This window comes from Neofelis nebulosa, chromosome 16 (genome assembly GCF_028018385.1).
Source record: "Neofelis nebulosa isolate mNeoNeb1 chromosome 16, mNeoNeb1.pri, whole genome shotgun sequence".
Lineage (NCBI taxonomy): Eukaryota > Metazoa > Chordata > Mammalia > Carnivora > Felidae > Neofelis > Neofelis nebulosa.
Genome location: NC_080797.1, coordinates 65,408,352 through 65,552,530, shown reverse-complemented (window position 1 = coordinate 65,552,530; position 144,179 = coordinate 65,408,352). Strand labels below are relative to the sequence as shown.

Sequence of the window (144,179 nt, the reverse complement as noted above, 5' to 3'; positions counted from 1 at the left end):
AAGGGAGAAGTTTCTGGTACAAGGCTGTGTCTACATTCCTGGCAGTGTCAACACAGAGCATTGCAGAGAGATGATGCTCAGTAAATAAACTCATTTGTTGACCTTATCAGAGGAGGCATAACCGGTAAGAAGTTGCTATGGTTGAGGTCAAAGACGTTACCGCCTGTGTTCTCTTCGAGGATTTTAATTGTTTCATGCCTCACATTTAGGTCTTTAATCCATTTTGAATTTATTTTTGTGTATGGTGTAAGAAAGGGGTCCAGTTTCGTTCTTCTGCATGTGGCTGTCAAGTTTTCCTGACACCATTTGTTGAGGAGACTGCTTTTTTCCCATTGGATATTCTTTCCTGCGTTTTTGAAGTATAGTCGAAATGGGTTCATTTCTTGGTTTTCTGTCCTTCTCCCTTTGAAATGTGTGTCTATTCTTGTTCCCGTACCATACTGTTTTGATTACTACAGCTTTGTAATATGACTTGAAGTCAGGAATTGAGATGCCTCCAGCTTTGCTTTCCTTTTTCAAGGTCGCTTTGGCTATTCGAGGTCTTTTGTGGTTCCATACGAAGTTTGGGATTGTTCTAGCTCTGTGAAAAATGCTGTTGGTATATTGTTAGGGATTGCATTAAATGTGTAGATTTCTTTTGGTAGTATGTGCGTTTTAACAATATTTGTTCTTCTACTCCGTGAGCATGGAATGTCTTTCTATTTCTTTGTGTCTTCTTCAGCTTCTTGCATCAGTGTTTCATAGTTTTCAGAGTACAGGTCTTTCACCTCTTTGGTTAGGTTTATTCCTAGGGATCTTATGGTATTTGGTGCAATTGTAAATGGGATTGACTTCTTAATTTCTTTTTCTGCTGCTTCATTATTTGTGTATAGAAATGCAACAGATTTCTGTACATTGATTTTGTATCCTGTGACTTTACTGAATTTTTGTATCAGTTCTAGCAATTTTTTGGGAAAATCTTTTGGGTTTTCTATATGGAGTATCAAGTTATCTGGAAATAGTGAAAGTTTGACTTCTTCCTTGCCAATTGGGTGCCTTTTATTTCTTTTTGTTGTCTGGTTGCTGTGGCTAGGACTTCAGTACTATGTTAACTTTTTTATGTTTATTTTTGAGAGAGAGAGAGAGAGAGGGGGGGGGGGAGACAGAGGCAGAGGCAGAGGCAGAGCATGAGCAGGGAAGGGGAAGGAGAGGGAGACACAGAACTGGCAGTAGACTCCAGGCTCTGAGCTGTCAGCACAGAGCCCAATGCGGGGCTGAAACTCACAAACTGTGAGATCATGACCTGATCCAAATTCAGAGGCTTAACTCACTGAGCCACGCAGGCCCCTCCAGTACTACGTTAAATAGCAATGGTGAGAGTGGATCTTCCTGTATTGTTCCTGACCTTAGGGAAAAAGCTCTGTTTTCCCCCATTTAGGATGATATTTGCTGTGGGTTTTTTGTATATGGCCTTTATTAAACTTACTTCATTGGAGGTTTTTGTAATGAATGGATGTTGTGCCTTGTCAAATGCCTTTTTTGTATCTACTGAAATGATAATACGGCTCTCTTATTAATGTGGTGTATCATGTTGATTGATTTGTGAATATTGAACCACCTTTGAAACCTAGGAATAAATCCCACTTGATCGTGATGAATGGTTCTTTTAATGTACTGTTGGATTGGGTTTGCTAGTATTTCATTGAGAATTTTTGCATCCATATTCATCAAGGATATTGGCTTGTAGTTCTCTTTTTTAAGTGAGACTTTAGTGAGACTCATAGAATGAATTTAGAAGATTTCCTTCCTCTTCTATTTTTTGGAATAGTTTTAGGAGAGTAGCTGTTAATTCTTCTTTAAATGTTTGGTAGAATTCACCTGTGAAGCCATCTGGCCCTGGACTTTTGTTTGTTGGGGTATTTTTGTTACTGATTCAATTTCTTTGCTGGTCATCAGTCTGTTCAAGTTTTCTATTTCTTTCTGTTACAGTTTTGATATTTTATTTGTTTCTAGGAATGTATCCATTTCTTGAAGTTGTCCAATTTGTTGGACTTCATCAAAATAAAAAGCTTCTGCACAGAAAAGGAAACAATCAACAAAACTAAAATGAACCTACAGAATGGGAGAAGACATTTGCAAATGATATATCTGATAAAGGGTTAGTATCCAAAATATATCAAGAACTTGTATAACTCAACCCCAAAAACACATAATCCAATTTAAAAATGGCAGAAGACCTGGGTAGCTCAGTAAGTTGAGTGTTTGAGTTTTGATTTCAGCTCAGATCATGATCTCATGGTCGTGAGTTTGAGCCCCATGTCAGGTTCTGTGCCGGGCATGGAGCCTGCTTAAGATTCTCTCTCTCTCTCTCTCTCTCTCTCTCCCTGTCTCTCTCCCTCTGCCCTTCCCCTACTCAAGTTCTCTCTGTCTCTTTCTCTCTCTCTCTGTCTCAAGAAAAAAATAAAAAATAAAAATAAATAAATAAATAGAAAATGGAAGAACACATGAACAGACATCGCTCCAAAGAAGACATACAGATAGCCAACAGCCAACATACAGAACAGATGTTCATCATCACCTACCATCAGGGAAATACAAATCAAAACTACACTGAGATATTACCTCACACCTGTGAGAATGGCTAAAATCAATACAAGAAACAATAGGTGTTGGCGAGGATGTGGAGAAACAGGAACACTCTTGCAGTGTTGGTGGGAATACAAACTGGTGCAGCCGCTCTGGAAAACAGCATGGAGGTTCATCAAAAAGTTAAAAATAGAACTATCCTATGATCTCGCCACTACTAGATATTTACCCAAAGAATACAAAAATACTAACTTAAAGGGATACATGCACCCAGATGTTTATAGCAGCATTGTCTACAGTAGCTAAATTATGGAAAGAGCCTGTCCATCAGCCATTGAATGTCCATCCGCCATCGAATGGATAAAGAAGAAGTGGTATATGTGTACAATGGAATATTACCCAGCCATCAAGAAAATTGAAACCTTGCCATTTGCAATGACATGGGTGGAGCTAGGAGTATTATTCTAAGCAAAATAAGTCAGTCAGAGAAAGACAATTATCATATGATTTTACTCATATGTAGAATTTGAGAAACAAAATAACCAACCAGATTGCGGGGGGCAGGGGGAGGAGAGAGGCAAACTAAGAAACAGAATCTTAACTAGAGAGAACAAATTGATGATTATCAAATGATAGGCGTGGCTGGGGGATGGGTTAAATAGGTGATGGGTATTGAGGGTGAGCACCAAGTGTTGTATGTAAGTGTTGAATCACTAAATTGTACACTTGAAACTAATATTACACTGTATATTAAGTAACTGGGATTTAAATAAGGAGTTCAAAAAATTATTTTCCTTTAACCTGAATTGCAGGGATATTGCTAATATATACGGAAATATGCTTAGAGTTTTCGTGGGTCTCAGCGGAGATCTCTTTCTCTAGCTTCTGGGCTCATGGCAGGAGGGAACCAGACCAGCATCTTGGAGTTCCTCCTCTGGGGACTCTCCGAGCGGCCAGAACAGCAGCGCATCCTCTTCCTGCTGTTCCTGTGCATGTATGTGGTCACCGTGACCGGGAACCTTCATTCTGGCCATTGGCACTGACGCACGTCTTCACACACCCATGTACTTCTTCCTCGCCAGCCTGTCCTGTGCTGACATCCTTTTCACCTCCACCACCGTGCCCAAGGCCCTGGTGAATATCCAGACCCAGAGCAGGTCCATTTCCTATGCGGGATGCTTGGTTCAGCTCTACTTCTTCTTGACTTTCGGGGACATGGACATCTTTCTCCTGGTCACAATGGCCTATGACCGCTACGTGGCCATCTGCCACCCTCTCCACTGTACGATGGTCACCCCTGCCCTCCAGTGCTACACCTTCATGGAGACTGCCTGCTCATGACCAGCCCTGTTGCCATGACCTACACCTTCCTCATACTCTTTCTTTCTGCTGTACATCATCCCTGACTGTTTTGTGATCTGGGACCACGATGAAAGCATTTGTTCTCTGATATGCATTTGATGACTCTGTTCCCTTGCTCTTGGTGGAGTAATTGTTTTAGGTTTACTTTATTGAGATATAATTTATATACAGTAAACTGCATAGGTCAGTACGTTCAGTAAATTTTGACAAAATGTATTAACATGTTACATATTATCATATTCAAGATACTGCATATTTTCATTATCCTAGAAAGGGCCTCATACTTTTTTCTAGTAATCCCCCACCTTGAGGCAACTACTGATCTGATTTCTATCACCATATGTTAGATTTACCTGTTCATGAGTTTCATATAAATGGAATCATACAGTATGTACATAGTATGTACTCTTTGTGGTTTGGTTCCTTCTGCCCAGCATGATGTTTTCAAATTCATCTACAATGATGCATGTGTCAGTAGCTTGTGCTTTTTTTTTTTTTAATGTTTTTATTTATTTTGGAGACAGAGAAAGACAGAGCATGAGCAGGGAAGGGGCAGAGAGAGAGGGAGACACAGAATCGGAAGCAGGCTCCAGGCTCTGAGCCATCAGCACAGAGCCCGACGTGGGGCTCGAACTCACAGACTGTGAGATCATGACCTGAGCTGAAGTCGGACACTCAACCGACTGAGCCACTCAGGCGCCCCAACTTGTGCTTTTTTATTGCTGAGTCGTGTTCAGTTATATGGATTTATAGTGATAAATTTTTCTTACTCATTCTTCTGTTGATTAATATTTAGGTCATGTCCAGTTTTCAGCAACTGTAAATAAAGCTGCTATGCACAATATTTTTTCCTTTCCTTTTCTTTCTTTCTTTCTTTCGTTCTTTCTTTCTTTCTTTCTTTCCCTTTTTCTTTCTTTCTTTCACTGCTGTGCACATTTTATACAAGGCTACTTGTGGATATGTTTTTATTTCTCCTTGATGTATACCTAGGAGGAGAACTGCTGGGTCAAAAGGTAGATGTATGTTTCACTTTCTTAGACCCTGCCTAATAGTTTTCCAAAATGGTTCTATCAGTTTATGCTCCCATTGGTAATGTTTGAGAGTTCCAGGTGCTCCACATCCTCATTAACACCTGACATTGTCAGTCTTTTAATTTTAGCCATTCTACCAGCCCTCTTATATCTTGACATCTTTTTCTTTATCTGTATTGTCTCAGCTATCTTCAGAATCTTTTTTTTTTTTTTTTCATAAGAGAAACACCAGTGGCTCCCACCTTGCTGTCAGCTCCCTGGTCTATGGGACAGCTCACTAGAGGAGATCCAGTAGCCACTGTTTTGTACACAGTGAAAATATCCATGCTAAACATTTTCATCTAAAACCCCAGGAACAGGGCTCCTGGGTGGCTCAGTTGGTTAACTCGTAGTTCATGAGTTCAAGCCCTGTGTTAAGCTCTGTGTCAACAGCTCAGAGCCTGGAGTCTGCTTCGGATTCTTTGTTTCCCTCTCTCTCTGCCTCTCCCCTGCTCACATTCTGTCCTCTGTCTCTCTGTCTCTCAAACATAAATAAACAACAAAAAAAATTAAATCCCCAGGAACAAAGGCGCAAAGGACTCTGTGGGAATAACTCTCAAAAGCCAAAATTTCCTTTTCATGGGTTGAGGTGAACAAAGAATGCAAGCTCAGGAAAGAAGAGAGAAAATAAAACTAATAAAATGACTAATTAATAATAATAACAGCTACCCCATTTAGAATACCTACCGGGCCTCACACTTACTGTTTATATATATTGTCATTGAATAATCCCAATAGTTCCATAAATTGGGCATTGTTATATTTGCTTTATAGATGATAAAACTAGGGCTCAGACATAAATTGCCATATGTCACACAGCTTGTATATTGAAGATCCAGGATTTGTACCTGGTCTTTTGACTCTGAGGGTGTAGCCCTGTCACCATTGTTTCCCAGAGACTTTCTTCTGAGAATTAGCATTCAAATTTCCTGGGGCCTCCTCTGGCCATCTGGCTAGTGAGAGAAATACATGACCCACTAATGTCCTGGACATGAAGTGGGCTTCTTCACCTGACCTATTTAAATCTCACCAGTTCCACCTAAGCTAAAATAATTCTCAGAGACGACCTTCTCCAGTTCAGCTTTCTCGCTTTAAACAAGGTGATCAGTCCTCATAGCAGGGTCCCTGAGGTTCTGGACTTAGCTAGGGTGGGAGAAGTAAGTGGAAACACCAGGATAAAGACGAAAGTGAGAATATCAACAGAGTGCTCGCCCTATGTCTATTCACCATTCATAACAGGGCTATGATTTACCGTTGGGGAAATTCCTTCATCCCACGGATGTGATCTTGGTTTGGGCAGTCAACCCAGATGTGCTGACTTTGCACTATATTAAATTGAAGGGATAACTGGAGGCTACTTCCAAGTGACCGTTTCTTTTCCCACTTAGTCCCTGGGATTTTGACGCTTATACAAGAATCGAAGAGAATTGAAAAAAGACTAGGGCCATTCTAGTAGTGGTTCCCAGAAGAGATACTCAAAGGCTTCTTGTTATCAAGAACCCCTGAGGCTCCTTGAGTCCTATCTGTGCAAAGATGGCCCTTCCATCTTCCTTTGGTACTGTGTTCTCCCCCCATATCTTTCCAACATATATATTTTTTTCCCTGAATAAGTAAGCTTGTTGATTTATGTTGCTTGTAATGAAAGAATCTGTGGCAGGGACAGTAGGGCCCACCATGTGTTCCCTTACATTTCCCAGTGTCTGCCACACTCAGGTTCGGGTTGTGAGCAGAAGCGTCGTGTCCCTTCTGGTCTAAGTTAAAAGCCCATGTACCTCCTCTATTCCGCTCTTCCCTGCTGTGGTGACCTCAGAGGTGTTGGGTTCTCAGTTCAAGATGATAAAGCCTCTGTCAACTTAGGTCCTTCAGCACAGCTCCACATATGTACATCTGGCATGATTGAGAAATTAACTTTGTTGCGTTAATCCCTGAGATTTTGAAGCCAATGGTTACCTCAGCATAGCCAACCGTATCCTTACTAAAATGAACACAAGTTGATAGGAACAAAATGTGACAAATTCATTGCTGTGGATTCTGACAAACATTCACCAAAGAACGTTTGTCTTTGTCTCAATTTCTTCCACTTCCCCAGCAAAAATTATTGCTTCCTCTAGAAAGGTCTGTATCATCAGATCCAATATTATGTTTTTTTCGGTATACTTCTGAGTTTTATGTTTACTTTTTGTGATAAGCTCTGTGTAGTAAGATACATCCATCTTATTTTCTGTGGTATCACAGCATACTTCACGTAGAGCATGGAACAATAAATATTTATAGAATAAATGCAGTTTCCCAGATTTCTCCAGGAGTTATAGCACTGTTTTTCAGTGATCTGATGAACTGTATTAATACTATCTGGAGTTTGTTGTGGTCAAAGTAGCACTTGTTTCCATGACGTGGATTATGGGAGAGAGTCTTACCAGCTTAGGGTTTGGTCTGGGCTTGGCTAGACGCTTTCGTAGTTGTCATTTTTGCTGCTAATTTAAAAAAGTGTATTCTCTAGGTATAATAATGGAATTTCAACACAATAGTTATTTTCATTGTTAAACTAATTTATTTATTCTACCTTAACAGTGACATGTTCTGCATACTGATAAAAATGTTTTTAAAGCACTTCAGATCATCTGCTCTGTTCCAATTATCTTAGGGCCATAGCTTTTAAAAATTGATTCTGAAAAGAGAGGAACGTAGGAAGGTGACAGAGTAGGAGGACCTGAGTTCACACCATCCCATGTTTGCAACTGGATATCATCCACATCTAAGTCAGTAAGCCCAGAGAGCAACCCAAAGACCGGCAGAACAAAGTCCACGACTAAATATAGAGGAGAAGCTGCATCTGAAAGATGAGGAAGGTCAGAAAGTCAGAGGGAGGCTGCTGGCGGGAGGGAGGCAGATTTGTGCAGGGAAAGGGCAGAGAAACAGCCCCTCACACCCGGGAGCTCACGGGGAAGACTAATCCCCATACCATTTGGCTTTAAAAACCAGAGGGGCTGAATTCCATACGTTTGTAAAACTAGTGGAACTTGGAGCCTGGAACTTTAAAAGTCAGCTGACTCAGCCCTGGGTGAGCTGGGGCGGGAGGTGGGGAATGGTAACTGTGTCACGACCCTTACAGAGACAGCAGCCGGCCGGAGAGGCAACATGAAAACAGCAGTTTACAGAATGCTGGGGCAAACGGGAGACAGATCTGTTCATACTGATTTCGGAGCATGTTGGGGAACTTCTTTGGAAATGAGAGAGCTGTCAGGAGCCGGTTAACCTCTCCCTCCCCGCCAGCGCAAACGCAGAACCACCTGCAGGAGGTGGGGCCGCACAGACACTTCTAGCCTCAGCCCAGGGATCAGGGCAAATTTTGTTAAAGGCGCTGCCGTGTCTCATGGCCACGAGCTTCCTGTGGATGGTGGCCGGCGCCCACTCGTGCCGAGGGACACCTGGCCTGTTGACCAGGTTGCGGACGGCGCCTGGGCCGCCTGGGAGGAGTCTCCCCGCGTTCCCCGCGCTGAGGCTGCCACCTGGCGGCCGGGGCGTAGGTGGTGCTTTGCCCAGACGGGTTCCCGAGAGAAGGGGATGGGGCTCCAGGTGATGGCCAGTGACCTGGCCTTGGCGTCCTCACTCTAGCTCGTGGAGTTGGCCTGCCTGCGTGTGAGGCTTTGAAGAATGCCCGCCTGCGTGAGCGTTTCCCTGGTTACCGAAGCTGCGCTTTCATAATAGGTTCATTGACCACTTGGATGTCTTCTTGTGTGATATCCAAGTCCCGTGTCCACCTTTTTGTTGAGTTAATTTGTAGAAATTCCTTAGTTAGTTGTTTATATATATGTTGCCGTGATCTTCTCTCAGTCTGTGGCTTTCTTTTTATTCTCTTATCTGTATCTTCTAATGAACAGAAGTCCTTCATTTTAATGCAATCAGGTGGCTCAGTGTTTCCCCTTTATGATTGATGCTTTTGTCTTATTTAAGACAATGTTCTCTATCCTGAGCCCTAAAGATATTCTGCTTTATTATCCACTTGAAGCTTTATTGTTTCCCAGCTACATCTAGATCTACAATCTACCGGAACTGGCATTTGTGTGTAGTCTGAGATATGGGTCAAATTTCATAGCTTCCTGCTTAGATATTCATTTGTGCCATACAATGTGTTGACAAGACCCTCCTTTCCCCAGTGCTTTGAAGTGCCACCTTTTGTTGTCAATCAAGTGTTTATTTGTGTGAAGATACTTCTGGACTCTGTTTCATTTTAGACTGGTTTATCTGCCTGTCTTTGTATCAATACTACACATCTTAATCGCTATAGAAAATGAGTCTCAGTGTCCAGAAAGTCCACCAGCTTGTTCTTCAAGCTATTTGGGGGCCTTTGCATTTTCCACAAAAATCTTAGCATCAGCTTCTCCAGTCCCTCTGCTTCCCTCCTTCCCACAACACACACCTGTTGAGGTTTGGTTTGGGACTGAATTAAACATATAGATCAAGCTGGGGAGAATCTACTTCTTCACATGTTATATTTTTCAGTGGTGAACACGGATAAGCCTTCATTTATTTTTGTCCTTAAAGATTTCTCCCCATTATGCCGTAGAATTTCCATCTCAGGTTTTGCACATCTTTTATCAACTGTATTTTGGGACATTTGGTATTTTTGATGCTATTGTAAGTGCTATCTTTTCATTTTTATGTTTTAACTGTAAGTTGCTGATGTGAGAAGTGCAGCTGAGTTGGTATCCAGAAATCCTGCTAATCTCAATTATTAATCTTAATGGTTTGTCATATGATTTTTAGATTTTCTAAACACACAAAGGTATCATCTACGAAAAGTGATCATGATAGTTCTTCCTTTCCAAGTCTCATTATTTTAAATAATAAAATACTAACTTTGCCTTATCAAACTAGCAAGAACCTCCAGGAAAATGCTGAATACAAGCGGTGATAGCACTTGCTTTTGGTATCAGAAGGAAAGCTTGCAACATTCTGTCTTAGTTGGGGCCACGATAACAGAATACCATAGATTGGGTGACTTATAAACAACAGAAATTTATGTCTCACGGTTGTGGACCCTGGGAAGTATAAGAATAAAGCACTGGCAGAATTTGTGTCTGGTGGGGACCTGCCTCCTGGCTCATAGATGGCCATTTTCTCACTGTGTTCTTACCTGGCAGAAGATATAGGAGAGCTCCCTGGGATCTCTTTTACAAAAGCACTAATCCCATTCACGATGGTCCATCCTCATGACCTAATCACTGCTCAAAGGCCCCCCTTCCAAATACCATCACATTAGGGATTAGGTTTCAACGACTGAATTTTGGAGGGACACAAACATTCAGTCAACAGCAAGCATGATGTTCGCTGTAGGTTTCGGTAGATAATCTTCATTAAAGATGTTTTCTTCTATTCATAGTTTTATCCATGTTATTATCATGAATGGATATTTAATATTACCGAATGTTTTTTTCTGCATCTAATGACAAGATCAATTGATTTTTTCCCCCTCTTTTATTCTGTTAATTTGGTGAATGGTCCTGGCCTTTGAATGACACATCAACGCTGCCTATTGGAACAAACCCAGCTTCCCAGCTTGTTGTAGTGAAGCTTCTATGTTATATATCGCTGCCTCATTTTATTTCAGATTTTTCCATAATGCTTATGATGACATTTGCCTGAAGTTTTCCTTCTTTTTCTTTTGTTACTTTATTTTAGAGAGAGAGAGAGAGGAAAGCACAGTAGGGGAGAGGGGCAGAGGCGGGGGGAGTGAGAAAGAGAGAGAGAGAGAGAGAGAGGGAGAGAGAATCTTAAGTAGTCTCCATGCTCGGTGTGGAGCCAGATGTGGGGCTCGATCCCACAACCCTGGGATCATGACCTGAACCAAAATCAAGAGTTGGACGCTCAAACAATAAAATAGAAATGGAAATAAAAGAACAAATAAGAATAGAAAAAGAAAGAAAGATAAAAGAAATAATTTCTTCTACTGACCTTGATAGGTTTTATTATCAAAGCCATTTTATTTTTATAAAACAGTTGGGGGATGAATTCTGCTTTTCTATACTCTAGAAGAGGTTGTGTAAAATTGGCATTATTTATTCCTTAAATATCGGGTGGAGATTCACCTGATGCTTTTTTGTCTGTGTTAAAAGTCTTTCAGCAAATATTTAATTTCTTTAATAATTATAAAACTGTTCAGATTTCACATTTCTTCTTTTAAAAATTTTAACATTTTTTGGAATAAAGTTTTTCGTACATTCTTATAATCCTTTAAATGTTGGCAGCATCTGTGGTTATGTTCTCCTTTTTATGGTGTACATCATTTTGTGCCTTCTCTCTCTTATCAATTTTACTAGTTACACTTTTCAAAGAACAAATGGTGGCTTTGTCAATCTTCCCTGTGATAATATTTTTTCTATTTTATTTATTTTAACTCACACTTTCATTTATTACCCTCACTCCTTCTTTGACTTTAACTTGTTCTTTTTCGTTTTAAACTTCTTAAGGTGGGTGTTTAGCTCATTGCTTATGGAAGTTTTTCTTCTTTCCTAATATGCAGTTAAGTGCTTTTGACAATCTTCAAGGTCCTAGAGAAAAAGGATCAGAGTTCAGGGTGTAATGAAACCCCCTTATTTGGGTTGGGATCCAGAAAGGCTATATTTTATTTATTCGTTTAAAAAATTTTTTAAAAATGTTTATTTTTGAGAGAGAGAGAGAGAGAGAGAGCATGAGAAGGGGAGGGGCAGAGAGAGAGGGAGGGTTCCAGGCCTGGGAGGTTCCAGGCTCTGAGCTGTCAGCACAGAGCCCGATGCGGGGCTCAAACCCACGAACCTTGAGATCATGACCTGAGCCGAAGTCGGGCACTTAACCGACTGAACCACTCAGGCGCCCCTGGAAAGGCTATTTTAATGGCAAAGGGCGAACTAAAAATAAAAAAACTTCTGCAGAGACTATAGCACAGCTCCACATTATCTCAGTTCCCGAAGTTGAGTTGGGGTGATCCTGAACTTGTAGCCCCTTAGTCACTTGGCTGTGCCCTCTGAAATCAGTGAAGGGCTCCAGGGAAAAAGCCTGAATGGCCCCATTTCTGTGGGACTTCATCTTTCTCTGGGCTCTGTCCTGGCAGTTCTTCACTGTTTTTATTAGCTCCGATACCTTGACAAATATATTTTAAATATTTTGTCCAGCTTTTTCAGTTGTCCCGAGAAGGAGGCTTAGTTCAAGTTACCTCACCTGCCAGAAGTGGAAGATGCATCTAACTCTTTATCCTTCACATGTGAGCTGACAGTTCCTTTCTCTGCCACCCACACTCTGAAAGCTTGTGGACTATTCTCTTACATTCCAGTGACTTGAAATTTCACAATGATTGCTTTTGGATAGATCTGTTTTCATCCATTGTGCTTTGTATCTGGGCATTTTCTTGAGATATGGAAATTAAAAAAAGAACACTTTACTTCCCCCACTCCCACCCCATTTCCTTTGTTCTCTCTCTAGGGAACTTTTACTCTTCAGGTATTGAAATTTTGGGCCCTCTTTTAAAATCTCTGGTTTTACTGGAACCTGCTTCTTCATTCTTCATTAGAAAGGTCCTTCTTATTCCCAACCAGAATGATGGGCACATCGGGGTAGAAATGACTGGTCTCTGGGGTCCATTTTACTGGTGTTTTGAAAACTAATAGGGCAAACCACAAAGAAGCAGGTCAGCACCACACTGACATCTGGGTAGGAGAGAGGTCTCAGAAGGTCATAGTCTTCCTGCCCAGCCGTGTCCCACAAAACAAGCCCCACCTCCAAGTGGGCCAAGTAGCTCTCAAACACCCAAGCATGTAACTGAGAACTGGTCCTTGACTAAGCAGCTCTTGCCACACCCGCTGTCGCCCCTGGCCACAGTAAATGAAAGCAAGAAGAAGCATACTAAAATCTGAGCAGTCTCCAAAGAGAATCATTGGGTAAGGTATACTGAGCCTATTTTGGCCAATAAGTCAAATTCTTAACTGCTTTTCCATTAGATTTTCATCTGAGGAAGTGTGTGCTTGTCTTTCTGGAACCTAAATGTCCAATTTGGATTTGGAGAAAAGAAAGAGGAATGAAGTTAGACAAGGGTATCAGAACCCATGTTTGCAGTCTAACCCAGGATCGGTCTCTACTTGTTCGAGTAATTATCTTCGCAAGATACAGAAGACAGTAACCACTCTTCTAGGAGGAGGTGAGTTGGGGGTTAGGGTAAGAGTGAGAAGAGATGCAGTATTGGTTCATTCAGAGAATATTTACTGATGGCTCCTATGTGCACCAAGTTCTGGGGGAGTTTCTTTTTCTGTTTTAAATTTTTTAATGTTTATTTTTGACAGAAAGACAGAGTGCAAGTGGGGGAAGGGCAGAGAGAGAGGGAAACACAGAATCTGAAGCAGGTTCCAGGCTCTGAGCCGACAGCACAGAGCCCAACGCGGGGCTGGAACTCACGGACCACAAGATCATGACACGAACTGAAGCTGGACGCTCAACCGATGGCACCACCCAGGCGCCCCAAGTTCTGGGGGAGTTTCAAGAAATAATACACAAATTCTTGATCTTGTGGAAAACTGTGTCCAGTCTAGAAGGGAGAAGAGTTAAGAGGAATTTCCAGTGTGAGCACAGTCTGGGCTCCCAGACAGTCTAATACTTGATACATTTTCAAATTGATATTCTCTATGTATTTATTCCAGTTTTATTTCTTGTGGAGTACAGAGTGGATTTTTATTGAATAAAAATTGCATGTCTCTCTCCCTTGGGTACCATTAATGGATTTAGCACCTGCATTGAACATACCTTGACTCAGTAAAATAAAATTCTCTCTTTTTTTTTTTTAGCTTTTTTGTCTTTTATTATGCTGACCAATGCTTATCATAAGATTATTAGAAAACATAGAAATGGATAAAGAAAAAATAAAGGCCATTCAAGATGCTACCAGCAGATAATAAAATTCTCTTTTATTTCATGTTTCTTCCACTGTAGCTGAACACCACTAATTACATTCCTTAAAGACAGAAGAAGTTTATGTGGCTATGGTTTTTAAGTTTTGTCAAAATGTGTATGGAAGTTATTCTTTTCTGATATTTCCATGAATTCTTTGATGCCCCTCCTCTCAAGAAGTAGAACTTAATTTCCAACCCCTAGAGATGGGCTGGACTTGATGACTCACTTCTAACAAAGAATGTTGCACAAGTAATGGGAATCCCTTCCAAGATTTGATTCTGTGGCTTCCATCTTTTGGTGTTCCCTCTCTGTCTTTCTCACTCTCCTTCTCTCATCACTCTCTCTGGCAGAAGCCATGGCAAGAGCATCCTTATGGAGAGGCCCACATGGTGATGAATGGAAACTTCCAGTCCCAGTGAAGTCTTCAGAGGCTTGCCATGCCAACGGGTTTGACTACAACCTCATGAAAGACCCTGGGCCAGAACCACCCAGTTAACATACTCCTAAATACTTGACCCTCTGAAGCAGTATGAAATAATACTAGTTATTTTAAGCAGCTTTAAATATTATTCTTTTCCTGGCTTGCACATCCCTTCAGAAATGTTTAAAATTTAGATACTCAAAAAAAAAAAAAAGACACTTATTCTCACTGAAAACCACTATGCTGTAAATTGATCGGTTTTAGAATTTTAGCCCACTTCACCTGCTATATTCAGTTGACTAATACCTGATTGATGTCAAGACTGGTTACATGTCTTTATTTCCATATGCATGTCACAAAATATTGATCAAAGTTTGATCAGCACTGGCAAGGAGAGTTTAAAATTTTTCTACTGGACGGGGTGCGTGGGTGGCACAGTTGGTTAAGCATCCAGCTTTGGCTCAGGCCATAATCTCACGGTTCGTGAGTTCAAGCCCCACATAGGCTCTGTGCTGACAGCTTGGAACCTGGAGCCTGCCTCAGATTCTGTGTCTCCCTCCCTATCTGCCCTTACCTGGCTCATGCTCTCTTTCTCTCTCTCTCTCTCTCAAAGATAAATAAACATTAATTTTTTTTTAAATTTCCACTGGAAATACACCGGAGGGCTTTGCATATTTCAGCAGGATGGGCAGTGTGTTTGCTTTTCACCAGTTGTGAAAGAAGTTGCATGGGGAACTCTGGCCAGCTGGCTGATCTGGTCCCTGATCTAATTTAGGAGGTGTGGCAGGAAAGGCAGCATGTTACTGTCTTGAGGGCACTAGTAAGATCAGTTGGGGGGTTGAGAGAAGCCAGGTGATATACCCTTAAACGAACTGAAAAAAAAAAAAAAAAAAAAGAAAATGTTACAGAATATTTTTCTGTCAGAATTTTCCCCCCGCGGCTGTCTTCATCTGTAAAATGAAAATTCTAACATTTGTCTCATGGGACAAATTTATGTAAGGATTAAGTAACAAAATGTATGTATAAGCCTAGTTAGTCTCTGGCTAGTTGTTAAATACATGAAAATAGATAGGGGTTGTTATTAACAATAATAAAAACATACTGAAAAGATATCAAAGAACATTTTAATAGAATCATTTTTAAGCCTCCAAATTATTTAAAAAATATAATTGATGTGGAAATGTGTATACATTAAAGAAGTGACATTTCTACTGTAAAAATTTCCTTTTAGGATCTGGTGTCTTGGTCATAAAAATTGTCTTGAGACTGAAAAAAACACACTGATACTTACATAGAAATAGACAATGGACAGAATGGAAGACACAGACCACAAACACATTTTTGGAGTTTTAATAATTTGATGTGTACATAAATTAAGCAGTAATTATCATGCATAAATTAAGCATAAATTATTGAGGCAATAGAGGACTCAATAAAATATTTAACACTATGTTGAGGCATTGATTGTTCATTCGAAAAAAAAGACCTCTTGGATGCATACAGTACACAATGTGGCCAAACCAATGTAGGAGAGGCTTAGGAGTTAAATACAAAACTCAAAATTGAAAAAATACAGGGGAACAAAGAAGCAAATATTTATCATAACTGTCAACAATGGCAGACATTCTAGGAACACACAGGATGCAACAAGGCTCAAAGGAAAAGGTCAAAAGATGTGACTACTTGAACATTTAAAAAAATTTATGTAAAAAGTCACTCAAATTAAAATTAGGCAAATAATACTTGGAGAAATATTTGCAGAAAATACGAAAAGACTAATATATTTACTCTTTAAAGATCTATTAGAAATTCATACCAAACAGGGGCGCCTGGGTGGCGCAGTCGGTTAAGCGTCCGACTTCAGCCAGGTGACGATCTCGCGGTCCGTGAGTTCGAGCCCCGCGTCAGGCTCTGGGCTGATGGCTCGGAGCCTGGAGCCTGTTTCCCATTCTGTGTCTCCCTCTCTCTCTGCCCCTCCCCCGTTCATGCTCTGTCTCTCTCTGTCCCAAAAAATAAATAAAAAACATTGAAAAAAAAAATTTTAAAAAAAGAAATTCATACCAAACAAACTAAAAAAAAAGAAAAAGAAAAAATGAAGTGAAAACACTGACATCTCCTTAGATAAATAAGCCAAGAACTGAAAGGCAATTTATAAAAGAGAAAAATGCAAACAAGGTTAACAGAAGAAATTACTCTGTTTTACTGGGAAGCAAAGTAAAATTATCATATATTTTTGCCTCTAAGATTAGAAATGATAAAAAAAAAAGTAATATTTGTGATGGTATGATGAAATAGACATGGATCATGTCCAAATGGATACCCTGTCACTTTCCTGTTGGTAGTTTAAGAAGACGTAGTAAGAGTCCTAAACTATTCATATCTTATATTAAAGCATTTACTTCATAATAGTAACAAAACTCTTATTTATTTAGAAATAAACTTAACAGAGGGGCGCCTGGTGGCTCAGTCTGTTAAGTGGCCGACTTGTGGTTTCCGCTCAGCTCATGATCTCGCAGTTCATGGGTTCGGCTCTGCATGGGGCTCTGCACTTCACGGAGCCTGCTTGGGATTTTCTCTCTCTCCCTCTCTCTCTGCCTCTCCCCTGCTTGTACGCTCTCTCTCTTAAAATAAAGAAATAAGCTTAAAAAATGTTTTTAATGTTTATTTATTTTTGAGACACAGAGTGAGTGGGGGAGGGGCAGAGAGAGAGGGAGACACAGAATTCAAAGCAGGCTCCAGGCTCTGAGTTGTCAACAAAGATCCTAATGGAGGGCTCGAACCCAGAACCGTGAGATCATGACCTGAGCCGAAGTCCGACGCTTAACCGACTGAGCCACCCAGTCGCCCCTAAAGAAATAAGCTTTTAAAAAAGAAATATTAGAAAGGTAGAAGTGCTCATTTTTAAAAGACTTCAGAGCTCTTCTTTAGAGGCAATACTTGAATAAATTGATAGACCATATACCATGTCCCTATCTGGAAAGATATATGGTAAAGCTGTCAATTCTCCCAAAACCATCTATAAATTTTACACATTCCAATGCAAATTTCCAAGGTAGAAGTTTCCAATCAGAAAAATGATTCTATGTTAAACATGCAAGACTAATCAAGTCCACTTGGGAGGAAAGAGATCAACGAGAATGTGATGCGAATATGTGATTTCTAAAATGAGCTATGAATGAATGTGTATTCTAAAGCTATAGTGGTTGAAACATTGTGATACAGACAGAATGGAGTCACACAGTAGAAATTCCAGAAGCAGGCAACAGTGTACCAAAGCATTTGATGTTTGACAAAAGGAGGTACTTCAAATTATTGGGAACAGTCTTGGGACCTAAGCTATAGAATTAAAAAAATAAAGCTGTATCACTATGTCACATCATGTACGAAAATGAATTTGAGATGTCCAAATGTGAAACATAAAATGTAAAGAATAAAATCCTAAAATAAGCACTAGAAAATATAGATGAATATTTACATAAACTTGAGATGGGGAAAATAATTTCAAGTGTGACAGCAAAGACAGAAATCATAAAGTAAAATATATGCTTGGCTACAGAAAATGTTAAAAGTCAAAAACACCAATAGCATTAATAAGAGACAAATATAAATAAGGGAAATATTGGCAGCATATATGAAAAACAGCTAACACTTGTGTTAATGTAAGAAGAAAAGCTCAGCGTCCTTCACAAAGAAATGCAAAGTAAAACAGTAATGGGAAATAGTGTTGTAAAAACATTTTTGTAAATGGTAATACCTAGGGTTGGTGAGGACCAGGGAATTAGCCCTGTTGCACTGAATTGGTAGAAAAGCCAAATGGTACAATCTGCCTATTGATAATTTGTCAATATTCATAAAAGTGTTGAATATACATATATACACGCATATGGTCCGTTCAAGGAAACGGCTGTGCAAAGACATATCAAAGCCCTGCCTTTAAGAGTGAAAAACTGGAAGTAACCTGAACGGTCGAGGCAGGAGTTTGATCAAGGAAATCCTGGTGCAGTTATAAAATGATGCACCCTTACAATGAAGCAGGTGTGCTTCTTAATATGGGATTGAAAACAACCAGGCTGTCCTGGGAGGGGAGGGAGAACACAGAGTTCTGGATGTGAGAAGGTGGGAGAACAAAATGCTGAAAATCAGACAGAAAGTGGAGAAATGGGAGGCCGGTGTTTGCAGGGAGGCTGAGACCCCTGACCAGGCATTCTCGGTTTGAACGCATCCTCCCTCTACTCACAGCTTTGCTAATGAGTCTTACTAACGACACTATTGCAACCACCCATCACTAATTGGCCTCCTCCACTGTCCTCCCTGAGGTCTAGTTTCTTTCTGACTTAAGGACCAAAAAGAAAGGAAGTCTTCTCTGGGCATCCCTTCCCTCTGGCCTTATTAGCAGAGATGCAGAAGACAATCAGCAAATCCCACCTTCCCTTAGCCCCTAGGCTGCGTTATCCTGAACTCTCATTTGGGAGCTAATTAGAAGATTCTGTTTGTGGATCTTGGAAGGACTACATTCCCCAATCCTGACCCTGGCTGTCTCGGCGGGAAACCTTCATTAGAGCGGTTCCTGGGTGGGTGGGACTCCTGAGGTCCTGCGGAGGCTGGGGAAGTTAGCAAAGTTTATCAATTAGCTGCCTCTTGTGAATAGACCAAAAGATACTGAGGTGTCTGGGGGCCCAAGAGATTCATCATGCTCCCTCCCGTGGTGTGGAGGGGAGGGGTGCAGGGCAGCAGCTTCTACAGGACTGAGTCCTTCACCAGCTCATTCAAGGGAGCTGAAGGCCAGTGCAGTACAAAGGGCCTAGCACTGGCTGGGAAAGCCGGCATTTTTGCGGGGAAAATCCCTGCTTTGGTCCATAGTAGAGAGAGGACACAAACACTAGAAATCTGGCAATGCCTTCTACTTGAACCCGATGAAATTTTCACATCACCTTCACGCTGCACTTGTCAACTCAATAATTCGGTATTTCAATTCATTGAATGCTCCGAATAATCATTTGAAGCGCATGTTATGATGCCCTATGCATAGATGAGAAAAGTGGGGCCCGCAGAGAGGAAGTGGCCTGCCCAGTGTTACACAGCTAGCTCGTAGCAGTGTTAGCCCGGAAGCCGGGTCTCCTAACTTGACCACAGCGTATTTAATTTAACTAGGAGCATGGGCTTCTCACCTTGCTGCCTGGCACATAGAAGATGCTTGCTTTATTTTCTCTTCCCCAAATCTTACCCTGGACAGCTACCTGTCCATACCAAATATAAGGTCGGAATTCTTTTAGGCCCTGAGAGCATCATCTAACCAGGTCGCTCAAACATAAAAAAAACTCTGAAAACAGGTGACATATTATCTGGCTCATGTTCCAAGATTCCTTTCCAGGCTCTCTTCTTCCTGTTTCAATCATTATTAGCTATCAGGCCTTCGTGCCTCTGCCTGGCCCACTGCTACTACCTCTCCAGTTGCTGAAGACCAAGAACCGATTTTACACACCACAGGTCCACTGCCCATCAATTAATTGTTCCTGGGCTTGTACCCTGTTTTCAACCTTATCCTTGTCCATTTAATTGCCCATGGTCCCTTATTTTCCCTCAGCCTTTGGCAACCTATGTGGGTCTGAGTATTTATCATATGGTAGGTGAGTGAAAAAAGCCAAGATATTTGGAAGGGACTAATTACAGATGAAAGGAATTGATGCTCCTAAAGTTCATGTAGCCTAAAGTAAAAGAGGCTGGATTAGAACCCAGGTCTCCACATGTCCTGTCTAAAGCTCTCTCCACTCAACTACGCTGCCTTTCCCATTTCTGAGACTCGCTGCACCTAGAGTCATTATCACCGTTTAGTTTTGAATTCTTTGGTGATTTATTAGATTGGGAGGGAGGCAAAAATACCGCATCAGGAGTTGGCAGTTGGAGGCTGCCCTACCTACTAAGTCTGTCTACGGCCTCTGGAAAATCACTTAGCACGTCTGTACCTTTGTTTTTTTTTAATCTGCCAAGTGAGGATGATAGACGCTGGCCTTCTTACTCTGCAATCCTGGCCCTGGTTGTGGGTGACACTCAGCTATGCAGTTACAATATTCAAATGAGAATAGATTTCAAAGTGTTCCGTAAATACTGTTGTGTGCTAATAGAATAAAAGAGAAAACCTACTACTTTTATAATTTTCTTGAGTCCTAAGAGTGCCTCTCTCTGTGATGGACAAATGGTTAAGCCTCTTGATGGAGAAGGAGGCATGATTGGGATGCATATGAGAGCATCTTCCACTACTCATATGTAGATGCCCAATATGTATAAAATGACATCTGCTGAGCTTGACAGATGGGTCCCGGACGTCCTCAAACGTTCACAAAGTAACCGATGACATCTGTAACATATTTCTTTGGATATGGGCTCTCTGAAGTCAGGGTGGTGATATGGTTAGAAATTGTCTTTCGGTGCCAGGAGTCCACAAACGTTTGTCTGCAGCACAGGGAACTAGGAAAGGTCAAAATGGGTCCCCACCAAGATTAGTCACTACTTCTGAGTAGAATTACATTGGTGTGGAATGGAGGGTACAGTTCAAATGGTCAGGGCCAGGAAGGGCATGGAGGAGGGAGGAAGGGCCCACCGAGAGTATTCTCCTAGGATAGGGATCGTTTGGAGGAGCAAGATGGCCAATGACTGGCTTATGTCTCTCCCAGGCGTCCAAATCTTGACCAGGTGAACCCAGTGGCCTTCTGTTGGATGGACAAGCCAATTTACTATTTTTCTCAAAGATAAGGAAGACAGAGGACACTTCGAAGGCCGGAGATAAAACACTACAGTCCATTCACCCTACCCTCCCAACTCCGCATTGTCACCATTAGCATTTCTTACAATTTATTTTTTGTCGTCGTTGTTTAAATTACAGAACCCAGTGAAAAAATTCAAATAAAAATACACAAAATAAAAGCTGAAGTGCTTCTCCACTCCCCACAGCCCTACCCTCCTCCACAGAGGGAAGCACTGTCTAAGCTCGGGGGTTGTTGTCCGGGATTTTTTGCCTACTCACCCCCTCACATATCACACACACACACATATCACACGCACACATATCACATTATCGTCACTTTCCAAATTTAGCAATAGATGCTATACACCTTGTCATGTCAATACATTCACATTTCTTTTTAAACAAAAAGAGGCTTTTTATTAAAATGATTTACATGAAACATGAATTGCTCATATTTGCATAGCAGAGTTAAAAACTATACAGTTCAGATTTCCCTGGGGAAGAAATGGCTTTGTGAAACATGATCACACCTAGTTAGGCTAAATAACAAAATTCACAATATCTAAAGGCAGGCCTAAAAACACCATGCACTTCAGAACATGAATTAAAGACAACCACTTTGTCATAGCACATGATGACTTGTTTATTATTACCCCTCCCCTGTCGCGTGCTCTAAGTTAAGTGGATCCCGGTTTCTGGGTGTTACGGGATTTCACACCCTGGTGCTCTGTGCTCAGCTTTGCTAACTAAATGTTCTTTTGCTAATTCTCTGCAGGAAGGAGACACTTCTTTGGCTGTAGCTTCAGGCAGGATTCTCTCAGTTCACACGGTTAGGAAAGTGTTGCTCTTTTATGGCAAACTCAGTGATTGCCTTTATTTCATCAAAAACAGTGGGTTTTTTTTTCTTTTATATCCAGTATCTTCCTAATATTGCCCCCTCATCCTTCTTTTTTGGCCTAAAAATGTGCATAGTACCTTCATTTCACCAAAAGTTGCCCCAGCTGTGTCCTACAATTTCGTATCAGGATGAGTTTGTTGGACTCTGAGAGGGGCGCCTTACTGTTCTGAGTGCTCCTTCTCCTGAAACATGCTCCGTCCTCACATTTTTGGTGCAGGAGCTGTGAGAGTCAGTTCGCACATGGACATGAAAATGTGGTGTTCCCACTAACGATTACTCAGGATGGGGACACTGGTTTGCGGAGCCCGCATGTGGCAACGTTGCTCTGAAGAAGATGCCGGCGGGGTGTTCGGACAGGTCCCAATGCCCCCTCCTAGGCTATGTCAAACCTCAATTTAATGACACAGTCCTGGGTTTATTTCCTGAAGAAGAATCTTCTAAAAACCACACCCCCTACTCTGGTACGAATATATTTTGTCTTAAAAGGTGAGTGGAGGGTACAAACATTTTGCTTTTATTAGCATTTTAAATATATTTCAACTGAACACTCACTGAACTTAAAAAAATAGTTGAGGGGCGCCTGGGTGGCTCAGTCGGTTGAGCGGCCGACTTCGGCTCAGGTTACGATCTCGCGGTCCGTGAGTTCGAGCCCCGAGTCGGGCTCTGTGCTGACAGCTCAGAGCCTGGAGCCTGTTTCGGATTCTGTGTCTCCCTCTCTCTCTGCCCCTCCCCTGTTCATGCTCTGTCTCTCTCTGTCTCAAAAATAAATAAACATTAAAAAAAAAATTTAAAAAAAAAAGTTGATTTGTGTCCCATTTCCTGACCCACATTATAATTTTCTCCCACCTGACTTTAATCCATCTCCTACCAGGTTTCGCTTTTCTCCCCAATCCAAGATAAACCATCCTCTACTCTGGTCCATACTATCTACCTTCCTCCCATCCCTCAACCCACCCCTGAAGACACCTGTGACCGACATCATGCCTTCAGCATGGGAAAGTCAGGGGGTGCTCTAGGAGGGAGGGGTATTTTCATGCCCTGCCTTCTCATTCAGGAGGCCGCTTCCCCATCAGCACCCTTTTCAGGGCGCCCTGCACATCAGGGTTCCGGAGGCTATAGATGAGTGGGTTCAACATGGGGCTGAGGATAGTATTGAGGATCCCAATCCCTTTGTCTTTGTCTGAGGCTGACACTGAGCCCAGACGCATGTAACTGAAGAAGCCAGTTCCATAAAAGATACAGACCACGGTGAGGTGGGAGCCACACGTGGAGAAGGCCTTCTTCCTCCCCTCTGCTGAACGGATTCGTAGCACTGCAGCTGTGACGTGGGCGTAAGACACTGAGATGAGGATCATGGGGAACACCCCCATGAAAGTGGCCCCCACAAAAAGCAGCTGCCCATTGAGGTGGATACTGGAGCAGGAGAGCCGGAAAAGGGGTGGGAGGTCGCAGTAGAAGTGGTTGACCACATTAGGGCCGCAGAAGTCAAGCACGGACACAGCCACCGTGTGAGTCAGAGCATTGATAAAGGAGACAGTGCAGCAAATGGCCATCAGGGCACCCCGGACTTCACGGCGCATGCGGGTGCTGTAGGTGAGGGGCTGGCAGATGGCCAGGTAGCGGTCATAGGCCATGGCTGTCAGGAGGTGACAGTCCACACCGGCCAGGAGGTGGAAGAAGAAGAGCTGTGAAACGCAGGCAGCGTAGGGGACTCTGCACTGGGGGGGCAGGAGACATGCTAGCATTGGAGGGACAGTGACAGTGATGCATCCAATGTCCAGCAGAGATAGGTTCCCCAAGAAGTAGTACATGGGAGTGTGGAGTTTGGGCTCCACAAAGATGGCAGCCAGGATGCTGAAGTTGCCCCCTATGGTGAGTACATAGGCAAAGAGGAAGATGACAAAAAGGATGGGTTTCAGTCTTACGTTTTCTGTCAGGCCAAGAAGGATGAACTCAGTGACAGTTGTCCTGTTCCCCCAGGCGCCTGGCTCCATAGGCTGCTGCTGCTGAGCTCTGTAGTGGGAGAAGACCTGAACCTGCCAGAGAAGGAAAGAGACACAGAGTAGGCACCTAATCTGTGGCTACTGGATGCTGGGGTAATATGGCGTGGGCACCTACCAGCCTACAGCTTAAGCAGTCTCCTGGAGGGCCCCACGATGCCAGACATGGACCTTTAATTGCTGTTTCAGGCTGAGATCCAGGGGATCCTAGGGAAGGGGCTGGGGCAGAGGAAACTACTCTGGGGCCCGGGACACTGACTATTTACCAGCATTTTAACAGCTATTAAGGTTGTGTCTGTGTGTAGTGCTGAATAGCAGTTCTGACTAGCTCAGTGAATAGATGAATATATGAGGTTCTAGAAAGCACAATATAGGAGAGTAGGAACAATCTAAAGAAGGGTAGGAGGACAAGATCTCACAAAATCAAGAAGAGATGCAAAGGGAGAGTGAACAAAGAGAGGAGCAAGGAGCAGACCAAAGTACAGAAGCACTCAGACGCTAAATACGGAAGGACACGAAGGTGACTTAAGAAAGCGCTGACAACATTTTGAAAGCATAAACTCTGAGAATTGTGCTAAGAACTTCATATTTATTTTCTTATTTAATTTTCACAGAGCTCTGTGGGGTAACTGCTCTTATATCGGTGTAATCCGGACCCTGGGGTTTTTAAAGGTTAAATAAGTAGTCCGGGGCTGTAAAGTAGGGTCTCAAACTCAGGACTGTCTGACTCCCTAAATCGACACCTGTACTGCCTCTTACAGAACTTGGGTGTATTGTTACTGAGGCTTTATAAATGACATTGTGTGCTACAGAGAAGAAAGGTTTTCCTAAGTCTTCAGGTCTTGGTATCGCTACAGCTATTGAAAGAAGTCAAGATCCCATCCATCCATCCATCCATCCTTTTATTCAATAGTTGTTTATTTGTTGAAGGTAGTAGATTCTGCATATATTTTGACGGTGGAACTAACAGACCAGGCATGAAGTGTGAGAGAAAGAGAAGTACAGGGATGATTCCAAGATTCTTGGCCTGAACAACTGGAGTTGCTATTAAGAGATATGGGGAAGAATGATGATTTTGTAGGGGGTGGGATGGGAGATCAGGAGATTTGCCAAGGGAAAATAGGGCAGCTGAAGTCCCAGGGAACATTTAGCCAGCTTCTACTCTATTGCACATAGTGGAAGTTCCGTTCACCTAACAAATCCTTGGACAACTGAGGAGTGAAGCCATGAAGTCAAAAGTTCTTTCATGTGACTGCATCAGTGGCTCTGGAAAGGTAGCTTTGGGGCCTCCTTCTGCTTGACTCTTGTCTCTGCTAGGCCACCCTTTGTCCAGGACTGTGCTAGTGCTCCCTTCTAACTAGAACATTCTCTCTCTTTCACACATCAAGACTCCATCCTTTAAGGCTCAGTCCTGAGTCATTGTCCCATCATCTCAAAGAAATCTTCCTGATGCACCCCAGTTTTTAAAAAAAATTTTTTAATGTTTATTTATTTTTGAGAGAGAGAGAGAGAGCGGTGAGCAGGGGAGGGGCAGAGAGAGAGGGAGACACAGAATCCAAAGCAGGCCCCAGGCTCTGAGCTGTCAGCACAGAGCCCAACGTGGGGCTCGAACTCACAAACTGCGAGATCATGACCTGAGCTGAAGTGAGACGCTCATCTGACCGAGCCACCCAGGCGCCCCCTTATGCACCCCAGTTTTTAACTGATCTTTCCCTCCTCTGATGAGATCATTGATAACCTGGATCATTCTAGCACTTGCATATGGAGAAAAGGTAGGGAGCTGAACCATTGTGAGGAGTAGGTTACAGAGTCCCGACATGGACCACTCAAAATCAATAGCACAAGACACAGAATGTAGATTATGCTAACAGGCTACCACAGGAGACTCTACACTACTCCTGGCACCTCCATTCTGTCCTTTTCTGTGAAAACCGTTGGCAATCTGTTGGGCTCAAACTCTGTTGGGCCAGCGCCGACCCTCAGTGGGAGAAAGAAGACTGCTAGTCTCTCACAGGTTATACCTTCCTTTCCAGAATCTGCCTCCCACCTGGGACCACCACCGGTCGCCTCAGTGGGAAGCCAGCCACTGACACTGTACATTTGGGTTCTGTTTTCTATCACGATGCCGGGCAAACTTTAGCTCCGCCGAGGGCTACACTCAGACACAGAGTAGAGTGGCAGTGACTCCTTTGCCCTCAACAGATACGTGTCCCCTAGACGCACCTCTCCAGAATGCTGGAGATAGGGCAGGGATCATGGATTGTCCATCAGATACAGCTTTCCTGGTCAGGCTGTTGTAAAAGGAACATCTAAGGAGAAAAGGTGCTCTTGCCTTCAAGGAAATCACACTGTAGTGATTGTGGAGTTCTAAGAAAGGTTCATAGTTCACCTACCTGGATCAGAAGGACTGTAAATAAGAAAGCCTTCAGCTGAACTGGTGGGAGGAGACAGGGACACTTGGAAGACTTGAGCTCCCTGGGCTTTAGGAAACAGAGGACCTGACAGCCACTATCTGATGAAGGAGACAGGACATGTAGATAGCATGACTCAGATTTCACCAGTATCAGCAGTTAAGAAGGGCAAGTTAAATTTCCTTAATAAAGGAAGAGGGACTTGCTCCATTTACTGAAATACAACAGAAAAAAAATGACTACTTTGTGTTGAAAAAGCATAGAAAAAGACCTCTGAGTATAGCAGGGTTCTTTCTCACAGATAGCACCCCTCTCTTTCTCTCTGAGGTCGGCTGTGGGTTTTCTTGAGGCTGGGAGTGGTTTTTTTAGACACCAAGGAGGTCTCCCGTGTACAGATTTGAAGGCAGCGATTGCTGCTGGATGAAGGAGCCTAAGGGTTTCTCCCAACCCTTCTTGCCTTCATTCTATAAAAAGCGAATGGGCAATAATCCCTTCCTCATTGTTCGCCTCTTCCTGTTCCATGATTGGAGAGGATAAATTTCTTCCATTGTGAGTTGGTCCCATGCATATAATCCCTCCCCCAGTGCTGAGGAGGCCCAGCAAAGTGTAGCCTTCGAAGTCAGCTTACGACTAACAAGAGAGGGTTTCCTGGGGGTGCTGGGATTGGAGTGACAGCCAGTGACAGATAACATTTATCAAGTATTTTGTACCCAAGTTGCTTTTATGTTTTCCCTCATTCAGCCCACAGAAAAAGCCTGTAAGGGAGGTAATAATAACTGAGACTTAATTAGACCTTACTATGTGTTAAGCAATGTTCTGAATATTTTACATGTATTACCTCATTTTATCTTAAATAAGCCTCGGAAGTAGATACTACTATAATCCCCAATGTACAGACAGGAAACTGAGGCACAAAGAGGTAAGGTGATTTGTCCACATTTAGGCAGACAGTGAGGAGCAGAGCTGGGGGTCTGACCAAAGGCGGCAGGGGACTCATCAAGAGTGCCCCAACACCTGCCACTTCTGGGACAGGCAGGTTATTTGGTGAGAAGGGAGTGGGTATTTGTCGGGACCTTGTCACCAGAGGAAATGTCCTCACAGATGGATTTTCCTAGCTTAACATTAAGGCAAGCCCAATCTGGATTGGAAATCATAGCAGTGACACAATCCAGTGTCACATAGCACAGTGGCAAGAGTTCATTCTTGCTCTGAGCAGCAGCAACATCTCTCCACCCTGGACGCATCTGTCCACTCCCCACCCCAATCATCTCCCACCCTGCCGGTTCACACAACGTTCAGTTCATCTCAAGTTCTCTGTTCCAATTTGCCCTGCATAATTCTTTCTCTCCACAAAGTCATGCATAATCCCCCCCCCCTACTTTTTTCTTCTCTCTCTCTCTCTCTCTCTCTCTCTCTCTTTGTCCCTCTCTCATTCTTCTGGTTTATAAGAATGACAACTCAGCAAAATGGAAAGAGCTGTGGAGTTGGAGTCCAGGGACTTATGTTTTTTGTGTTATAAACAAGTTTCTACTAGCACTGGGACCTTGGAAAAAGGAAAAAAAAGAAGGGAGAGATGGAGGAGGAAAGAAGGAATGAAAAGAAATAAAACAGGAAGCTAATGTTTACATAAATACAAACCTTCTTTCAGGTATGTTACTCCATTTGACTCTATTATATGTTACTGCATTACATGTTACATTTAAACTTAGCAAACATTCTTAAAGATAGGTAATCATCTTACAAATGAGAAAAAAGAGGCTCAAAAAAATTAACTTGTTGAATTTCACATAAGCAAGAGTTTGTTCTGAATGGAGAACTTGTTCATTTTCTGCCAGCCCCTGCTGTTTTCCAAGGCTATCTATCATCTATCTATCTATCCATCCATTCATCCCTTTTTCTTCTGTAATGTGAAAGGCTGTACTGCATTCTCTCTAGGTTTACTTAAAGGTAAATACAGGCTGCTCTGCCCCAACCAAGCTAAATAGCCTCCTTGGCTCTCCCAGACTCTTCATTTCCCCCTTCTCTTCAGCCCAGTCAGTTCCCTCTGATGTCCTTCTGTTTGCCAGCTCTGTCCTTCAATCTTCCAGTCGCTCAGAGTGGAAACCTCACCATATTTCCCTACCTTCCCTGAATCCAAGCATCACTCAATTCTTTGTTTTATCAACAAGGAAAAAGCCACGTGAAGACCTTGAGTGATGTCCATTCACCCTTACTCAAGACGGGAGGAAACTAGGGGTTCTGGAGCAGTGAGAAGTCGTGGTGGGGCTTACCTTTCTGTGAGCACTCTGGCTAGTACTCTTGCCTGGGTCTTACAGAGATGGGGGTGAGTGGTAAGCTGACCCAAGGTGGCCTGTCTCCAAACACTTTTAAAAGGTGTGAGGCAGCGACCCAGAGGTCTGTCCTGGTGCTCTAACTGGCAGCTAACGAGCACTTAGAGGCCCTAAAAATGAACTCTCTCAGGGATTGCACAAGAAGCCAGAGGCAGACAAACAACCTCGGTCCTTAAGGGTCTCTCTCATCTGCCGAGTATTTTGGACTCTGTTAAAGAACCATTAGATTTATGACATCACTCCAAGCTCCTCAAGTTTCCAAGAAAGGAGGAAAGGTGATAAACAGTCACCATGTTACAGATGGAAATAAGATCCAGAGGGCTGAGATGATTTGCCAAGGCCAGAGAGCGGGGGGGCTGTGGTGGAACTCAGGGCCCCAGCTAAGCTGATTCTGGCACTTTTCCTCTCATTTGTTTTTCATGTTGGGTTTGTAAGGCATAACTTTACAAGGTCGGGTTAACTAAAGTATAATTTCAATTGTAAATTTTGATGAGTTGTGATAAAAGTATAGTCATGGATCTACTATCTCCATCAATATGTAAAACATTTTCTTTTTTTTTTTTTTTTGCCAATTTTAAATACAGTTTTATTTAAGACATTGCATTTTCCACTTAACAATACAGTGCTTATAAAGTGCAATGTTGTATTTCCTTTCCTTGTGCACGTATTCCATATTCAAGTATCAAGAATGCCCAGTTTTATTAACTATAGCAGCTCAACTTCACTGCCATGGAATTTGCTACAAATTTGGGTCCTTCAAATGTTTTGTGTGGAACAATGCTAGACCTATGCTCAGGTTGGCTTAATCAACCTCTTCAATGGTGGGCCCAGAGGAGGCACCACCAGAGGGGGGAGCTCCACCACCAGGGAAGCCTCCAGGCATTCCTCCAGGCATGCCTCCTGCACTCTGGTACAGCTTCGTAATGATGGGATTGCAGACCTTCTCCAGCTCTTTCTGCTGATGTTCGAATTCTTCTTTTTCTGCAGTCTGGTTCTTATCCAGCCAGTTGATGATCTCATTACACTTGTCCAGAATCTTCTGTTTGTCCTCATCGTTGATTTTACCCTGAAGCTTTTCATCTTCGACAGTTGCTTTCATGTTGAATGCGTAAGATTCAAGGGAATTCTTGGAGGACACCTTGTCTCGCTGCTTCTCATCTTCAGCTTTGTACTTCTCAGCTTCCTGGACCATGCGCTCAATGTCTTCCTTGCTCAAGCGACTTTTGTCGTTTGTGATGGTGATCTTATTCTCTTTTCCTGTGCTCTTATCCACAGCAGAGACATTGAGAATGCCATTAGCATCAATATCAAAGGTGACCTCGATCTGAGGAACGCCACGGGGGGCAGGAGGTATGCCTGTGAGTTCAAACTTGCCCAGTAGGTTGTTATCCTTGGTCATGGCACGCTCACCTTCATAAACCTGAATGAGCACACCAGGCTGGTTGTCAGAGTAGGTAGTGAAGGTTTGTGTCTGTTTGGTAGGAATGGTAGTATTGCGCTTGATGAGAACAGTCATGACTCCGCCAGCGGTTTCAATGCCGAGAGAAAGGGGAGTGACATCCAACAGCAGCAAATCTTGAACATTTTCAGATTTGTCTCCAGAAAGGATGGCTGCCTGCACAGCTGCACCGTAAGCGACAGCCTCATCAGGGTTGATACTCTTATTCAGTTCCTTCCCATTGAAAAAGTCTTGGAGAAGTTTCTGAATCTTGGGGATATGCGTAGAGCCGCCCACCAAGACAATATCGAGGATCTGAGACTTGTCTAGCTTGGCATCCCGAAGGGCTTTCTCTACAGGGTCCAGCGTGCCACGGAACAGGTCAGCGTTTAATTCTTCAAACCGGGCACGGGTAATAGAGGTATAGAAGTCGATTCCTTCATATAGAGAATCAATCTCAATACTGGCCTGGGTGCTGGAAGAAAGCGTACGCTTGGCGCGCTCGCAAGCGGTACGGAGGCGACGGACCGCCCTCTTGTTCTCACTGATGTCCTTCTTGTGTTTGCGCTTGAACTCTGCAATAAAATGGTTTACCATTCGGTTGTCAAAGTCTTCTCCACCTAAGTGGGTGTCTCCAGCAGTAGATTTGACCTCAAAGATCCCGTCTTCGATAGTGAGGATTGACACATCAAAAGTGCCACCTCCCAAGTCAAAGATCAGCACATTCCTCTCGGCTCCAACCTTTTTGTCTAAGCCATAAGCGTTAGCAGCAGCTGTTGGCTCATTGATGATTCGAAGTACATTAAGACCGGCAATAGTTCCAGCATCTTTGGTAGCCTGACGCTGAGAATCGTTAAAATAGGCAGGTACTGTGACTACAGCATTAGTAACAGTCTTCCCAAGGTAAGCCTCTGCGATTTCCTTCATCTTTGTCAAAACCATAGAAGATACTTCCTCTGGATAGAAACTTTTGGTCTCTCCCTTGTATTCTACTTGGACCTTGGGCCTGCCGGCATCATTCACCACCATGAAGGGCCAATGCTTCATATCAGATTGGACAACAGCGTCGTCGAATCTACGTCCAATCAGGCGTTTGGCATCAAAAACTGTGTTGGTGGGGTTCATTGCAACTTGATTCTTTGCAGCATCACCGATCAATCGTTCGGTGTCAGTAAAGGCGACATAACTTGGGGTGGTTCGGTTTCCCTGATCGTTGGCAATTATTTCCACTTTCCCGTGCTGGAAAACACCCACACAGGAGTAGGTGGTGCCAAGATCAATGCCAACTGCAGGTCCCTTAGACATAGTTGCTTCAGGATGGGCCCGGCCCCGCTTGCCAAAGAAACAGCTACCTGAACAGCTAACGCCGCGTTGAATGAGGCCCTATGTAAAACATTTTCAACCGCTCCAGAATGTTCCCTTCTGCCCCCTTGCGGACAATCCCCTTTCTACATCATAGCCCATGGCAACCTCTGATCTGATTTCTGTCCCTATGTTTTTGCCTTTTTCAGACTGTCATAAATCAGACAGTAAGTAGACTTTTTATAACTGGATTCATTGAAGCAGCATAATCTTTTTGAGATTCATGCACGTTGGCTGTACTAGTAGTCCAGCCACTGTATGGATATATAGCAATTTGTTTAGCTAATCACTAGGTAATGCACGTTTGGGTTGTTTCCAGATTTTAGCCATTACAGACAAAGCTACAATAAATATGTGCATACAGTTCTTTGTGTGGATATTTGTCTTCATTTCTCCTTGGAAAATACCAAGAGCGTAGAGGCTGGACTCCAGGTGGGTGAATATTTATTTTTATAAGAAACAGTCAAACTGTTTTCCAAACTGGCTATACCATTTGCATTCCTACCAGCGAAGTGTGAGATTCCCAGTTGTGCATCAAACGTAATGTCATCAGAATTTTTAACATTAACTATTAGGTGTGTGGCAGTATCTCATTGTGGTTTAACTTTGTATTTCCTCGGTGATATTGAGCATCTTTTCATGTGCTTAACTCACCATCATGTGTCTTGGATAAAGTGTCTGTTTAAATATTTTGCCCTCCATCCCAAATGGGTGGTTTTTCTACTTCTTCTTGTTCTATTGTAAAAATTCTTTATACATTCCGGATACTGGCCTTTTATCAGGTAAGTGTCTTGCAAATATTTTTCCAGTCTTGCATTTTTAATTTCTTAATTGTTTCCTTTGAATCGCTGATATTTAAAGTTTTAATGATGTACAATTTATCAATTTTTTCTGGTTCATGCTTTTTGCATCTTTTTTTTTTTTTTTAATTTTTTTTTCAACGTTTTTTATTTATTTTTGGGACAGAGAGAGACAGAGCATGAACGGGGGAGGGGCAGAGAGAGAGGGAGACACAGAATCGGAAACAGGCTCCAGGCTCCGAGCCATCAGCCCAGAGCCCGACGCGGGGCTCGAACTCACGGACCGCGAGATCGTGACCTGGCTGAAGTCGGACGCTTAACCGACTGCGCCACCCAGGCGCCCCTTTTTGCATCTTATCTAAGAGATCTTTGTCTCATCCAAATCACAAAGATATTTCTTCTTTTGTTTTCTAGAAGTTTTATGGTTTTAGTGCTTACACTCAGATTAGGACCCATTTGGAAGGTTTTTCTGTGTGTGTGATATGGCGCAAGGAAAGGGTTGAGTTGAGGATTTTTTTTTTATATGGATGTATAGTTGTTTCAGTACCATGTGTTGAAAGACTGGTTTTTTGGGCAATTTTGACAAAAATAAATTGTCCATATACGTATGAGTGTACCTCTGGATTCTCGATTTTATTCCATCGATCAGTGTGTTTATCCTTACATCAATATACACTGTCTCGATTACTGTAGTTTTAACAGTTAAGTCTTGAAATCGGTAGTTTACGTACCCCAAACTTGTTATTCTTTTTCTAGGTTACTTTGACCATTCTAGGTCCTTTGTTCTTTCATATAAAATGTAGAATCAGCTTGCCAATTTCTATAAAACACATGCCAAGATCTATAGATTAATTTGGGAAGAACTGACATATTAACAATACTGAGTTTTCTGGTCCATGAACATGACATATCTCTCCATTCATAGAGGTCTTTCTATGTTTCTCAGCAATGTTTTGCAGTTTTCAGTGTATAGGTCTTGCACATATTTTGTTTATTTTATCCCCATTTCATGTTTTTTTTTTTTATGGTATTGTAAGTGGTATTGTTTTGGTATCAACTTTCAATTTTTTTGCTAATATATTGAAATATAACTGATTTTTGCCTAGTCCATATTGTATATTCTGTGTTGATCTTGTTTACTTGACCTCACCAAACTCACTTATTAGTTCTGGTAGCTTTTGGTAGATTGGGATTGTCAACAAAGATCATGTCATCTTGAATGTGGACAGTTTTATTTCTTCCACTTTCCAACGTGTAGGATTTCTATTTTTGTCTTGCCTTGTACTATCTAGAAGTTCCAAAATAATGTCAAATAGTAGTTGTGAATGCCAGCTTCCTTCCCTCATCCCTGATCTCAGGGGCAACACATTCAGCCTTTCTCTATTATTTATGATATAGTTCTAAGTTCTTTGCAGATATCCTTTATCAAGCTGATGAAGTTACTTTCCACCTCTAGCTTCCTGTGAGTTTTCACCATGAATAAATGTTGAAGTTTTGTCACATGATTTTTCTGAATGGATTGAGACCATAATATGGTTTTTCATGTTTAGTCAGCTGACATCGTAAATAAAATTGATTCATTTTAGATGATGGACCAATTTACATTCCTGAATACCTGATCTGATATCATACTCCAGCCTCAAGAACTGTAACATTTCTTGGGGCGCCTGGGTGGCTCAGGTCGTGATCTCACCGTGTGTGGGTTCGAGCCCCGCGTCGGGCTCTGCGCTGACAGCTCGGAGCCTGCTTCTGATTCTGTGTCTCCCTCTCTCTCTGCCCCTCCCTTGCTCATGCTCTGTCTCTCTCTGTGTCTCAAAAATAAATAAATATAAAAAAGAACTGTAACATTTCTTTTTTTTTAAGTTTTTTAAATTTTATTTATTTATTTTGAGAGAGAGAGGGAGTGAGAAAGAATCCTAAGCAGGCTCCACGCTTGGTGGATGCAGGGCTTGATCCACAAACTGCGAGATTATGACCTGAGCTGATACCAAGAGTTGGACGCTTAACCGACTGAGCCACGCAGGCACCCCCAAGAACATTAACATTTGTTTTGGTGTAAATCTACTGGTGATCAATTTTTTTTAGCTTTATTTTTTTTTTCTCTGGGAAAAATCCTTTTTCACCTTCATTTTTGAAAGATATTTTTGCTGGATAAAGTCTCTGAGTTGGCAGCTCTTTTTCTTTCAATGTTTTAAAGCTCTTGCTCTATTTTCTTCTAGGCTGCCCATCCCCTAATAACAAGTCTGTTCTCATTCCTACCTTTGTTCTTCTCCATGTGATGTTTCTGTCTTCTCTGACTGCTTTCAAGACTATCCTTGGTGTTCAGCAGTTTGATCACAGTGTGTGTGGGTGTGTTTTCCTTTACACTCATCCTGTTCGGGGTGATAGTTGAAGTTATATTAGGATCACAGGCCTTAAGTGATACTCTTGCAGTGTAAGAAACTCTCTGCCTCCTATTTGGACATTTCCTGTAGGCAATTAACCTGGATATGGGTTTTAAGCATGATGAACATATGCAAAGGAGGCAGATAAAATAAAAGCTGCAGGGATTTATTAATAGAAATGGTGGCTATACTAATACGTGATATATAGGGTTTGTCCACACTGAAGTGATATGCTAATAAGTTCCCAGTGGGAGGATAGAGGATATCGGGGACTACCGGGTAGTACGATGGTCATCTAATGAAGTTTCCTATGTAGTGATCGGGGCGGGGGGGGGGGGGGTGGTGGCTACATGTATTTCTTATGCACACAGTACTGTCTTGCACCAGATTCATAACAGGACATACTAAACCTAGGCCTGGTCCACACCTCCTTCTCCCTGAGGCCTTTTCATGACTGGTTCCAATGCAGTAGGCAATTCTGGTCAGTTTGTGGTCAGTGACCTGAAATCCCTGACTCATACGGAACCAGTGTCTCCCTGTAGTTCCCGCAGCCCAGTGTAAGGACTATAAAACGTTGCCTACAGAACAACTGAAAATTCTGTGCAGTCCTCCTGGAAAATGGCCCGGACAGCAAAATGAAGCAAGAGGCCAAGGTTGGGCATCTCAAGGCCTGGCCTAGAGCAAAGAGGGGTCAGGGTATAGAAAGTTGCAGAGGAAAACTGAGATTCTAACATTAGAGACCAAGGCTAAGTGCTAGGTTCAGGCACCAGAGGCAGGAGAAAGGCCAATTTCAAAGGAAGAAATTTAGACTTATATAGAAATGTGATCTCAGAGAGAACAGAAGGAATGCAAAAGAGTAGAGGTGTCAGAACTCCAACTATATGTGAATGTGTTCCAGGTCATTTTTATTGGCTCACAGATGCATGTTGAATGGAGAGGTCAAGGATGCTAACAGGGTCAAGGAAGGAGTTAATGACCTCTGGTTTTAATTCTTAGGAGAGCAGATGGTGGCATACAAATGAGCTGATATTAAAAGAATAGCAAGGCTGGCAAGAAGATGAGCTTAACCACTTACATGTTGGGTTTGCAATGCATGTGGAAACATCCCTCAGACTGATGAATATATGCATCTGAAGCCTGGAGACAAGGGGTCATCAGAGCAGATAAAATAATTCAAATGAGTAAGGTAATTCAGGGTGCCTTACTAAAGTAGCAACATTTTCCAAAGTACAGAAATCACAATTCAGTTATATGTAAATTTCTATGACTATAATGGGCACATGCACTTTGGCCTTGAGTTCAGAGGACATAGCTTCTAGAGTTTTGCCATTAAGAATATCGTTTGGTTCTAGGTTTGAAATACATGCTTCTTATTTTATTAAAGAAGAACATGATATTATTTTTATTAGAATGTGCTATAAACTTCACAACAGAGCCTGAAAAAAAAAAAAAAAGAATGTGCTATAAACAGCTGTAATGTCTCTATGCGACTTCATTCAAAATTATTTAAAATATTCCGCTCATCCTTGGAAACATCTTCCAGATTCCAAGTGTGTCAAGTTCTAGGATTTTTTTCTGACACGGTGATCTTGAATGAAAAATGGTGTCTTGTTGTACTTCAGGTTTTTCACCTGTATAATGAAGAATAATAATGTTGCCTGTACTACAGGCCACACAAGACGTCTTGAAAATCAAATAAGAGGGGCGCCTGGGTGGCTCAGTCGGTTAAGCGTCCGACTTCGACTCAGGTCACGATCTCGTGGTCCGTGAGTTCGAGCCCCGCGTCGGGCTCTGTGCTGACGGCTCAGAGCCTGGAGCCTGCTTCCGATTCTGTGTCTCCCTCTCTCTCTGTCCCTCCTCCACTCATGCTCTGTCTCTCTCTGTCTCAAAAATAAATAAACGTTAAAAAAAATTAAAAGAAAAAAAGAAAATCAAATAAGATGCTGGGCATGGGAGTGTTTGTGTGAATTGGGAAGTACTATTTGCACGTAAGGAATTATTACTATATTTAGTGGTATTTTTATATGCTTAAACCCACAGCATGCTGACAGTTCTCATGTTAGCTTTCAAGAGAGAAATTTATGCCTGGAATCTCCAATGAAAATACTGATTGTATGTTAATAACTAACATGGTTACAGCACTCTGCCACAACAGAATGGGTTCTCTCTGTGCCCTACTGTGCAGCATAGACACTTAGTAGGATGTTTAGCAGGACTTCAGTAAACATTTGCTGGGTGAATGAATAAATGAAAAAGACTTTTATATACCTTTATTAATTTAATCCTTATATGAGTACTGCATGATAACCAGGCCTGGTTTTCAATGCTTGAAGGTTCTGTGGGTAAGTGATGGTTAAATCTTTGGGCTTTATAATAAGCTGTGCGTAACTCTATCATTGTAATTAATGCATTTTCTTATAATTTTCTGTGTATTATAAGTTCCTTGAGGGCAGGTGTTAAAGCAGCACAGCGAGTAGACACTGTTAACAATTTAATCAATTATTCATGAAATAATTTATTAGCAAAAGAAATGACTGGGAGGTGAAATTATTATTATCAGTACTTAATTATTATATTCTATTTCTTTCAATGAGTGCTTAAATAAGCACTTTCTCTTAATCAATAAATGTGTCATTATATAGAAACGCAATCATTTCTGCCATAACTGTTACATTTTCTCATTCCTTTGTATCTCACTGCAACTATCTCCTTTTTTGGGGCCTCTCAACCTTTCCTTTGGGTTGGTGTTTGCATACCAGCATGTAAACCATGCAGCTCTTCTCACTTTCAAACAAAACTAAAACAAAACCCAAATCTCCTTTAGTCTTCTGTTTCCCCCTTGCCCCCCTCAGTACTTCCCTTTCTCCAGTCACAGCTGCAAATCTGTGATCCCCCTTTCCCAACTCCCCACCGCAACCATCTCCTACTCTGACTCCTCTCAAAGGGTCCCTGAAGAGGTCACGCTCTGCCTGGAATGAGACCCTCCCTGGTCAGCCTGGGGAATGCCAGCTCATCTTTAAACACACGGCTCGGGGCGCCTGGGTGGCGCAGTCGGTTAAGCGTCCGACTTCAGCTCAGGTCACGATCTCACGGTCCGTGAGTTCCAGCCCCGCGTCAGGCTCTGGGCTGATGGCTCAGAGCCTGGAGCCTGTTTCTGATTCTGTGTCTCCCTCTCTCTCTGCCCCTCCCCCGTTCATGCTCTGTCTCTCTCTGTCTCAAAAATAAATAAACGTTAAAAAAAAATTAAAATAAATAAATAAATAAATAAACACACGGCTCAATCTGCATCTCTACCAGGATGCCCTTTCGCAATACTGTCACTGTCCTGCCACAACAGAGTTTTCTCTTTTTCGTCACTGTGCACGTAAGCCACCTAACACACAGCACCTACAACCCTTCGTGTTTCTGCCACTTTGGCCTCCTTGGGTCCCTTTTCTATCAAGGAATCATCTCGAGACCAGAGCTTTTGTTTTACTTTTCTCTGCATCTCAATACTTACTGTGAGTCCTGTTACATTTTAGGTGCTCAATGAGTGCTTTAGGAATCAATTAATAATTTAATAGACTTACGCTTTTATGAAAATATGTGGGGTTCAGTTTCGTGTCAGGTCTAATGTCTTGGCAGGTCTTGTACCTCTTTTCTCTCCCTAGATAACGCCTAACTATTGCGACCGTCTTCCTTAAAACAAGACAGATGCGTCCCGTTGATATTCCTTGAGCACATCTCGTGTGCTGGTACAAGTAACCTGTATTGTAAGTTTAGGGTTCAGACAGAACCAGAAAATTCTAGGAAACAAACATACGTTACAGATAAAGCCTTTCCCAATATTGCCAAATGCCCCTAAATTAGAACATCAATACAAGCAGGACCAGTTACTGGCAATTCCAGGTTTTACTGTAGATTACCATCCACATGCAAGTCAATAAACCAGAGAGCGATCCAAAGAGAAGAAGCTGCATCTGAAAGGCCAGAAGTGAGGAGGGAGGCTGCTGCCAGGAGGGAGGGAGCTACACGCAGGGAGCCGGCAGAGAAACTGGCCCTTACGATGTGGAAAACAAAGGCAAAAGAAAAAAATTAAATTTCCTTACAGCTTACAGCCCTTTGACAAGCCCTTGAGACAGGCAGAGTGACCTTCCCCTAGGAACTCGGCGGCCTCGATGTTAACACTGCTAAAGCCAAAAGGCAAACTTAGCTTAAAATTACCCCGACCCCCCAGGATCCCGTAAATCTCCTTTAACATATAGAAACTCCTTTAGAAACTTCCTTTATCTCTAGCCCCCAAATATATGTTAGCATATATGTTATATGTTAGCCATGCCTATGGCCCACTGATCTGAAGAGTCTCATGACTAAGATTTTGTTAGTACTGAATGATCTTTTCCTAACAACAGCTAGCCCCGTCAAGGTCCTGGAAACCTTGCTTCCAGAATTCCTTAGAGACTTATTCTATCCCTAACCACGCCCTCCCTCCAAACTTGAAGGTATATGATCAGTCACCCATCACAACCCCAGTGCAGCTCTTTCTGCCCACAGGTCCTGTCCCTGTGCTTTAATAAAGCCACCTTTTGCACTGAAGATGTCTCAAGAATTCTTTCTTGGCGGAGGGCTCTGAACCCCAACAGTTTCACATCACTCACACGGGGGAGCTCACGTGGGGAAAACTAATCCCCCAAACATTTGGCTTTTAAAAACCAAGGGGCTGAATTCGTATAAGCAATGGGACTTGGAGCCCAAAGCTTTAATTTTTTTTTCATGTTTTTATTTTATTTTTTAGAGAGAGACAGAGCGTTAGCTGGGGAGGAGCAAAGAGAGAGGGAGACACAGAATCTGAAGCAGGCTCCAGACTCCGAGGTGTCAGTCCAGAGCCTGACACCGGGCTTGAACTCACTGACTGTGAGATCATGACCTGAGCTGAAGGATGCTTAACTGACTGAGCCACCCAGGTGGAGCCTGTAAAAGTCAGCTCTAAAAGTCAGCTGACTCAGCACTGGGCTGCCAGGAGGGTGAGAGATAGCTGGGTACCTGGCCCTGAAAGGGATTGCAGTCAGTGCAGAGAGGCAAGGCAAAAAGGGCAGTTTACACAACACGGGGGCAAACGGGAGACAGATCTGTTCATACTGATTTCGGAGTGTGTTGGGGGCACTTCAAAAAACAAGGGAGCTGGCAGGTGCCAATTTCCTCCCCCACCTTCCAGCATAAACACCGGCCCTTCTGCGGGAGGTGGGGCTGCATGGGCGCCAGCTACCCAACCTGCCAGCACGCGCCAGGCCCGCAGTTTCTCGAGAGGACACGCCACACCAGGCACGCTAGCCTCAGCCCAGGGCTCAGGGCAAATGCTGTTAAAGCAGCCGAAGCGCTTCAGGGATGGGGCGTGGGACCAGAGGCCCCACACAAACGTTGCTAATGCCAATGCCCCCTCTAAGTTCAGGGGTGGGTGGGCAGTCCCCTCAGAGCTGGCCTGCCTGGGTCCCACCCACACCGCAGAGATCACAGCCCACAACAGGCAGGGAGTCAGTGCAGAAGGCTGCACTGAAAGGAAAAGTGACCCAGACACAACAGGACACAAGCAACACACAAAGGGCACTCTCCTAAAGTGTGATAAAGGACATTTTCAACTTTAACGTTTGTGGGCCCTGTTCCTGGGCTCTCGGGGAAGCTATGCTTTTACCAAGGTCACCATGACTTCACCAAACTTCAAAGCATGGGCAATCTTCCTGCCCTGAGCACACACTGTATGTGTTTCATTAGCAAATAACCTAAAGGAAACATTCCAAACTAAAGAGGAAAAATCTCCCTAAGTTCCATTCTCATACCCCTAAAGCCTTCCACCTTGCACATACTAAAAGCATAAAATAATGGTAATTTTCTGAAATGTCCTTTATCATGATGATTTGCAACTGTTGATGTAACAAAAAAAAACCCCATATATAATCCTGTATTAAAATTCCTTCCCCAAAGCACTCTCTTCTTTGTGAAGATTGTATATTCCAGGCAGCTGTCCTCACTTGGGCTCAAAACTCTCGTCCTTTTTTTTTTTTTTTAGAAATTGTGAAAGATTTGTTCATTTTGCATTAACAGTTCTTGGCACTGTTGTCAGAATACCAGAGCAGCTTGGCTGAGAACACCTTGGTGGGCAGGGGGTGGCTGGGGGGTGCAGATCATCTGGAACGTGGCCCTCGGAACCAGCACAGCCCCTTGTGCCCCTCTGACTGCTCACATTTCACAGGTGTATCTGGCGATATCCGGACGTCCCAAATTTGTGTTGGTCAAAGTCATGGTCATGACTTTGATTTGAACGGTAATGTTCTCTAGGTGGGAATAACCTAGAGGGGGAAAGTGGATGGGTTGGTTGTTTTAATTTGGCATGAAACTAATTGATCTTATTAATATAAGGCTTGAATCCATTTTCTGGTTAGAAATATGAGAGGCTGAATCACTGAGCTCTGAAGAGAAGGGACACTTGCTCCTTCTGGTCGAATGGTGCTTTCAGGTGGCAGAAACCCTAGTGGAAGTGTCTGAGGATACTATTCAAGACGTCTAGGGGTGTGGGAGGCCGGGCCCCGGTGCCAGGCTGAGACCGGGTCGAGCAACGTCTCGCTGTTGACTCAGCCAACCCGGTGGTTCCCCCTCCCATTCCCCCACTCTCAAGGGCATACGAAAGCCTTGTCAAGGCTGAGAAAGTTAATTCCTGAAGCCTGTGGTCTGCAGGTGTTGGCAGTAATGCTACCTCCCTTTTTCTACCCCGAGTCAGATAGAAACAAACATGGGAATTGTGTTTTGCTAGCAATCTTATCAACAAGGTCTTGTTGTGACCCGTCTAGAAAATACACAAGAAACACAGAACTAAATGTTTTGGTGGGCAGCGATTATGTGAAACCTGTTTATTCTTAGAATGACCTGACCCATAAGAGTCTGGATATAAAAGACTGTGTACAGCAACAATAAAGCCGTCACTTGGGCCATCAGCCCAGGGGACCCTCCTGTTCCCAAACTGTCTTCTCTTCTCTCTTTTTTTCTTACATTCCCCTACCCTCAGGACCCTGATCTCGGTGTTTGTTGTGCCGGTTGCGACAAGTGGCACCCGAACAGGGACCTGAGACAACAAGGAGGAAAGTGAAAGCGGACCGCGCGACGTCTAATTCAGGTAGGGGAACTGTGCCAGCAGCACAGACGACGGGAGTAAAACTATGGGACAGAAACAGTCTACGGAACAGGGATATTTTGTAACTGCCTTGCAGGCTCTTATGAAGGAGAGGGAATTAAGGTTTCTCAGTCAGCCCTTAGGGAATTTTTTGACATAGTGCATGATTATTGCCCATGGTTTCCAGACGGGGGTACAGTTGATTTAAAGGATTGGCAGCGAGTTGGTCAGAAACTTAAAAATCAAATGAAGATTCGTGGGGCTGCAGTTCCAGGGACTTTGTGGTCTACTTGGACCTGTATTAAGGAGGTCCTTGATCCGCAGGATTCTATTGAAATAGTTTCTCTTAGCTCGGAAGTAGCCCAACCCTTAGTGACTTCAGATGCTCCTCTCCCTCCAGAAACTACTTTCAATGCCCTTTCGGGACAGTCACGGGTGCCTTCACCTTTACCTCCTCTCCCCCTCCTAGAACAGTTATCTGTGCAAGATCCAGAAAATGATGACTCTCCTTTTGGGGATCAGGGGGATGATGGGCCGTATTTGGAAGACCAGAGGACGCCTGCCTTCTTGGCCCCTCTGGTCCAGAAGTTGCCTTTAAAACGACCTTCTTTTCAGGCACCAGATAGAGGCTTACCTCGGCTGGCTTTCCCTATTACTCAGAATCAACAGTCCACTGAACCTTACCCCGTTATGGGAGCTACTCCTTTGCAGCGGACTCTGTATCAAGCAACACAGTATGGGGAAGATACCTCTGCTTTTCACGCTGACCCTGTTATTCAGCAGGGGGACAGAGAGTGTACTCCGCCCTAAGTTTTCAATTGCTGAAAGATTTGAAATCCTCTACAGCCCAGTATGGTCCAACAGCTCCCTTTACCCTGTCTATGCTTGATAATTTGAGCAGGGAGGCGTTGTGCCCAGGAGATTGGAAGGTCATTGCTCAGGCTTGTTTGAGTGTGAGAGATAACCTCTTGTGGAAAGCAGAATTTGCAGAGAATGCTGAAAAACAGGCTATGTATAATAAAAGAACTAACATACCAGTGGATTTCAACATGCTCACAGGTACAGGACAATATTATGATGTGGGCCTCCAGCTGAATTATCCTGAAATTGCGTATAATCAAATTAATACCTGTGCCATTACAGCTTGGGAAAAACTCCCCTCCACAGGGGGAAGAACTGAGGAATTGTCTAAAATTAGGCAAGGGCCAGATGAGAAGTACCAGGATTTCGTTGGGCGCCTTTTGACTGCAGTCAGTCGTATCGTTACTGATGGGGAGGCAGGTACCATTATTGTAAAACAACTGGCTTATGAAAATGCTAATTCTGCATGTCAGGCAACCATTCGTCCTTGGAAAAATCAGGGTACCTTGGAGAATTATATTAGGCTATGTGCTGAGATTGGACCATCTTATATTCAGGGCATTACTTTGGCAGCCGCCTTAAAGGGAATGGACCCCTTACAGGTGCATGCCCAGCTTCAGGGTGAAAACGTAAGAACTAATCCAAGGAAGTTGGGTGGAATAGTGTGTTTCAAATGTGGCCAAAAGGGCCATATGAAGGCCCAATGCCGTAGTAAAGAAATAATTCCAACTACCCCCGGTTTGCCAAGTGGCCCTAACATTAATAACAAGCCGGCAGTTATTTGTCCCAGATGTAGACGGGGATATCACTGGGTCAATGAATGCCGCTCTAAAACTGATTGTAATGGCGAACCTCTTCAGGGAAACTGGGAGCGGGGCCAGCCGCAGGCCCCTCAAACAATTGCGCCAATGTTCCCACAGGCACCTTCTCACCCATTGTGTCCAACACTGGAGACCTCCCAGGTATTAGCCAACTACACCGCGGTTTAGATCTTACCCCAGCTCAGTCCGTTTACCTAGAAGGAGGTCAGCCCTCCAAAGCCATCCCCACAGGGATATGGGGGCCTCTACCCAGGAATACTTGGGGGTTATTATTGGGAAGATCCAGCTGGACTCTTAAGGGATTGATGCTCTATCCTGGAGTTATTGATGAAGATTACACTGGAGAAATAAAAATTTTGGCCAGCTTAACTATGGGAACTTTGGTGCTTGAGCCCAAGACTCCCATAGCACAATTGATCTTGATACCCCGGATATCCTCTAATAATAAGGCTGTTAAACCTTACCGGGGAAATCAGGGGTTCAGCTCCACAGATCTTTATTGGGCTAAAGTGATCTCTGTAGAAAAGCCCATGCTTACATTGCATATCCAAGGAGTCCCTTTTGAGGGACTAGTGGATACAGGTGCAGATGTCTCAGTTATTGCTCAAAAAAATTGGCCTGTCACATGGCCTACTCAAGTGACTAATATTCCAATTAAAGGTGTTGGTTATGCCTCTGCTCCGTTGCAAAGCTCTGATTATTTACATTGGAGACTGCCTGATGGTATGACTGGAACTTTTCAGCCTTTTGTTTTGAACATAGATCTTAATCTCTGGGGCAGGGACATATTAACTGCAATGAATTTGACTCTGGAGACTAAGGCAGTCCCGATTCAAAAACAGACTAATCTTGCTATGCACCTTATGAAGGAAATGGGCTATATTGAGGGGAAAGGCTTTGGGAAGGAGTTGCAGGGGAATCCTGAGCCGTATGTCCCCGAGCCTAAAAGAGACCATTTCGGATTGGGTTTTTCCTAGGGCCATTGGAAACTCCCCACGCTATGCCTCTCCAGTGGATGTCTTCCACTCCAGTGTGGGTTGACCAATGGCCCCTACCTACTGTTAAGAGGGAGGCTGCTCACTCTCAACAATCGCCAAATTATGGAAAGAGCCTAAATGTCCATCAACTGATGAATGGATAAAGAAATTGTGGTTTATATACACAATGGAATACTACGTGGCAATGAGAAAGAATGAAATATGGCCTTTTGTAGCAACGTGGATGGAACTGGAGAGTGTGATGCTAAGTGAAATAAGCCATACAGAGAAAGACAGATATCATATGGTTTCACTCTTATGTGGATCCTGAGAAACGTAACAGAAACCCATGGGGGAGGGGAAGGGAAAAAAAAAAAAAGAGGTTAGAGTGGGAGAGAGCCAAAGCATAAGAGACTGTTAAAAACTGAGAACAAACTGAGGGTTGATGGGGGGTGGGAGGGAGGGCAGGGTGGGTGATGGGTATTGAGGAGGGCACCTTTTGGGATGAGCACTGGGTGTTGTATGGAAACCAATTTGACAGTAAATTTCATATATTAAAAAATAAATAAATAAATAAAAAAAAAAAATAAAAAAAAAAAAAAAAAAAAAGAGGGAGGCTGCTGCTCACCTCATAGAGGAACAACTGTAATTAGGTCACTTAGTTCCCTCCACCAGTCCCTGGAACACCCCAATCTTTGTGATGAGAAAAAAGTCAAATAAATGGAGGTTGCTGCAAGATTTGAGAGCAATTAATGCTGTCATGAAGCCCATGGGGGGCTTTGCAACCCAGCCTCCCTTCCCCACCGGCCATTCCTTTACAATATCAATTACTAGTTTTGGACTTAAAAGATTGTTTTTTTACCATTCCGTTGGCCCCTGGCAACGGAGAACATTTTGCATTCTCCCTGCCTTCCACTAACTTACAGGAACCTGCTAAGTGGTATCAGGGGAAGGTCTTACCGCAAGGCATGGCTAACAGTCCGACTTTATGTCAAGAGTTTGTGGCCAGAGCAATTGCCCCTTTTAGACAGAGTTTTCCCCATGTATATTGTATCCATTATATGGATGACTTACTTTTGGCTGCTGAAACTGAGGAATTATTACAGGAGGCTTTTATTTCTCTTCAAAGATGCCTTAAAGCATATAATTTGATTGTTGCCCCTGAGAAAGTTCAAAGGGAAGCACCTTTTGAATACCTAGGGTATCTCATCTCCAAATCAACTGTCCGACCTCAGAAAGTATCAATTAGAACCGGACATTTGACTACTTTAAATGATTTTCAGACATTATTAGGAGATATAAATTGGATTAGAAATACACTAGGGGTCACCACAGAACAACTACTGCCTTTGTTTAATATTCTAAAAGGAGATAGTTCTCCAGCATCCCTGCGAAGTCTCACTCAAGAAGCTAAAGAAGCTATAAGACATATAGAACAGGCCATTCAGCAGGCCCAAATCACTAGAATTGACCCTTCTCAGCCTTTGTATCTAATAATATTAAAACCTCAAGTCATCCCCTTTGCAATTCTGTGGCAATCCCATGGCCCACTCGAATGGCTACATTTAGCCTTACACTCTCTGCATGTCATTAATCCTTTGCTATCTATGGTTTGTCTTCTCATCATTAGAGGAAGATCCCGAGCTGTTCAGCTCTTTGGACACGATCCAGAATTTATTGCATGTGCCTTTCTGGCACAGAAGCTGGTGGACGCTGCTTTTGCCCAGTCCATCGAATGGCAACTTGCCTTGGCTAATTTTACAGGTCAAATTAAATTTCATTTACCTTCTGATTCTTTAGTACAAGGTTTCAGTCTTATAGATATTTTGCCCTATAATCCTATTGTTTGTCAGCCGATTGAAGATGCTGCTTCCATTTTTGTGGATGCTGGTAAAGAGGGTAAAATTGCAGTGTATTATGTCACTTCTCAACATAAAAATTTGATCACTTTAAATTATATGACTAAATCTGTCCAAAGGGCCGAGCTTTATGCTGTACAGGTAGCCCTAAAAACTTACCCGGAATCTATAAATGTCTATTCTGACAGTCAATACGTTGTCAAAGCCGTGTTGCAGCTTCCCACTGCCTTTATACGGACAGCAGATGAGGAACTTTATCATCTATTTCATGCTATACAAAAACTTCTTAATTTACGGCACATTCCAATTTATATTTCCCACATTCGAGCTCACACCGATCTGCCTGGTCCCCTAGTTGCTGGGAATCGGATAGCCGATGCAGCAACCCATTTATTGCAAGTTCTGCCCATTACCACTCCTTTGGAAACAGCCAAAAGGAGTCATGATAATTTTCATCAGAATGCGGCAGCCCTTCGACGAGAATTCAAAATATCTCGTGAAGCGGCCAAATTGTTAAACAATGCGGCATCTGTCCGCAATTCTTCCCACAGCCGGTCTATGCCATTAATCCCCGAGGTTTTCGCCCCAATGACTTGTGGCAAATGGACGTCACCCAATATTTACCTTTTGGGAAATTGCAATATATACATGTGTCTGTAGATACTTGCTCAGGCTATATACATGCTTCAGCCCACTCAGGAGAAGCATTTGTTGATGTTCAAAATCACCTATTTTCTGCCTTTGCAGCAATGGGCAAACCTCATAAAATAAAAACTGACAATGGTAGTGCTTATACTTCTAAATCTTTTACAGAATTTTGCCGCCGACTCCGAATTGAGCATACAACTGGCATTGCTTATAATTCCACAGGACAGGCTATTGTTGAGCGAGCTCATCTGACTCTAAAACAGTATCTGCAAAAACTTAAAGAGGGGGAGATATTAAAGGGAAAGATAAAGTATTCCCCACATGTACATCTCACTCTTGTGTTGTATGTTTTAAATTTTTTAAATGTCAATGAAGCAGGGATGACTGCCGCAGAGCGTCGCTGGGGAAGGAATCAAGAACCTCTCTTGATGGCAAGATGGAAAGATATGCCGGAAGGCATTTGGAAAGGCCCAGACCCAGTCCTTCGAAAAGGGCGAGGGTATGCTTGTGTTTTTCCACAGGATGAGGAAGCGCCGCGCTGGGTCTCGCTTCGGCTCCTCAGAGATATTACGGTTGCACCGAAAAATGGCCAAATTGACAGTGACGGAGCCCCCCCAGAAGCGACAACGGTGGAGTCATAAGGCGGGTACACCCACCTGGGGACAGATAAAGAACCTGCTGACCCAGGCCACTGATGTAGTGATGGCCTCAGGTAGAGAGGTAACGGCCACACATGTCTTCTTGGCATGCCTGTGCATTCTCACTACAACCGGGGAGTCTGCCCTCTATTGGGCATACGTGGTAGGTCCTCCTACAGTACAACCTGTAACATGGAGAGACCCCACACCCAAAGTATACACCAATCTCTCCTTTATGGGAGGGGAAGATGCAGGGTTTTTGCCCACTGTGTCGGCCTCTATAAATTGGACGGCACTCTCTGCAGGAGTACCCATCTGCCTGCAAAGGGAGTCTACGCCGTACAAAATTGCTTATATGGGTGTTTGGGTACGAAACCAGTAGGGCGGTCTATTACTTATACTATGTGGCAAAATGGCAAGCGTCCTTCTGAATGGGTACCCCGCTCTGTTGCCGCTTATTGGCAAAATAGAGAATTATTAGGAGAATGGATGTTTTTTGGACCGTGTGATCCCCCTCAGAATCTTCCTATATGCCCCTCAGTTGGTCAAGGCCTTACTGGGGACTCACCTTGGGGTAAATGTGCCCAGTCCTCTTCATTGAGGATGACTCCTAAAGGCATAAACTATACCATTACAGATTATTCCCGAAAGGCCTGGCATTCATTCCTTCAAGAAACACCTATGGCTATTTTGGAAGTGCAAAGGGAAACAAGGAGACCTTTAGTGGCTCCTTTAAGAGATATGGGTCCACCTCCTAACAAGGTACAGGTACACCACAAGATTATCCCACAAACCACTTTGCAATCCCCTGAAGGAAGAATTCATTCTGATCTTTGGAAGTTATATGCTACCTTTGATAAAATATATACTAATGACAGCTTTAGTTTTCCAGAATATTATGTTTCTCCAGTTCTGCAATTGCGTGCCTGTGTTCCTCCACCCTACTATCTGATTGTTGGAGACGGAGCCATTACTCCAGTGAAAGAAGATGGTCATCAGTTATACCGGCTGACTTGTCCTGCTTGTGAACGGCTGCGCAGGACCAAACGGTTTCTTGGACTCTTAATTGCTGGACTCATAGCAGTAGTGACTGTAATTGCCTCTGCAACTGTATCTGTAATATCCTTATGTGAAAGTGCCCAAACGGCATCACATGTAAATGAATTGGCTCATAATGTATCCAAGGTGTTTGCCACTCAAGAACGAATAGACCGTAAATTGGAAGCCCAATTAGAGGCACTACAAGAAACGTTGATGTATCTTGGTGATCAGTTTGCTGTTTTGCGTACCAGACTTTCTTTAATTTGTCATGATGCATATAAGCATATCTGTGTTACCCCTTTAGAGTATACCAATATGACATGGGGACAAGTGCGTCGTCATTTACAAGGGATTTGGCATGATGCTAACACTAGCTTAGACCTCTTACAGCTACAAGAAGAGATAAATGCTGTTGCAAGTAGCTCACTCAGTTTCCCTGACCCTGGAGATCTCACTGGAACCATACTGCACCAACTTAATGGGTTTAATCTATTTAATATTCTTCAGCATTCCTTTTGGATCTTTATTGGAATTGTTTCCATAATATCTGTTATACTTGTCTTGCTGTGTTGTTTCTGGAGATGGGGTCTTACTGCCTTTACCACATACCAAGCCAGGATGCACATGTTGCAATTACAAACAATAGGGGGACATGTGGGGGGCCGGGCCCCGGTGCCAGGCTGAGACCGGGTCGAGCAATGTTCCCTGTTGACTCAAGCCAACCCGGTGGTTCCCCCTCCCATTCATGTGGGAGGCCAGGCCCCAGCACCAGGCTGAGACCAGGTCGAGCAACGTTCCCTGTTGACTCAAGCCAACCCAGTGGTTCCCCCTCCCATTCCCCCACTTTCAAGGGCATACGAAAGCCTTGTCAAGGCTGAGAAAGTTAATTCCTGAAGCCTGTGGTCTGCAGGTGTTGGCAGTAATGCTACCTCCCTTTTTCTACCCCGAGTCAGATAGAAACAAACATGGGAATTGTGTTTTGCTAGCAATCTTATCAACAAGGTCTTGTGACCCGTCTAGAAAATGCACAAGAAACACAGAACTAAATGTTTTGGTGGGCAGCGATTATGTGAAACCTGTTTATTCTTAGAATGACCTGACCCATAAGAGTCTGGATATAAAAGACTGTGTACAGCAACAATAAAGCCGTCACTTGGGCCATCAGCCCAGGGGACCCTCCTGTTCCCAAACTGTCTTCTCTTCTCTCTTTTTTTCTTACATTCCCCTACCCTCAGGACCCTGATCTTGGTGTTTGTTGCGCCGGTCGCGACAAGGGGTCCCATAGGAATTTCCATCTCATAAGATAATTAATGATTGGCTCGTCAGGGAACGCACACATAAGGATTGATCATCCAGTGCCCCGAGCCCCCTCGGTGGTCTTGGACCTCTCTGGAAGAAACCAAGACACGTAAGAGAGTTTATCATGGCGACTGGCGACACTCACAAACAGCACCCTCTCGATCCACCACACTTAATCTTATTCAAGCCCTATTCTAAAAGTAAAACTGAAACTAAAAGAATTGGGGAGCCATGCTTCAAAGGATGGAATTAGCCCCCAGAAAACCAAGAACCAGCCACAAGAAACTCCAGCCGGCTACATGTATAGGACATATGGAGCCTATACTTGCAAGTGCTTACTTACGTGGGAAAATTGGAAGGATAACTTGAGTCTCAGGTGGCCCAAATGGGGTTCTTTTGACATGCCTGAATTGGTTTCTTGTGTGCATAAGTAGGGAAAGCCGGCTATGAGACCAAGTAACCAGAAACCAGGAAGCCATTTGGTTCAGTCAACGAAGCTCCTGGCTTTGGGGGAGGAACCAACAGTCACAGAGGTACTCTGGCTTCATTCGGTTTGTCCCTTGCTGCAGCTTTTGGTATCTCTGCAAGAAACCGGTTGTGATGTAATTGGAAACGGAAAATAACTAATTAATAGATCCATAAATTATAATGCTGTCTTACAATTAGATTTGTGTTAATAAAAGAGGGATATATGGAAATTGGGTCTTTAATGTCCTCTCACAAACATTGATGAAATGCAGACTACATTTTGTTTGCATCCTGTTTGTGCATTTGTGTCCATATGTATTATAAATGTGAGATATTTTCTCTACCTGTGGATGGGCATTGCTAAAGTTAATCTGTAAAAGAGCTCTATTTAATTGGTTTAAAGGCAAGCGCTTGTAAAAATTGAGCATTTTAAAACACAAAAGGCTAAAAACTAATCCAAATGTTTTTCCAAGTTCACATGAGCCGGGATAAAATTCCCAACATCCATACTTTTATGTTACTTCATAATAAAGATGCATCACAGGAACGGACCTAACTGATGGCCCAAAGAGATAAAGATGACGAAAATTTAAGACACTGACCCCTTACCCAGTAGTCGGAATAATGAGGAACAGGAGAAGGAAGACAGGCAGACACTAGAAATCCTAAATCCACCCTCCAAGCACAAGCACCAGAACTGGTGGCCGGCCCTCTCCTCTTCCAGAGGCTGACAGGAGACCGGATAGGAGATGGAGGTTTCAAAAACATTTAGGCCAAAACTTTAAATCTGCCTCTGGCCTTGCCAGCGACTCCCCTTCCACCTTTGCCTCTGCTTCCTGTTCCTGTACCCGCTTCCAGTCCACTCGCACAACCAGCTCCTAAACTATCCTTGGTGCCTCCAGTGCCACCAGCTCTTGCTCGTCCTACCCTCACTGTCAAGGAGCAAAAAGCACCCCAAGCTGTTGGGCCACCTCCTTGTGAGGTTCAAAGCGAAGCACCTCCCAAATCAACATGAAAGAGTCAAGGACTCCCCTGGACTCAGATCACTCACTTCAGATTTCCCCACAGGAGCCCCAAATAAAATTGACCAGTGGGGAACAAACCGATTGACTTCTTAGTGGATTTGGATGCAATATATTCGATATTAAAGCTAATTTGAGGTCATTGATTTCATTAAAATAAACATGGCTTTAGAGTTATCGACATCAAATATAATGTAGGCAACCAACTTTTTATTCTATTTGAATTTATTGGTTAAGTTCATGTTATCTCTGTTGCAATGTGTAAGCAGAGGGGACTTAAAAGACTGGTTAATTTTGTCTGTCTCATAAAGTTTTCATGGGTAATTGCTAAGAACAAGTAAATTAAATAAATAACTAGGTTTATGGATAAATTTTTAAATAGCTTCCCCAAATCATTAATAATCTAAAACTTTGAAGTTTTGCTAAGTTAAATGATAAACTAGGTTAAATTCATTGGGTATCTAAGTCTTTCCCAAATAAAATAAAATCTTAAAACATTAATTACTGCATATAGGTTTGTCTGTATTGGCTTCTTATTTGAAAATACTTGAGTCCAGGGGCACCTGGGTGGCTCAGTTGGTTAAGCGTCTGACTCTTGATTTTAGCTCAGGTCATGATCTCATGGTGCAGTTCATGAGATCAAGCCCTGCTCTCAGAGCAGAGATTGCTTGGGATTCTCTCTCTTCCCCTCTCTCTGCACCTTCCTGCTTGCGATCTGTCTCTCTCAAAATAAACAAACTTAAAAAAACAACAACAAATACTTGAGTCAGTTGGTAAACATACTTTGTGCATTATTGAAAGACTATACTATAAAAAAAAGGATGTAGAAACTATTAAATATATTCACAAATTTTCCATTCTAAAACGTTCTGGTGTAATAATTCACAATTTGTTACTAGTTAATTTTCACAGGAGACTAAGATTTCTAAGAATTAAAACTCTGATAAATATGATTAAGATTGCTGGAAAATGATTTTTTAAAAAAGCAATTACGTATATAGGAAAGTAGGAGGTATGTAAGAAAGGTGTAAAGAATGAAAATACATTTTGTTGATGGAAAGAAAATAATTTTGTCCTGAAATGAGACTGGTTATTTAGAGAGAGAAAATTTAGGACAGAATCTAAGTTAAAAAAAAAAAAAAAGTTGTAAAACGTTTGTGAAGGGGAATCTTTGAAAAAGAATTTTATATGTGGTCAGGACTAACACTAGAATAAATGAATTTTTTAAATATTATGATATAAAATTAAGATTTGGCTTTTCTCTCTGTTAAGAAAAAAAGACTAAGATTTCTTGGATTACTGGTATACTCTTGATAAGAAATTATAAACAAGGTTCCCCCCTGCCCATTTGCTCAGAAAAATAAGGTTTCTTGATTTGTTTTTGTAAGGTCTTTGACTACTCGAAAAAACTAAATCCTTCAATATTAAAGGGGCAAAATTTGGTCACAAGTATTCCAACGTTCCGTAAAATCTCTTATGGCCCTTTTGGTTAAACAGTAATTAAATATTAGGTTTTATAATAATCTAATATCTTATATAGGCACATGCTTTTAAAACTTTCTAAGTTTTTTTTAAACAAACTTCCCAGAAATTCAAATACTAAATGAAGTCTTTTTGACTAAATAGGCTTGTTTATTTGGTATGTTAAGTCACGTGGGAAGCATTGTCAAATAACTGATTGTAACTTCTCTTAGGTTATCTTTGTTGGTTAATGTTATAACTGTTCCAAAACCATATAAAATTCCTAAGGTTTGAATATTTCCTGGTATAATGTCATCACTTAAAATTCTAATCATTAAAACATTATGTGTCACAAAAATAACCAAATTTCCTTGTCAACTGCATTGTAATGAGCTCTCATCAGAGTCTCATCAAACCATGCCCATTTTTGAGTCTTTTGTCATTTACAGTTATTGTTCTGATGCTCTTACAAAATATGTTTCGACTTCAAAGAGATTCGTGAAAAGGAATTTTGACAAATACAGGTTTCTGATATCTTTAAAATCATAAAACTAAACTAAGGATTTCCAAAACTAATGGGAAAACTACATTCAAGCAAAACAAAAATTAATAACATGGGACTAAGTGAATTAAGGAAAATGATTACAGTTTTGTTTTATGACTCTTGTTTGAAAATATTGCTGATTCTCTAATGCTTGCTCTTCAGATTCAAGGAAACTTTTTCTCTTAGGTTATCTATGACTTACAAAAATTTGATAGAGATTCCTTTATGAACAAATTGAAGCATTTCTCTTTTCTCCCTGCCTGAACCCTCCAGAATTCAAAACTCTCAATGAGTTTTTTTTCCTTCATGGTGATTATAATTATTTACATAAATTCAATAAAAATCTGTTCTCCTTTAACAGAACACCATTGGAAACATTGGTTATATTACCAAGGCTTTGACTGGAACATCATATTTGAAAGAGACATGTACAGACTCAGATAAGACCAGATGGCTTTAAGGAATTAAGGTTGACTTTATAGCCAGTAGAGTCCCTTACAAATGTCAGCCTGATACCTTGCTTATGGAGTTCCCAGCTGCCTTACCAGCCCTGCAGACCAAAGCCAGACAACTTGAGGTAAACTCCAGAAAGATTGCCACAATAGATCATATACAATCACTGTGCCTGTTACTCTATGGGCCACTCAAAAGGCTCACCAGAGACACTTGCACTATAAAATCCATCAGATTGCCCCTGCCTGCTCCCCCTACATCTGGGGATGCTTCAAGTCTGACATCTAAAAATCTCACACTGGCATCACTAGGGACTCCGACGCCGCGTTTATAATTTGCTCCAACCATTAACTTATATTTTTCTTTTATTTCCAAAAAAAAAACCACCCTGTTATTAACGACCTGATTGCTTGCTAACTAAGACAGAGTCTATATGGTGGCTAACACCACTTGCTAACACCACCTATATTGACTCCTTATGGGAAATAAAAACCCATAGAGATAAAATCAAGCAGCAAGCCACTTGGCTATTAGAAGCTCTTGACCACCACCACCACCCCCTTTCCAAGGTGGCTGGGACTGGTTTACTGATCTGTTCTATTGGATACCCATTGATACAGCCTTTAGAGGGGATGATGGGCTTAACTATACTGTTATTTTTCCTTAAAATGTGTTTGGGGATAAAATGAACGATGTCATGTAGTACCAAACTATGTAGGAAAATATCCAAGTTCTCAGATGAGGAACTCTCTCTGATAGTTCCCCTCCATTGGCACAAGGGGCCAAGAGTTGCATCCAGTACCACGTCAAATCCTTCCATTCCAAGGCCCCTACTATGCCTTAATTCAGCTTGAAGCAGTTACAGAAGGGGGACTGCCACCCATGTTCCAAAGAAATGGAATGAAGGATTGACTACAGGAAATTATAACAGAAAAAAAACTTAGCATATTTGACTGTATGTTGGTTCTATTTCCCTTGCTGCTATGGCCTTTAAAACTTCTGCTTAGCCCAGCACATAGGTATAGTACAGCAAAGATTTTCCGAAACTGCTCTTTATGCAAAACCTACCTCACCTGAAGAAACAAAGAAGTAGCCAAATTGGTCATCATTCCAATTCTTCAAGATTAAGGGATGATCATAACTCAGGGGAATTGAAACCGTGCCTCATAGGGTTAAGGATGTTAAAACTAACAAAAAGTTTAAAACTTGTTTTTCAGATAACCATTTCCCCCAGCCAGCTGTTGTGTTTTTCAGATCTCAGGAAAAGACTCACTAGCTGTCTCTGCAGAAGCCTGGACTCAAGGTCAATTGATGTGATTACAGCCTATGAACAAGCAAGGCTTGGCACAGGTGCATGCCTTACCAGAGACAACAAGCCTAAGACCCCATCCAGTTTATACCAGTTCTTAGAGCATGCCCATGACCCCTTCTCCTTATCCTAAGAAAACTTCCTGATGCCAGGGACTGAATTTTGTCTCCTTCTGATGTTAAGTCTCCACCCCAAGGAAACATGGGAATATATGTTAGGTTTGTTCAATGCGCATGCTCCATCTTTCCTCATAAATAATCATAAATTTCCCTACCCTTTTATTTTCCAAGATGTACGTAAAGGATTCTTTGGACTTTTTCTTCTGTCTCAGTCTGTTCAAATATCACATTGGTTTCTTCAAAATGTACTTATTGGAATTATTTTACTGTCCATATATCATTGTTATAAATGTTATATCAAATGTAAAACTAGGCAGTCTCAGCCAAGCACATGTACTTTGTTCATCAGTTGGACTTAATAAAGAACATATACCACTTTTAAGCTTCCCACCATTTATGTTACAATAAATTCCCCCCAACAAGGAACCCTGTGTGTGTGTGTGTGTGTGTGTGTGTGTGTGTTCACGCCTAGCAAATGAGGGACTTGATGGACCAACGGCAGACAAGCCAGTCACCCTGGCATCAAGGGACATAACATAAGGTCGATCATCACCGCTTTCTGAGGACAGATTATTGATTAAAAGGGGGGAATGATAAAAGACATTTTCAACTTTTAACGTTTTTGGGTGCTGCTCCTGGGCTCCCAGGGAAGCTATACTTTTACCAAGGTCACAATGCCTTCACCAAACTTCAAAGCATGGCAATCTTTCTGCCCTGAGCACACATTGTCCATCTACTTCATTAGCAAATAACCTAAAATAAATATTACAAACTAAAGATAAGAGTAAAAATCTCCCTAAATTCCATTCCCATATTGCTGAAGCCTGCAACCTTGCACATACTAAAAGCATAAAATACAGTTAGTATTTTTCTGAAATGTCCTTCATAATAATTATTGTAACTCTTGCTATAACAAAACCATATATAACCCTGGATTAAACATTCCTTTTCCAAAGCACTTTCTTCTCTGTGAAGATTGTATATCCCAGGCAGCTGTCTTCACTTGGGCTTGAATAAAACTCTATTCTTTTTTTTTTTTAGAAATTGTACAAGGTTTGTTCATTTTGTGTTGACAAGTGTCAGGTTAGGTTCTGGTGAACAGAAGACATTGCACTGCAGGGTACTCCAGGACCTCTTCTTCATAAAGTCACTAACTTTCAAGAGCAGAAGATATATCTGACTTTCTTACACAGAAACAGACACAGAGAAGCGGACAAAATGAGGATACAGAGAAATTTATCCCAAAAGAAAGAACAGGACAAGGCCATGGCCAGAGATCTAAGTGAAGCAGATACAAGTAATATGCTTGATAGAGAATTTAAAACAATGATTATAAGGATACTCTCTGGACTTGCGAAAAGAATGGAAAACATGAGTTAGGCCCTTAACACAGAAAAAGGAATAACATAGCAGAGATAAAGGGCTCGATAAATGAAATGAGAAACACACTTGATGGAATGAATAGCAGTATGAAATAGAGGGGTGAATTAATGAGCTAAAAGAGGAATGGAAAGTAACCAAGCTAAAAAAGAGAGAGACAAAGGAATTACATAAAACTAGAATGGATGTAGAGAACTCAGTGATCCCATCAAACATATAATAATATTCGTATTATAGGAGTCCCAGAAGAAGAGAGAGAAAGGGGGACAGAAAATTTATTTGAAGAAAAAATAGCTGAAAACTTCCCTAATATGTGGAAGGAAATAGATATCCGGATCTAGGTGGCACAGGGAACTCCCATCAAAATCAGCAAAAGCAGACCTCCACCAAGACATATTGTAATTCAATTTGCAAAATAGAGTCATAAAGAAAAAAATCGTATAAGCAGCAAAACAAAAGAAATCATTAACTTAGAAGGGAAAATTCATAAGTCTACTGGGATATTTTTCAAGAGAAACTCTGCAAGACAGAAAGGAGTGGCATAATGTATTCAAAGTGCTGAACGGGAGAGTAGTTGGAGTTTCTTCCAGACATATGTCTGCCCTTATTTTGTGGACTTTCCTCACAGCATGGCCCTAAATGCCAGCTTCACTCCCACCTCAAATGAAGAAACTGCCTCCTGCCCCCAAGTCAAAGGAGACATTGACCTCTCCAATGGGAGATAAAGAGCAGCAAAAAGCAACTGAACATTTTGATGAAGTACAAAATGACATGGACTTAACGAAGAAGTCAGTGAGGAGATTTTGAAAGTAGAACAGAAATATAACAAACTCCACCAACCATTTTTTCAGAAGAGGTCAGAATTGATCACCATAAAGCCCAAATTTTGAGGTAACATTTGTCAATCATCCACAGGTGTCTGCACTGCTTGAGGAGGAGGATGAAGAGGTGCTGCATTATTTGACAAGAGTTGAAGTGACAAAATTTGAAGATATTAAATCAGGTTACAGAATAGATTTTTATTTTGATGAAAACCCTTACTTTGAAAATAAAGTTCTCTCCAAAGAATTTCATCTGAATGAGAATTGTGATCCATCTTCAAAGTCCATTAAAATCAAATGGAAATCTGGAAAGGATTTGATGAAACATTCAAGTCAAATGCAGAACAAAGCCTTCGGGAAGAGACGGCATGAGGAAGCAGAAAGCTTCTTCACCTGTTTGCTAACCATTCTGACTCAGATGAGTTAGGAGAGGTCATCGAGGATGATATTTGGCCAAATCCTTTGTAGCACTACTTGGTTCCTGATATGGATGATCGAGGAGGGAGAGGAGGAGGAGGAGGAGGAGGAAGATGAAGGAAAAGAGGACTAACTGATGGATCCCAAACTTCCATTTTTAATTTTCTCCGGTCCCTTGGAGCAAGTTGTAATCTTTTTTTCCCCTTTCCTTGTGGCTCATGCGCCCTGTTTTTAAAAGTCTCTATTCTCTGCCTTTATACCACGGTTCTCAACTTACTTTGGGGGAAAATACCATGAACAGAATAGAGTAGGGAAAGAAACTCTACCCCTTTCTGTTCCAAATTATTTTTATCCCTTCCTGTCTCAACAAAACCTTTATGGAATCAACACCACCATGTTCTGTGGGAAAAAAGAAAAAGCTGCTCCCTTAGCTATGCCGGAAACTGGAGGGTGTTACCCTGCTGTGTAGTAATGCATGGAATTTAGCTTTTTCCCTCCTTTCTCTCATTATTGGGCTCAGAGATAACACTGTGTCTGTACGTGAATATGGACAATTAGCATTGACCAAGATATATCTGTCTACTTTCTCTTGTTTAAAAAAGGGGGGAGGGACTTTAAAAAAATGGGGCTACCGAAGATCAGCAAGGAGTGGGTTTGAAATGTTTGGGTGGGTTAAGAGGGCGTTTTGACAACATGGCTTTGGCATGTTTAATCAGGATGTTTAATGGACATCCTAGCAGTTTAAGATGACACCTTTAAAATAAAATACCCTCCTAATGATGACTTGAACACTGCCGCTCGATAGGAGAATCAGAAGAACCTATGGGATCTTATTGGGAATTGACATTGTCCATTGTAATTTTGTTCCTGTTTATTTTTAAATTTTCTTTTTGTTTCACCAGAAAGGAAAGATGGTGCTTGGTTTTAAACTTTAAAAGTGTACAAGTTGTTTTGTTACAATAAAACTAAATGTGTATACACATGTGCCTGTGCGCGCGCGCACACACACACACACACACACACATGCGGGCACGCGCCACAGTGATTAATGGGAAAAATCTGAGGCCAAGAATATTCTATCCAATAAGACTATCATTCAGAATAGAAGGAGAGATAGAGTTTCCCAGAAAAACAAAAATTAAAGGAGCTTATGATGACTAAACCAGCCTTGAAAGAAATATCAAAGGGAACTCTGAGTGGAAGTATAAAAGTAGGAAACGCAAAAGCAGTGAAAATGAATGTTTCTGTTAAAAAATCAGTCAAGGAAGTAATAAAAAGGATATAAAATGTAGTCACACATGTTTAAACATGGGGAGGAGAGGAGAAAAGAATGGGTTCAAGCTTCAATGGCCACCACCTTAATATAGACTGCTATATGCAGATGACGTTATATACAAACCCAAAGCTAACCACATATTAAAAACCACTAACAAACATGCAAATAATAAAGAGAAAGAAAACCAAATATATCGCTAAAGAAAATAGGCAAAACATGCAATAAAGACAAGAAAGGATCAGAGAAAATCTTCAGAAACAACCACAAGACAAGTAATAAAATGGTAGTAAATACATATCAATAATTACTTTGAATGTAAAGGGACTAAATGCTCCAGTTGAAAGATACAGGGCTTCAGAATGGATAAAAAACAAACAAGACCCGTCTGTATGCTGCCTGCAAAAGACTCATTTTAGGCCTAAAGACACCTCAGGCTTGGTTTTTTTTTTTTTTTTTAACGTTTTTATTTATTTTTGAGACAGAGAGAGACAGAGCATGAACGGGGGAGGGGCAGAGAGAGAGGGAGACACAGAATCGGAAGCAGGCTCCAGGCTCCGAGCCATCAGCCCAGAGCCCGACGCGGGGCTCGAACTCACGGACCGTGAGATCCTGACCTGAGCCGAAGTTGGACGCTTAACCGACTGAGCCACCCAGGCGCCCCGAGGCTTGGTTTTAACACTTGTTTCCTTTTTGTTGATTTATTTGTTGCAATTGGCCTCCAGCAATCCCTTTAACCTCTACCAGCTGCTCTGGAACAACGTGTAAATTTGTCAAAGGCACAAAAATCTCTTAATTCGTATTTCTGTTTTGTTTAAATAATGTTTTCCCTCTAATATTGATTTTCCTTTTCTTTTTCATTCTTTTTGTTGCCCAGTTCCCGCCCCCTCCCCACACCTTATAGATACCCTTCCTTGTTGAAATGAGATGCAGTACTTACAGATGTAGCCTGCCTGGGTTCAAATCCCAGCTCTGGTGTTGATTAGCTGTGTGACTTTGGGCAAGTTACTCAACCTCTCTAAGGTTCAATTTCCTAATCGGCAACTGTAAATCTACATCTACCTCATAAGGTTATCATGAGGATTAAATGAGTTAGTAGATGTCAGTCACTGAGAAGACGGCCTGTCATGTACCATAAAATAAGTGATAGCCATTATCATTGTATTGTATTTTCCTTCCTAAGCCAGTCTCCAACCCCACTTCATCATACTCACTTCTCATCTGCACTAATCACAATACCTTTTGGAAGCAGTAAGCGTGACATTCATAAAGGAGAGGAAGGGATCTCACTCTGGAGGCCGTCTCCCTGTGAACACCCGCTGCAGGGCGCCCTGCACATCAGGGTTCCGGAGACTGTAGATGAGTGGGTTCAGCATGGGGCTGATGACAGTGTTGAGGATGCCAATCCCTTTGTCTTTGTCCGAAGCCTCCACTGAGCCCAGCCTCATGTAGCTGAAGACGCCTGTCCCGTAGAATACGCCGACAACCGTGAGGTGGGAGCCACATGTGGAGAAGGCTTTCTTCCTGCCCTCAGCAGAGCGGATTCGCAGGACTGCGGCTGCCACGTGTGCATAGGACACAGTGACGAGGACCAGCGGGGCCACACCCATGAAGGCTGCTGCTACAAAGAGCAGCAGCTCATTGAGCTGGGTGCTGGAGCAGGAGAGCTGGAAGAGCTGTGGGAGGTCACAGTAGAAGTGATTGATCACATGGGGACCACAGAAGTCAAGAGTAGATAAGGCAACAGTTTGGGTCAGTGCGTTGGTGAAGGAAAAGGCCCACGACACGCCCACTAGCGCTTGCTGAATTCCCCAGCTCATGCGGGTGCTGTAGGTGAGGGGCTGGCAGATGGCCAGATAGCGGTCATAGGCCATGACTGTCAGCAGGAAGCAGTCCGCCCCTGCCAGGAGGTGGAAACAGAAGAGCTGTGAGAGGCAGGCCCCGTAGGGAATGCTTCTGTTATTGGACATGAAGCGTCTCAGCATGGCAGGGACAGTGACACTGATGCACCCGACATCCAGCAGGGACAAGTTCCCCAGGAAGAAGTACATGGGGGTGTGGAGTTTGGGTTCGGTGAGGATGGCAGCCAGGATGCTGAGGTTGCCCCCAAGAGTAGCTACGTAAGCGAGAAGGAAGACGGTGAAGAGGATGGGCTGCAGAGCTGGGGTCTCTGACAGACCCAGCAGGACAAACTCAGTGACCACAGAATCATTTCCTGAGGCTCCCAGATCCATGGCTTTCTTCCACCAGCAGCAGAACGGAGCAAAAACTAGGAGGTGCCAATGGTGGTGAAAGGCGAATGAGATCCTGATAGAAACCACCAAGTGTAGCAATGTCCCAGAGAGGGCCAGGATGCAAGGACACATAAAATTTAACAGAGTTAAAGATTGTGACATAATAGGAAAAGACTTGATAAACCTGACACTTAATGGGTAAGAACAGTAGCACTGGAGAGACTCAAACAGAACTAAATGAATAGACGTAAAATGGGGAACAAATGTAATACTTGAAAGTTAAAGGGAAAGATGTTTTTCCTGAGACCAGAGTTCCAAGAAGAAAACGCCAAGCCTGCAGGTGGTGGCATGGCCATAATTTAGGTACACAAGATCCCAGGGGATGAAATGGAGGCTTCAGGGAAAGGCAATGGGAAGGCATGCTCCCGCAACCTGTGTCCACAATCTCCACTACACGTGTCATCGCGTAGGATGGCAGTAGTGAGATGCTTGCTGTTACCCAGACTGTTAAGACATTAACTTGGGAAGCTGAGCGCTGGTCCGGACTTTTCAGAAAAAGTGAAATGAAATGAAATTTAATGAAATGAAATGAAATGAAATGAGGTGAGATGAGATGAGATGAGATGAGATGAGATGAGATGAGATGAAATGAAAACAGCTACGTGAAATGAGAAGATACCATTGAGGACATCTCCCGCTCCACTGCTGGTGAATACAAGCCTTGTAGATTTTCTAAACAGCAAGATTCTATTGCATTTCTCCATGTAGAACTTGGGAAATTTGGGCTCCAGAGTACTGACCTTTTGTTGATTAAGAAAACTGTAGGGGCGCCTGGGTGGCGCAGTCGGTTAAGCGTCCGACTTCAGCCAGGTCACGATCTCGCGGTCCGTGAGTTCGAGCCCCGCATCAGGCTCTGGGCTGATGGCTCAGAGCCTGGAGCCTGTTTCCGATTCTGTGTCTCCCTCTCTCTCTGCCCCTCCCCCGTTCATGCTATGTCTCTCTCTGTCCCAAAAATAAATAAAAAACGTTGAAAAAAAAATTAAAAAAAAAAAAAAGAAAACTGTAAAAAAAGTTTTTGAGTAGGGTGAGAATTGGCAAGCTTAAGTTCCCACTTAGCTTCTTGCTCCTCGGTCTCCTGGCTCTAGTTACACATCATCCAACACACATACTATCATGGACCCAATGACCAGATAAGGACAAAGTCTGTGATGGTGCCATGACTGGCCCCATATGATCAGTTGGATAATACTTGCCTTTCCCCAAAGTGGTCACACTGATAAAATGCACCGTGATCTGTCTCAACTTCTGGTTGAAGGATGGATGTTTAAGTCGCCTTGAACAGGAAGAGGCTGCAGCTGGAGCTCCCCAAGTGGCAAAAGGCATGAGCAGAGGAATACATTTCCTGATGATGAATTTTGAAAATGATGTCAAGACCACAGTGGGTCAAACACCGACTGATGGTTCAGCCTCTTCTACATGGACACGTTGTTCAGACTGTCACCTCCAAGTCAATCTCTCCAGATCTGAAATGGTCTTCTTTCTCAATCTGCTCTTGACTTAAATATTTTGGTAACAGCCTTGCCATCCTCCCAGTAGCAGGGCTGGCAAACTTAGTCATCACTGCCTTCTCTCTAACCCCTCATATTCAAGCACCCAAGTCCCACTTGATATTTTGGGGGAAGAGAGGAGCCATTCCAGAGCCCATTTCCTTGGTATGCAAACCAAGTTGAGAGTCCAGTGACGGGTCTTGGGATGGCATTCACCCAGACAAGGAGATGGGCACTTCTTAAGCAAAGAGGAGGGACAGTCACGCTTGCCCAGAGACCCTCACGGAGGCAACAGCTTATAAAGGACAGAGAGATAGAGACAGACAGCTAATATGACATCATTTCACATTGGGATTTTTCTCCACTCCACTGTTACCCCTTGAGGCTTCAGAAATTAGCACCTTCCAGAGGGAGACAGAACCAGGTAAACACTTGTGTTTGCCATAGACATAATGATCTCTAGAACCTTTCAAATGTTTTGGACTTCCTCAACATGTTTCCAAGTATGACCTTCATGGATATGGAAAGATTCATTCATTTATTTAACAAAAATGTTTCTCACCACCTACTATTATTGATCTTACAAATAAAAATCAGTTATTTTACCAGAAAATATGGGTTTGTTCAGGAATATCAGAGGACTGCAGTTTGGAACAAGCAAGCTATGGCAAAAACCATAGGTGAGTCCCACAAACAAAAGAAAGGAATGTTATTTTATGAAGAAATAGGAAGTTGAGAGGAGTTCTTGTCCCTTCGAGAAAAGCAAGAGTTGAGAGTGATGATGGTTTCTCATTGGCTGAGTTGCTGGGGTAGTCTATTACTTGTCAGAGGTGAAATGTACATCTTTTTGTCTTGGGGCCCGAAATTGAGGATTCTTTTCCCCTGAGCATTCTTCCGTTGGGGTCTGCATTGGCAGTTCTTCCTAGAACTGAGGTGGAGTGGCATAGAGTGAGAGCTCCCCCCTTCTGGCTTCCACACTCCATTTTAATGATGTTTCCCTTTATTAATTTTCATACTGTGTACCTGCACTGCTATCAGCATTGCACGGAGTTAAAATGAATTTCAGAAAGTCTTAAAGTACAGTAAAGGTCACACAGTTTCAGAGGTGACCTTGGGACTTTGGGTTTCTGGTTTAGTTCAGCCCATTGTCTTCGGTGGGGAAGAGCAGTGTCTTGTAACTACACAGCTTTGCCTGCAGCCTGGGGCTGAGAGGAGGGTGGAGCCTGGGCAGGATCTGCTCCTATCTCAGTCCTGGAGCAGCATCCCTGGACTTCCCTTATCTCACAAGGTCATGTCACATCTCCCAACACAGCTCACATTAACCATCCTCAAACTTGGCATCTCTTCTAGCCTCAAACGAATGCCTTGCCATTTTTCTGCTTCCACTTACAATCAAGACCCTGTAGCATCCTGATCCTAAATATTTTCCAACCTTCAAGGCCCCCAACATCATAAAGGAAGAGAAAGGTTTGGAGTATGTTTTAGACCAAGACTGCCCTACTTTTGCTAACTCCTGAAAGTGGCTTCAGGCATCAGGCTCAACTTGTAACAATTCTTTGTTAAGTCAGAAAGATTTCCCATTGGCTTTCATTAGCATGTTTGGGAGAAACTCTTTGCAGGATCAATTGAGGAGCTTCCTGGTGGCTCTGGAGGAGCTGGAAGGGAATTAGGATAAGTAGGGATTTCTGTCAACAGCTGTCCATAGAAGGGAACCACAGGTTACAGAAACCACTATTGCACATTCTGCTCCTGACATGACAAAGGTTATTTTCTCTCCCTGGAAAGTCTTTTCTCTCACCTTATTAACCCAAGACATTCCATCCTCGAAGACTTGGCACAGGTCTTCTCTCTCCAGGAAACCATCCACCAGGCCTTAGGGTTGGGGGCCCTTCCTCTATCCCCCCATGGCAGTCTAAAGGTACGACAAGCTGATGATCGTCAATTCTTACGTCCATCCCAGATGCTATGCTGTTGATCCTAATACCTAACTGTGCACTGGATATGTCTACATGAACATTCCACAGGAACCTCCAACTCCACACATACAAAAACCAAATGCACCATGTTTGCCCCTATTATACAAAAGGAACACATGAAAAGACACACACACACACACACACACACACACACACTCACACACACACCTAGAACCCTAAAAACACATGGCTTTTTGTGGAAAGGTCACAGGCAAAGAAATAGCAGGGCACAATGATCTCCTGAACTCTCCCTATTGCCCATGGAGGGTGGTAAAGGGTGAACATCACGAGACTGGACGGACTAGGGCAAGCTTTTCGGTAGAGAGGGACTCCACCCCCTACAGACACTCGATATATTTATGGGAATTGGAAGAAAGAGGGAAGCATCCAGGCAGCTGCCCAACAGCCGGTGCCTCCTGGATGGGGAAGTAAGTTTGTTAAATGGTGATGCCTCCAGTGGAGCTGAGCCTTGGTTATCACCCTGTTTTTCCACTGAACCGCTGAGCTGACTTCTTGCTAAGCTACTGAAAGGGGGGAGATATTGCCAGACAATATGATAGACAAGAGGTGACCAAGATATATGGTCCCTGCTCACGTGAAAAAGGCAAGCCTTCACCAATAGTTATCTCTTATTCACTACGCATATACATTCACACACCCACATGCTCTGCCACATGCCCACATTATCATTTTTTGTTTTACCAAAAGAGGCATGACACTGAATGCATTTTTTCAGCTTTTAAAAAATTATCTTTATATGTTGAGCTTCATTTATTGTGTTACTCTTCAAATTTTTTAAAAGTTTATTTATTTATTTTGAGAAAGAGAGAGAGAAAATACAAGAGCCAGGGAGGGGCAGAGAGAGAGGGAGAGAGAGAGAATCCCAAGCAGGCTCCGTGCTACCAGCACAGAGCCCGAGGTGGGGCTCAAACTCATGAACCATGAGATCGTGACCTGAGTCTAAATCAAAAGTCGGAGGCTCAATCCACTGAGCCACCTAGGTGCTCCCCTCTTCAAATTTTTTCAATGACTTTCTAATATTCTATTATTTGCATTTGCCAAAATTTACCTTATCACTGGATATTTCGTTCCAATTTTTCACTATTATAAATAATAATGGAACCAAGTCTCTTCATCTCTGATATTTGTCCTCTGTTCTGAATAGTTTCTACCCCTAATTTGGGCAAAGAACTTGTCTTTTCCATTGATATTCTACATTCTCAAGACTAGATTCCTTCTTACCTTTTGACAAAAGCATAAATTACTTCACGACTTTCTTTTCTATAAGAGACAGGGAAACATGCATTCTTCACACCCCCCACCTATATTGTTCATGTTTATTGCTCGTATCTTTGTGTTGAGAGTTTTCACTGGCTTCAGGGCTTGTTGACTTATTTGTTAGCATAGGTTTTTCAATTCCGTTAACTACGAAGGAAGAGGAAAAAAGATTAATTATGTAAACATGTGGCAATTCAAAGCCTTCATGTAATAATGATCACCTAGTGGGAAGGAAGGAAATTTGCTTGAGTTTTTAGACCATTTAATTAATATTGGGACTTACGAGGATGCTGCAGCTGCTGGTGATGATGGCTGCCGCCATTTTTACTAAAGATGATAGGGAAGCAGAATTTTACTCAACAGGATAACCTTGCTACACTATCCAGACTTCATTTGCCATGGGGCTGAAAAAGTCTACAAAATCTCTCTCCAATTTTTTTAATTTGATTAATAATACTCTGCCCATTAGTTTTCTTTTTAATGTGTTTCATAAATAAAACAACAACATAACTATATTGCATATGCAGTGGTGCTCTCAGCTTGAGAATGAAAGTTATTTCACCTCAGAATTAAGGTGACGATGGGTCGTCTGGGTAGCTCAGTCCGGTTTAGCATCCGACTTCGGCTCAGGTCATGATCTCATGGTTCATGAGTTCAAGCCCCGTGTTGGACTCTGTGCTGACTGCTCAGAGCCTGGAGCCTGCTTCGGATTCTGTGTCTCCCTCTCTCTGCCCCTTCCCCGCTCACGCTCTGCTCTCTCTCTCTCTCAAAAATAAATAAACATTAAAAAATGTTTTTAATTTAAAAAAATAAAGAATTAAGGTGCTGAGAGGCCTGCTGAGTTCAGCTTGCATAGGGGATAGTAGAGCCTCCTGGAAGAGGGCACAGAGAGTTGCTATGCCCAAGGCCAAGGCCAAGGGGTTGGATATTACAAGTAAGCTCATCTTCTGATGCCATTCCTGCCTTGTCCCACCTCCAGACTCACACTGGATCCAAGGAAGAGAGAGTTCCAATAGAGGTAATAAAAATAAAGTTTTCCTGATTATTCCTTTATTGGTAGGTATTTAAGTTAACTGTATTTACAAGTCCCCATTGTGCACATGGCTCTCCTACATTTAGAACAGATTCCCAGAAGTGGTTCAAAGGTTAGGAAGACTGGTATATTTGATAATAAGGCATTTTTCCAAGTCCTCTCTTCAATGATAGACTGTTTTCCCCTAACAGTTTTCAAACATAAAGTTCAGATAGTTATACAGTGAGCACCCATGTACCCATTATCTCAATTTTACCAGTATAATTTATTGTAGTTGTTTTATCACATATTTATCCATCTGTCCTTCTTTCTACCCATCTATCACTCCATCTTGCTCTTTGATGCATTTCAAATAAGATTGTAGGCATCAGTACACCTCTCCCTAAGTAATTCAGCATGCATATCATTAACGTGAGCTCAATATTTGTTTTTAGTTCTTTTTTATGCAAAAAAGACACAAAAGGTTGTACGATTACAACCTTTATATGACATTCTAACACAGATAACTATGGCAATGAAGACACATCAGTGGTTTCTAGGGGGATGGAAAGGGCAAATAGGACTGACTACAAAGGGACATGAGGGGATTTTTGGAGTGATAAAAATATTCTACATCTTGGTGGTGGTATATACAACTGTATACATTGGTCAAAACTCATAGACATCTATAAAGGGTGAACTTTACTGTTTGTAAATTATACCTCAACAAACATGACTTTAAAAAAAGAATAATAACGCAGTAAAGCAAATATCTTACCTACTATGCAATTTGTGAAAGAAAACATTCCATTGCCTTTGAAAACTCCCGTGTATCTCTCCTTAATCCTAACGCTCTATCTCCTCACTCAGGTAATACTATTCCAAAAAAAATCCCTTTAAAATCTTTTTTTATTACACATATAGGATTCTCCAAGCAAAATATTAAGTTTTGCATGTATTTGGTCTTTGTATAAATGAGATCATTCAGTAGTTATTCTTCTTTTGAGTTGTTCATTTTACTCAATTTAATGTTTGTGTGGTTCTCCAATAGAGTAAGTGTTTCTTATTTGTTTTTTATGGTGGTATAGCATTGTATGGCATGACTATACCACAATTCATTTGTTTTCTGTGTGCAGGTGTTTTGTTTCTGTGAACACTCTTGTACGCGTCTTCTGGTGCACCCATGCAAGAATTTCTCTTTGGTGGCTAATTGAGAACGGAATTTGTGCATCTTCAGATTTAAAGGATTTAAAAGGTTTTGTTTTCCAAAATGCTTGTACCACGTTAAGGTCTTACCAGCGGTGCTTAAGAATTTTTGTTGCACTATATTCTCATCAAAACTGGCTGCTTTCTCATTTCTTCACTTAGAACAATGTAGTGAGGATGAAATGGTGTCTCCAGAGATGCCTAGGTGGTTCAGTTGGTTAGGCGACTGACTCTTAATTTCCGCTTGGGTCATGATCTCACGGTGGTGGGATCAAGCCCCACATTGGGCTATATGCTGAGCATGGATCCTGCTTAGGATTCTCTCTCTCCCTCCGCCCCTCCCCTGCTCGTACATGCACATGCACACACACACACACACACACACTCTCTCTCTCTCTCTCTCTCTCTCTCTCTGTCTCTCTGGAAAAGAGAAAAAGAAAAAGAAAAAGAAAAAGAAAAAGAAAAAGAAAAAGAAAAAGGTGTTTCCAGCATGATTCTCATTTGCATTTGCTAGATTACAAATAAAGCTGAGCTTCTTCTCCTGATTTCACTGGCCATTTGTGTCTCCTGTGAAATCCCACTTTTTTGCCCATGATCTATTTTATCCCTTTTATTTTTTGTATTTGTTGCAGAAGTTTTCGATATGTCTTGGAGTCTCCAAAGTAGCTGTATGTGCTGCAAATCTCTTCTAATTTGTAGGTGTCTTTTCACTTAAAAATTGCTGTCCTGTGATGAGTAGAGGTTTTAAATTTTAACGTAGGCAAATCTCTCAGTCTTTTTTAAATGATTAATGCCTTTTGGACTTCTTTAAGATCCTCCTAGAGGATCATGAAGATATCCCATAGACTATTTTTAAGGTTTTACATTAAAATTTTTTAAATTTATTTTTTAAATTTATTTTTGAGAGAGAGAGAAAGGCAGAGAAAGGCAGACATAGGGGTAGATAGAAAGGGAGGCAGAGAACCCAAGGCAGGTTCCAGGCTCTGAGCTCTCAGCACAGAGCCTGAAACGGGGCTCGAACTCATGAACCACAAAATCATGACCTGAGCAGAAATTGGACACTTAACCAACCGAGCCACCCAGGTGCCCCAAGGTTTTTTACATTTTTACTCTTCAGTGTAAGTACCTCATGTACCTGAAGCTGATTTTTGTGTATGGAGTGAAAAAGATATTGTGTCATGTTCTTTTTCCTCTATGGACACACTTTACTGAAAGGTCTTTTTCCTACCTCTCTGTAAGGCTGCCCATGTCACATATCACATTTCTACATATTATTTCGAGGCTCTCTAATGCGTCTTTTTGGTTCATTTCTCTAATTTTGCTCAAACATGACATGGTCTTAATTTCTATACCTTTAAAGTATGATATGATGCCTTGTAGGGCAGTCAGGTGCAGTTTCATGGAAGAAACTCAGTAAGAGAGTCATATTGTGGAAGTGGCAGCTTTTAGCTGGAATAGAGTCCAGGGTTGAGAACAAGCTTTACCAGAATGAGCATGACTCAGATGTGGAGCCCCAGGCTCGTCCACTGCACAACAGATACCAGCCGTATTGTAAGATGGACGGCAAGCATCTGAGGGTGGAAATGTGCTCACTCTTTCCCAACTGGCTAATATACTATAGGCGGAGTCATCTACAACAGACCAAGAAAGAGCTGAAAAAGATTGGCACGCACATCAAAGTACATCTTGGTGGCAGAGAGTCACAGGAGTGTATGTGGCAGCAGTTGCTTTTTGAAGTGATTTGGAAGAGGGATGGAAAGTTTCATAGAGTTCCAGCTCTTCTAAATTGTAGATGCACAACATCACGTGAGTTACTGAACTTCTCTGGGCCTGTTTCCTCCTGCGTGTAGTGGGGCAAATAATGAAACTGCATCAAAGAATTATCGGGAGGATTAAGTAAGATAATGCACTAAAATCCAATAGATATTGGTGCTTGTTACCATATTATTGTTAATACTTGTAGGTCCCCTACCAAGTGCTTTAAGCATGTAATTTTATTTAATTCTTAGACCAACCCTATGTGGTCAGAGAGGTTGTTCTCATTTCACAGATGAGGAAACTGAAACCCAGAGGAGTTCAGCAGCTGGCCCTAAGTCACGCCGTGAATAATTGGAAAGTTAGTCTGACTGTAGCATGCCCATGCTTTTCATATAACACCAGGCTGCCCTGGCAAAGTAGTAGGAGCTGGGGGCCCTATCTCTAAAGAAATGCAAAGTCTTCATTATGGTGGGCAGTCACTGCTTGAACAGGTGGTAGGACACTGAGGGAGGACTAGACAACCTCTCTACATTTTGTTTGTTAATCTCATCATCTGGACCCTTGGCTTCTAAGAACCTGGCTTAAAAGCCAGTGTAGGAGACCCTGGGGATCCCCATGGTCCCTCCTAACACTACTCAGTTCTATTACAACTTCTAGAATCATTATGGGACCCAATAATGTAATCCCAGTGTCCCTGAGGGGGAAGGCATTGTCTCCCTCTCTCTGTGCCCCTCGCCCACTCACACTTTGTCTCTTTCTCCAAAATAAATAAACATTAAAAAATTAAAAAAAAAAAAAAGGTAAGAGACATGACAGGGGGGAGAAACACATTGTGGGTGCTGTGAAGGAGAAGGATCTGTGGTCATGGGGAGAGGCCAGAGAGAGAGGAGCACACAAGGAAATGCACAAGGAGAATGTTTCCCCAAAGGTATTGGCTTGGAAAATGGGAGTGGCTAAAATAAGTTCTTGCAACCAGCTGGGCTTAACACCCAGTTTCAAAGGTCAGTGGGCTTGGCTGGGATGGAGCCCTGAGGGCAGTCCACTGCTCCTGGAGGAAGGCAGGGAAACAACCTAAGGGCAGGTAGCTGGGAAACCATGATCTGGAGAGAACCTGGGCACACACAAGCACCAACCCCCTGCACTCTGGTGGGATTGCACTTCTAGGTCATGCTCACCTCAGTCACAGCATAGCCTCCTGCCACCAGAAGACCAGCAGAAACCCTGCCCCATCACATCTCCCAACCAGAGAGTTCTGCAGGGCCTCAGCTCTGGTGGACGTGCTGTTAGGTCTCATTTCAACAGACCAGAGCACACCTACTTAAAACTCTTCACATTCAGGCCAGGGACCAAACACTGCTCACAGCAGGCAAAGAGAACCTCTGCAGACGACTCGCTTGAAGAATAGAGCAGCCAAAACACAACAGCAGAGTGCACACAGAACCCAGGAGAAACTCCCTGAAGTGCCAGGACCTGGCACCACGTGAACTCGTATTCATAAGGCCATTACCTTCAGGAGCAGGAGACATTTCTGTGGCTTTTCTAATACAGAGAAGAAGGCAGAGACCTAGACAAAATGCCAAGTTGGAAGAATTTATCCCAGATAAAAGAACAAAACACCTAAGCAAAATAGATATAAGTAAATCCTTGATGGAGAATTTAAGGCAACAGTCATAAGGACACTCATTGGGCTTGAGAAAAGAATAGACGACGGACGTCAGTGAGAGCCTGACCACAGATAAAAGAGTTTAAAAGAATCAATCAGAGGTGAAGAATGCCATAAACAAGATCAGGAATGGGCTTGATATAATGAACAAATAGCAGGCTTGAAGAAGCAGAGGAATGAAATAGTGACCTAGAAGACAAAACAATGGAAAATAATGATGTTGATAAAAGAGAGAAAGAATTGTGCAACATGAGAATGGACTTAGGGAGCCCAATGACTCCATCAATCATAATGACATTTGTATTATAGGAGTCCCAGAAGAAGAAGAGGGAGGAAGGAGGCAGAAAACTTATTTGAGGAAATAATAGCTGAAAATTTCCCTAATCTGGGGAAGGAAACAGACGTCCAGATCCAAGAGTCAAAATCAACAAAAGCAGGCCAACGCCAAGACATATTATAATTAAATTCACATAATAGAATGATAAAGAAAAAAAAATCTTAAAATCAGCAAGACAAACAAAGTCCTTAACTTACAAGGGAAAACCCATAGGCTGGCAGGAGATTTCTCAACAGAAGTTGGCAAGCCAGAAGGGAGTGGCATGATATATTCAAAGTGCTGAATGGGAAAAATCTGCAGCCAAGAATACTCTATCCAGCAAGGCTATCATTCAGCATAGGCGAGATAAAGAATTTCCCAGACAAACAAAAACTAAAGGAGTTGATGACCACTAAACCAGTCTTGCAAGAAATGCTAAAGGGGACTCTGAGTGGAAAGGAGACACCAAAAGTGACAAAGACAAGAAAGAATCAGAGAAAATCTCCAGCAACAATGCCAAAACAAGTAATAAAATGGCGATAAATACATATCTATCCATAATTACTTTGAGTGTAAATAGATTAAATACTCCAATCAAAAGACATACGGTATATGGTGTAAGACAATGGTCCAGTTTCATTCTTCTGCATGTTGCTTTCCAGTTTTCCCAACACCATTTGTTGAAGACGCTGTCTTTTTCCCATTGGATATTCTTTTCTGCTTTCTTGAAGATTAATTGACTATATAGTTGTGGGTCCATTTCTGGGCTTTCTGTTTTGTCCTGTAGATCTCTGTGTCTATTTTTGTGCCTGTATATATTTGTAATATAACTTGAAGTCTGGAAGTGTGATGCCACCAGTTTTGTTTTGTTTTCTTTTTCAAGGTTACTTTGACTATTCAGGGTCTTTTGTGCTTCCACACAAATTTTGGGATTGTTTGCTCTAGCTCTGTGAAAAACGTGGGTGGTATTTTGATAGGGATTGCATTAAATGTGTAGACTGCTTTGGGTAGTAAGGAGATTTTAATAATGTTATTTCTTCTGCTCCATGAGCATAGAATGCCTTTCTATTTCAATGTCTTTCTTCTTCAGTTTCTTTCTTCAGTGTTTTATAGTCTTGAGAAGACTGGCCTTTCACCTCTTTGGTTAGGTTTATTCCTAGGTATCTTATGGGTTTGGGTGCAATTGTAAATGGGATTTATTACTTAATTTCTCTTTCTGCTGCTTTATTATTGGTGTATAGAAATGTAACAGATTTCTGTATGTTGACTTTGTATCCTGAAACTTTACTAAATTCATGTATCAGTTCTAGCAATTTTTTGGTAGAGTCTTTTGGGTTTTCTACATAGAGTATCATGACATCAGCAAATAGTGAAAGTTTTACTTTTTCTATGCTTATTTGGATGCTTTTTATTTCTTTTTGCTGTCTTATTGATGTGGCTAGGACTTCCAGAACTATGCTAAATAACAGTGGTGTGAGTGGACATCTTTTTCTTGTTCCTGACCACAGAGGAAAAGCTATACGTTTTTCCCCACTTAGGATGACATTAGTGTTTGTTTTTTCACATATGATCTTTATTATGTTGAGGTATGTTCCCTGTAAACCTACTTTGTTGGAGAGTGTTCATAAAGGACTGTTGTACTTCTCAAATGCTTTTTGTGCACCTATAAAGGATCATATAGTACTTATCCTCTCTTTTATTAATGTGATGTATCACATTGATTGATTTGGGAATATCGAACCACCCTTGAAACTCAGGAATAAGCAAAGGAAACAATCAACAAAACTCAAAGACAATCTATGGCATGGGAGAAGATATTTGTAAATGACATATCTGATAAAATATATCTGATATCCAAAATATATAAAGAACTTATGGGAACTCAGCACTCAAAAAATGAATGATCCAATTAAAAAATGAGCAGAAGACATGAACAGACACTTTTCCAAAGAAGACATACAGGTGGCCAATAGATACATGAAAAGATGCGCAACATCAGCGATCATGAGAGAAACACAAATTAACACTATAATGAGATATCACCTCACACCTGTCAGAATGCAAAAATCAACAATACAAGAAGCAACAGATGTTAGTGAGGATGTGGAGAAAGGGGAATGTTCTTACACTGTTGGTGGGAATGCAAACTGGTGCAGCCACTGGAAAACAATATGGAGATTCCTCAAAAAGTTAAAAATAGAACTACTTATAATGCAGAAATCACACTACTAGGTATTTGCCCAAAGGATACAAAACACTCATTCAAAGGGGCACATGAGCCCTGAAGTTTATTGCAGCATTATCAATAACAGTCAAATTATGGAGAGAGCCCAAGACTCCAACTGATGCATGGATCAGGAAGATTGATAAATATATCGGAATGTTACTCAGCCATCAAAAAGAATGAGATCTTGCCATTTGCAACAAAGTGGGTGGAGCTAGAGTATGTTATGCGAAGTGAAATAAGTCAGAGAAAGACAAATACCATATGATTTCACTTGTATGTGGAATTTAAGAAACAAAGCAAACAAGCAAAAGGGAAAAAAGAGAGAGGTAAACCAAGAAACAAACTCTTAGCTATAGAGAACAAACTGAGGGTTACCAGAAAGGAGGTTGGTGGGGGGAATGGGTGAAATAGGTGATGGGGATTAAGGAGTGGACTTGTGGTTATGAGCACCAGGTATTGTAAGGAAGTGTTGAATCACTATATTGTGTGTACACGTGAAGCTAATATTACACTGTGTGTTAACTAATTGGAATTCAAATTAAAACTTTTTTGAAAAGAAAGAAACTTTCTGGACTTCACTGTCCTTGGGTGATAAATGGGATTACCAACATTCCCACGGAACAATATGAGAGATGGAGTAAAGAGCTCTGTGTGAGGCCTTTCTGAGAAAATCAAAAGCATCTAGAGTTGCGAAGCATCATTATTGGGTTCATTAAGGCCTTGGGTTGTTTATCAGCATGTGGTTCCCCAAAGCCCCACTCCTTCCCGGGGTGACTAATTTTTGAGGTCTGCAGGGGATGTGGCACCGCAGTGGATAGAGTCCCACAAAAAGAGATGATCTCACATCTTTCTCACTCCCTTTCTTATATATGACCCCTTCCGGGCTCTCTGGGGCCAGGGCCCGCATCATACGGCACCCTCTTCATTCCCTCCATCAGAAACCTGTCTGGCTCTGTACCTGTAACAAGGTGAGTGTTCTCCAGGGTCCTCCTTCTGTTCCCTAATAATAGGTAAGACACTTGAGTTGTTACCACGCAAGTCAAACCTCCTATTTCAAAGAGGTTATAGTAAAGAGAGTCTTGCCCGGGGTAACAAGTCAAGTGAGGGAAAGGGTTGCCACCCTCCTGTGCCAAAGCACTTTGCCAACACCTGTCATTCTTGGACAAAGCTTGCCTTCTGTTTTTAATTGGAGTGAGTATGAGGGCATTCATATAATCTAATCCCCCAGCTGGACCCGTTCCTTAGGAAGTAACCTTGGGCCAGACCCCTATCTCAGGTGGGCTGAGTGTCTTCATCATCAGGTGCATAAAGCTTTTAGTTGGAATATCGGAGTGGGGAGCAGTAAACACCCAGCAGGATAGCTTGGGGCTCACCCAAGAATGGTAATCTAGAAGGACCTCTTCAGTCGAGGTGACCATGATGATCCTGTTTAAGGTGGACTTCTGGGCTGCCTGGATGTCTCGGTTGGCTAAGCGTCCGACTTCGGCTCAGGTCATGATCTCACAGGCCACGAGTTCAAGCCCCGCGTCAGACTCCGTGCTGATAGCCTGGAGCCTGGAGCCTGCTTCAGATTCTGTCTCCCTCTCTCTCTCTGCCCCTCCCCCACTCGCACTCTGTCTCTCTCTCTCAAAAATAAATAAAAACATAAAATAAAAAGGATGGACTTCTTAGAGGCATAGACCAGTAGCCATCGTGTTACTGAGCGCAAGTGGGGCTGCCTGTCACCTGAAAGGTAAAGAGACAAGTTTTGACTGGAAAGAAATTTGAGCTTTACTCAGGAGCCTGGCCACCTGAGGAGAAGACAGACTCTCGTCCAAAGACCAACTCCCAGGTTTCTGCCTGGCCCAGAGGTTTATATAGGGGTTTAGGGTAGTTAGTTAGCAAAAGGAGTGCAGTGGTCTACGAAGTTTCTCCATCATGTGTAGACTCTATGATACCAGCTACAAATATGATCTCAGTGCTTGGGGGCTGTGCCAGGGAATCCGGTTCCTGTTTTGTGATGTGCAGGAGTACTGTGTTCTTTCTGCAAAGGAGGGCCCAGGTCTATAGATACACAAAAGGAGGTTAGTAAAATCATTTACGTGACCTGAAAAAGAAAATTACTTTGCTAATAAAAGTGTTAGGCTATCAGAAAGCTAAGGAGGCTTCAAACAGACCTGCTGGCTTCTGTGGCCTGGGAAAGTTCTGGTCCTTCACTCCTCAAGGCCAGTGGGCAAATCTCTCAGAAAATAAATTAGTTTACTACAGATAAAGGGCCTTAGGTCAGCGAGTAAGGAATACATTATCTGGGAGCAAGTTAACACTCACGACCAGCTAGAGTACTGTTACGATTGTAAAATCTCGGTGGTGGTAAGTCTCACCTCTACAGAGTGAGGGTTACCTGGCATCCCTGTGGGGTGTAGTCTTCTGGCCTAGACTTATTTATTCATACGGTCTATCCCCTCCTAATTGCCAAATTCTTTGCAGCTGTTTTCAAGACAAGACACCATGTCAGTGAAGGGATTATTGGGGTTCCCAATGCCCCATCTAGATAGAGGGAGTGGATGTTCTTACAACAGCAGTTCTGTACCTTTTACTCAAACTTACACTTCCTTCAAATTCTATTAATTGTCCCTGGTCTCGCATAAATTCCATCTCATTCAAAAAGCCTTTCCCAACTGCTACAACCCAATCTGATGCCTCCTTTCATTACAATTTTTTTGATCTTATGGTCAGGGCTGCCAACTTCATTCATTTATTTATTTCAGAAATATCGAGCACCTCCTGTATGCAAAATGTGAGGATAGGCATAGAAACTGCAAAGCTGAGTGAAGCATAATATGCCCGGAAGCCACTTAAAGTAGGCAGAAGAGTAGAGAGGAGTCACTAGAGAGAAAATGCCATGCAAGAGAGTAACGGAAAGAATTGCCTTGAGGTACGCAGTTAAAATGTTGCATGAGTTTCCTGGAGAGGAGCTTGAGATGGGGAAGGATCAGGAAAACTTCTACAGAAGAGAAACATTTTAGTTGAGTCTTCAAGGATTTGAGCAGTTGGGAGTTAGCGAGATGACATTGCAGATAAAATGAACAGTTTGAGCAAAGATAGGGAAGTATGAGACGGAAGAATATGAGATCTTATAACGCAAGTTCAAGTAGATTCAAGAGGGCATTTGGGAGGCAGTTTAATTATTCTCCGATGATGTAATATGTGTGGACAGCTGTTTTGCTCTTATTGACATCAAATCACACAGTGTCTACTGAATGAGCCTAGGTCTATAATTAGATCTGCAGGGTGACTCAAGAGGAGCCGTGGATTTCTGGGCTAACAAAAGATCTTAGGAGACGCTGCATCAAATTTCTCACCCACATGGAATCTTCTAAGCAGCATCCCCTAAAACTGACCGCCACCAACATATAAGCACCTAATTTGGTTTCTGGCATTGAGGTTTTCATCAACCGTCCTTGCATGTCTGCAGCTGCTGGTCTGCCTTAACTGCACATATGAAACAAACACGTGTATAGAAAAGAAGATGTCTGCAGGGAGTCAGTTTCTGGTCAAGGGAGCATGAAATGGAAAAAGAGAGCAAGACGCCATTGGGGTGGTTTCCATGGACTGTTCAGAGACAAGGATGTTGCAAGATATTCTAAACTCCTGTAATTTTCCTAAATTTGTCATTGTTTTTATGCACTATCCATAATTATCAGAAAAACTCTTAACATGAGAAGGGACCAAGTTCTTATTTTTGAGAGAACAGGAATAAAGGGTGATGATTATGATGGTGGAGGGGAGGTTGTGATTGGGGGGCACTGTAGCCTGCCATCAGCCAGAGGAAGACCATGAGATACAGCACTGAAGAGGCATGGAAATCAGGCTGGTTTCCTTTGAGCAACATGGGATATCTTTGGGTAAATGGAAAGCAGAGGGCTGGGAGGCAGACTGTTGGTGTCTGAGAAGTGTCCTCACGCACCCGCACTCAGGAGAGACCCGAGGTTCTGCTACATTTGGTGACAAATTTAGAAAACCTGAACCAGGCAGACATATCAGAGAAAAGGCTCTCACAGGATAGGTGAGGGAGGAAAGATCCAGAATGAACTCTGTGGTTGGTAGAAAGCAGAACGAAGTGAGGCAGGTGCCGACTGTCACCATGACCACAGAGTCTGCTTGTTGCCAAGCTCCCTACCACAGGTGTGTGAGCTTAAAAGCATGAGGTCTGAAAGGCACAGCCACCTGGTCTGTGAGAATAAGTTTCTCAGAAGAGTATGCCCAGAGCAGTCCTAAAGAGAATTGCAGAGGACATAGAATCTTTCAACCCTCAGTAAGTGTCAGGAAATGCCCCTCGGGGCTTGGTTGGAAGCAGCCAATTTGGGCTGGTCAAATCAGGGGACAAACTTCTGGTGTCCTCATACAAATTCTTTCTCTGATAGCCTCAGAGTAATTTGGGGTAGCAAGTATACAATGGGCTGGCCCAGCAATAGGTACATTAAACAAATTTTTTTTAATGTTTTATGTATTTTTGAGAGAGCACAAGTGAGGGAAAGGCAGAGTGTGAGGGGGACAGAGGATCTGAAGCAGACTCTGAGTTGACAGCAGTGAGCCTGATATGGGGCTTGAACTCATGAACTATGAGATTATGACCTGATCCGAAGTCGGATGCTCAACTTTTGCCACCCAGGTGCGTGAGCAATAGGTACATTTTTAAAAAATAGAAAACCAGACATTTTGAAGTATAGTCAGTATTCACTCTAATCCCAACAACTCCAGCCCCACAATGCTCCAACCACAGTTTCCTCTTTAGTAAAATGAGGGAGTAGATATTCTCCAAGGTGCTAATCAACTTAGTCCTTCTTTGATTCAATGACACTATATACAGGGTATACTGAATACAGCTATGTGCACTGATGAGGCCACGGTGTGGATAAGGGTTATAATCAAAATATTTAACAAGTACCAGGCTGGTAATCTCTACCAATGGATTCCAGCTAAATATTACCCTGGATGAGGGCCTCCCACCATGACTCAGGATCTACATTATTTTGATGGAAAACTGATCTTGTATCTTGGATTTTAAAGCATTTCTCAATATTTAGGAACCTACCTTCATAATTCCTATGTCATGATAAATACAGTTGTAGAAATCACAGTTTTCAATTATTATTATCTATGATGCTTTTAATTACCCTTTTTAAAATCCCTAAATGTTTCCAGGGACCAATGTTAGCAAGTTACTATATTTTAAAAGATCCATCAAAAAGAAAAAAGTCAAAGGTATTAGTTTAAGAATTAGAAAATAAAGATAGTCTTAAAACATTCATCTTCTGCTAAAGCACGCACACAAAGAATAAAATAGGCCATAAGCTTCCATTGATGGATACCACATAAATTAATTTAGGTCATTTCCAGAAGGTTCAGGGAGTTGCTACTTGGCAGATTAAAGGTTTCGAACGATTTATTGATCTTGATTTGACTCACTGATCCATGAAGTAACAAAATAACAATTACACCATCGTACTTCCTTTATGAGTACAACCTACTTGTAATGGAATAGAAGACTTGCTTGCCAAAATTAATTTAATGGGTTAAATTAATTAATTAATTAATTAACGGGTAAGCAAGTCTTCTATTCCATTACAAGTAGGTTGAACTTGCAAAGGAAATACAATGGTGTAATTGTTATTTTATTACTTCATGGAGCAGTGAGGCAAATCAAGATGGGTGTACCATTCTAAACCTTTATTTAATCTGCCAGGTTGCAGCTCCCTGAACCTTCTGGAAACATGACAGAGAGAAGGAGTCTTTGAGCTACTATTGCCTTTGAGCTACTATATCTGCAATCTGGAGAAAGCAGGTCATTAAAAAATATATTTATTGTTATAAAAGTTATCGGATTTGTTGTAGATCATTTGAAAGCAAAAGAAAAGTGGAAAGAGTAATTAAAATTCTCCCATATTCCTAACAGTCAGTGGAACTGAGCAATGCTTATTTGGGGCCATTTTTTAGGTGCCTACATATATGACTCAGGGGTAAATTTATATATTTATATATTTACAATACATATTATATATATAATATATATAATATATTATATATATAATATATATAATAATATAATATATAATATATATAATATAATATAATTATATTAATATATTGGTATATATAACAATATATTATATTATATTATTATAATATATATAACAATATATTATATTGTCTTGTATTATATTATATTATATTATAATTTATATTATAAGATTTCACCTTACGATTGGAACTTTGGGTTTTATAGCTAATTATTGTAGGCATATAAGGAATACAGTGACTTGTGCTTAATTATTTTTTATCTAATTTGCTAATATCTTAATAATTCTAAGAGTTTACCAGTTTTTTATCGTCTCTTGAGTTTTCTATTTAGACAATTTTATTATTTTCAAATTATTCTTTTCTTTCTTGTTTCCATTATTTAAGCATTTTGTTTCTCTTTGCCTAAAAATGTTTAGAGTAATGAGAAATACCTGAAGTAACAAATTTTTTTTAATGTTTTATTTTATTTTTTGAGAGACAGAGTGTGAACAGGGGAGGGGCAGAGAGAGAGAGAGAGAGACACAGAATCCAAAGCAGGCTCCAGGTTCTGAGCTGTCAGCACACAGCCTGATGTGGGACTTGAACCCATGGATATGAGATCATGACCTGAACCAAAGTCAGACACTCAACCAACTGAGCCACTCAGTCTCCACCACTCCCTTCCCTACCGCCACCCCCACCGTGTCTGATTTTAATAGAAATGTCACTACTACTTCACCATTATGAACGATACTGATTTGTAGTGGATATGGCCTATCTCATAAAATGGTGTTCTTCCACTTAAAGTAACTACAAGCAGTTTTTTTCTTTTTTCTTTAAGTATGTATGTAGACATTTATGAATTGTCCTTTGGAAAATTTTCCTCCTTTTAAGCCCACAAGTTTGCTAAGTATATTAATAGATTTACTAATATGAAATCATCCTCTCCTATAAAATATATTAGGTAATGGTGGCTTTCATTTCTTGTACTTAGGATTTCTGCACACATGTTATCAAGTGGGAATAGTGTAGGATAATTCCATTTTCTTGCTATTATCGTTACATTTGAGTATCAGACTTTGCTAACTTTAAAAAACGAATTGGAAGGCTTTCATCTTTTATAAGCTAAGAAAATTTATATTACATGAAAATTATATTTACATTGATAGTTTAAAATAATTTGTATGTAAGGTATAGGAGCCTAGCGCCTACACATGGAAGCACATTACTGCCTATTTTTTTTCCTTTTTTTTTTTTTTCAATTGTAGCTGGTTTATTTGGTTTGGGGACTGTTCTTGAATTGATTGTTGAAATTTAGGAGCAGATAGTATACCAAGGTTATTTTATTTATTTTTGGCCTCTGGTTATGCTGCCTTTACAATTCCTAATTTTGTGTATCTTGACAATTTTCTTGCTGATTTGATATATATTTATTCCTTTGTAAGGACTTTTGATCACTTTATAAGGACTTATGATCAATTCTTCTGCTGTTTCTATTTTTACTAGCTATTCACTTTCACTTTTAGCATGATATTTCTCCAAATCTCCTTATACAGGTTGTTGGTAGAAGGACCTCATTCCCTGATTCTAGGGAACACTGGAAGAAAGGACTTATAGATCTCTTATAAGGAGGGGGGATACCAAGGTAGTTGTGTAACTCACCTGGAACTTGGGTGAGGACATTGAGGTGAAGACTGAGCGTTAATGAGAGATGTGTGGCCTGAGGAGTGGGAAAATACCCACTAGAGACCCGTGGGAATTTACCCTGGGGCTTGGCATTTGAGAGTGAGTCCGTGTATTTTTCTTGAATAACTAAATTAGGAAGATTGATCCCTTTCAGGGACACATGGACCCAGAATCCAGGACCAATGGAACAGCTGTTACTGAGTTCATCCTGCTGGGCTTAGTGGAGACACCAGGGCTACGGCCAGTTGTCTTTGTAGTCTTCCTCTTAGCCTATCTGCTCACTGTTGGGGGCAACCTCAGCATCCTGGCCGCCATCTTGGTAGAGAACAAACTCCACACCCCCATGTACTTCTTCCTGGGGAACCTATCGGTGCTGGACGTTGGGTGTATCACCGTCACTATTCCCTCAATGTTGGCTCGTCTCCTGTCCCACAAGCATACCGTTCCCTATGGAGCCTGCCTCACACAGCTTTTCTTCTTTCATCAGTTGGCTGGTGTGGACTGCTTCCTGTTGACAGCCATGGCCTATGACCGATTCCTGGCCATCTGCCAGCCCCTCACCTACAGCACCCGAATGAGCCAGACAGTCCAGAGGATATTGGTGGCTGTGTCCTGGGCTTTAGCCTTCACTAATGCACTGACCCACACAGTAGCCATATCCACCCTGAACTTCTGTGGTCCCAATGTGATCAATCACTTCTACTGTGACCTCCCACAGCTCTTCCAGCTCTCTTGCTCCAGCACCCAACTCAATGAGCTGCTACTCTTTGGTCTGGGTATCCTCATGGCGGGTGCACCTGTGATTCTCATTGTCACCTCCTACATCCATGTGGCAGCTGCAGTCCTACGAATCCGTTCTGCTGAGGGCAGGAAGAAAGCCTTCTCCACGTGTGGTTCTCACCTCACTGTGGTTGGCATATTCTATGGGACAGGTGTCTTCAGCTACATGAGGCTGGGCTCAGTGGAAGCTTCAGACAAAGACAAAGGGATTGGCATCCTCAACACTGTCATCAGCCCCATGCTGAACCCACTCATCTACAGCCTTCGGAACCCTGATGTACAGGGGGCTCTGTGGCAGGTGCTCACGGGGAAGCGAGCCCTTGCATAAAAGTGTATCAGGAGGGTAGAACCACAGGAAGTGTTTCCTGTCTCTCCTAGATCCTTGAGCAAGATGACTCTTGTTATGAAGTGAGACTCCTTGTTCCCCAAGGAGGCTCTCCCTGATAATGTGTGTGTGGGTTCTGTAAACCAGAATCCTTGACTAGTTGCCTTTTGGGCCTAGCTACTCTTCCCACTCCAGATGGAGGTGGAACCCAGGAAGCTCTGTATCCTGAGAGACTCATGGTCCTACAGGCAGGACCTTTTGTTTATTTTTTGCTGAGTTCCCCAAAAATAGACCAGCAAAGATTCTTTCCAAACTAGAATATGGAAAGTCACAGCTTGGTACCAAATATTAGTACACCCTCTTGTCTGGATTCCCCTGAAATAGCTCCCCCAACGTGCTTTGACACAAGGATCCCACACAAGGTTCTGGACCCAGTACAGTATAACTTGAGACACTGAGTGCCCTGTCTGCATTGCAAGATTCTGAGGTATTTAGCAGTGGAGGAGTTATACTTCCTTTGGGACTTTTTTTTTTTTTCTGAAATGGAAATATCACTCATTGATTTTAAATTTCCCATTAGAAATTATGTTTATAAAAATGAAAACAAAACACAATTTTACCAATGAAAAGTGAAAATCAAATCTTCACCCTCTCTGTCCAGACCCTTCATAATTCAATTTTCAAGAAGAAACCACTGTTAAGAATTTGGTGCTTCCCTTCTAATTTTTTATACATATAAAAACATGTTTATATATATGTCATATCTATAGGGGCATGTTGTACCATGTCTTTTTGTTAAACGTTACTTGGTAGACTTTATTATCTGGCAAAATATCTAGAAACTTACCTCCTCTATTTTAATAATTGCCTAGTGCTAATTTATTAATTAACCATAATTTGCTTAACAATATTCCTTTTGATGGAGTTTAACTATTTCTAGATTTACTCCAATATGATCAATAATATTCTTCAAAGATGTGTTTTTATTATCTTGCAAGCATTTTCATAAGTTCTAATTAATAAGATTTCTGCATTGAAAAATATAAAAACTTAGATTTTTAAATACATATTTCCCTCTTATCCCACAAAAATTTCACTCTTTTACTGTTACAATAATGGGTGAAACTGCTTGCCTCCTACAGCTTTAACAGTAACTATTATAAATAAATTCTTCTTTTTTAATATTTATTTATTTTGAGTGACAGTAAGAGAGAAAGGGGGGGGAGGGGCAGAGAGAGAGGAAGAGAGAGAATCCCAAGCAGGCTCCATGCTGTCAGCACAGAGCCCAACACGGGGCTCCATCTCACGAACCATGAGATCATGACCTAAGCTGAAATGAAGAGTTGGATGCTTTACAAACTGAACCACTCAGGCGCCCCAATAGAAACAAATTCTTCTAATTTTTGACATTATAACGGTTGTAAAATATTAATTATTATTTTAATATGCGTTTCTTTGACATCACGTAAGGTTGAATACATTTTCAAATGTTTATTATCCATGATATGGACTGAATTGTATCCCACCAAAATTCATGTGCTAAAGCCCTTAACCCCCAATGTGACTGTATATGGGATAGGGTCTTTATGAAATAATTAAGGCTAAATGAGATTAATTAGGAAGTATTAATGAGGTATTTCAGGAAGTAGTTAAGGTTACATTAGGTTGGAGCCCTAACCTGCTGGCCTGTGGTCTAGAAGAGAGGAAGTGCCATTCCATGCGAAGACAAAGTGAGAAGACAGCCATCTGCTAGCCAAAGAGAGCTCCACCAGAACCTGGCCGTGCTGGCACCTGATCTTGGACTGCTAGCCTCCAGAACTGTCAGAAAATAAATTTTGTTTTTTAAACCCCCAATCTATGGTATTTTGTTATGGAGGCCTGGGCTAACTAATATAATTATTAGTATTTCTTCACTGGGAATTAATTTTTTCCAAAGTTTATTGAGAAATAATTGACAAATATAATTGTATATATTAAAGTGTACAACATGATGATATATAGAGATATATAGATATAGATACATATAGATATAGGTATATAGATAGATATATGCACACATTATGAAATGATTACCAAGAACAAGATAATTAACACATCCTTTATTTCACATAGCTAATTCTCCCGTGTGTGTGTGTGTGTGTGTGTATGTGGTGAGAATGTTTAATGTCTATTCAGCCAGTTTCAAGTATACAGTTGCGTATTATCAACTATATTCACCATGCTGCATATTAGATTCTCAGAACTTATTCATCCTATAACTGAAGACTTGTACCCTTTGCCCTACATCTCCCCATTTTGTCCTCTCCCCCAGTCCCTGGCAACCACAACCACCATTCTAGTGTCTGTTTCTATGAAGTTGGCTTTTTTTTTTTTTTTAAGATTCCACATACACATGATACCACACCAAATTTGTCTTTCTCTGCCTGGCTTATTTCACTTAGCATAATGCCATCAAACCCCATCCTCACTGTCACTACAGGAGTTCTATTGTGTGTGTGTGTGTGTGTGTGTGTATCAGTATCTATCTATATATTATATTTTCTTTATCTAAACATCTATCAAAGGACTTTAGGCTATTTCTATATCTTGACTATTGTGAATAACACTGCAATTAACATGGAAGTACAGATATCTCTTTGAGATAGTTGATTTCATCTACTTCGGATCTATAACCAGAAGTGGGATTGCAAGATCGTAGGGTAGTTCTATATTTAATTTTTTGAGGAACTTCCATACTGTTTTCCATAGTGGCTGCACCAGGTTGCATTCCCACAAATAGTGCACAAGGTTTGTTTAGTTTTTTTTCCTCCATATCTTCACCAACACTTACTGTCTTTGGTCTTTAATAATTGCCATACTGACAGGTGTGAGGTGATATCTCATGATAGTTTTGATGTGCTGATTATTAGTGATGTTGAACACCTTTTCAAGTACCTGTTGGTCACTTGGATGTCTCTTTGGAAAAATGTCTATTCAGGTCCTTTGCCCATTTTTAAAATGGATTTTTTTATTGTGCTGAATGAGTTCTTTGTGTATTTTGGATACATAAAGACCCTCTATGGCTTGTAATATTTTCCCCCATGTCATAGGTTGCTTTTTCAGTTTATTGATGGCTTCCTTTGCTTGGTAGATGCTTTTTAATTTGATTGTAGCTCCCTCAGCTGAGGTCAACCTTGGCAAAGACCACAGGGGTCTTTGGTGGCCCAAACAGTGATGGCTAGGGCTATTGGGGTCCTTGGTGGTGAAAGCTGCTGGCATTCTCCTGTTCTATTTTGCCCATGGGGGTAAGCTCTACCTGAGGGGACCCCTCTCGGCCCCAGGTCTAGTGGGCTGGCACCCACAGTGGCCACAGAGTCAGGGTCCTGGGGTTCAGGTGCACTTGCTATGGTGGGGTGCCGGTGTCTGACATGTGAACATGTGCAGGTATCCCATGGAACTGGGGTCTGGGTTTCTGGGGCTTACCATAGTGACTCAGGCTCTAAGTGGGAGGGGAAATGTTGCAGTGGCTGGCCCAGGGATGACACGAGGTAATGGTGGCTTGGGCCTAGGAGGCAGGGTGCAGCAGCAGTTGGGGCGAAAGCTCCAACTCAAGACCCCAGAGTGTAGAGCAGCAACAGCACAGCCCTGGTGATGGTGGATCAAAGACCTGAGTCAAGACACCGTAAGTAGGGCAGAGAGCTGCAGCAAGGCAACCTGGTGACGGTGAGTCTCTGCTGAGACTAGGACCTAGGGGTTGGGAGACAAACCAGAGCCCCTGTGATGGAATGTCAGAGCCCTGGCTTAGGGCTTAGGTTGCAGAGCACAGGGCAATGGCAGGACCCCCTGGTGATGGCAGGTCAAACTTTCTGCTTAGGAGCCAGAATGTGGTCACACAGCAGTGCAGCTTGGCTTGGTGATCGTGGGTCAAAGCTGTGACTTGGGACCTCGTGTGTGGGGTACTGAGCAGTGGCACCTCCTATTTTGTAAATGGCAAGGCACTGTGGTCTTCAGAGAACTGAACACAACAGTGATGGAGCTCCCGGAGATGAGCATGCGACCTCCTATACTGCCTGCCACCTGGCTAATCTCACAGCTTCCTGAAAATTGTTTCTTTATGTCCTTTGCTTCTTTTTCTACTGAATTGTTAATTTTTTAATTGATAAAGTGGGAACTCTTTATGTATTTGCGTATCTTTGGCCATATATTTTACGGATAATTCTACACAGTATTCCAATTTACCATTTTTCTTTCATTTTTGTTTCTGATGTCTTCCAACAATTGGAAGTTCAATAGTTTTGTGTTTTCAAATATATATTTTATAAATAAACTCATAGGCAATATCCTTTAAGTATTACTCCTTTCCCATGATCTCTGAACCACTTCTAGAGCTCCAGTTCAATATAGTTTTCATTTATCGTTAGAAAAATGTTACTGTGGGGCGCCTGGGTGGCGCAGTCGGTTGAGCGTCCGACTTCAGCCAGGTCACGATCTCGCGGTCTGTGGGTTCGAGCCCCGCGTCAGGCTCTGGGCTGATGGCTCGGAGCCTGGAGCCTGTTTCCGATTCTGTGTCTCCCTCTCTCTCTGCCCCTCCCCCATTCATGCTCTGTCTCTCTCTGTCCCAGAAATAAATAAAAAAAAAAAAAAAAAAAAAAAAGAAAAATGTTACTGAATGATGAAAAGCCTTAACATTCGTATGTTCAATCATTAAGACAACAATGCAAGCCTAACTCTGGAAGGTCAGCTCCTCATAAGACCACTGAGTTAAGGTCATAATTCTTTGCAGAGAGAATAAGTAGCAGATATAATTGGAGAGCAAGAAGGTTGTACTGGAGGCAGCAGCTGAAGTCGATCCCAGTTCTGTGCACCAGGCTATTGGGTGGGGCAGAGGCCACTATCACTGAGAGTAGGATGCCTTAGGCTCATCCTGGGGCATAATTCATGGTGAATTAGAAGCTATATTGGTCACAAACAACAGGATAAACAAGTATATCGTTTGGAGGAAAGGGGTTAATTGGACAGGGGTGGAGGAGTCAATCACATAGCATAATTGTTGAGATCATGTGCTTTGGAATTAGACAAATTCATGTTTGAGCCCCAACCCCTCAAAGCCCTGAGTGTGTGGCCTTCGGCAAATTACTGAGTCACCCTGAACCTCAATTATTTGTCTCTAAAATGGGAATAGTAACGATTTCTACCTCATGAAATCATTGTAAGGGTTGATTGCGATTTAGTGCATATAAATGTTATGGTGTGGGGTCATGTACATATTATCAATTATTATTATGTTAATAGCAACACTGGTAGTCTCCTACTAGGAACTCTATACGTGTTATTTCATTTAGTCTTCCCAACAACCTTTTGAGAGGATATTACTCTCATTCTTCAAAAAAGGAAACTGGAGTCCATAGGGTCTCAGTAGTTGCTAATAGCTGGAAGAGCAGGTCTATCTGTCTACAAAGTGCGGCAGGATTCCCAAAGAGAGTATGCTATCCCATGGACTTGGGTAAGTTATTGAGGAGGAAGACACAAGAGTCCAAGGGTTACACTATACAACCTCTCCAATTTCCTCTCTCATCATCTCTATCACTAAATTCTCATCTTCTAAAGGCCTAACCCAGGTAATGATGGTGGGAGCACCCTTCCCAGAGGTCCCCTGGTCCCTTCCAACACAGCACAGCACACTGCTTCAACTACCTCTCTCAGGATCATTTTGGAACTCCCAAGACACAGTGTCTGTGGCCCTCACTAACAAGGCCCCAGGGGCCTTTGCAGGGGCGAGGGGGGGGATGTACTTTGTTCCTGAGGACTCATTAAGAATTTGAAGTGGGAAAGGGCACCTCCAGTTTTTGCCTTCTCTCTTGGGCTTCCTCCTCATCGCAGGTTAGGAGTCAGCTTGTATCTGCCCCCAAGTCCTGTTTGGACCAGACAAGTGGAAGAGGGAAACCCTTGGGCTGGGGACCCAGATTCGGTGCTGGCTCCGTGTCTAGTTCCCTAGATGACCTTGAGAAAGCAAAGACTTCCCCTATGTCCCCTTCGGTTAAATGGAGTTCTTAGGATAACCATCCCATCTACCCCCATAGATCAATATGGGGGATGGAGATGTCTGGAAAGATTCTAAATCACCACAGATGCATGAGGCACCACTGTTTTACCGCTGTCCTATTTATTAAGACTTGTATTTACTTAGCTCGCCCCACCTGCTCCTCCCCACTCTTGGGCAATTTTAAGGACACAAGAGGATTACCTGTGGTGGAGAAGTCCCATGACAGAGATGGCCTCTACCTCTTTTAATCTCATTTCCATATATATTCCCCCAGAGTTGCTGACTGAGTTTGTGCAGATTCTCACTCCCTTTACATCCCTTCCCTTGCAACCTCACTGGTCTCTGTGCGGTAACAGGTGAGTTTTCCCATGATCCTCCCTCCACTCTTGTGTAAAATGGAAGGAAATTTATTTGTTACTCAGTAAGTCAAACCTCCTGGTTTTACAGGCACAGCAACCAAAGTCTCAAAAGCACAACTAAGAGAGACATGCTCAGGATGACAATCAGGTGAGTGAAAGAGCCGGGACTATGAACCAGAGATTGAGGTTCCTCTTCTAGGCATCTTTATCAATTCCCTCTTTCCTAGATGAAGCTTTTTGTTTTTTCCTGACTGTTAAGGATGAGTGGGATGAGAGTCAGTGTTCAACTTCCCTGCCCGGAACCAATCCTTGCTGGACAGCCTCACCTAGATTACTGAGACCACCACTAGTACATGGAGGCCCTACTGGGACTTCAGAGCAGGGAGTTCTCACAGCATGACGGAAGTCTAGGACTCATATGAACCCCCAAGAATGGCGATCTGGAAGGGCTTCCTCATCGGTTGTCACTCTTGTGATTTCATTAGCCACAGACACCCCAGATCAATAATCTGGTGAACAACCCAGAATTTAGGAAATCTTGTGTAAGTTTCATCCCTCATCGATTGAGGGCTAGACAGAAGCTACTAGGGGAACATATTATTCTGGCTCATGACTTACTTGTTTTTGAGGAATATTTCTTCCGATTGTGGAAACTTTGTGGGAAGTTTATATAAAAAGCTGTATGCCAGTATGTAGATTGCTACGTGCACTGCATGCCCCATCTCGATGAGTGGAGGAGTCATCCCTACAACAGTCCCTTGTGCCTTTCACTTGACTCTACCTCAACCAAATCATACCAATCCTTCAAAGTCTAGGAAAATTCCCACTTTCCCAGAAACCCTTTCATCACTACTATAGCCCACAAAGATGCCCTCTTTGTCAGAAAGCCTATTTGTCAATGAATGCAGTTATTCATTCATTTATAAAATGGTGCATACCTAAAATAAGTTTATGCATATAGTTCCTAAATTCAGATATGAATCTCATGCTTAAATTGGACCGAGGGAGCTGCACTAAATCACTAAATGATTATGCTAGAAGGCACAGTGGTAAGTGCCATGTGGAATATAATTAAAGTGTGGTGGGAATGTTGAAGATGTAAATATCACTTTAAAATGGGCACAGATCAGGAAGGTATTTCTGGAAGAGGTAGTATTTGAGCTGAGTCTCGAAGACTTTGAGCACGTGACAATGGAAGAAGGATAGTCTAGAGACAGAAAGTAGCAACAGCAAAGGTGGGGATATAGGAAGTCACAGAATTTGCAATCTGGTGACATGGATTGAAATAAAAAGGGAAATTGGGGGCAACTTCTGACTGTGGCCATGATCCAACCAAGACACTTGTTTGAACCTGAGCTGCTTCAGCCTGCAAGTCCAGACTTTGGGATCTGCAAGGGCACAAACCACAGCAAACATGAGAGTGGGTTTTTGAGTCATGAAAATGGATCAGATATAGATTCAGAGAGAATTTCAGGAGAAAGACATGCCTTCATGATCCTTCAGATGCCTTGGGTTACCTTGCTTGAGCAGTGGTATGTGTAAAGGACAAGAGCAGGGGCTCTGGAGTCAGATTACCAGAGTTAAAATCCTGCCTCTGCTATTTGCTTTACGTGACTCATGTTCTTTCTGCAAAATCGGGATTACCAATGGGATCCATCTCATAGTAGGGGGGGGGGGGTGAGGAATAAAAGAGTTAATACATTTAAAGCACTTAGAACGGTGCACAGTGTCTCGCTCAGGGTAATTCTCCTAACAGCTTTTAGCTGCAATTGTTTTCAGGGAATTCCCCAAGGAAATTCTGTCCATATCAAATATGTTGGGACCACCTACATATCACAGGGGAAGGGATTGCTGGTTTCTCTTTTGTGCACTTACTTTATTGTGATATGGGGTTTAGTAGGTATTCCATGATCATGCCCATGAGGTGGTACTTCATCAAATACTATAAAAATAATCTTCAGGGCACCTGGGTGGCTCAGTCAGTTAAACTTCCGTCTCTTGATTTCGGTTCAGGTCATGATCTCCTCTGGGATGGAGTCCCGTGTCAGGCTCTCCACTGACGATGTGGAGCCTGCTTGGGATTCTCTCTCTCCCTCTCTCTGTCCCTCCCCAGCTTGTGTGTGCACTCTCAAAATAAATAAATGAACTTAAAACAAATAATCTGCATTCATTGTAGACAAATCATAAAGTAGAGAAGAGGAGAAGAAAGATAATAAAACCCATTCATATTATTACTCAACCACTGACAAAGTTTGGTATTTCTTCCCAGTCTTGTTTCTGTGTGTGAGTGTGAAAGTGTGTGTTTTTTGTCTTTGTTAATATTGAAATAACACCGTGTTGTACAGGTTTGCATCCTGCTTTAGTCTTAACATTATATCATAAGCATTTCATTTTTTAATTTGTTTTTGTTTTTGCAGTATGTTTTCCACCAGTGTACATTGATGGTATATAAGGAATGTATGGATTTCTGTATATTTGATTTTTATCTCGATACTTTTTTCTAATAATTCTTGATTACCTTTTATGGACAATCAACACACTTGCTTTCTCTTCCTTTCCAATATATAAACTTGATTTTTCTATTTCTTGACATTAATTTTATAATGATTCTAGGACAATAATAAAAATAGATGTAATGGTGGGGATCCCTCTCTTGCTCCTACTTTCATGGGATAATTTGTTACTTTCCATTAGCAATAATCCTGCAGTATCCCTGTATTCTTAGATGACTACAGCTGGGTGTTTTCCTTTTAAATCAACAATGGATTGTAACCTGTAAAAAGTACTTTTTAGGCAACTGATCTAATATATACATACATTTACATATATTAGATCAGCCTCAATTTTTTATAAGAGCTCTCTTAATCATGATAGACTACTTCTTTTAATATTCTGATATTTAAAACTCTCTATAGTTATATTTAGCATTTTGTTTCTATAGTCATAACTAAAGTTGCTCTCTAGTGATATTTCATCTATGTCTTCCTAAAATTTTATATTTGTAGTGTCAGGTGCGTGCTAACTTCATAAAAAGCATTGGGATGCTGGATGTAGAGGGCATGATGACATAAGTGAAATAAGTCCGACAAAGAGCAAATACCATATGATTTCACTCATATGTAGAATCTAAAAATCAAAATAAAACAAAGAAGAAACAGGCCCATGAATACAGGGAACAAACTGGTGGCTGCCAGAGGGAAAGGAAGGTAGGGGATGGGCAAAATGGGTGAAGGGGAGTGGGGGGTATGGGCTTTCAGTTGAGGAACAAATATGGAGATGAACGGCATGGCACAGGGAATAGAGTCAATGGTGTTGTAACAGCGTTGTATGTGACAGATGGCAAGCGTTGTATGCGACACTTGTGGGCACAGCATAACATATAGACTTGTCCAATCACTATGTTGTAAATCTGAAACTAATGTAACATTGTGTGTCAACTGCAAGTTTTTTAAAGATATTAGGAAAGTTAATTCTTTTTCTGGAGTTGCAGGAAAGTTTATGTAGAATGAGAATATTCTATTCATCAAAATTAAACCAAACTTCTCTCAACAGTTTTATGAGGCTAGAGATCACTACTGGGGCAATTATTTCTTTGACAATTTTTTTTAACTTTCTTTCCCGTTTCTGGTTTACTTGGGTATTGAGACTGTCCTTGAATATATTTTAGTTTATATTTTCCTAGAATTGTGCCTATTTTATTGAAATTTTCCACTTAAATAATATAGTTATAGGGTATTCTCTTAAAATTTAATTTTTCCTTTGTATTTCTGGCTGTAGCCCTTTCTAATTCCTAATTGTTTATATTCCACCATTTTTTTCTTATTTATTCCAGATGGAATGTCCCAGATGGCAGTCCATCTGATTCTTTAACTAGATGTATGGTTTTTTAAAGTTATTATTGACTTGAGTATAGTTGATACACAATGTTACATTAGTTTCAGGTACAACTTAGCGATTTGACAAGTTTATACATTATGCTACGTTTACCATATGTCCCCTTACATCGTTACTGCAATATCATTGACTGCATTCCTTATACTGTGTCTTTTATTCCCATGACTTATTCATCCCATAACTAGAAGATTTATATCACATACATGTGTGTGTGAGTGTCAGTGTTCCCTTCTTTTTAAAGCGTACCAAAAAATGCTGTATTTATTCTACCAGTTGTGTTTTATATTTAGTAATATGGCTTTGATAGCTTCCAGATCAGCACAGACAGAACTGTTTCTTACGGCTGCACAGTACTCTTTTGTAAGGATATATACCATACTAATTTACTAAGCCCTCTTGCGATGAACACAGGTTGTTTTCAATTATTTGCTCTTACAAACCATGCTGCAACAAACAGTATCACACAAATGCCATTTCTTACATGTGATCATATATCTGTTGGATAAATTCCCAGAAGTGGAATTTCCAGGTAAAAAGAAAACACGTATGTAATTTTGTCTCGCAACTATTCTACAAATTCCCCTTGCAGCCAACCTTAGCCTGCAACCATACAGAGAATGAGATTTAGGGAAATGTGGCTCCAGCTTAGCTAAATGGCTAGAATTTTCAACTTTTAATAGAATCATCCATTTGCATTATGTAAAAAATTTTTTTTCTATATTTTGAGTCATCTTTACATGATGAAAATTCTTTGATTTTTCCCCAAAACTTCCTGCTTTAATTTTTATACTTAAATCTTTTATCTATTTAGAATTTATTTTTGTAAAATACATAAGGTACGCATACAACTTCAGTTTTTCCCAGCTAGCTGTGCTATTGCCTCTCCAGCATTTATCGAATAGTACATTTTCCCACTCACTCAAGATGCCACTTACATCATGTATGAAATTCCTGTATTACATCAGTAATGGACATTTCATTTCACTTTTTCTAAAGCTTGTAAAGTGTTGCTTTACTTTATATTTTCCAGCTTTATTGAGGGGTAACTGACAAATAAAATTATAAAATATTTAAAGTGTTCAACACGATGGTTTGATACATTTCCGTTGTGAAAGGATTCTCACAATCAAGTTAACTAACACACCCATCACCTCACATATTTACCTTTTGCTTTGTGTCTGAGATTATGTAAGTCCTACTCTCTTAGAAAATTTCAAGGTCTGAACCCCTTTACCAACCAGCCTCTCCCCATTTCTTAAAGTTCTTTTCCTAATTTCTTGATCCGATTGCTTCACCACCCTCTTTACATTCTGTTTTTCATCTATTCATTTAGGGCTATGGATTTGTTTTTGAACACTGGTTTGGTGATAATCCACATGTTCTCATGTGTGTTGGTTTCACTCTCCCCTTTTTCAGTCTCCGTGATGTTCTTCAGTTTAAGTTTTGATTCCCTCTGGTCCAACAGTTTCTTACAGATTATTCAAAACACGGGGAGTTGTTTTTAAAATTCATTTTTCCTTAAGTTGGTTTGTGATGAAATATTATTGCCTGTATTCTTCATTCTTTTGGAATTTTCTGAATTTCAGGTTTGTACATTTAATTCTATTAATGTTATACATTTAATTCTATTAAAAGTTTACACATTTATACATGTTCTTTGGTGGGGGGTGTGTGAAAGTTTCAGGGGCATTTGGGAAAGGCATACATACCAATTAGTTCTCTTCCATAATTATATTGAGAGCTTTTACAGCCTTGCTTTGTTCTGTCAAATTAATTCTACTACAGAATGAAAGTCACTAAAATGCTCCCTGGCTACCACACTTATCTCATGTTATACTGTTGGTATCTATGGTGATAGCTGCCTTCCTGGAGCAAGTCTTCTATCTAAACTCTTTTAGGCATATGAGGGGAGAGCAAAGGTTTCTCCTGAGAGTTCTGCTTTTTGAAAGTAATCAGCCTAAAATAGTCCACGTGCCAAAGACACACATTTTGGGGTGGCAAATTTTACCGGCCTACAGTCTATTTGTTCTTTTAGAATAAATGTATTGAGAAGAAAGATTATATCCTTGGATGTTTCCTTGCAGGAAAAATGAAGTCAAAATGTGAGTACAATAGAACAGCCATTACTGAGTTCATCCTGCTGGGCTTGGTGGAGACACCAGACCTGCGGCCAGTTGTCTTTGTAGTCTTCCTCCTTTCCTACCTGCTCACAGTTGGCGGCAACCTCAGCATCCTGGCCGCCATCTTGGTGGAGACCAAACTCCACACCCCCATGTACTTCTTCCTGGGGAACCTATCGGTGCTGGACGTTGGGTGCATCACAGTCACTATTCCCTCAATGTTGGCTCGTCTCCTGTCCCACAAGCATACTGTTCCCTATGGAGCCTGCCTCACACAGCTTTTCTTCTTTCACCTTCTCGTTGGGGTGGACTGCTTCCTTTTGACAGCCATGGCCTATGACCGATTCCTGGCCATCTGCCAGCCCCTCACCTACAGCACCCGAATGAGCCAGACAGTCCAGAGGATATTGGTGGCTGTGTCCTGGGCTTTAGCCTTCACTAATGCACTGACCCACACAGTAGCCATATCCACCCTGAACTTCTGTGGTCCCAATGTGATCAATCACTTCTACTGTGACCTCCCACAGCTCTTCCAGCTCTCCTGCTCCAGCACCCAACTCAATGAGTTGCTGCTCTTTGCTGTGGGTTTCATAATGGCAGGTACTCCCCTGGCTCTCATCGTCACCTCCTATGCCCATGTGACAGCTGCAGTCCTACGAATCTGTTCTGCTGAGGGCAGGAAGAAAGCCTTCTCCACATGTGGCTCTCATCTCACTGTGGTTGCCATATTCTACAGTTCAGGTATATTTAATTACATGCGACTGGGTTCAGCCAAGCTTTCAGACAAGGATAAAGCTTTTGGAATTTTTAACACCGTCATCAACCCCATGCTGAATCCAATCATCTACAGCCTCAGGAACCCTGACGTGCAGGGTGCCCTCTGGAGAGTGCTCATGGGGAGGCGACCACTGGCTTGACAAGGTCCTGAGGTCTGGAGTGTCACTCCCTCCTTTTCCCTTTCTGGACTAAAGAAGAAATCCTCTAGAGCCAGTAACTAAGACTAACGGTCCAGAGTTGCTTCTGTCTCCCTGCACAGGAGGTTTTGTTTGTTTGGTTGGTTGGTTGGTTTTTTTGTTTGTTTGTTTTAATTAGGGATAAGAGTTATTGTTTCCCAAAGAAACCATGTGCAATTTATAGTCAGTAGGTGTGTGGGCCCTGTCAAGGCCAACCCCTTTGACAAATTACAACTTCAGACACTGTGCGCTCCTTTCTCTGAGTAGAAGCAAAATCTCAGAACCTCGACTAGTACAGGTTCATGTCTCACAGGGAATGACTCTTTGGTTGGTTATAGCCTGGCTTCCCCAAAATATCCAAAGCCTTCCCCACTGGGGCGCCTGAGTGGCTCAGTTGGTTGGGTGTCCAACTTGGCTCAGGTCATGATCTCTCAGTTTGTGGGTTCAAGCCCCACGTCGGGCTCTGTGCTGACAACTCAGAGCCTGGAGCCTGCTTTGGATTCTGTGTCTCATTCTTTCTCTGCCCCTCCCCCACTTGGGCTGTCTCTCAAAAATAAATACATGTAAAAAAAATTTTTTTTTTAAAAAGAAGCCTTCCCACCACGGCTTGCATCTATTAGTAGGTCATGTAATTCCCTCAAGTTCAGCTATAGATGGTCTGGTTTTAAAACATGCACCTAGAGATCAGATTCATTTTATTTCACCTATCAGATTTCTACAAACCAAAACAGCAACTTTCTTTTCCTATCACATGAAGATATCATGGGATATAGAGGGGACAGAGAGGAAGCTGTATGGGTATATGTTCTCTAGTACCGCTGGAGAGCATGATTCATGTGTGCAAATTTTTAAAACTCCACTAATAAATATGCTAAACCTTATAATACAAATTTAATGTTCCTCGTCTGTTTTTCCTGATATATTTCAAATCATTTGAAAAGATAATCTTTTGTAATAAAATATTATTTACACATGAAAAACCCCAAAATACTCCATATGAACTTCCTCTCTAAATCCTCTCAGTCCCAAAATCTTCCAGCTGAGATCATCCATATCTGTAAATAAAGGCATATAGTGATGCTCCCCTAAATGTCCCTTCTCGGTAGGAGAACAATCTCTAACCTAGAATGTTCTCTCATCTTGCATGCTACATCCTAAGCTTTCATCCAATCAGTATTTGGCTTTATTTTCCTTCTGGCCTCCCTTTGAGATGAATCGCCTATTGTGGGCATCTCTACTCTGTCACTGATGTTTCCTGATTCCTTGCCCCAAAACATCTCTTTGACCTGAACTGTGTCCTAGCTTCTCTGTGAGTTTTCAGGGAAGTGAAAGGATTGAAAGGACTGGGTAAGACAGAGATGAAGAGAAAGGACATGAGGGAGGGAAGCAAAACAAGACTGGAGGTGAAGCGTTTGCGGGAAAATGAAGAAGAAAGAGGGACATGGGGAGAAATAGGACAGAACTGCAAACAAATGGGCTGAGAGTGAAGGCTCGGGGCACTGGAGAGGACTGAATGGGGTACACAGAGAGTAGAGACGAGAAAGATAGAGAAATAGGATAAGATACCTTGAGATGGTTAAAAGGTCAGAGAAAAGAAGGGGGGAAACAAAATTAGTGGGTCAGAGACGAAAGAGTTGGGCTTCTGTACAGGGCTGCTTCTGTTCTATACTGTCCAGCAATAACCAGTTTATGTGACCCTCACATCATCATTGTGGTGTATCTTTTCTACCATGAATAAAGCAATTTTCAGATTTCACTGAAAGTGCTAAAAAGTGTCCAAGGGACACATTTTCAGTTTCTCTTACAAGAAAGTGTTCTGAGAATGTTAGGGAGGTTTATCAGATGACAAAAGAGATGAAAAGAAGTTCTGGGTATTTTGTCCACCTCAAATGTCACCAAAGTCTATGACTAACCAACCACCTTATCAACTTACTCTCTGCCTTTTGGGTCACGCTAGCCAAGACCGTCAAAAGACACGGGGGGGGGGGGGGGAGGGGGGGGCGGGGAGGGGAGGAAGATAGCTCTTTCCTGATCCTTTCTTAGCCATCAGATAAACTTCAAGAATGCAAATGGAGCTTCCTCCAAGGGTCGAGGAAACTGCCCAGGAAGATCTACAACATGGTCTTCACTTCATCACTTCCTCTCATCCGCAATGTTCTCGACCTTGAATAAGTTCTCAACCTTGTCTGGGCCTGTACTTGACAGGCACAAGGTAACCATCAAGGTTCTTCCACTTGTAATCCCTTCTGATTCTACTAGTTTTAATGAACAAAAAGACTGTGTCACTCTGTTTACCCTGAAGAGTTACCACATCTTCCTACTACCATTTTTCCTACCCACCAGCATGTAACCCTGCTGCACGATGGAGCTTATTTACTTCCAAAACTCCTTGTGCCTCTAGCCTTTCTTATATATGAACACTCATCTCAAGGCTCACGGGATGATTTCATGTGTAATCACTGGAGTAAAATGGATCAACTTGTTCAGCATCATAAGTGATGACTCAGGCGCTGATTCCGGGCATGCTGTCTACTCTCCAGAATCATAGGGTTTTATTACCGATTTGGGAGATTCCCTTTTCTTTGGAATTTGCCTGGTTTGTTTTTAATTCCAGGTTATTATTCCAATGTATGTTTATCATACATGTAATACATCATATCATAAAGGTTCAAACAATACAGAATATCATTGTCGCTCTTTTATGCCATTCCTTCAGTAATCCAATTTTTAAAAAAGAACTAAGTGGCGGTAGCTGGTATTTGGCTTTCCACACAAATGAACACACGCTCCCACTTGCATGCACGTCAACATGTGCAAGCACAACACCGTACTGCTTTGTAATATGCTTTCCCTCCTCTCTGTATTATTACAATTTTTTTTTACATATCAACCTACAAATCAACGTTATCCATTTTGAAGGCTTCATGATATTCCATTTTATGTATAAACTACAATCTATTTAACAAATCCCTATTGATTTCATTTATTTCCTATTTTGGGCAGTTGTTAATAATATTGGAGTTAACATTCTCATTTGTATATGTGTTCATATAACTGAAATTATTTCACTGGTTATATTCATAAAAGGTGTGTGTGTGTGTGTGTGTGTGTGTGTGTGTGTTGGACCAAGGTTGTAGGGCAACCAGCTTTAGTTGGTTGATTGGCAGTTTATGAGAATGTTTCTTACCTCACTTGCTTTTACTGAGTGTTATAAATAGAATTTTTTTAATCTTTGATAATTAGACTAAATATTGCATTATTTTTAAATTAGAATTTCTTTATGAGTGTGACTCAATTGATTTTTATATATTTATTTCTAATTTATTTATATTTATGCTTTCAAAATTGCCAGTTCATATTTTTTGCCCCATAGGGTAGTTTATCTTTATTTTAATCATTGGTGGCAACATTTCACATTTTAGGGTAGTATCTCTTTACCGTCTGTGTTGCAAAGATATTCCCTAATTTCCCACTTGTCTTTTACTTTGTTTAGGCTTCTTTTGCTCAAATGAAGTCTGATATTTTTGTGAAGTTTATCATGCTTTTTTTGTCATGCTTAGAAAATAATGACTTTTCCATCTAAATGTTGGTTAAATACTTACCAGTGATGTTTTTCTAGTACATTTACATTGCTTTAATTTTCTTAAACGTTTATCTATCATTTCTTTTTGAGAGAGAGAGAGAGTGCGTGAGTGGGAGAGAGACACAGAGAGAGAGACATGGAATCCCAAAGGCCTCCAGGCTCCAAGCTGTTAGCACAGAGCCCGACATGGGGCTCGAACCAACAAACTGCAGGGTCGTGACCTGAGCCAAAGTTCAAATGATTGCCTATTTACAATTATTTGTAAGTCAAATATTTAAAATACACACAATTTATTTTTGTGTATGTTCTAACTTTTCCCCTAGTGGATCAAAGTTGTCCAGATCCCATAAAATGTAAGCTTGCTTGTATATGGTGTACATGATAATGTATATGGTTTATGTATAATATGTGTAATGTAATACAAACATAAACACAAATATATAACAGCAGCCAGTGAAATGAGAGAAGAGGAGATCCCCACTCGATTCCCCCCTCAGCAACAATATTTTGGACAGAAAAATTGTGGGGGCTCTGGGCTTTAGGTAAGAGACTGTGAGACCCCGGTGGAACCCAAGACTAAGAAGGTATATTTGAAGAAGGACATGTGCCCAGGTGGCTGTCATGCTGACAGTAGTCCTGGCTACAACCTAGAAGCAGCTCTGTCCCCCTGTGAACTCAGCTTGGCCCCGTTTGGCATTGGTCCCGTCACTGGCAACATCTGCCGGGAGACCCAGCAGAAGTCATACCCACCTGTGCCCTGGTTACCAGCCCCGCCAACCTTGACCCTGGCTGTGGATGCTGAAGCAACTCCAGCCCTCTCAGCTGCCAGTCCCGCTCAGCCGGGGACAATGCAGGAGACACGCTCATATATGCCTCTCAGACCCTCAAGCCCCAGTCCAACTGCAGACGTTGAAAAGGCCCTAGAACTTGGCTTCTGCACCTCACAGTCATGGGCCAGGAATACTCCCGCTCGTCCAACGACCCACCAGGGGATACATGCTACTGTGCCTCCAGAGGTTGCCCCACAGACCTCAGTCCAACTGCAGATTAAAGTGGCCTGGGAACACTTGTGCCCACAAGGACCTGGAGGAAGACACACTCCCAGAGACAGGCATGCCAACCTATCTTTGAAGAGTCCCTATAACCAACATCTAGCTTCAAAGAGACATCTTGGCACTTTACTAGGATCAGCTTCAGGCATCCTGCCAGGATTTCAAATCTTGAATCCTGAAAAGTGCTCCCTCGTCAATGAACTCTCGCTATTCAGCCTCACATTCCACCCACCCCTTTGGTCCTCATGATCCACTCCCACATCTCTCCTTTGTCAACAAGAGGAGCTTCCAGTTCCTGCTGGGTTGCACTGGCGAGTGTATTCGTTTCTTATGGCTGCTGCCACAAAATACCACACACTTGGTGACTCAGAACAACAGGAGTTTATTCTCTCATGGCTCCAGAGGCCAAAGGTACAAAATGAGTCCTACAGGACTAACTTCAAATGGCAGCAGAGAAAGTTTGCTCCACAGGCTCCAGGGGAGAACACATTCCGAGTCTCTCTCAGATGCCAGTGGCTGCTGGCCTTCCTTGCCCTGTGGTTTCCTCATTCCCTCTCCACTTCCAGCCTCGCATTGCCTTCTCTTCTGTAGTCATCCCTCTGCCTCCGTCTCCTAAATACTCCTGTGATAACATTTAGGGCCCACTTGGATGGTCCAGGATCATCTTCCCAGATGAAGACCCTTAGCAATCACATCATATCTCCAAAGGGTTGATTTCAGGGCTTAGGACCTGAATATCCAGGGGGCCCTGTTTCAGCCTAGTGTCAGATTCTTTTCAGTGAGTGAATTATTTCTCTGACATCATGAGTGGGATTGGCCTTTCTCAGAATATGCTGAGACATAATCCCAATTGTTCTGGAGGCATGGAGGAGACCTGGGAAAAGTTCTTGAGGAAGACAAGAATCATCTTGTAGACATCTGCTTCCTATGAGGTGTTTGTGTGGCCGTCACACACAAGGAAGTTGATCTCCACCAGCAAAGGGGAAGGGATACTCTGGCCAAGTGACTGTGGGAGAGTCTGGGGGTTTGCAATTCTCATGAGCAACCTCTCAAACTTCCCCATCCCCAGACTCAGGGTCTCACTCCTTCCTTAGCCGGGCCCTGGATTTAGCACAGGAGACTCCCCTAAGCTGCACATTCAGCCTCCCGTGTGGATCTGCCACCCTTACAATTAGGTCCGATGCCTGATTTTCAGAGCTCTCTCCTTGTGGCTGCAGAAGAGTAATGCCTCATGAGATGTGCCAAGGAAGTTTTCAGGCTTTCGTGGCATACCCTGAATTGAATGTTGGCTCCCCTGGGCTTTGCGTTGTTTTTTCAGGCTTCTGAGAAAGTTAACAGAAGCGACCCACCCTTAATTCTTAAAACTCCGCAATTCTTATACTTTCCATGGCTACCATATTAATGTGCTGGTGCTAAAACGTGACCCAGTGTTTCGCCTTTCACCTGTACCTCATCCCAACATACCACAGCTGAGTCTCAGTGATGAAACTACGGTTATCACCAAGCCCACTTTCCCCCCAGCAGTGGCGAATGGTCCAGGTGCAGAATTCCATCTGGAGGATTTGCTTCCTAGGGCCACTCCCAGTACCAGCTGTCTCAGTCAGGCTCCCCCCAGAGCAGAGCCTGAGACAAGATGCCTGTGTGGCTTAACTGGGAAATCATCCCAGGGAGCAGGAATCCCTGGGAGGAAGACAGGGGTTAAGAGGAGAGTGAGATGAATGAAGAAGAGATGGCCCTGACCAAGGGGCCAAAGTCTCTGCAACGGATGTCCAGCAGAGACTTGATTGAGCATGAGAATATGGAATGCTTCCCACAATTGTCTGAGGAATGGTTGCTGGGGTGTCTACCCATTGGCTCCCCTTTCCTATTGTCAAGGTGCTCTCTGCACTCTGGGCACTCATGCTCAGACCTAGCGAGTACCCAGCCCCACCGCCAAAACTCATGGCATCAAAGGATCCCAAGGAAGAGGCTACCCTCTGTCGGCCTGCCAACAGCAAAAGCCTGAGGGGAACTGTCCGACCCAGCTGCAGATGAAACGAGAAGAAAGGCTGAGGGAGAGGTGAGGCAGACATCTGATGTGTCTGCCACAAGGTGCTTCCTAGAGGTGTTGTGAGGAATGACAGGGACCCAGGCGCAAAAAGTACGTAACATATTACCATGTGCCTAACAAATACCCACAGATGTTATCAGTTGATATGCTGACGTGTTGCCAAACTTCTGTCATCAGCTTAGCGAATCTTACGTGATTTAATCTGCAAGCAATGCTCTATGGTAGAGGATATGCCCATTTCACAGATAAGGACACTGAGGATCAAAAGGGTACAGCAGCTTGTCCAAAGTCAACCACCGAACGCCAGAAAACAGGTCTGTCCACAGTGCATTTCCTACTGCAGAAGGCTCCTCTGGTGGGAGAAGACAGAGACCCTCTCTTGGGAAAGGAGTGTTGCGTAAGTAGTGGTGGCTATAGGTGTCAGAGGAACACCCTCCCTAACCCTCCTGCATCTTCTGTTTACTAGTCTGCCGCCTTCACCAGGGCTCTCAATCTCTCAGAGCCCGGCCTAGATAGTCATATTGGCAGACAGCTCCCCAGAAGGCCTCCTAGCCCAATATAGCTCTTCGATCCAGAAGAGCTCTCTGTCACTTCCAGAGACACTGCTGGGTGCCTAAGACACAGTCCCAGGGGCTCCCACTAACAAGGCCCTGAGGGGGAAAAACACCACATTTCTGAGGACTCATTAGGAAACTGGGTGTGAAGAAAGCTTCTCCTTCCTGCCTGTCTTTTGGGGCTCCTTTCTCATCCCAGGTCCAAGACAAGTCTGGAAATTAGTTTATCTCTGCTCAGTGGCTCCGCTCGGGGTTGACATCTGAGAAATATACCCCTCCCTTAGCAAACCTATATCTAGTCCCATTTATACCTCTAGTTTCCTGGGTGGCTTGAGAATGTGAACAAGTCCTGGGACCTCAGTGACCCTACCATTAAATGGAATTTATATCACCGTCTCTAACTACTTGCTATAAAGCTATGGCTAGAGATAAAGCCCTTGTTCATCTTTTTAAAAGAAAATTTGAATACCAGAAGATGTGAGGCACGGTTGCTATATTTAGGAAGGTCTTGTGTTGTTTACAAAACAACTTGTCTTTCTCCCCATCTGTCTACTCCCTCTTTGGAGGGATAACACTGTAAGGATAATGCTAGGGTACAGAAAATATCAGCTTGTTTCCTTGATTTATTATATCTAGTTCCTTACCTCCTTTCTGGCGGATACGTGGGTCTACATAACTCCTCATCTCCTTTCCTGAAGAGCCTCCCTTGTGTCTACGCCCATGCCTAGGTGAGTGTACTCAGGGGTTCTTTCCCTGCTCTTCCAAAACAGTGATGGGGCCTCTGTTGCTGCCATCAGCTCAAATCTGACTTTTCATGAGGTACAGTTGCTGCCTCTGAAAAAGAAACTGTTTTATGGGAAGATCTGAGGCTACGACCCAAAGATCCTGGCTCCTTTTCTGGACCCCTTCGCCCATACCCCCATTTCTTGGAAGCCTGTTCTCTGTTACTCTTAGGAGAGCGTAGGAGAGCGGGATTCACCGAGCCTGATTCACTGCCTACGACCCATTGCATCGGGCAGCCTTAAACCTTCACTCCAGTCCCAGGTCCTGCTGAGCCTTTCCATCAAAAGGAACATGGAGGTATTCTTTGGAGTTCCAGAGCAGGGAGCTATAATAGCTCAGGAGGGAGAACCTGGGACTCGGGACAATGCTTTGAGAATGCTAAATGCCTCTACACCTCCCGTAATTCATCCTAATTCACAAAAGTCTAGCCTCAGTTCCAATACGTCCCGAAAATCTTCCATGACAACTCTAGGTCACGCCGATGCTCTCTTTCTCTGCAATCCTATGAATGCTTGAGCCATCTATTTATCTATTTAATAAACACTGAGTACCTACTATATATAAAGCAGTATGATAAGTATTAATGTTGTAAAACTGAATGAAACCTGCTTGTGGTCCTCATGTCATTTACAGAGAAGTAGGGGAGATACACTTTATAGAGAAATGACTTAGCTAGAAGATACATGGTAATAAATTCCATGAGATCATGTATAGTGAGAGCTTAGGAGAGAAAGAGAGACAGTGGTGCTTTTGACAGTGGGAACTCCCAGGCAGCCAGCCTTCAGTCTTGAAATACTTGGGATGTAGAGTTGGAAAGGGATCCATTGCAGCCAGAGAAAACTGCATGAGCACAGAGGTAGAAAGTGACACAGTCACAATCTAATGCTTACGTGAAAAAAGGAAAATAGAGAGTAGTTCATTGCTCTTTATGTAGTATATGTACAGAGCTGTGGTCCATTCATTGATTTGTTCTTTGCAAAGCACTGATTAATCATCAATTTCAGAAATTATGAGTTGCCTGTGACTGGTCCTCCTTCTCGCCTATCTGGTGATCCTAGAATTTTAAGCATATTTTAGAGATCACTGCATCTAAGTTTTCATTCATGTGAACCCATCACCCTTTCCCCTTCTGTTAGAGTCACTAGACTCCAACTGCTTCCCTCTGATTCCGGTGTATTCTATGCAAGGGAATAACATTACTCTTAGGAAGTTCGAGCTCTGCTTATCCCATCAGCAATAGAGAAACATTGATTTTTTTTTTTTTAACCAGGATCTTTTATAATATCTGAAAAACGTGGCTCAATCTGCTTCTCTAAGTATGTGCCTACTTCCTGAGGATCTCTCCTTAGAGCGAGTGGTCAAACCGCTGTGTCTGAGTCAAGAATAAGTGGAAGGTTGGTGGCCGTGTGATGTAGAACACTAACGGTACCCAGCTGCAGCTGCCCCAGAGGTCATGCTTGCAATTTTTGTTTCAGAGGTGAGTAGCAGATACTATAAAAACAATAAATAATTTTAAATTAAGCTGTTATAAAGTCTTAGTTGGCATCAAGAACATCAGCAACTTATTGACCTAGGGATTTTGAATTTATACTTCAGCACTACGTTCCTCACCTTGGATAAATATACTCGGTTCAACTATCTGATGTCTGCAATCATGGGTCTGAGTCTTGCTCTCTTTGTTTGAGCTTTATTTCTAGAAGCTCTGAAGCCAAGATTTTCAAATGCTTTCTGGTTTCTCTGGAAATAGCATTAATTTTTCTATTGTAAGATCTGCTTATTGGTTTTGACTGATGCCCCAGAGTAAAATGGAGAAATCCATCTTAATCTCACTGTCTGTTTTTATCTTAATTCATTTTCCCAATGCCCCAAGTATTTCAACCTTTTCAACCAGGAGAGGATGGAAGGGACAAAGTGATGATGGTTTGGGGCATCTCAGCTAAGAGCAGAGGCACTGAGTTGATGGAGGAGGTGAGTGATGAAGTGTAACCTGGGGAGTGGGAATATCATCACCCAGACAGCTGAGAACTTACCTGGGGTTTTTAACATGGGTAGTTTAAAGCATTAATGTTGAATAAACAAATTGGAGTGGACTGATATCTCCCCTCCTGGGACATTTCCTTACAGAAACTCATGGAACCAGAAGTTGGGGTTAACAGGACATCTGTTACTGAGTTCATTCTACTCGGCCTAGTGGAAACAGAACAGCTGCAGTCTGTGGTCTTTGTAGTCTTCCTCTTTGCCTATCTGCTCACAGTTGGGGGCAACCTCAGCATCCTGGCCGCCATCTTGGTGGAGCCCAAACTCCACACCCCCATGTACTTCTTCCTGGGGAACCTATCGGTGCTGGACGTTGGGTGCATCACCGTCACTGTTCCCTCAATGTTGGCCCGTCTCCTGTCCCACAAGCGTACCGTTCCCTATAGAGCCTGCCTCACACAGCTTTTCTTCTTTCACCTCCTGGCTGGTATGGACTGCTTCCTATTGACAGTGATGGCCTATGACCGATTCTTGGCCATCTGCCGGCCTCTCACCTACAGCACCCGAATGAGCCAGACAGTCCAGAGGATGTTGGTGGTTGTGTCCTGGGCTTTGGGTTTCACCAATGCATTAAATCACACTCTTACCCTAACCACCCTGAACTTCTGTGGTCCCAATGTGATCAATCACTTCTACTGTGACCTCCCACAGCTCTTCCAGCTCTCCTGCTCCAGCACCCAACTCAATGAGCTGCTGCTCTTCGTAGCAGCAGCCTTCATGGCTGTAACCCCCTTGGTCCTCATCACTGTGTCCTATGCACATGTGGCAGCTGCAGTCCTACAAATCCGTTCGGTGGAAGGCAGAAAGAAGGCCTTTTCCACATGTGGCTCCCACCTCACAGTGGTTTGCCTCTTCTATGGTACTGGTATCTTCAACTACATGCGTCTTGGTTCTGAGGAGTCTTCAGACAAGGATAAAGGGGTTGGGGTCTTTAATACTGTTATCAACCCCATGCTGAACCCTCTCATTTACAGTCTTAGAAATCCTGATGTTCAGGGTGCCCTGTGGCGGGTACTTGTGGGGAAGCAGTCACTGACTTAAGGTTTGACAATGTCCCTTCTCTCCTGCCTTTTCTGGGTTAAGGAAAACTTCCCATGAAGGCATTAACCTAGAAAATGGCCTATAATCATATCTCTAACTGCCTGAAGACTTGTGTGATGTATGTGTCCCGCAAAGAAATGCTATGTAATTCATTAATTAATTCATACAACAAATATTTATTACGTTGCTTCTAGGATCCAGATGCTTTCCTAGGGAACTGGTGAACAAAATAAACAAGAGTCTCTGCACTTATGCAACTCATGTTTTCATGAAGACAGACAAAATACATAAAATAAATAAGCTTCATATATGGAATATCACACAGCGATAAGGGCTCTAAAGAAAAATAAAGAAGATAGGCAGATATGAAGCTAGGTTCTGCTGAGGAAGTGCCCCAGCTCAATTGCCACCTTGTGTATGGCTGTGCTCACTTTCTGAGTAAGCCTGAGGCCTTGAAAGCCCAGTAGTTCTGGAGAGCAATGGCCTATAAGGAAGGGCTATCTGGATAATAGGTAACCAATTAACCCAAGTAACCAGTAATGTCGCTGTGAAGGTTTTTTTCCTGGTGGGGACATAAGATTCCATCTAGGTCAGAGTACAGAAAGACCTTTTAAGCCATGGGCCCAGTGCCAAGATTATCCTATTCTACACTTCACCTTTCACCTCCAAAAAAATCCATTCCTTCTCTTGACTATCACACAAGAACCCAATATAATGTTTAGTGGACAGGTAGGGTCTAGAGAGAGAAATAGCTCACTAAATTAAAACCACTTTAATACACACATGATATATCTCCAGGTCAAAAAAGCAATGTCCCATCTCCACCCCCTGCCATGTCTTTCTTATTGGATGAATCCCCTTGTTCACAGATATGATAAAGCCTTTGTAAGAATAAGCATTTATACACCAACCAGGTCCTTCGAGTTTTCAGCAAGGAATGTACAATATAACCCTCTCCTCCAACATCTTATCTTCCCCTCCCAAACCCCCTAGCTCAGAAAATGCCCATAAATGAAGCTTCTGGGAGTGATTCCTCTCTCTAGCTTTATTAGTACATCAGTACTGCTCCAATCCAGAGAATTTCCTCATCTTGATGTTTATCCAGCCTTCAGCTCATCCATTTCCGATTTGCACCTCTTCTCCAGCCTTCCTTGGAAGGCTACTTACCCCGTCCTAGCAATTCTACCATCCCTCCAATGTATCCTTCCTAAATCTGCCCCATGGCTACACCTGGAGCCTGGCTTCCCTGTGATCTCTTCTTGGAGCCATGAAGCTGACGATGGGCTGAGATGAGGTTGGAAGAAAACACAAGAGTGTGGGAGGTAGGACAGGAGTGGGAGTGGATTAATGAAGATATAATGTGAGGATGCAGGGAGGGATGGGATAAGATGGTGAGCAGAAGGGGTGAGAAGGAAGGACAGAAATTAGGGGAAGGACACAAGAGAATAGGAGATGAGAAAGGATGGGATGATTGGAATGATCAAGCAAGATGCCTCAGGAATGCTGATGAGCTCAGAGATAAGTATGGAAAAAGTGAAGAATGAATGGGACCGGAGAAGAGAGTAACATTCCTAGTATGGAAACACTTCCCATCAGCATGTGGCCATGTAAGAACTAGCACCTTTGATGTTATTGTTGGGTTTCCCCTGCCCCTCGTTCTAACTGGGCGGGGGGAGGGGGGAAGTTGAAGTTTTGCTGAAGGTATAATGATGCAGAATAGTCTCAGTACTCCTCTTCTGCTTCCTCTGACTAGGAGCCAATCCTAGGAGAACAGACAGTAGGGCTGGCAGGGGAGAAGGAGGATGGAGGTGTGTGCTCAGGGTTCATTCCCCACAACCCCACTGGCCCACTCAAGTTATCAGCCTTCCTGCCTTTGGGGACAGTGCCTGCCGGTACAGTCTAAGGAGTACAGCTGAAGTATGTCTGTTTTCTGATACTCTTGGGTGTCCCAACACTTCAGGGTTAAAGAGAACAAGCAAAATTCTTGTGAGTAAAAATCAGGAATGTGGGTTGTAACCACTGCTCTGAGACCTTAGAAATTTCCTTTCTCTGGCTGGACTTGTTCCAACCTATACCTTAAAGAACTGGGACAAGATCATGTCCTCCACAGTTTTTCACATTAAATGACCCTTGATTACAATAGGCTGGGTGAATTTTTTCCTAGGGCTGAACCCAGAAAATATTTTGAGGACATTATCACTATTTCCACCACTCCATCTAACCTGTGAGCATTTGACACGACCACTCTTATCTATTACCCATCAAAGGTCCCCAGACCTTGGTAAGACAGCAGAGACAGGACTCTGGTCTTCTCAGCCCTAACTGCAAAATCCAGCGTTCCTTGATGGCTGACACTCTATGCCCCTTGAGTAGCAGCATATCTTGCAGGAATGCGGAAACAGGATGCCTACCAAAGGAATGACTCAACTATGAAGACTGGCAAAGACAGGACCAAACCAGGCTGTGCCAAGATGGACCCTAGAGCTGACCTTTCACTCACTTTCTCCTTCATTATCGTACATTAAAAGTCATGCCCAGGGGTGGAGATTTAACAGGCTAATTACACATATGACGCATTAAGAAGCATGACCTTTAAATGCACAGGTGCCAATAAATCCCCACCTCTACATGCTTAAAAGACATCCTTTTCCCACCCGATAGAAAACTTTTTTTCCTCAACTCATGTAATTGCCCCTTCCTTTTCCTCATAAAAGCCCCTTGCTTTCATCCTACAAGCAGGGCTGTTTGGATTTCTACCAGAATCTGTACTCTCTGAATTGCGATTCTTTAATCCCAAATAAGTGCTCATTTGCCTCTCACTGTGGCTCTTTATTTTCAGATTCATAGTCTTTCCCTGTAACGCTTTATGATTTTGCGTCTCGCTTTGAGCGAAAAAAAGACTTTTTCCATCTATAGCAGGCAAGCTAGGCTAGTTTACATTGTGCTGACAAACAGCCCCTACAATCTCGGGGGTTCTCAACAGCAAAGGTTCATTTTTTATTTATGCAACCTCAGTTATTTGATAGATCTAAAAAGAGTTGTTGTTTTTTGATTGCTCATCTTTTTTCTTATCTTGAGGATGACTAACGACTTCCAAGTCTGAGTGGAAACCGCAAGTCTACATTTTATTTGATTGGGTAATTGCTTGTAGTGAACATTCATGGTCTTTCTGATTTCTGGTTCTGCCTTTCTATCAGCTCCCAGTTTCCCTCTGGCATCCAGGTGGTTCTTGGGAATGGGTTCCACCCTGTGGCTCCAGAGTGGAGATACTAGCATTTATCACTGGCCTGGCCATAGTGATGATTCTCCGTGGGCATGTGGCCTAAGCTAGTTTAATAAGATGCTTTACACTAGCATTTCACAACTGTGTTTCCATGACAGAATTAAGCCCTGTGCTTAATTCTGACAATTTGGTCAATTTTCTCAAAATGGACAATTTTTTCAATTCTCCCAAGGCTCCATAGCTAGCAACACTCTAGATGCACAGGACAGAAGTTAGCCTACTACATAGAATGCATACCTTAGGTTACTAGAACGCAATTCCTTAGGAACTCTGGTTGAGAAGGACTGCTCTACATGTGCTCCTGATAAAGAAAATTTGTAACTTTTAATGTTTGTGGGCCCTGCTCCTGGGCTCCCAGGGAAGCTATACTTTTACCAAGATCACAATGACTTCATTCAACTTCAAAGCATGGGCAATCTTTCTGCCTTGAGCACACATTGTACATCTGCTTCATTAGCAAATAACCTAAAAGAAACATTCCAAACTAAAGATAAGAGGAAAAATCTCCCTAAGTTCTGTGTCTGTTCCTGTACCTCTGAAGCCTGTGAACTTGCACATACTAAAAGCATAAGATAAAGGTTTTAATTTTCTGAAACGTCTTTGGCCATGATGACTGTAACTCTCAATGTAACAAAAAACATATATAACCCTGGATTAAACATTCCTTTTCCAAAGCACACTCTTCTTTGTGAAGATTGTGTATCCCGGGCGGCAGCAGGCTTCACTTGGGCTCCAATAAAACTCTTTTCCTTTTTTTTTTTTTTTTTAAGAAATTCTAAAAGATTTGTTGATTTTGTGTCAAAACTCTTAGTCAAGCAAAGAAATAAACATCCTTGCCCTTGGAAGTCTGAGAGGCATCAAAGATCTACCAAGTAACCTGAGGGGCCAAAACACAGGAAAGCAAGGAATCCCAGAGAGACGTTGCTGACAATTGCACTGCTTTCCCGACAAACCATTTGCTGATTCCAAGACGGGGGCTGAGAGGCCACAAGCAGAGCTCCCATGGGGCGTCTGGAGCCAGAGAGGCGGAAGGAAAGTGGGGGTAAGACCCGACAAAGGGCAAAGGATGGTACACACTCCAGCTTTTCAATGGGGCTTCCAACATGGTACCTTCTGGAAGTAATACATAATAGGAAATAGGCCAATGAGGAACACAAAGACAAGAGAAATGTAGCTTAAATTCAGTCTCCTTACAGCTTGCAGCCCACTGATAGAAACCGGAAACATGCAGAGTGTGACCTTCCCAGGGAACTCATGGCTGCCTTACTTCCTTAACGTTTTTGTTTTATTAAAGACTAAAAGTAGGAGTGCCTCGGTAGCTCAGTCAGTTGAGTGCCCAACTTTGGCTCAGGTCATGATCTCATGGTCCGTGGAGCTCAGAGCCTGGAGCCTGCTTCAGATTCTGTGCCTCCCTCTCTCTCTGCCCCTCCCTCTTTCTCTTTTTCTCTCTCTCAAAATTAATAAAAATTTAAATAGTAATAAAATAAAGGCTAAAAGTAACCTTATCATAACAGCAGCTAGCCCCTCAAGGCCCTAAAAGCCTTGCTTTAAAATTCCTTAGAAACTTACTTTATCTCTATCTCCCTGCCACCACAAGATTAAAAATATATTATCAGTCCCTCCTCACAATCTCGGTGCAGCTCTTTCTTCCCATTGGTCCTGTCCCCTGCTATAATTAAATCACCTTTTGGCACCAAAAACGTCTCAAGAATTCTTTCTTAGCATTTACTCACAAAGCCCACTTCATAATTTCATCAGTACTGAACCTTCTGTATACCGTTTTTTCCCTACACATACATATCTATGATAACGTGTAATTCATAAATTAAGTACAGTAAGAGATTAACAACAATAATAAATAGGACAATTATAATAAGTAATAATAAAATAGGACAATTATAATGATAAACCGTGACAAAAATTACGTGAATGTGGTCTTTCGCTCAAAGTATCTTATTGAACTGTACTCTGCCCCCGCCCCCCATGATGTAAGATGATAAAAGGCCTACGCGAGGAAATGAAGTGAGGTGAACGACATAGACATTGTGACCTAGCATTAGGATACTATTGACCTTTTGAGGTCAGGAGGAGTATCATCTGCTTCGACCGTGGGTACCAGGAACCAGAGAAAGCGAAACCACACTTAAGGGGAACTTCTGTATAATCAGAGTTTACGTCCCAGGCCTTTTAACTAGACTGTGGGGAAAATGCCTACAGGTCCTGTGGTACTAATAGCTTCTCACAATCGGCCACAGCTCAAAAGGCCAAAGTAAGCACTATTAACGCTCAGGATTTTAAATAAAAGATATTTTTATTGGGGTGAAGAGGCAAAGAAGAAAACAGAAGCACCAGCTGCCCCTCCCCCTCCTGCTAAATGTGTCCAAGGCAGATACTCCTATGGTCTGGATGTCATCCCTTCCGGATGATCAAGAAAAAAGTGATTTGTTGTGGACCAGAACTTTGGCTTCTGAGGGACACCATCCTACCAGGCAGGGAGTGATGCACCCACTGCAGCAGCCTGCTTGTGGCCAGTGCCTGCCTTCCAGTGCCTTCCCCTGGATTGTCAGATGGTCAAAAGGCAGAGAGGCTTGTTTTCTCGTGGGCACAGCTTGGCTGACAGTGACAGGTCAGAAGCTGAACTCACCAGGAACCTTGTCTGCTTTTGTAGAACAATGTTGCTAAAGGAGCACAATGTTGCTTTTGCTTTTGCAGATTGTACTTAAAAGTTCAGGTGCTTCCTCTCCTTCCCAGATCCCACAAGGCCCATAAATACAAACAAAATAGAAACAAGATCTTGTGACCCCTCTTTGTGAAAGTCCAGGTCATTATGACTTTTGTGGAAGGTGATTCAGGAAATAGATCAAAGACTCTGAACAATAAAGCATTTGGCCCTGGCAATTCCATTTCACCAATTTCCCCTAAGGAAACAATCAGAGAAGGGAACAAAGAGGTACATACGAGACACTTACTGCCATGTTGCAAACAAGAGGAGAAATGAAAGCAACTAAATATTGAACAACAGTGTTAAATGAATTCTGCTGTCTTCATTAAATCACCCACTGAAAGCCTGCGTAGGCAGTAAGTGGTAATGCAGCTGAATATTTACTGACATAGAAATGTATTATTAAGTGAAAAAGCAAGTTTCAAGACAATTTGAATTTATTCGGAAAAAAATATGATTACATATAATTACCAGAGATCAAAGTTTAGAATTTATACCAAATTGAATTTATACCAAATAGCTGTTTTGGGGCAGTAGAAATACAGGTTATTATTTGGGGTTTATTTTGATTTTAATATTTCTGCCAGAAGTGTATATTGTTGGTTTAATAAAAACAATAAAAGTTAAAACTAACAAACATCCCATGGTACCTCATTGTCTGCAGACTCATTTCAAGCTCCTCTACAAGGCATTTGAGGCCATTTGAAGTCCCTTCCACTGGCGGCTGCTTGTTCACCCGGGACACTCGGCTAGGACATTCCCCTCACCTGTCGGGCTGTTTCCTGCCTCTCTGTCTTTGTCCACCTGTTCTTGCTTAATAACAACTGCCCTGGCTATGGGCCAGGCATTCCTCTAAGGGCTTTTGCACATTATCTCATTTTCCTCACGGCTACCCTCTGAGTGACATGATGCTGTCGTACTCAACGAAAAGAGGAGAACACAAGGCTTAGCCAGGTGAGGTGACTTCCATGACCACACAGGTATAGGTAAGGCTGGGACGAGAGTGCTGGCTGGCTGCGCAGATATCAAGACACCCATCCACACCATTCCCCTCCTCTGTCACAGTGATCTTACTTTGTCCCGCTTTCCCTGGGTAGCGCTTAACATGGCATTACTTAAGTCTCAGGCCAGCTGTCAACCCCCTAAGGAAGCCTTCTCTGAATCCTCCCTCACTAACAAGCCAAGCTAGGCTTTCCTCCTCCGTGCCCCTCAACCCTCCTACGCAGAGCACGACCACTGCCATCAGCCATCGCATTAAAATATCCTTCTTCCCGTCTATTGTGAACTCCTGGTTCATGTTTGTAACCCAGTTTGAGCCCCCTAAGAGGCACTCGATCATTATCAGTTAAATGAATTGAACCTCAAATCAATTCACTTCCCCATCTGTCAAAATCTGATCTGGCTCCACTGATGCATCTGCAAAGGACTGCTCCTTCTTTGGAACTGCCACAGTTCAGTGACTTACTACTCAGTTTCCATTCGTTGCATTTTACATGGCTGGAGCCTAAGTAGAGATTGAGTCTTACAGTTCTCTCCTGCCTTCTACTGCCTCCACCGCCATTCCTGTTCATGCATGTGTTGATAAGCTGGGAGCTTTATTCCGAGTGAAGGATAGAGTGGTAGCAAGCAGGAGAGATGGGACAGGCAATGGAGTGAGGAGCCACAATAACAAAGGACAGGATGGACTGCCCAAGGTTAAGGTCTTCCCACAGGGAAAAGGAAAGCAGGAGAAACACAGTCAACTATTGCTTTGAAGCCCAAGAGATGAAAACCAACCCAGAGCGGAGGAGAAGCACTTGTCTGCAAGCTTTGCCTGAACAGTAGGGTCTGTGTCCAGAGAGAATATGGGTTAGCGCTAAAGCAGTAAGAGCTGTGGCCAGCAGAGCTGGGAATGGACAACCTACCCAGTGCATCTGCCACAGAGTGGTACAAGTCTTCTTCTCCAAGTGGCTTATAGGCATCAGGCCCCTTAGAGAGGGCCAGAGCTCAGAACCATGAGTGGATGTGTGCTAGAGAAAATCAGAGACCCACCCCTCCCCAGGCATATTTTGAAAGGCTGGGAGGGTGGCACCGTGATCCTATGGTCAGGATCCTGCAAAATTCTAGTATTCATGTTAGCATAACCTTATTTATTGCCAAGGCTGGTGAGGTCTGGGGAACTCTGGGTTACATGTAGGTGTCTTTTCTTCATCACAGATATATGAGCTTATTCTGAGCTGGAGCTTTGTCCCACTCACTTCTGTGTCTCCCATAGGATAATGCTTTGCACATGGTAGAGGAAATTCCCAGTCTCCAATTCAATGCCCCAAATTACCTCATGTCAACCTCTGGAAGGCTTTCCCTAGGAGGAGTCTTCCCAGAGCCCCATGTATGTCCTTGTTCCTCAGGCTGTAGATGAAAGGGTTCATCATGGGGGTCACCACAGCATACATCACTGTGGCTACTGAGTCCTTCATGGAGTAAGTTTGGAGGGGCTGCAGATATACCATACCAAGTGTCCCATAGAAGAGGGAGACCACAGCCAAATGTGAGGCACAGGTGGAGAAGGCTTTGTACTTCCCAGTCACTGAGGGTATTTGGAGAATGGTTCTGACAATCCGGACATAGGACATGATCATGAATCCTAAGGGGGTAAGGAAGATAAAGCAGCCTGTGGCAATCAGCATCGTGTGATTGACTTGGGTGTTAGAACACGCGAGCCTCAGCAGGACATACATCTCACAGAAGATGTAGTGGATCTTCCGGGAACCACAGAAGGTCACCCCGGTCATGAGGAGGGTGTGGGTGAGGCCATAGAGGACAGAAAGTGCCCAACACAAGGTGAGGAGCAAAACGCAGAGTCCAGGGCTCATGGCCGTGGTGTAATGGAGGGGGCGGCAGATGGCCACATAGCGGTCATATGCCATTGTGGCCAGGATGAGGTTGTCCAGGGCCACCAAGGAGACCAGGAAGTAGAGCTGCGTCAGACACCCCGCATAGGAGATGGCTTTGTTCTGGGACTGAAGGCTCACCAGCATCTTGGGGATTGTGTTGGTGACGAAGAAGAGGTCGGTGAGGGAGAGGTTGGCCAGGAAGAAGTACATGGGAGTGTGCAAGCGGGGATCAAAGCTGATGGCCAGGATGATGAGCACATTTCCCACCACTGTGACCAGGTACATGGACAGGAACATCCAGAATAGGATCCGCTGCTGCTCAGGACTCTCCGAGACCCCCAGGAGCAGGAACTCGGAGACTCCACTCTGGTTGCTTCCATGCATTTTCCCAACTGTCCGCAACATAGGCACCAATGAATATGAACATTCATATAAGCAAAATTAACTATTTTATTAGAATTAAAATGTCTTAGATTAAATTTTATAATTTTAAAAATTTATTATCAAAGTATAATTGATATGCAATTTATATTAGTTTCAGGTGTACAACGGGATTTGAAAATTCTATACATTATACAACACTCACCTCAGTAAGTGTAGTCATCTGTCACTGTATGATATTATTACAATTTTATCGACTATATTACCAATCCTATACTTTTCATTTCTGCGGCTTATTTTTTAACTGGAAATTGGTACCTCTTAATCTCCTTCACCTATTTCACCCATCCACACACCCACCTCCCTTCTGGCAGCCACCAGTCTGTTCTCTGCATTTAAGAGTCTATTTGGTGAGTTTTTTTTGTTTGTTTCTTTTGCTTTTTATACTCTACGTATAAGTGAAATCTCAGGCAAGGGAAACAAAAGCAAAAATAACCTACTGGAACTACACCAAAATAAAAAGATTTGCACAGCAAATGAAACCATCAACAAAACAAAAAGTCAGCCTAGTGAATGGGAGAAGATATTTGTAAGTGGTACATGTAATAAAGGGTTAATATTCAAAATATATAAATAATTTACACAACTCAACACCAAAACCCCCAAACAACCCCATTTAAAAAAAATTTTTTTTAACGTTTATTTATTTTTGAGACAGAGAGAGACAGAGCATGAACGGGGGAGGGGCAGAGAGAGAGGGAGACACAGAATCGGAAGCAGGCTCCAGGCTCTGAGCCATCAGCCCAGAGCCCAACGCGGGGCTCGAACTCACGGGCCGCGAGATTGTGACCTGAGCTGAAGTCCGACGCTTAACCGACTGAGCCACCCAGGCGCCCCCAAACAATCCCATTTTAAAAAATGGGCAGAGGACCTGAATAGATGTTTTTCCAGAGAAGACATCTAGATGGCCAACAGACACGTGAAAATATGCTCGACATCACTCATCATCAGGGAAATGCAAATCAAAATCACAATATCACCTCACACCATTCAGAACGGCTAATATTAAAAAGACAAGAAACAAGAAGTGTTGGCAAGGATGTGGAGAAAGGAACCCTAGGGCACTGTTGGTGGGGATGCAAACTGATGCAGTCTTTGTAAAAAACAATATGGAGGCGCCTGGGTGGTTCAGTAGGTTAAGCATCCGACTTCGGCTCAGGTCATGATCTCGCAGTTTGTGGGTTCAAGCCCCATGTCGGGCTCTGTGCTGACAGCTAGGAGCCTGGATCCTGCTTCCAATTCTGTGTCTCCTTCTCTCTCTGCCCCTCCCCCTCTTGTACTCTGTCTTACTCTATCAAAAATAAATAAACATAAAAAAAAATTTTTTTTAATCCAGTATAGAGGTTCCTCCAAAAATTAAAAATATAATATTTTAAGTTAACAACAAACTAATAACAGGCACAAACATATAATGGGGAAAATCTTTACGCAATTCAGTCATTCCAGCAACTTCCATTCTGGCATACCTAATATTACAGGAATAATGTCTACGTCTTATTTAAAATTCTATCATCTTACAATACTCTAGAAATGTTTAAAGATCTGGGGTGCCTGGTGGCTCAGTCAGTTAAGCATCTGACTCTTAGTTTTGGCTCAGGTCATGCACCCCTAGGGTAGTACTTTAAATTGCGTTATTCAATAAATGGTATTGGGATAGCTGTCTATTTAAGAGAAAACATTAGACCAACATTTCATATTGTACCAAAAACAGTTTAAAAGTATTTAAGATTAGGGGCACCTTGCTGGCTCGGTTGGTTAAGTGACCGACTCTTGACTTTGGCTCAGGTCATGATCTCATGGTTCCTGGGATGGAGTCACACCACACGTAGGGCTCTGTGCTGACAGTGTGGAGGCTGCTTGGGATTCTCTCTCTCTCTCTCTCTCTCTCTCTGCACCTCCTCATGACTCATGCTTTCTCCAAATAAATAAATAAGCTTTAAAAAAAAAAGTATTTAAGATTAAAACAGTTTATTGTGTCTTTTTCTTTTGAAAATCTACTGTAAGTGGAATAAAAGCTTTCAAAAAAATGAGAGAATATAACTAGACTGGATTTAATTTACCAAGTGGAGATAAATAACCACTTCCCATATTTTAATGTCTTTTTTGTTGAGACAAAGAAGGACAAAAAAGCAGTCAGTCTTATGAAGTCCTGAGCAAAGAGCCTTGTAGATAGAGATGTGTGTGCAAAGTCCCTGAGGAAGGGTTTGCTGTGTCTACAGAATAAGTAAGGGCCAGTGTGGCAGAGTGAGGAGGGTATCGGTGAGATATGAAGTCATGCAGGCCAGCAGAGTCCAGAGCAGGCAGTCTTGTTAAGGTTTTAAAATTTTATTGTAAGTGCAGTTAGGAGCCGTAAAGGATTTTAAGCAAAAGAGAGTATATATATTCAGCAATTATCTTTCTATTTGTAATTTATGATAGTATTGTAATAATCAGATAGGGATGTGGCATTTTTGATCAGATGCTTTTTCACTGTTTATCACTGATAATAACTTTCCTGATATTAAACCATACTGTTTTTTCTTATTTATAAGTAGGATTTGTCCATAGCTTTTTTTTTTGTATGTGCCAGTCTTTTTACTCTTTATTATGACATCTGTGTTAACTTCCATTTTAAACTTGTATTCACTTTATTGTTAACTTCTAATTTGAAATGTACCCATCCCCTTAAATATACATTTTTAAAGATATTCATGGGTTTTTCCCAAATAAAATTAGCTTTTTACTGTATTGCAATCTATTAATTATAAACAAAAAAATTCATTATGGAAATTCAAGCAACACAGAAAAATGTAAAAAAAAAAAAAAAAAGAAAAAGTAAAAATCACCCCAGATTCCATTGGCATTTTGGTGAAATTCTTTCAGTTTTGTTTTTTCATTAAATCGTTTTTATTCACTCAACAATGCACTAGAGAACATTGTCTAAATCGATATTTTCATCATTTTTAATGGTTGTATACTATTTCATTTTATGATAATACCACACATATTTCTATCAATATTCTGATGATGGATATGTAGATTTTTTCCCCCATTTTCTCTGTTACAGAAATATGGTGAATATTTTTGTACATACATGTTTGGATATATTTTTATAGTCAAAGGGATGCATGCTTTCCATTTGCATACATATTGCCAGAGTGTCCTCCAAAAAGATAGTTTCAGCTCCCACTCCCCAAAGTAATGTCATGGAAACTGTCAGGCTCCTTCATCATTGCCAATCTCACTTGTGAAACACATTTTAATTTTTACAGCTTTCATTACAAGTAAATCAAGATGAATAGAAAGAAGTTTTTTTAATTAACTCAATACCTCAAGGAAATAGCAAAATGGACTTTTTAAGGCTAAGTCACAAGTATTGAGAAAGGTATCTCTTGAAGAAGCAAGCACAATAGTCTTAAATTAGACCGGCAGCTATTGAAGATACTTGAGATCCAGGAACTTTAGGCTTTTATGCTAGAAATCACTGTGGTCATGCTGAACATGGAAGCAAATACCAGATTGCTTATACCTGGTCTTCCAGGGTTCTGTAAATTGAATTCTGCATTTCCTGAAGGTCATAGAAATCTGCTATAAAGTACATTTTCACACACACACACACATACACACACACACGCACACAGGGAGTTACTCTTGAAAAAGATTTTCTCCACATTACGGGTATTTTCCACACACACCAAAAAGGAGAAAAATGTACACTTCAGCAGTGTCATTTTGTGATTCTGGAAACAAACAAACAAAAGAACATGGTTTTGATTAAGTACTTTTTAGTTCTAGAAATTTATCTTAAGACTATAGCCAGAAAAAATGCAAAAAAAAATGTATGTATGTGTATCAGAGCCTTGTTAGTAACAGGAAAAATGTAGAAACAACATAAACACTCAACAGTAGATATTTTGCTTAAAAAATTACAGAATAGGGGCGCCTGGGTGGCTCAATCAGGTTAAGTGTCCAACTTCAGCTCAGGTCACGATCTTGTGATCCCTGTGTTTGAGCCCCGCATCTGTCTCTGTGCTGACAGCTCAGAGCCTGGAACCTGCTTCAGATTCTGTGTCTTCCTCTCTCTCTGCCCCTCCCCCGCTCATGCTCTATCTCTCTCACTCTCAAAAATGAACAAATGTTAAAAAAACAATACAGAATAGGCAAATCCGCCTACAGGATAGGCAAATAGACAGTAGACTAGTGGTTGCCAGGGGTGGTGGGAAGGGTGAAATGGGAGTGACTGTTAATGGGTACTGGGCTTCTTTGGGGAGTCATGAAAATGCTCTAAAATTAGATTGTGGTGATAGTTGCACAATTCTGTGACAGTATTAAAACCATTAAGCTGTATACTTTAAATGGGTTAATTTTAATAGTATTGACTTACATCTCAATAAAGCTGTTCTAAAAAATTATGTAATCCATTAAATACATCCATGATTATGGACATCAAAAGTGATAAAAAAAAAACTTTCCCATTTATATATGCAAAGATTTTTGCAATAACAGCTAAATTAAAATTTCAGCTTCCTCTTACACAATAAAATAGAAAACGTGCAGGTTAATCTGTCTCGAGCTAGTGATGTGTACCTCATGTTGTGACGATGAGAAGGAGGAACAGGGAAATACACCCTCCACAACTAGCTGGGTGCCTGGATTCAGGGCTCTCTCAGGCTCCTGACTGAAAGGAGTGAGGTCGGAGGCAGGTAACAGGGCTGGACACTCAAGGGACATTGGCCCATCTGCTTTCTAGTCCTCAAGGCAAGTGTCCCCCACACCTTCGTGTGCATCAGAATCACCTGTGATGCAGATTTTTAAAAGAGGTTCAGGTCCTTGAGATGAGTCAGTGTCTCTGTGCTGAGAACCAAGTCCTTTTTAGCCATCACCTGGTGGTTCTGATTGTACAGAAATGCTGTTCTGAATCTGTACGACTCAGCAGGTTGAACACTTGTGTGGTCAGGTGGCCTTAGAGGCACAAACCCCTCTGCAGGTCTGCTCAGCAGGAGGGCAGAAGCTGTAGGCACAGTTCAGAAAAGGGCTCCAAACACGATGTTGGAAAACTGGCCTTTCTCACCTCTTCTGTTGCTCCCTAGCTGCAGCAGCTTGAGGAGGCCACGTAACCTCCCCGAACCTGTCCGTCCCACCCATGAAGCCTTCCTTGCAGGCTTGGGAACTACATGCAACAGAGCACTGAAAAGATTGGAGGGATTGCTAATTACCTTTAAATACTAAAAGTTAGATTATATGAAGAATTTTCAAAGTATGTGAGTGTGTTTGTATGACTGAGAAAGTGGAGAGGAGAAAAGATAATGAAAGGAACAGAGAGAGAGAGAGAGAGAGAGAGAGAGAGAGGCTATGATGTCCAAACCTTACCCACAGCTCTGTGCTGGTCTTAGAGCTCACTGGTTCTGTTGCCTCCACTTTTCTCCTCCATTCAATGAAAATTCACAGTCAAAACACGAAGCATCTTAAGTAAGACTGTGGGATTCAGGGCTGGAGGGTACAGGTGAAAAGCAGAGGAGCTGGTACCTGGATCTTTGGTCCCCTAATAGAGGAGACCAACTGTAAGTCTGTGGGCACCCCAGCAAGGCTGGGGGACCCAAGAGCTGGTGCCTGAGTCTCAAGTTCAGGAAGGAAGTGACTGAGTCAGGACTGTGTCAGGCCTATTTGTTAGTTTTGGGCGGCCTCAGGGAAGCAATCCCAAGGCAGCTCCTTCTGACAAACATGGGTAATCACTCCAATGAACAAGGGTATTGGGAAATGGGTCTTATTTACAAGAAGTAAACCAGATTCTCCTTCTCTCTTCTTTCACTTTGTTGCCTCCCCCACCAGCCCACTCCCCCTCTTTCCTATTTTTGGTGGATAGGATGATTTTAGAACTCCCAAACCATAGATCCTTTCAGCCCATTCTCTCTCTCTCTCTCTCTCTCTGTTTAATTTTTTAACATTTACTTATTTTTGAGAGAGAGAGAGCACGAGTGAGAGAGGGGCAGAGGGAGACGGAGACAACAGAAACTGAAGCAGGCTCCAGGCTCCGAACTATCGGCATAGAGCTGAATGGGGCACTCGAGCTCACGAACCATATCATGACCTGAGCCAAAGTCGGATGCTTCACCCACTGAGCCACCCAGGCGCCCCAGCCCGTTCTCTCTCTTACCAAACTCCTAGCACCACTGATTCAGTGATGAAAGGATTCTAGATTCAAACAAGCCCATCTACCCCCCTCCACACCATCTAAATAGAGGAACTGGATTTTTAGCATCTAAAGAACATTTTGTCTTGTCTTCGTATCTCCCTTTGATGGGGATAACATTTTGTCTTGTCTTCGTATCTCCCTTTGATGGGGAGCTCATTACCTTAAAACCAATTTCAAGGCAAATGCTTCCAGCTTCATGGTTGGAAGTCTCATAGACTTCCGTGCGCAGTCCCCACGTAGGGCAGAGTAATGCCACAGACACACTGTTAGGGGAGAACGATCTCGGGTTGTTCCTGGCTCCACTACTAGTTGGGCTGTGATTCATTTATTGACTTGTTCTAGGCCTCAGTGTCCCCCCCCCTTGAAATCTAACAATAACAAGCCCTCCACTGGTCAAATGATGAGGTGGTCAGAGCTGCGCTGGTGCCACCACCCAGCGACCCCATGGAGGCAGTTTGGAGAGTTGGGTTCTTGCTGCTGCTGAAGTCCTTGCACTCAGTCTTCACAAGCCAAATCCCCTTTTAGGAGCAGCCCAGACAACCAACACCCCTCATCAAAAAACAACCTCAGTTATGGGGGTCTCCCCTCCCTCCTTCTTATTGTATTCATGTATATTTACTGATGGCAGGCATTGGGCTAGGTGCTGGGGAAACCAAGAATGAGATGGACATGATTGCCTCCCTTCATGGAGCTTACAGACCAGTACAGAAGAGATCTTCTAAAAGCAAACAGACAAGGAAAAAGCTAATCACAACAATGAGTGTCCCCAGGAAACCATAATCTGAGACAGAGAATAACTGGAGGAGGAGTGGCCACTTTCGTAGATTGGTTGGTCAGGGAAAGTGTGTCTGAGAGACGTTCAAGCTGCCACCAGAGGGCCAAGAGGATGCCAGCTCCTCTGAGAGTCGGGGAAGGAGCCTTCCAGAGAGAGGGAACAGGATCTTCAAAACCACAGACGTGTGTTTGAGGGCTGAAAGAATGTCAGTGCTAGTGGTTTGTCAGCAAGGCTGCGAGAGGAACAGGTTGAGATGGAGAGGTGTGTAAGGGCAGATCAAGCCAGAAAGTCGTCCTGGTTTTCATGCCATAACTGCAACGAGAAGCCACTGAAGCATTTTCAGCTGGGGGAGCGGGATGGTTTGGTTTAGGTTGAATGGACCACTCTGGTTGCTGCAAGGAGACTGGGCTGGAGGCAGACTGGAACAGAAGCAGAGAGAGCAGTGGCCCAGCAAGTAGGGAAGGTGGCCTGAGCTAGGATGGGAGCAGGAGAGATAGGAAAAGAGATGATCTAGCTATGTTTGGAGATGAAATCGTGAAGCATCAAGAGGGGACTGGATCTTAGAGATACAAGAAAGGTTAAAATCAAGGATGATCCTTTATTTTTGACTTGGGGGACCTGGGGAGGGAGCATAATGAATTAATATAGAGAAGAGTTAGAGTTTCTGAGAGGTGAGCAGGGTAGATGGCAAGAAGGTATTTAGGTATAAAACCTCTTAGGTGGTGGCACACATTTGGAAGACATTAGCATATAAAAGATACCTAGAAGGGCACCTAGGTGGCTCAGTCCGTTGAAGGTCTGACCCTTGATTTCAGCCCAGGTCATGATCCCAGGGTCATGGGATCAAGCCCCACATCAGGCTCTGTGCTGAGTGTGGAGCCTGCTTCAGATTCTCTCTCTCCCTCTGCCCCTCTCCCCAGTTCTTATGCGCGCTCTCTCTCTCTCTCTCTCTCTCTCTCTCAAATGAAAAGAAAAGATGATTAGAGCCATGGAGACATATAATTTGACCCTATAATTCCACGGCTAGGGATACATGTCCTGATAAATCATTCAAAATGGAATCAGCTTATAAACAGATATCCATCACAATACTGTTTATAACTTTAAAAATAAAAGAGCTTAAATGCCCATCAACTAGGAAATGCTTGAGCATATATGATGGTACCTATGACAGGTGAAATATTAGGCAACACATTTATGAGCATGGGAAATTTCTTATGTGATAAGACAACAAGAAGGAACACTTTCTATATGTACACAAAAATATTAAAAGTAAATATACCAATATGTGGCATGCAGTTGTCTCTGGGTGATGGGATTAGAGGTGATATTTACTTATGCTTGTTTCCCAATGGACCAAGACCTCGGGTATCTCTGGGTGAGAATCACTCATTCCTCTCAAGGTCTACAGGCCCCAGCGCAAGATTTGGGACCTAGAAGACATTGCTAGTGTTTGCCTATTGGGAGGTTATTTGGTTAAGGTTCCATTCAGCAAGATTTGGCTTCCTCCATACTCCTCAGCTCAGATGCTAATCACTGAGAACCTACTACGGTCCATGGATGCTTGCCCAATACATTTGGGATTGGGGGTTTCTTGAACAGTATCCGGAGAAGGAGGCTCTGAAGTCCCTCAGAGCAGCATGACATTGGATAAAACTGACACACAGTCCTCCAGAAACATGATTGCTGGTCACCAGGACTTTAAGTCTCTCAAAGCTACACAGAGACACAAAGAAGCAATCTTTACTAATTCTTTGAACATGCGTCGACAAATACATCTGGACAGTATGCCATATGCTTTCATGAGCACTTAAAGGAAAATATCAAGGCCCTAGCCCTCAGTCAAGCATTCAGGCACTCACTTTTTATCTGCAGACATTTGCTGATAACTAATGGGTGTCGATCCCTGCCCTGGGTGATGAGGTCACAGAGCTACATCACGTATGGGAGAAGTTGATTTCCAGGTCTCCTGGGACCAGGACATAAACTTGTGCAAAGACAAGATATCTCAGCCTGCATTCTCTTGGAACCCAGAGACAGGGCTGGCTCCATGGAACCCCCCAGGGAACTGAGGAATTAGGCTGCGAAGTTGCATCAGGGGAATCGCACCAGAACCAGTCAGCAGACTGCCTCAAGGCTCCATCTGTTTCCTCACTAATGAGGCTCCAGAGAATTTCTGCTTCTTTTGGCTTTCAAGTTCTGACTAAGATGCTGAATCGATCACTAGGGAAAGTCTCTGCAACCCAGTGAAGCCACATAGTAAGTAAAAGGTTAGATTATTTTTAATGTCTCTCTGAGAACCTGGTCCCGGAGGCCCTCAGAACAACAAGTTATTACTCTCTGAAGCAAAGTGGGGCACAATCTTTGACCTTTCCCCATTCCAAACAGGGATCTCCAAGAGAGGGAAAATAGTGGTGGGGAAAGTGGTGGTTGCTGCTGTCTCGATTTTTGTTTTCTTTGGGTGTAGAATTGAGTAAATTATAGACCCCGATTCAAGGCACATTATCACCTCCATTCCTTGCAAAGCATGTCTCTGGCTTCATTGTCTTTTATAAGCTCCAATCTCCACTCACTTCTTTTTCCCCTACATAGGCAGCCACTTCGATATACACATGTATCCCCGAAGAATACATCTGTTTGTATGTCGTGTGTTTTATATACACTAAGAATATTATGTTGTAGATCCCATCATGTTTCTTACTTTTTGCACTAACACTATTTTTTATGATCCATTCTCCTTGCTCTATGGACACCAACTCCCTGCTTCTCTTACCTCTTTCCAATCCATTCACTATATACACCAGAGTAATTTTCTTAAAGCTTAAGCTGGTCCCTATCACTTTCCTGCTTAACTCATCTCAAGAACTTCCTATTACTATTAGAAAAAATGTAAAACAGCCTATAAGTCCTGCCTGGCCTCACTCCTACACGTATCTACAAGCCCAACCACTATCCTTCTCTTTCTATTGTTCCCAAAACTTCAGCGGTACTGACTTTCTCTCAGTTCTTTGAATTTACAGAGCTATTTCATCTCAGAGCTTTTGTCTTTGTTTTCCCTCTGCCTGGAACTCTTTCCTCAACTCCTTGAATGGCTTTCTCAACTGTAATTCTAATGTTTTAATTTAAACACACACACACACACACACACACACACACAAGGGCACCTGGGTGGCTCAGTCAGTTCAGCCTCCAACTTTTTTTTTTTAATATAGTTTATTGTCAAATTGGCTAACATACAGTGTGCCAAGTGTGCTCTTGGTTTTTGGGGGTAGATTCCCATGGTTCATCGCAACAACCTCTTTGACCTCAATCACAGCAATTTCTTGCTTAACACATCTTCAAAGGCAAGGGAATTAAAAGCAAAAAATGAACTATTGGGACTTCATCATGATAAAAAGCTTATGCACTGCAAAGAAACAATCAACAAAACTAAAAGGCAACCAATGGAATGGGAAAAGATATTTGCAAATGACATATCAGATAAAGGGCTAGAAGCATCCAACCAACTCTTGATTTCAGTTCTGGTCATGATCTCACAGTTTGTGAGTTTGGGGTCTGCATTGGGCTCTGCACTGACAGTGCAGATTGGGATTCTCTCCCCCACCCTCTGACTATAAATAAATGAACCTTAAAACTAACTAAATAAATAAATACACACACACACACACACACAAATACACACAAAATGACATTTTAAGATTACTAAGCTGAATAGTAGATGCACAATTATTTTTATTCTATATACCAGCCCATGTATTTGTAATCACACTTCAAAAAATTATAGAGAACATCTATTCATGTGGCTCTATGTATACCTAGAGTGATACTTCTTTTACCTAGTAGTCCACTGTATGTATCCACCAGATTTTATTTATCCATTTGCCGAAGTGGTGAACACCTAACTCCACACTGCTATAAATAACACTGTGATGAATAGCCTTGTGTATGTTTCTCTATAGACTCTAAGCCATATTCTCTTAAGCATACACCCGGGAATGAGGCTACTAGGTAATAGGAGATAGACAGATGATAATGATAGATAGATAGATAGATTCATGGATGGATGGATATGTGTATATATACACTATATATACCTATAATGTATATCCTAGTAGAGATAATCAGGAGAGAAATCTATAGGTACTTAGCAGAATTTTATATATATCTCATATATATACATTTAATTTTAATTTTGCTCTCTATAGTTAATTTTAGTTTTGAAAAAGTATGTTTATATCGAAATATATAAAAATATATCTATAAATATATATAATTTTAATTTTGCTAGACATATTTAATTTTAATTTTGTCAAGGACTGATAGATTGCTCTTTTGATTGTCTCTACTAGTTTACCTTCCCATCATAGTACATGCTGTTTCTACTTTTCTCATATTCTCACCAACTTAGTATCATCAGACTCTAGTTTGACAGTCCAATTGGTGTAAAGATCATCCCATTGCTTTCTGATTTACCAGTGAGGTTTAACATTTCTTCATATTTTGTTAACAATTTGGGTTTCTCTTTATGAAATTTCCTTCTTATATACTTTACCCATCTTTGTTCTAGATTTTATTTCTATCTTCCTTTGGCAGAAGCTTCTTATAAATTCTAGGTATTACTCCTTTGTTGGTTTTCTTTTTTTTCAAGTTTATTTATTTATTTTGAGGGAGACAGAGACAGTGCAAGGGAGGGAGGGACAGAAAGAGAGGAGACAAAGAATCCCAAGCAGGTTCCATGCCATTAGCATGGAGCCCTACATGGGGCTCAAACTCCTGAAACCATGAGATCATGACCTGAACTGAAAGCAAGAGTCAGATACTTAACCAACTGAGCCACCCAGATGCCTCTCCTTTGCTGGTTTTAAAATAAAGCTTCAGGACGCCTGGGTGGCTCAGTCGGTGAAGCATCTGATTCCACTCAGGTCATAATCTTGCGGGTTTGTGAGTTTGAGTCCCGCAAGGGGCTCTGTGCTGACAGCTCAGAGCCTGGAGCCTGCTTTGGAATCTGTGTCTCCCTCTTTCTCTGCCCCTCCTCCGCTCACATTCTGTCTCTCTCTGTCTTTCAAAAATAAACGTTAAAATAAGATAAAGTTAAGCTTCTGTGAACATTTGTGTCCAGGTTTTTTAATAAACATAAGTTTTTCTCTCTCCGGGATAAATTCCAGGGAATGCAATTGTTGGGTTGTATAGTACCTGCATGTTAGTTTTATAAGAAACTGCCAAACTACTGTGTAGACTGGCGGTAACATTTTACATTCCCACCAGCAAAGTATGAGTGGTGCAGTTTCTCTAGATCCTCACCCGCATTTGATGTTGTCACTGTTTATTTTAACTATTCTGACAAATGTGGTTCAATCAGCCTTTCCCTAATGGTGCCGAACATCTTTCCATCTGCTTATTTGCCATCTGTGTATCCCCCGTGAAATGTTTGTTCATATCTTTTGCTTATTTCCTGATGGTATTTTTTTAACTGTTGTATTTTGAAACATCTTTATACATTCTAGACACTAGTCCTTTGTCCCTTTTACCGTTTTGAACAAAGTGTAAAAACCTCACTCCCTTGAAGGAATCCACTAAATAAAAGCTGTGATTGCCTTCTGACATTTTGTGCTCCTTATACAGTAGGCCCACAGGAAAAGATGGGTGTCACTTTCCTAACTAGGACTATTGACAATGATTAGCAGGAAGATAGGGTTGCTACTACTTGGGGACAGGAAATAATATGCCTTAAACCTAGGGTATTCACTTGGGTATTTCTTAGTGCTTCCATGTACAGTAATAAATGTTAATGAACAATTTCAGTCACCTGCTACAAAAAGACAAGAGTAAGAACTCACACCCTTCAGGCATGAAGGTCTTATATATTCTACCAGTGGAGAGTAGAGATAACAAACTTTATTTATAACCTTGGGATAACCTACAGTAATGGGGACTGTGTCTTGTCTCACTACCCTTTTGCTTAAAACTTTCCAGCTCATAACTGGCCATCACCTTGAAGGCTATTCTGAATTATGGGTTGTATACCTACCCTAGTTGGGAATAAGTGAAACTCAATGGATTTTAACAAGAGCAAATGGAGTCCCTTTATTTTAGAACATATATATTTATTTATTTAGAGTCATAAACTCTTTGCCATCCAATATTGACCTTACTTGCTAATATTCTGATCATTGGCCCACTTTCCACGACCTTGCTAATTGAATTTTAGTGAACTAGAATAAAAGGCTGCACGGACTTTTAGAATTAGAAACATTGCAAAAGACATTTCTCCTTGTGAAAAGTGATAAGTAAAATAAATGAGTAAATAAGCAACTCTTAACATATTAACTTTAAAGCACGAAGCAAAATCTTGACTTTCCTTAACAATATCAAAGTCATGAAGGGACTCAGGGAGGGGAGTTGTCATAGACATATGTGGGCGTCAGAAGTGAAAAGCCTGAGGTAGAGACTTCTGAGGTGAGGATCTAGAGAAAAGCCTGAGGTAGAGACTTCCCTGGAGGGCATGGAGGACACCTGCAGTATCAGCTCGGAGGTCACTGGCCCAAGGAAAAGAAGACTTTGCCCCTGAGACATCTCGCCAGGGCACACTTCATGTCCTTGTTCCGCAGGCTGTAAATGAAGGGGTTCAGCAGGGGAGTTACCACTGTGTACATGACAGCAGCAGCTGTATCCTCTTCTATGGAGTTGGAGGAAGAGTATGAGGGGCACAGATAAGCCCTGATCACTGTCCCAAAGAAGAGGGCAACAACAGCAAGGTGGGACCCACATGTAGAAAAGGCTTTGTGCCTTCCCTGGGCAGAGGGGACTCTGAGGATGGCTGAAACAATGTGGATATATGAGACCAGGATGAGAATAAAGGGGATTAAAATGACTGCTCCTCCCAAGAAGAGCAGCACAAGCTCATTGACCTGAGTGTCAGAGCAAGACACTTTCATCAGAGGTCCCAGATCACAGAAGAAGTCAGGAATGATCTTCTTAGAGCAAAAGGAAAGTCGAAAGATGAGGAAAGTGTGGGTCATGGCAACAAGACTCGTAAGGACCCAGCAGGCAGTAACCAGGAGGGTGCAGCGCTGGCGGCTCATGACTATCTTATAGTGGAGAGGGTGGCAGATGGCCACGTAGCGGTCATAGGCCATTGTGGCCAGGAGAAAGATGTCCATGTCCCCGAAAGTCAAGAAGAAGTAGAGCTGAACCAAGCATCCCGCATAGGAAATGGACCTGCTCTGGGTCTGGATATTCACCAGGGCCTTGGGCACGGTGGTGGAGGTGAAAAGGATGTCAGCACAGGACAGGCTGGCGAGGAAGAAGTACATGGGTGTGTGAAGACGTGCGTCAGTGCCAATGGCCAGAACAATGAGCAGGTTCCCGGTCACGGTGACCACATACATGCACAGGAACAGCAGGAAGAGGATGTGCTGCTGCTCTGGCCGCTCGGAGAGTCCCCAGAGGAGGAACTCCAAGATGCTGGTCTGGTTCCCTCCTGCCATGAGCCCAGAAGCTAGGGAAAGAGACCTCCGCTGAGACCCATTAAAACTCTCTAAACATACTTTACTCTAGATGATTGATAGGTATGCCATTCTCTGAACCCGAGAGAAGAATGAATGACCGTATTGTATCTGTACTGATCACATATTGTGTGCACTGTATACATTTTTTTACTTTTTTTTAACGTTTATTTATTTTTGAGACAGAGAGAGACAGAGCATGAACGGGGGAGGGTCAGAGAGAGGGAGACACAGAATCTGAAACAGGCTCCAGGCTCTGAGCTGTCAGCACAGAGCCTGACGCGGGGCTCGAACTCACGGACCGCGAGATCAGGACCTAAGCCGAAGTCGGCCGCTTAACCGACTGAGCCACCCAGGCGCCCCTGCACTGTATATTTTTATTAAAACTTACTAAATACAATGTGCTAGGAAGTGTGAGAGACACAATTTAAGAGAATTAAAGTAGATTTCTTTCCTGGTTTATTTCTCCACACTCCGTTCTGTCCCAGATTTCTTTAGTTGTAATTTGTTTCTTCAGCTATACTCTCAAGGGCATCAAGAAGTTTTCATTCATTCACTCATTCATTTATTCATTCATTCCACAGAGACTAAGCACCAGCTCTGGACCTGGTAGAGTGCCAGGCAAATAAGACACTGATAATCCTTACCTGTGGAGAATTTTCAATCTAATGGGATAGACATAACTGGCTATGTTGAAATCCTATAAAAATTTTTTTAATGTTTTCATTTATTTTTGATAGAGAGAGAGAGAGAGAGAGAGAGACAGAGCACAAGCAGGAAGGGGCAGAGAGAGAGGGAGACACAGAATCAGAAGCAGGTTCCAGACTCTGAGCTGTCAGCACGGAGCCCAATGCAGGGCTTGAACTCATAAACTGTGAGATCATGACCTGAGCTGAAGTTGGACACTTAACCAACTGAGATACCCAGGTACCCCTAAGTCCTATAATATTTTGATTCAGGGTTCTCTACCCATTCAACTGCCCACAAATCACTCTCAGACCCCAGACAACCTGTTCTGATCCTTCATGCCCAAAATTTCATATCATCCATCTGTCAGAAATCAATTTAACAATCAGCTTTTTAATAAAGATATGTACAGGTAACTCTTCTTCAGTTATCTGTGATAACAAAAAAGAAACCATAATCTCCAATCTCCAAAATCTCCAAAACTGGTTGTGTACACACACACACACACACACGCATTTCTGAGACAAAGCAGACTGAGGCAGAAAAGGAAGGCTTTCTGGGCCATAAATGTAGTTCAGGATCTTAGCAGATGGATGAGGGCAGCCTATCGAGGCAAACTCTTGAACAAAGGCCAGGCAGTAGGAAGCCCTAGACAGGGTCAGAGATGGGGTGGATAGGTTTCGAGCGTGAGGTAGAGGAGGGATTGTAATGTAAGAGAATGTTAGAAAGGGAACTAAGAGTCAAATTTGGGAGTGTTTGGAATGGAAAGTAAAGAATCTGGAACTTTATTCTGTATGTTAGAAGGACCACAAAAGCTATTTTGAGCAGGAAGTGCTCTCAGTGCTTGAGAGGGCTCAATACATGAAAATCGCACTTTCCCATGTGTGGAACCAACTGAACGTTAGTCATGGAGTCGGTCAGTCAGATGGAGAAAAAGAATCATCTTTGTTACTGAAAAAGACTAGGTTGGAGAATCCATCTCAGCTGTGTTCACTGAGTTTTGTAATACTCCTCCAAAATTAAATCTATTTTCCCTTTCACAGGCTTAGCTGGACTATCATGGGCTACCGCACAGGGGAAGAGCCTGCATTAGTAAAACATGAAATGTGGAAGAACAAAACAAAGTGAGTTTTTCCTGAAAGTGATCAGATTCTTAATGAGAATAGAGAAGCTAAGGCCCAAAATTCAGCAGAGAAGTCACTCCAGGTATAAGGAGAGCAGAGAGCCAGGGCTATTAGTCTAGAAAGATGCATCTGTCCTCCAACGTAGATCAAGTGAGACCATGGGGGAAGGGAAGGGGGGGGAAGTTAGAGAGGGAGGGAGCCAAACCATAAGAGACTCTTAAAAACTGAGAATAAACTGAGGGTTGATGGGGGGGTGGGAGGGAGGGGAAAGTGGGTGATGGGCATTGGGGAGAGCACCTGTTGAGATGAGCACTGGGTGTTGTATGGAAACCAATTGACAATAAATTTCATATTAAAAAAAAATAAATACATAAAATAAAAAGTTAAAAAAATAATAAAAATAAAAAGTAAATTAGAAGAGGGGCATCTGGCTGGCTCAGTTGGTAGAGCATATGACTTTTCATCTTGGGGTCATGAGTTCAAACCCCAATTGGGGGTAGAGTTTACTCAAAAAAAATTTTATCCTTAAAAACACTTTAAAAAAAGAACAGAGAATACTAAACAAATTAATAAGATATGTGTGTGAATGTATGTATATGAATTTTAAGTATAAATATATATGTATGTATATGTAAATGTGTATATATAACATATATCACTGTGTTCCAGTAATAGTAATAAACACACTTTACTTTCAAGTTCCTAAAGAGCATCTAAAAAATAGACAATACACAAGGCCACAGAGAAAACTTCAAAAAATTCCACAAAGCAGTAATAACTCAATTCTTTGCCAAAACTGCAACAAAAGTAGACATTATTAACAAAGTCAAAAAACAAAAATAGCCATTCAACCTGGAAAAAAGTTTCAAATACCTCTATTAACTCTCAAGCCCAAAAGAGAAATAAAAACCTAAATTTCAGAGTTTTAGAAAACAATAATAGCAATGCTGTGTACCAGAGTCTATGCAATATAATCAAAGTAATCAAAGGAAAATTCATTGCCTTACACACTTATGTAAGAGTAAATAATACAAGAATCAGACATCTGACACAAAATGAGCAACAAAAATAAACTGTATGCGGACAAGATTAAAACAAACGTGGAGTTTAAAATCAGAAAACAAATAAAGTAACAACAACACAGAACAACAACAAAACAGTTTTTTGGTCTTTTTCAACAAGTGGTGCTGGGACAACTGGGTATCCATCTGCAAAAGAATGAATTGGGACCCCCTACCTTAGATCAGACAGAAGTAACTCAAAATGGATCAAAGACCTAGCTGTAAGAGTTAAAAATATAACAATCTTAGAAAATATAGACATAAATCTTCATGACTTTGGATTAGGCAATAATGTCTTAGATATGACACCAAAGCACACTCAAAAAAAAAAAAAAAACCCAAAACTGCATCTCATCAGAACTTAAAACATTTGTACTTCAAAGGGCACCATCAAGAATGTGAAAAGAGGGGCGCCTGGGTGGCTCAGTGGGTTAAGCGTCCGACTTCAGCCAGGTCACGATCTCGCGGTCCGTGAGTTCGAGCCCCGCGTCGGGCTCTGGGCTGATGGCTCGGAGCCTGGAGCCTGTTTCCGATTCTGTGTCTCCCTCTCTCTCTGCCCCTCCCCCGTTCATGCTCTGTCTCTCTCTGTCCCAAAAAAATAAATAAAAAAACGTTGAAAAAAAATTAAAAAAAAAAAAAAAAAGAATGTGAAAAGAGGTGTGGGAAAGAAGATGGCAGCGTAGGAGGACGCTGGTCTCACCGCGTCCTGCTGACCACTTAGATTCCACCCACATCTGCCTAAATAACCCAGAAAGCCGCCAGAAGACTAGCAGAATGGACTCTCTGGAGCCAAGCATAGACAACAGGCCCACGGAAGAGGGGCCCCTCCCAAAGCGGACCCCCCCCCTCCCCCCGCCAAGGCAAAGCGAGCTGAGTCTGCCCCTCCCGCCCCTGTGCACCATGCGGATCCACCCCGGCTCATACGCCAGATCCCATCGAAGCAGCACCACAAGCCTGGCAGTGTGCAAGTAGCCCAGGCAGAGGCCACACGACTCCACAGTGAGTCCTGCCCCTGGGAGAGCGGAAGATAAGGTACACACCAGTCTGACTGTGGCCCCAGCGGTGGTCTGGGGACAGATATCAGGCCTGACTGTGGCCCCACCCACCAATACAAGTTACTCCAGACAGCACAGGGGAAGAGCCCTGCAGTTCCGCGCCACTCCAGGGACGATCCAAAATGACGAAACGGAAAAATTCTCCTCAAAAGAAACTCCAGGAAGTAGTGACAGCTAATGAACTGATCAAAAACGATCTAAGCAATGTAACAGAAAATGAATTTAAAATAATAGTCATAAAATTAATCGCTGGGCTTGAAAAAAGTATAGAAGACAGCAGAGAATCTATTAGTACAGAGATCAAGGGACTAAGAAACAGTCAGGAGAAACTAAAAAATGCTATAAATGAGCTGCAAAATAAAATGGAGGCGACCACAGCTCGGATTGAAGAGGCAGAGAAGAGAATAGGTGAATTAGAAGATAAAAGTATGGAAAAAGAGGAAGCTGAGAAAAAGAGAGTTAAAAAAAAATCCAGGAGGGGCGCCTGGGTGGCTCAGTGGGTTAAGCGTCCGACTTCAGCTCAGGTCATGATCTCGTGGTCCGTGAGTTCAAGCCCCGCATCGGGCTCTGTGCTGACAGCTCAGAGCCTGGAGCCTGTTTCGGATTCTGTGTCTCCCTCTCTCTTTGACCCTCCCCCGTTCATGCTCTGTCTCTCTCTGTCTCAAAAATAAATAAATGTTAAAAAAAAAAAAATCCAGGAGTATGAGGGGAGAATTAGAGAACTAAGTGACACAATTAAACGTAATGATATACGCATAATTGGGATTCCAGAGGAGGAAAAGAGAGGGAAAGGTGCTGAAGGTATACTTGAAGAAATCATCGCTGAGAAGTTCCCTGATCTGGGGAAGGAAAAAAGCATTGAAATCCAAGAGGCACAGAAAACTCCCTTCAGACATAACTTGAATTGATCTTCTGCACAACATATCATAGTGAAACTGGCAAAATACAAGGATAAAGAGAAAATTCTGAAAGCAGCTAGGGACAAACATACTCTAACATATAAAGGAGACCGATAAGACTAGTGACGGATCTATCTACTGAAACTTGGCAGTCCAGAAAGGAATGGCAGGAAATCTTCAATGTGATGCACTGAAAAAATATGCAGCCGAGAATCCTTTATCCAGCAAGTCTGTCATTTAGAATAGAAGGAGAGATAAAGGTCTTCCCAAACAAACAAAAACTGAAGGAATTCGTCACCACTAAATCAGCCCTACAAGAGATCCTAAGGGGGATCCTGTGAGACAAAGTACCAGAGACATCACTACAAGCATGAAACCTACAAACATCACAATGACTCTAAACCCATATCTTTCTATAATAACACTGAATGTAAATGCACTAAATGCTCCAACCAAAAGACATAGGGTATCAGAATGGATAAAAAAAAAAAAGACAAGACCCATCTATTTTCTGTCTACAAGAGACTCATTTTAGACCTGAGGACACCTTCAGATTGAAAGTGAGAGGATGGAGAACTGTCTATCATGCTACTGGAAGTCAAAAGAATGTGAAAAGACAACCCATAAAGTGGGAGAAAATTTTGCAAATCATATATCAGATAAGAGATTTTCATCTAGAATATAAAAAGAAAAATCACAGCTCAGAAAGACAACTATTATGATTTTAAAGTGAGCAAAGGATCTGTGTAGACATTTCCCCAAAGAAGACAGTCAATAAGAACATAAGAAATGTTCCATGTCATTAGCCATCAGGGAAACACACATCAAAACCACAATGAGACACCACTTCACTATCCTCTAGAATGGCTAGAATCAATAAATCAGATAAGAAGTGTTGTGGAGGGTCGGGAAAACTTGGAACTCTTATACACGGCTAGTGTGGATGTAAAATGTTTCAGTGTCTTTGGGAAACAGTCTACAAAAGGCTTCTCAAAAGGCTAACCATAGAATTACTCATATGACCCAGCAATTCCACTCCTAAGTATACCCAAGAGAAATGAAAACGTACATCCACACGAAAACTTGTACACAGATGTTTGTAGCAGCATTATTCATAACAGAAAAACTGAGAATGACCCAGATGTCCATCAACTGGTGAATGGATAAATAAAATATAGCATATCCATAAAATTAAATAGTATTTTGTATTAAAAAGAAATGAAGTACTTCTACATGCTACAACATGGGTGTACCTTGAAAACATTACACTAAGTGAAAGAAGCCAGACACAGGACAACATATTGTACAATTCAGTTTCAATAGAATTTCCCAAACAGGCAAATGTAGACAGACAGCAAGTAGATTAGTGACTGCCTAAGGCTTGGAGGGATGGACATGTGGGGGTGATAGCTAAGAAGTGAAGGGTTTTTTCTGGGGGTGATGAAAATGTTGTAAACTTATTATGGCGATTGTTGTACAATTCAGTGAATACAGAATATGATAAAAGCCATTGAACTGCACACTTTGCATGAATTGGATGGTATGTGAATTGTATATACTGGAAAAAATCAATCTAAGAGACAAGTCACTTGTTAACCCAATCAAGCAAAAATAAAAGGGAGGAGTAGGGAGAGAAACACACAAATAAACTAAATAAGAAATGACAAGGGGGACATAAACTGAAAAAGAAATTATTTAAAATCACAAGACTATTTAGCTAGAGTCCATGCAAAACAATTTGTAATTCTAGATGAAATGAAAAATCCTTGGAGACTATGATGTACCAAAATTAACCCTGGTAGAGGTGAAAAGTATAAGCCAACCACCTTCCACAAAAAAAAAAAAAAAAAAAAAAAAAAAAAAATACATGTTAGGGCACTTGGGTGGCTCAGTTGGTTAAGTATCTACTCTTGATTTCAGCTCAGGTCTTGATCTCATGGTTCATGAGATCAAGCCCCACATGGGGCTCTGCACTAACAAAGAGATTTTTTTATAGCACAGTACTATAAATGTGTTTTCCTTATGATCTTCTTAATAACATTTTCTTTTCTCGAGCTTACCTTACTGTAAGAATTCAGCACATAATACATATAACATACAAAATATGTATTAATTGAATGTTTATGTTATGAGTAAGGCTTCTGGTCAACAGTAGGCTGTTAATAGTTAAGTTTGGGGAGAGTCTAAAGTTAGGGACAGATTTTCATATTGGGCGGTTCAGCACCCCAACCCTGACATTGTTCAAGGATCAAATGTAATCCTCCTTCAGGGACGGTGGAAAACAACCAACAAAAATACAATATAGCCTACCTGTCAAAGAGCTGCTCCCTAAAGAAGTGTCAGGGTCACCGAGTTGAACAGGAGATCCCACAAACTTTAAAAGATAGACGATCTCTTTTCCTTTCCTTTTTTTTTTTAATTTATGTATTAGTTTGAGAGAGGGAGAGGGAGACAGAACAGAACAGAGAGAGAAAGAGAGAGAATCCCAAGCAGACTCTGTGCTGACAGCATAGAGCTCAATCTTAGAACCTTGAGATCATGATCTGAGGCAAAATCAAGAATTAGATGCTTAACTGACTGAGCCACCCAGGTGCCCTGGCAATCTCCTTTTCTAGTCGGAATATAGAAAGAGAAGACAAACTTCCAAAATCTTATCATAAAGCAGGGATAATGCTGATTTTAAAATCTGATAAGTATTGTACAAAAAAAGATTTCTGGAGGACATAAGAAAGTCAACTGAAAAACATTAAGACTAGTGAGAATAGTAACATGTAGAATCAACATAAATGAATCAGTCTATCCACATATAAAAACAATATCCAGTTAGGAGATGTTTTGAAAGAGAATAACCCATTTATAAATGAAAAAGGCGAAGTACCTAGGAGGAAAAAAAAAAACACTTAAAAACAAGTGTTTAAGACCAATATGAGGAACACTTTACACCCCTAAGTAAAGCATTGATTCAGATAAGAATAAAGAGGATATCAAACGGGGGTAAAGCCATTCAGTGAATGGTTGATGGGGAACTGGGTATTTGTATATGTCAAATTAACACCACGCAGATTCTTTCCTGGTCACAAGAGGGGAAAATGTGACTTTACAATGGAGGAATCAGGTTATCATTTCACAAATCCAGTGGTGAATCTTAGTATCGGCCAATCATGACACACAATATAACATGATGTGTTTTAGCCAAAAACATTTAACTTAAATGTTATCAAACTGCTAGAATAACTTCCAGTTACAGAAATACAGGATGTGAGAGGAAGCTGGCTTCAAAAGGAAACACTCACAGAAGTCCTAAAGGTAGGACACCACAGGAATGTCTCTTAAGCTTTTATGTGCATATGAGTCACCAGGGGCACACAAGTCAATGCAGATTTGCGTTTCAGTGGGTCTGGGGGCGGGGAGGGGGTCTGATAATCTGCATTTCTAACAAGCTCCCAGGGATGCCGCTGCCCCTGTCAGTGAACCTGACTTTGAGAAAGAGGAGACTGGAATAATCACTTCAGTCAGTCACTGTTGGGAAAAAATGAATTCCTAGAGAGGAAGAATCTATAACAAGATTTATAACAACCAGATGCAATGCAAGGTCCAGGATAAAATTCCTATTTTGACAAACCAACTGAAAAGGACACCTCTGGGGATAAGTGGAGAAATTTAAATATAAACTAGGAGTGGATAATAATAAAAAAATGATTATTAATTGGGTTGGTGTGAAAATGCTATGTAAGGCACATGGAAAAGGTTTTTTTAAAGAGATATACGCTGAATATTTAGGGATGTAATATGATATCTATAATTTACTTTAAAACATTTCAGCAGAAAAATGTGAACTTATAAAATCTACATAAGGTACAAATAATATTAACATGGAGACTCCAGCAAAGATCATCCGGTTTGAAAATACAAACTTGAAATTTTCTCCAAAATTTGAAATGAAAGGGACAGAGATAAAAAATAATGGGCAAATAAATACAGTTAGAAAACCAAATTCCAATGTAAGAATTTAAGAAACCCCCTAAAAAATAAAGCAAAATATGTGAGTCTGATGCAAATCGTATTAAATTGGGAAGAGTCCTGCATTTGAAAATCTAAATGGTTCTCTAAATTCTGCACATAATTATTGAAGGATAAAAGACCTGCAAATTGTCATATCCTGGAATGTTTAAATGTCAAAGATAAACACTTCTGAAACAATTTTAAGTAGTGGTCAACATTTAGTGACAGCTTACTCTCCAGAGCACTTTCCTGAGTGTACTTGTTATTGTCTTGTTTAACCTTTACATCACACTACAAAGTAGAAACTATCAGCACCATTTATAGAGAAGGAGACTGGTGTTTAGAAAAATTAAGTAAAAATAAGTTGTTTAGTTCACACAGTTTGCAAGTGGTAGAGTCAAGACTCAAACCCAATGCCCTGAAAATCTAAAACTTCAGTTCTTACCTTCGATTACATCAAGTTGCACCCCCTCATCTCCTAGGTAAGCGCCAAGCTTCTTCCTCCCCCTTCAAAGGGGAGGTCTGCCTTCAGGCATTGCCAGTTCCAATGGACAGCAGTCATTCAATGGACAGATACTACTGAGTGTGAAGCAAATGCCAGGGTGGTGGGAACATCTGAGGATACAGAAAGATGATATAAAGGAGGCTGGATGAAAGAAGATCTATATGACAGATTTTCTCCATTCTAGCAAAAACAAGCTAGAACTAGAAACGGGAAAATTTCACAGGGGCAATAACAAAACTCCTAAGTGCAACAAGAAAGTGTAAGACCTACAGGAAGAAACCTAGAAACTTGGATGGAAGAAGATCAGTCAAGATACAAAAAAATGGAAAGAAGTACCATGTTCTTAGCTGGGAAGAATTTAATAACATAAAAATTCTAATCCTCCCCAAGTTGAAATCTAAATATAATAGAATTCCAATTTAATTACTGAGCCTCAACATTTACATCTCAGCTCAAAATCTTTTCCTCAGAGTCCTTTCTTGACAACTTCCTTTTAAAACGCCACTCTCGGGGCGCCTGGGTGGCTCAGTCGGTTAAGCGGCCGACTTCAGCTCGGGTCATGATCTCGCGGTCTGTGAGTTCGAGCCCCGCGTCAGACTCTGTGCTGACAGCTCAGAGCCTGGAGCCTGTTTCATATTCTGTGTCTCCCTCTCTCTCTGACCCTCCCCCATTCATGCTCTGTCTCTCTCTGTCGCAAAAATAAATAAACGTTAAACAAATAAAAAAAATAAAAAATAAAATAAAAAGCCACTCTCACACCCCATTGAGTGCTCTCTCCATCCTGTGGCAGTGCTTATTAATTTCATGGCACTCACTACATGCTGACATTATATTGTTCACATGTTTCCTTTTCCTTGGTCTTTTTTTCTTTCTATGAAATTTCCTTGTTTGGCTTGCTCACAACTGTGTTGCCTCAAAGAGTGGTGGTCGTAGGCTAGAAACTCAATATGCACTTGTAACTTGTAACTTGTAATTTGTGTATGTGTATGTGTATGTGTGTGTGTGTGTGTGTGTGTGTGTCAGAGAGAGACAGAGTATGAGCGAGGGAGGGGCCGAGAGAGAGGGAGACACAGAATCTGAAGCAGGCTCCAGGCTCAGCTGTCAGCACACAGCCCGATGCGGGGCTCGAACTCACGGACCGCGAGATCATGACCTGAGCCGAAGTCCGACGCTCAACCGACTGAGCCACCCAGGTGCCCCTGCACTTGTAACCTGTAACAGGGGGTCACATAGGATACCACATGACACATGGAAGGGATATTCAACCTTCCATTAACAAAAGGAGAGAGGGAGGAAAGCAGAGTTACCTTTGAGAAGTTACAGGTCATTGTCATGAAGGACAGATCCTATCGCTGGGGAGGATCCAGAAAAGCTCAGAGTCTCCGGGGAGGACAGTGTGCAGAGACTGAGAAGGGGAGGGAGAGAGCTGTGGGGAAGGGGCTGCACTGTCCCTGCTGCCACATGTCCCAGCAAGCAGCAGACAGGAGCAGAGAGGAGGGGAGGGTCACCCTGAGGAGCGAAGGAGAGCAGGGCCTGGATCCCGGACAGGGCAGGGACAGCAGGATGCAGCCATCTCTGAGAGCCGTGTCCCCTTACCTGGAGAGGGCAGGACCCAGCCCGCTGAGCCTCAGAGCACTTCCTGTACATGAGGTGCGCCTGGGTGGCTCCGTTGGTTAAGCCTCTGACTCTTAGTTTCCGCTCAGGTCATGATCTCACAATTTGTGAATTCCAGCCTCGAGCTCTTGGCTTGGGATTCTTTCTCCCTCCCTCTCTCTCTGCTCCTCCCCCATGTGCACTTTCTCGTGCTTGCTTGCTCTCTTTCTCAAAATAAATACACTTTTTTTTTAAAGAGCATTTCCTGTACATGCAAACTGAGCAGAGCAAGTTCCTGCCACTGCCTCCCTGCTTACAAGGGGACAAGGGTGGGGGGAGGACCGTGTTAAAGGCAAGGAACTTAAATTCAGTGAGTTCTTCTAGGGATCCTGACTCAACTTCCTGAATTCCCTCCAGAGACTGGAGATGATGCTAACATCCTATGCTGAGGAGGAAGCTGAGGCTCAAAGAAGCTGAGTGAGAGGTCCCAAGGTTGCACACTAAGTGGCAGAGTTTGGATGTGCTCTATATCTTGTGACTCTGAATGCCAGGCACTGGTACCCTGTGCTGTGGAGGAGAGAAAGACTGGGCAGAGCTGACACTTGGCCTCAAATAACTTCCTACTGGCCACTGGCTGCCCATTCTGATTCAGGGCTCTCCCACTGACAGTCGGACAGATGCTACCCAGGGCTTCCTGAATTCCTCGCATCAGTGCTTGCCTGACCCCAAGCGTCTCCCTGTGACCTGTCCATTCAATGCCACTATTGTTAACCTGACACTGTGCCTACTGTGTCAGCACCAAATATGAATACACAGGCTCCCCTCAACCCCATCCCTAGTCCTCATCTCTGGATATCTTCGATTGTTCTTCCTTCTGCCTGGAACACTGACTCCACCACCACCTCCCGCCCTTGTTCCTTCTCTCAAGTCCTGTGCATCCCTGAGGTCTCAGTACAAACATCCCTAAGATGATTTTTCAAGCTTTCTTCAGCTTGCTGGGTGTTCCGATATTAACCTCCATTGCCCATATTTTAACACTGCTAAAACTTACAACACTTACTTCATTAAATCCAGCCTCTCCACCAGAATGAAAGCTTCAAGAAGTCAGGGTCACTGTGTGCTGTCTTCATCATGTGCTCCCTTCATTGTGTGATTCCCTGGTGCCTAAGACAATGCCTTGCACCAAAGAGATGCTCAATAAACACAGGATGCCTGGGTGAACGCAGGCATGAACACTGGAAGATGGATCATTCAGTTCTTCCATTTTACCTCCAGAAAACTGAAGCCCACAACAGTGAGAGAAACAAAAAGCTAGTTTCCCTGAATTCATGTGTGAGTGGAGGGAAGGGTTCTATCTGCTGACCTTATATTCAAGAAGTCCAGAACCTTGTATTGTCTGCAACTGGGAGCAATGACTAACTGTAGGCTTGCCTTGACACAAAGGAAGTGATGAGTAGTAATTCTCCATTTACACCTAAACCTGAGACCATGTCGGTAGTAAGCAAGGATTAGTCCCGTAGGAAGGAATTCTCAGACAAAATACAGACTCCCTTTTTGATGGTACCCAACTTTCTGAGTCTCCCCATGGGGGCTGGAGTATGAAATCCACAGCCATCCTGAAAGATTCACCCTGGCGTTTTCTGTGTGTGAAAAGAAACACTTGTCCCACCAGTCCCTCCACCTAACCTGGGGCTCTAACCCCTCCTGCTGTCCTTGTTTGTGAAGCCTTCCAGGAC

General features: G+C 42.2%; 9 protein-coding genes and 2 pseudogenes across 11 annotated transcripts; 6 read left to right on the top strand and 5 right to left on the bottom strand.

The window, feature by feature from the left end:
* Window positions 1-4,015, top strand: part of LOC131497435 (olfactory receptor 1P1-like) — a 12,306-nt pseudogene extending 8,291 nt beyond the window's left edge.
* An 18,780-nt stretch (window positions 4,016-22,795) lies between these two features.
* On the bottom strand, window positions 22,796-24,016 carry LOC131497646 (olfactory receptor 3A10). Its single transcript, XM_058704115.1, has one exon. The coding sequence runs from the start codon at window positions 23,966-23,968 to the stop codon at window positions 23,021-23,023; it is 948 nt and encodes a 315-aa protein (XP_058560098.1). The 5' UTR covers window positions 23,969-24,016; the 3' UTR covers window positions 22,796-23,020.
* Window positions 24,017-29,287: 5,271 nt separating this feature from the next.
* On the bottom strand, window positions 29,288-31,534 carry LOC131497346 (heat shock cognate 71 kDa protein-like). The gene has a single exon (XM_058703558.1). The coding sequence runs from the start codon at window positions 31,456-31,458 to the stop codon at window positions 29,518-29,520; it is 1,941 nt and encodes a 646-aa protein (XP_058559541.1). The 5' UTR covers window positions 31,459-31,534; the 3' UTR covers window positions 29,288-29,517.
* A 9,769-nt stretch (window positions 31,535-41,303) lies between these two features.
* LOC131497483 (endogenous retrovirus group K member 13-1 Env polyprotein-like) lies at window positions 41,304-49,875 on the top strand. Its single transcript, XM_058703791.1, has 2 exons — window positions 41,304-41,843; window positions 48,282-49,875. The coding sequence occupies exon 2, from the start codon at window positions 48,326-48,328 to the stop codon at window positions 49,367-49,369; it is 1,044 nt and encodes a 347-aa protein (XP_058559774.1). The 5' UTR covers window positions 41,304-41,843; window positions 48,282-48,325; the 3' UTR covers window positions 49,370-49,875.
* Window positions 49,876-57,379: 7,504 nt separating this feature from the next.
* On the top strand, window positions 57,380-58,111 carry LOC131496989 (protein SET-like; annotated as a pseudogene).
* A 2,426-nt stretch (window positions 58,112-60,537) lies between these two features.
* Window positions 60,538-61,547, bottom strand: LOC131497545 (putative olfactory receptor 3A4). Its single transcript, XM_058703918.1, has one exon. It carries the CDS (start codon window positions 61,483-61,485, stop codon window positions 60,538-60,540), a length of 948 nt encoding a protein of 315 aa, XP_058559901.1. The 5' UTR covers window positions 61,486-61,547.
* A 20,806-nt stretch (window positions 61,548-82,353) lies between these two features.
* On the top strand, window positions 82,354-83,301 carry LOC131497607 (olfactory receptor 3A1-like). Its single transcript, XM_058703994.1, has one exon. It carries the CDS (start codon window positions 82,354-82,356, stop codon window positions 83,299-83,301), a length of 948 nt encoding a protein of 315 aa, XP_058559977.1.
* A 12,361-nt stretch (window positions 83,302-95,662) lies between these two features.
* Window positions 95,663-96,610, top strand: LOC131497590 (olfactory receptor 3A1-like). The gene has a single exon (XM_058703974.1). The coding sequence runs from the start codon at window positions 95,663-95,665 to the stop codon at window positions 96,608-96,610; it is 948 nt and encodes a 315-aa protein (XP_058559957.1).
* A 10,176-nt stretch (window positions 96,611-106,786) lies between these two features.
* On the top strand, window positions 106,787-107,746 carry LOC131497577 (olfactory receptor 3A2). The gene has a single exon (XM_058703963.1). The coding sequence runs from the start codon at window positions 106,799-106,801 to the stop codon at window positions 107,744-107,746; it is 948 nt and encodes a 315-aa protein (XP_058559946.1). The 5' UTR covers window positions 106,787-106,798.
* Window positions 107,747-114,170: 6,424 nt separating this feature from the next.
* Window positions 114,171-142,611, bottom strand: LOC131497550 (olfactory receptor 1D2). Of its 3 annotated transcripts, none has more exons than XM_058703922.1 (3): window positions 142,447-142,611; window positions 140,791-140,960; window positions 114,171-117,016 (listed from the first exon to the last, which is right to left on the bottom strand). In XM_058703922.1, the coding sequence occupies exon 3, from the start codon at window positions 117,006-117,008 to the stop codon at window positions 116,067-116,069; it is 942 nt and encodes a 313-aa protein (XP_058559905.1). In that variant the 5' UTR covers window positions 117,009-117,016; window positions 140,791-140,960; window positions 142,447-142,611; the 3' UTR covers window positions 114,171-116,066. The 3 variants fall into 3 exon arrangements, with proteins under 3 accessions (XP_058559905.1, XP_058559906.1, XP_058559908.1); XM_058703923.1 differs by lacking the exons at window positions 140,791-140,960; window positions 142,447-142,611 and adding exons at window positions 132,165-132,217; window positions 138,654-138,892; XM_058703925.1 differs by lacking the exons at window positions 140,791-140,960; window positions 142,447-142,611 and adding an exon at window positions 138,654-138,891.
* On the bottom strand, window positions 130,412-131,502 carry LOC131497551 (olfactory receptor 1P1-like). The gene has a single exon (XM_058703926.1). The coding sequence runs from the start codon at window positions 131,497-131,499 to the stop codon at window positions 130,546-130,548; it is 954 nt and encodes a 317-aa protein (XP_058559909.1). The 5' UTR covers window positions 131,500-131,502; the 3' UTR covers window positions 130,412-130,545.
* Window positions 142,612-144,179: the final 1,568 nt, after the last annotated feature.

Bases quoted from the DNA above. Each gene is read 5' to 3' on its own strand.
- LOC131497646 (XM_058704115.1), bottom strand. From the start codon at position 23,968: ATGGAGCCAGGCGCCTGGGGGAACAGGACAACTGTCACTGAGTTCATC.
- LOC131497550 (XM_058703922.1), bottom strand. From the start codon at position 117,008: ATGCATGGAAGCAACCAGAGTGGAGTCTCCGAGTTCCTGCTCCTGGGG.
- LOC131497545 (XM_058703918.1), bottom strand. From the start codon at position 61,485: ATGGATCTGGGAGCCTCAGGAAATGATTCTGTGGTCACTGAGTTTGTC.
- LOC131497551 (XM_058703926.1), bottom strand. From the start codon at position 131,499: ATGGCAGGAGGGAACCAGACCAGCATCTTGGAGTTCCTCCTCTGGGGA.
- LOC131497577 (XM_058703963.1), top strand. From the start codon at position 106,799: ATGGAACCAGAAGTTGGGGTTAACAGGACATCTGTTACTGAGTTCATT.
- LOC131497607 (XM_058703994.1), top strand. From the start codon at position 82,354: ATGGACCCAGAATCCAGGACCAATGGAACAGCTGTTACTGAGTTCATC.
- LOC131497590 (XM_058703974.1), top strand. From the start codon at position 95,663: ATGAAGTCAAAATGTGAGTACAATAGAACAGCCATTACTGAGTTCATC.
- LOC131497483 (XM_058703791.1), top strand. From the start codon at position 48,326: ATGGCTATTTTGGAAGTGCAAAGGGAAACAAGGAGACCTTTAGTGGCT.
- LOC131497346 (XM_058703558.1), bottom strand. From the start codon at position 31,458: ATGTCTAAGGGACCTGCAGTTGGCATTGATCTTGGCACCACCTACTCC.